Source organism: Rhamphochromis longiceps, linkage group LG13, assembly GCF_057381845.1.
Source record: "Rhamphochromis longiceps isolate RC_006_pf linkage group LG13, R_longiceps_female_GT1.1, whole genome shotgun sequence".
Classification (NCBI taxonomy): Eukaryota; Metazoa; Chordata; class Actinopteri; order Cichliformes; family Cichlidae; genus Rhamphochromis; species Rhamphochromis longiceps.
In genome coordinates, this window is record NC_140569.1 from 12,137,159 (window position 1) to 12,250,765 (window position 113,607).

Genomic DNA, 113,607 nt, shown 5'->3' on the forward strand with positions numbered 1-113,607 from the left:
GCAGTAACACAGGCACCAAAGTCCAAGGAATGTCAGTTAGAGTCAGCAACTTGTAGATATGACCGTAAACCGTACCTTGAGTTTTTAGTTGTCCAAATATCAGCATAAAACAGCAGCTCTCAGATTTATTTTCAAAACTGTGTTAAAAAAAATTAGCACTGCAGCTGTGCACCAGTATACTTAACTCCATGTTTATTTTGGGACTGTGGGAGGAACCCACATGGGGAGAACCTGCAAACTCTACACAAAAACAGCCCCAGACGGGATTCAAACTGAAATCCTTCTTGCCGTGAGGCAAACCATGCACTTTTGTGCCACATGTATTGCCACACTAGTGTTATCTAATGTTATATAACGAGAATAGAGCCCAACTGTTCACAAAAATATAAGTAAACATTTCAGAAATGTGGTGATTTTGGCTCAAAATTAAATGGTGAGCCTGGAATATTGCTCATCATCCTACCCATGAGTGCCATAACGCTAATGTCTGTGGTTAAGCTATAACTGCTTTGCACCTAGCCACAGAACATCATACAGACAAATTTGGCAATTTAACAGAAAACAGGCAACACAAACAGAGACAAACACATTTTGAGTTAATTGGGTCAAACAGCTAATGGCAAGGCCCCTGTTATCCTTTGCTCCGACAATTCACAAGAATCACTCCTCCCATTCGACTATTCGAGAGACAGATGCCCTCTCTACTTATAAGGTTAGGCTTAAAACTTTCCTTTGTGATAAAGCTGTTTTCTTTGTATTGTGGGAGGGTCTTTACCTTACAATAAAAGGCACCTTGAGGCAACTATTGTGATTTGGCATGACATAAATAAACTGAATTGGACTATTGGTCAGATTTTAGTAAAACAGTGATCACCTGATGGTTCTTCACTGAAATTGTTCTCGTTGTCAATGTCAAGGTTACAGTTGTTGTTTCATGGACATTTTTCCATTTTCACAAGAATTACTGCTTCTCCTGGAGGTCCAGTTTTAGTGAAATGACATTAATTTGTCCTGGATCCACATGTTTATAAGCCTGCTTGACTTCTCAGTGGATTTCAATTCTTATGAGTTTCTGCAATAAAGCCAGCCAGTGACAACAAAACTTTCTTTCTGCACCTCACACAATACAATAACCTCTGTATTATGATGGATCATGAGGTGGATGAGCTACTACATCGCTGACATTCTAGCAAAGGTGTCCGTGCCCGAGAGCCCAGTCTATATGATTAAATAGAATAGAATAGCTTTATTAACCAAATCAATGGAAAATTGTCTTTGTTTCACCAAGTCATAAATCAACCAATCAAGTTGCTTCAAATGAACCCACATTCATACATATACATATACAATACTTCAATACAACGATAAAAACACATCACAGCATCTCATTATTCAGAGTATCGATTGCTCTTGGTGCAAATCATCCCTTATATGTCGTTTTAAAAGGCATTAATTTGAAATCAGAATAGAGAGGGGGGTCACGGTCAGCAATAATAGACCGGGCTTTAAACAGACTGATGACACAGTTTATCCAGTTTAATTTGTTGTCGATCAATAATTTGTTTCTGAAAATTACTTTACACATCCAGTCATCCACATACTGGTGATGGCAAGCTACATTGTAGCCACAGCCACCCTGGGGCGCACTGACAGAGGCGAGGCTGCCGGACACTGGCGCCACCAGGCCCTCTGAACACCACCAGTAGGAAACGGGTGAAGTGTCTTGCCCAAGGACACAACGACCGAGACTGTTCAAGCTGGGGCTCGAACCGGCAACCTTCCGATTACAAGGCGAACTCCCAGCTCTTGAGCCACGATCGCCCTATTATATGACTGATTATTATTATTATTATGTAATATTAATTGTGTGTGTGCGTTACATTGCAAATGTGCACATTATTTACTATTCCCTACATACTAAATGTTAGGCTTAAACCTATGATAAGCAGATGTTTTCATTTGTTTGTAGCTGCAAAGCATGTGATCCTGGGCCAGTGCCCCGCTGTTTATTTTTTGTAAAATAAACATTGCCTCATATACTGTATAAAATTTCAGAAATCCCAATAGAAGCACACAGGTCACGTTTTGATGTTTTGTTTCTTTATGTAAGTATGTATGTATTTATTGTTATTCTCTGTAAATTATATAATTACCTGAGGGTTAAGAGAACAACAGTTTTTTTCTGTTTTTCTGTTAAGTGAATGGATTGCACCTTCGTGTGTATATATATATATATATATATATATATATATATATATATATATATATATATATATATATATATATATGTGTATGTATATATGTATATGTATATATATATATATATATATATATATATATATATATATATATGTGTATGTATATATGTATATATATATATATATATATACATATACATATATACATACACATATATATATATATATATATATATATATATATATATATATATATATATATATATATATATATATATAAAATTTGGTTTAAGATGTACACGAGAAACGCAGAGTTTACAGTCTGTGTTCCTTTCCGGTTCATTTTACTGGGCGAACCAACCGGAAGTGATCGCTCCGTGGTGCTGTGTTGAGTTGGAGACGGTCGTGTAATTTATTTACATCTCCTACCTTCGTGTTTGAATTCCTGACATTTTATGTAAGTATCCTTTCTATTTTCAACTTAAAAAATGTCTTCCTTGTTATTATATTAACTTTAAAAGGAACATTTAGAGAGCAGTTGACAGATACGGTGAATAGGCTAACACTGGCTAATTAGCCTCACATTAGCATTAGCAGGAATTTCTCTGTTTACATAGAAATCTTTTTACTTCAAATTTAAATAAAGTTTGAATTGCTTCAGAGTAGTATAATCACTCATCGGGTTAACATTTGTTGTGGCATTGCTTGACTCGTAAATACAAAATACAAGAAAAATATTCAGGTTACATGACTGAACTTCTCCGTCTGAACGTCTCCTTTTTAGCTGCACGTTTCTTCTGATGTCCACATGTGCTGTTGCTGTTAGATAGCGTTTCATTCATGGGTCCCTATACTTTCAAGCCCTTAAACGGGTTAAAATTGTGTTTATTTTGGCTCCGAATCAATCGGCTTTTGGTATGTGACTTTACTCAGAAGCACAACGGATGGTAAAGAAAACGAGTCTTTGTTTCTACCATGGCTGGCAATAAATATAAAACATCAGGACACGACCACACTGTTACTAAAACAAAATTCACAATGACAGCAACGAGGTCGGCGACTTACGTAGGTTGTGTCGTAGACGTTAAAAAGAATGCCCACAGAAGTCTAAATCCGACCTTTATCTGCACTTCATCGATGGTGACAACCTCTTCCTATTTCTTAACAACCACTGGATGAAAACCAGACCTTAGAAAACTGTCTGTGTTATATTTGGAAAACCAGAGCCAGTGAAAATGTGGGACACAGTCTCAATATGTGGGATAAGGGATAAAAATACTGTAACACAATAATCATGGTTATTTTAGCTCAGTATTAAGCTTGCAATTCTTTAACTTGGTAAGACTTTTGAGCTTTTTAAACAATGATGAAAATGTGTTGCTTGTTCTTTGTCACTTTTTAAAATCAAAGTTATTCCAAACAGCTGAATTGGTTTTCGTTTTGATGACCAAAAAGTCTCTCTTTATATCATTTTGGTTGAGCTGACCTGCCAAAACCTGAAGGGAACACTGGGTGTTTAGTGCGAGGCAAAATTGTGTCAGTGCAAAGGAAGGGGATTCACTGGATTTATAGAATAGGGCAAAATATGAACCCTCACCCTTTGTTAAAAGACAAAAAGCACAGTTGCAGTCATTTCTGTTAATTTCTTTAAAAGCTATAGTTCTAATTGAATACAGACTTTGATTAATAGCCCATCTTAAAGTCTTTAGCCTGTTATCTCATTGTGTGATCCATCTTTGCATATATATATTTTTAATTTATTTATTTTGTATTTATATTCTAACTTCTTTCTCATCTCTTCCCCTGTCTAGAGCCTCCAGGACTCATCTCAGCAAGAATGACAGACCGCTACAACATCCACAGTCAGCTGGAGCATCTTCAGTCAAAGTATATCGGCACAGGACACGCCGACACCAGCAAGTGGGAATGGCTGGTCAATCAGCATCGTGATTCCTACTGTTCCTACATGGGACATTTTGACCTGCTGAATTACTTTGCTGTGGCTGAGAACGAGAGTAAAGCGCGTGTTCGTTTCAACCTGATGGAGAAGATGCTTCAGCCATGTGGACCACCAGCAGATAAACCTGATGATGCCTAGATCACACTGGAGTGAGCAGTGGATGCTTTTTGTTAGAAACAAAAAATATTCCAGCTAAAACTGCTACTGCATCCTTGTTTGACTCCACCATTACTGGATTCGTTGTGTACTTATAGAAGAGAAGACTTTTTCTTTTTTTTTGGTTTTATATGGACCAGAACAAAATATTTTCTTGCCCAGCACAGTTTTCTAAACAGTTGTTTAAAGGTGAAAGTGCTTTAACAGCTGAACATGTACCAGAGGACATAATAGAAAGCAGGTATAAGGTGTAGTACTTTCATCTGCATGTGTTTGCATTAAAGGATGGAGATGTATTCTTGATTTCATTAAAATTTGTCTTTTTCTATTTTAGCACTTGTTGATTGCATTTACATGAATTTAGATTTAATGGCCAATGGTTCGGATTCATTGACCTGTTGTGATTTACAATGTAGTAATTTATACAGTAAGTTTAAAAAAAAAAATCAGGAAAAAAAGTTTGTACCCAATAAAAGAATATCTGCTCATCAGGTGGAAAGTGCTTTCTGTTACACTCCCACACTACCTGTAGCTGTTCTGTTGGATAGAAAGTAGTTGCTGTGAAAGCCAGCTCATGTCCAAGTCATTCAGAGTCTTGGTGGAAGGATTTATGTTTCCACTGAATCAGGTTTTTTTTTTTTTTTTTTTGTACTTTGGCACTCACATTAAAAAGAAAAATGTGTGCACAGGAGATATTTGACTAAACCTAGTCATGGAAAAAACTTTTAGATAAGAAAAGGTAAGCCGGTTTACAAAGAGAACTAAGGGATAGAGAACAAGCTAGCAGATCTTGTGGGGGAGCATTTGCACTGTGAAGAAGGAAAAGTCAGCTTTGATTATAATGGAATAAAATTGTAAAAACAGTGAAGCGAAAAACAAACAGCTCATTGTGCAAAGCACCCTCCTTATCTGTAAACCGCGTTATGGGACGAGCATACATGGTTGCCAGTAGAATTGGAACAATAGTATTGTAATCACCAGGTTGAATGGAGAAGTGTACAAGAGCATTGTGTGTGCTCAGATTCAGCCAAGTTTCTCCAAACATCCTTTCCTGATGTTTAATCACTCAATGTAGCTGTTTTCCAAAGTATTACACAACCAAAGCCTAATCAGAGAGCTCAAAATGACTTTATTGAATATTCTTGGTGATAAATAGCCTACAAAAACAGAACTGACCAGTTTTCTAATTCGTGTTCAACGCACACACACTTGAGCCGACAAAGATCAGCTGTCCGTGACTGAGACTTGGCATGCTATATTTTTTTATATATATAAACATTTTGTCAATGAACATATGTGATATTCATAGTTAATTGAGCTTTAAAATTCTGTCTGCTACCTTTTATTTACAATTCTGAAAAGCATGTAACAGTGATCAGATTTCAAATGAACTTTTCAAGCAGGTGCAGCAAAAACCTCTGTAGCACAGCTCAACAGCGGTGGTCAGGGTAGACATTAAGAAAAATTTTTCCAGAGAATGAATTTGGATCTTTGATAAGGAGTGTGGGTTTATTATGCCACCAACCATGGGATCAGGTTTTTTATAAAACTAATTGCCTCAGGCTTGTTAAAGTCGAGTCTATGTGTGATGCTGCGGTCGATACAAGGACTTTGCTTGGGGAGCAATCAGAAAGGCACAGCAGGGGCTGAGGTTTCACTTGCTGACTTAAGGTGGTTCATGAAAGTATGCTGTCATCCAAATTTGCGCACACAGTCAGTTGTCTTGTAGCACCTTGGTTCCTGGAGGAACGTTGTTTCGCCTCACTGTGTATTTTTAAACTGTATATGGTTGAAGTGACAATAAAGTTGAACTTGGTGGGAGAGGACGCTAAACATGACTCATTGTTGGACTGTGATAGTAGTCAGGAGGTGCCAGGGAAGTTTTTGTGTCGTGTATTATGGCTGAGATTGTGTGTTGGAGGCTTTCTTGGTGGGGTAAGTCCTTGCCATCTGTCCTCACTGTCAGACTCGGGGAGACAGCGCTGCCAAGTCAGGCGAGAAAGCTGCGTGAGGTTTTGTTGGTGTGCGGTCTCGCACACACACGCATGCGAAACACATAAAATGCTTGACTATGCAAGACGTGAGCCCATAAATAATTGTCTGCTTCTCAATTTTCTGTTTAGTTGTATCATATGATTGTGTGATCTCAAGAACAGCCGATATCGAATATGTATGTGAGGCACCCTGAAAGAAGGCCCTGTTTTCAATTATAAAAATGACACATTCATTTTTTATTTTTATTTTTTAAATCACCAGCAGCTATGAGAAATTATCAGAGCATCTTCTAAAGCACTGAGCACCATCACAAGGTTTTTTGTCAGTGCTGAGAAAAACATGTTATTTAACAGAAAGCCTTTCTTGTACCATTACGTCACTACAGTTTTGTGTAAGAAATTGCTTTGAAGCACAGATGAAAACTGTTCACACAGTAAGAAAATGTGAAAGCAGCATACAGCTGTTGTGTACTGTTTTTCTTTTCCAAGTCTGTCACAGTGACCATAAATACTCAAGCCTGCCTGCCAACAGTCTTAAATCCTCACCATGACAGCTACAAGGTCATAATGAACACTCATCTTCTACTCATTATGAACAAGGAGCAAAAACTGTCTCTCATGATCTCATATAAATCCTCTAGTTAATGAATGGAGCATAATATTAAAAAATAAAATACTTGGATGATTTATTGGACAAATAAAATATTCAGACTTCCATCCAGCACTTCTTAGCCAACTAGCGTCACAGGGAGTGAGAGAGGCAGGGTACATCCTAGACACTGAGCCCATCACAGAGCTAAAGCATAGAGACAGATGAACATTTATTCTCAAATTCAGACCTATGGCCAATTTGGAATCACCAGTTAAGCTAACATGCTTGTTTTTGGACTTTGTGAGGAAGCTGGAGTGCCCAGACACCATGGCCACAGGCACAGACAGGACATGCAGACTCCACACAAAAATGCCCCAGCTGACCTAAATCAGAAATATTTCATATACTGCTCGAAAAAAAATAAAAGGAACACTTTTTAATCAGAGTGTAGCATCAATTCAATCAAACCTCTCGCATATTGATCTGGTCAGTTGAGTAGCAGAGAGTGTTGTTAATCAGTTTCAGCTGTCTTTGTGTTCATTAAATTAACAACAGGTGCACTAGGGCTAGTGTCTCTACTGGTAGTCCAACTCCTCCAGCATCCAACACGTCAATATGTGCAATTTCCAGAAGGTTTGCTGTGTCCCTGAGCACAATCTCAAAAGTACATGGGAGATTCCAGGAGATGGGTAGTTACTTTGGGAGAGCTGAAAAGAGTGGTAGAAAGTTCTTTCAGAATGATTAAAGAAGAGGATGGCCGATTTGGATTCATTAATTTGTTGTCTTTAAAACCATTCAGCATGATTGTTTGGTGGTGTGTCAGTAATGGTCTGTGGAGGAATATCTATGGAAGGTTGCACTAACCTTAGTCTAGGTAACAGCACTATGACTTTGGTTAGGTATTCTTGAAATCCTTGGACCCATCGTCAGACCATGTGCTAGTGCAGTGGGTTGTGGGTTCCTCCTGGTGCATGACAACAGTCTGCCTCACGCCGCGAGAGTAGGCGGTTCCTGGAGCATGAAAAAATTGATACCATTGACTGGCCCCCTTCCTCGTCTGACCTGCATCCAATAATACATTTTGTTTCAGTCCATCCGACGCCACCAGGTTGCACCCACAGAAGATCAGCCATGCCCTGGTCCACAACTCGGAAGAGATCCCCCAGGATGCCGTCTGTTGTCTCATTAGGAGTATGACCTGACATTGTCAACCCTTTGTAGGCTGACAATTTTCATTTCCAACAAAGAAAGTGGCATCCCTTTTATTCCTAACACATTACCCAGTCCAGATATTTTTTTAATTTATTTATTTTTAGCAGTATATTTTACACCTGTCAGAAAATTACTCTGTTGATCCCAAAAGTCCAAATGTGAAAGAGAAAAAGAAACTGGCAGAACACACCATAAACTGAGACACTAATGCTTTTAGTGTAATCACCCAAACACATAACTGGGTGTGATAGCTAAACCCATTCTGCCTAAATAGTTAAGGGTTCTTTTATTTCATGCTATTATACTGTATGTCTTACCAGACTAGAAGCACTGATTTTTCTCCAGACTAATCTGCATGTATATTGGGCAGATGGGGCAGTCATACTGTTGGAAACAGTTCTTAAGGAAGAACCAGAACCCCTGTGTTGCTTTATATTCACTTTATTCAAGCTTCAGTTAAAAGATTCAAATCCTTTGAAAGTATTTCTCAAATAATATTTCAACTGGACTGATTTATTTTATTTAAGCTCATCATGCTGGAAATGCAAAACTATTTCTGTTTATCAAGTAACTGGTGAAAATACACAAAGAAAGCTATTTATTGTCCTTTTCTCTCTTCCCACATCTAACTCGTCACATTCGATTTTGTCAACGAGCAAGTCACTGCACTGCTGTCAAATCTTAAAACGGCTTCTTTCTGTCGAGCTGTCAGCTGTCACTTCAGTGTCAATGGATGCAGTCCTCCTCCACCTCATTCACCCCCAGTTTTCCTCAGAGCCAGCTCATCAGAAGTCCTGTTCCACATCATATGCATGCAGACTTCCATCATACAGCGTCACCACCACCGGTGTCTAAACCCATTGTTATGTTGATTTTACTACAATGGGCTACTGATTGGTGTAGATTATCAAATAATTGCTTCATTTAATGCAGTTGCACTGCAATAACTCTCTTCTTTATGGTGAGCTTCCATGCCACTGATCAATAAATGCAGGCCCACTTGAACATTTCGCAGCTAAACAGCTAATCAATTGATCGAATCTCGTGCGGCCGCTCGTTTTCGCCTCAGCTAGGTAACCTTTCAAGATCCTGCAGGGTCTAGTTGAGGCAATTAATTCTACTCCCTATGACTCTTTGCAAATCACAGTCAGAGTGGAAACTGGAAACTGGCAGCACCGTGTGTTTGCATTTACAAATGGAGCTTGACACATTGAATAGCATTTGTTAATAAACCACTTGGCCTTTCTGTGTTCATGCTGATGCGAGCTCTTCGTTTGGCCACTCGTCCATATCTGCTCTCTCCTCTGATTACACACTGGTGCAAAGGTTCAGGAAGCACAATTACCCTCGTCAAATATAAATTCTCCACAAATTCAATTATCTTTGTCCACATGGCCACCCACCACCTAACCCTTGTGCTATCCTGTTCTCCTTCACTAAACTCTTCACCGATTCTTCTTTACTGCTCGAACCACTTCCTGCAAACTACATTGCATCCTCCCCTTCTCTACTACACTCCATTTTTTTCTTTCTTGATCTTTGCCCTCTCAGATAGGCTTACCAGTGGAGTGGAAACACAGCAACTAATGACTCTCCAGCAGTGGAAAAACACATGAATATTTTGTGTGAAGAAGGCACAAATGTGGTGCAAAATCATATTCAAAAAATAAATGCAGAACAGAATTGGCACTACTAAGAAAAAAGGGGTTTCTGTATGAAGAAAATAATTAAAGATCTCTGGTCTGCACAGTTCTGGAGGCACTTTTGTGCCGTGAAAGTTCTCCTTAAAGCATCCTTTAGTTAAATGCAATTTGAAGCAAATTACAATTCACCTGTCACCCACACTTCTTACCAATCAATTACCCTTTCAAAAAGGATTGCTCATATTACTTTCAAGTCTGTAGTGATGTTTCTTTTATAACATTTCCCTCATTTTTGAAAGGAATGGAAATACTTTGAGAAATAGAATGACTGTAATATGAACAGTATAACAGAGCAAAAACAAAAACAAAATCATATGTTTTGAAACGTGTGTTAGACCGATGACTAATCCACCAACTTCCAATTGAGCAGACTGCATTACAGTCAGGACCTCCAGGCGGTATGCCAGGGATAAAAGTGCCTTCCTGTCCTGGCTGGGAAACTTCATTAAAGTGGGCTGTTTGTTGTGTGTGTGTGTATTTTACAGCTAGTAAAACGTGGAAACTCTTTACTCTCAGAAAGCAGGGCTGAGTTTAGATTTATGGTTTAGGTTTAAAGTTCAGGTTGAAAAAATGCAGCTGTGGCCAATAAAGAAGTCTAAGATAAAAGCAGGGATTTTAGAGACAAGCATCAGTTCTCATGAGTAAGACAAGTGTGTGTGTGTGTGTGTGTGTGTGTGTGTGTGTGTGTCTAAGATAAAACGAGAGGAGGTTTATGATCACTGTGTACCAGGAGTATCTTTCAAACACAGGCACCAGGTAATACAGTTTTCCTGCTGCCCTCCTGTGCTCTATAAAAATGATTATCACTTCTGTCATCCAGGTCTCTTTGACCCCAGTTTCCTTCCATCACCAGTTCGCATTTTCTTGTCCTCTTCTGCACATCCAACTTCATTACACCCACTTCATATTTAAACTCTTGAAAGCACATACTGTCGTTGAGCTGGATGGGACCTTTTTGTAACCCAGTAGCTTAAGTCAGTGTAATTATGCTGTCATCTTTGGCAGTTTATCCAAACAAAGCCATATAAAAGATGATGAAATGAGGTGAGCTGAGCTTTCTATATTTTTTTTCTTATATCCAAAAAAAGCTTAATTGGCACTAATTGCCACACTTTTAGGTGCATCATAGATGGTAAATTTCTCTCAGTGCTGCTCTTTGTAGCCTTAATGGAAACGGGGGGGGGGGGGGGGGGGGGGGGGGGGGCAGTCAGCGTTTCAATAACTTTATGAAATCTGCCACAAATTATGTAACATATTCAAAAATAAAACCCCACTGAGTGTTGTGCTCTTTGCGTTTTGCGTCTCTGAATAGTTAATTAGGAGACGCAACCTTCGTGGGCTCTGAAAATATGCTGCCTGCAGGGACTACAGCTGGCAAGAGGACAGCAATGCAAAATTATGGGGCTTCAATGAAATTACATATTATCCTAATATATTTGTGAGGTATGTGCAAATGCATTGCTTTAGGATGCCTATTGCTGATGCATCTCCGAGCTCCTCTGTTCCACTTTGTATGCACAGTTTGCATAACGCTTCTTTATTCATACTGTAATATACAACATCTAAAAGCCTTCCCTGCAGGGCAGGCTGTCTGGGTCCAGACATCACTTAATGCTGGCGAGAAAGCTCATGGTCAGAGAGCAGGAGGCGGTTACTGACCAACAGGGTGTAATTCTCTCAGCTGGCACCACTTTGCTGTCTCTCATTTAGACTTATATCCGGTGGATGAATTATACCTTCATTAAAAACTCTGAAACGTTTGCATGTATGAACACATACATGCTTAAATTCCAAACCTGTGACATTTATTTTCTTTCCGGCAAAGAAATTTCATATTTCTCTCAGATTAGCTTTTTTCCCACACAAGTATTTCTAGGATGTAGCGAATGGTCGAAAAAAGAGAAAATATCCAGTGAGCGTCAGTTCTCTGGGTTGAAATTACTTACTGATGCCAGAGGTCAGAGGAGAACGGCCAGACTGCTTCAAGTAGTTACTGAAATAACCACTGGTTACAACCAAGATGTGCAGAAGAGTATCTCTGAAGGGAGAAGCCAGCACCTTGTTACATCTATGCCACAAAGAATTAAGGCAGTGCCAAATAAATAATAGGTATACCAACTAAAGTATTGGGTGTCCCTGTTCTCAGACAAAAAACAGTTGTGATCTTACTTCAGTGATAAAATTATTCACGACAAAAAAAGACAATGACAAAAAAAAAACCTTTTTGTTTAAGTCTTTATATACAAAAACACTATACACAGTTTGGACACAACAGTAGCTGTTTTGGGATATATAACATTGTAGTACAACTTCAAAGATGAATTATTAATGTCAAACAGAGTAAAGGTGGTTGGAGCTCATGTGAAATATCCTCTCCTCAGCCTTTGCTGCTCTGAGCACAAAGTAAATTCATTACTCTGACAGTTTATACATTACTGTATATCAGATTTATAGCATGATATTTGCTAAACTGCAGCAAATTACAATTTATTTTCACATGGTCAAGAAAAGATTACATGTTCAAGAAAAAAGGGGTGGTTTTGACTGCAGTCTGATTGTGGCTCCAGTCTGAAGTATAGATTTACATTCGGGAAGCAATAAAGGAAGCTTCAAGCACCACCAGCAGGAGACATTCTCAATGTAAACATTTTTATGAACTGGGGGAAGTAGACAGCATTACAAATAAACAGTAGCAGCCCAGGAAAAACAAGTGCCACTATGGCTGTCAAGAGAAATAGAGAAATACCTTCTGAAATGCAGTCTAACTATTATTACGTTTTCCACGATCACTATTAACACTGGGAAATGTGGGGTAGGCTTGCAGCTTCTTTGGGTAACGTGACTGTTTATTTTACAGCTGCCGTACAGATGAGATGAAACAGATGGCACCCATCAACGTTTTTAGATGATTCGTCCTGAATCCTGATGAATTAAGTGGTTATAGCTTAACACCCACATTCCTAATTTCGGATAGAAATATGGATTTTTGCACGATATAAATGCTGTTGATATTCCACGCAAGTATTTCGGTGGAAGCGGTTTCAATATTAAAAAGCCGTTCTAAAAGCGATAACACTAAGCTTTTGCCTGGAGAAGGTTTCTAAATATTCTCATTTGGTAATGCTTCATTTTAACCTCTATATTTAGCACTGATATGTACACCTATCAGCCACAACATTAAAAGCTGCTAACAGGTGAAGCGAATAATACTGATCATCTTGTTATAATTCAATGTACTGCTGGGAAATATTGGACTCTGGCCTTCACAACCCACTATTGCCAGGAACCTCTCCCAGCTGAACAATGCACCCTGCAACTCAACAAAAACTAATTACAGGAACACAACGAAGAGCTCAAGACCCCGACAGGACCTTTGTGGGGTGTGTTGTAACGAGGCACCTCCAACCTGCAACCGACAGGATCTAAAGGATTTGCAGCCAATGTTCTGATGCCAGACAACACAAGACATCCCAAAAGGTCCCGTGTCAATACCCTGATGAGTCAGACCTGTTTTGGCAGCAGAAGGAGGTCCTACACATGATTAGACAGGAGGCTGTAATGTGATTGATGAGTGTATAAATTGCTAAAATTACATACAACACACTATAATGTAGCTTTGAGTAAATGCTAAGAAATTCCAAGTTTTTAATTTATTTTGATAACAGTTAAAGCTTTTCCTAATTGGTACATAATGAGTGATAACCCTGAATAACCAGTTTAATTGTAATTTTATTTGACTGTATACAGGCTGTAAATGATTAATAACGTGGGTTAGGCTACTCAGTGTGCCCCTACCGAGGTCATCACCTTGGAGATAGTTGTGAGAGTTGTTGACCCACCCTCCCATTACGCAATTTATTAAGTTCACCTGGGCCACTCACACCTTGACACACTTGTGACCCCAATGAACCACATCTTGATTCACATCTTGGCTCATGTTACCCTACCAACACCTCCGTTGGCAGGGTAGGTTAGATAGTATGTTCAAGCTAAAGTTGGAAAATGGAATTTCTCCTAAAGTCGGATTTCCAACTCAGAATGAATGCGTTGATCACAAATCCTATTTTTCCGACTTTACTACTGGAACACGCTCAACTCGGGAGTGATGCAAATCCAACTTCTGAGATAAACGGAAAGCAGTAAAGACTCTCAGGACCACCTCCAAAGACGCCTCTCATGCGAGAGATAATATATGTTTATGAACCTAGAAAAAACCAAAACATCAATTTGCCTCTAACTCAACTGGATGTATGACTTTTAATTTGTAATAAAAGCTCAAACTTCCTGGGTATTTGACTGCAGCTTTGGCTGACGGTGTATACCGTGTTCACCTGTGCTGGAGCCACACCCAGGCAGACTGTAAGGGATCAAACTCATATTTACTTCCTTTCTTCAGCTGCTAGTTTTTATTTCCAAACTAATTAGCATATGTAAACTTTACATATATAATACACTCTCTCTCTCTTTATATATAAATATCTAAAACCAAGTATGATTATTATTCCTATGTAAAGGATTTCTAGTTTGTGCAGATTAGAACTGTGGATATTTGTAGAAATAAATCCAAAACCGGATATTCCCAGAGATCATTATCTTTGTCTACGTATGAAATAGGTAGGTTATTATTAAAGACTGTGCTTGATAAATTGATTAAAAAGCACCACTTTCAGGTCAGCTGTAATCACTTCTTTATCAGTGTCTGGAGATGGTATCAAAAAATATAAAAAAAAAAAAAAAACCCAACACAATTTGATTTTAAAACATTCACATAAAAGTTGTATCATATTATATTGGTAGTAAAAGTCATACCAATGTATGCACATGCTTGATATACATTCTGTACAGTACACACACATATATGTATATTCATATATATATATATATATATATATATGAACAACAACTTAGACATCAACATGAATACTGTTGCTTCTTTTTCATTGCTATACATCTTTTCACTTTACAACCCCCGCACATTCAGAAGTGGAAACAATCAATCTGCCCTTTTCAGTTACTATTTGGAAGAATGACGAGTGTTTGTGGAGGTTGGGGCTCTATTATAAGAACACCGTCTTTTGGAGGTCAGCAAGCTCTATCTGTCAATCACTCGACAGCCAACATCTCCGCTCTTCTCGAGTAGGCATGGGACAAAAATATTACTAAAGCTCAGACAAAGATTCTGGCATTCTCGGAGAAAGAAAACACTTTTAATGGATCCTCTACATTTTTCCGAAACATGCATCTCAAGTATCTGGCAGTGCACGTAAAGTCAGCAAATCCACAAATCCCCCAAAATCCAATAGTTACCAAACCACCCGAGCCAGATTGCTAAAAAAAAAAAAATCACAAATCCACACACTAGATGCTTCATAGCTCCACATTTAAACAAAGGAAATCCTCTTGACTCTGTTAAATATGGCATCTATTCAACCACATGAAAGTTGAAACATTTTCCCAATGATTGACCAAAACTGTAAAATGATCTAAAATGATTCTTATTGAAATAATTACCATGGCTGGAAATTAACTTTCCAAAAAGTGGAACAAATCCATCAAATAAACCTGATTCATGGTTAAAAAAAACATGTAATGACACTAGGTAATTTTGCTGGATTCAAGATGCATGTTAAAGCTAGATGTAAAGATATAATCACAAAAGTCACAAAGCACTCATGTCAACATTTCTTCTTTTTAAATGTGTTCTAAAAATAAAGTCACTTGACTAAATTGCAAAAGCATGTTCAAGGAAATGAAAATTAAAGCACTCTTTCACTCTCTGAAAGAAGAGGGCCGTTCGTTACTAGTGCTGAACCTCTCAGTGCCTGTTCTCTACGTAGTCCACCCAACAAAATGAAACCTGTAAGCCAGGGGTGTCAAACTCAAATACACAGTGGGCCAAAATTCAAAACTGTAACAAAGTCGCGGGCTAACGTTAATATTTATTGAAATATATTTATTCCTCCAGATATAAGAATGAATCTTTTCTTATGGACTCAAACACGTTTTGCTGAAAAACTGAATATGGAACAAGCAAAGCTTAATACTAAACAATATATATATTAGCTGTATAATACCAGTAGGCCAGCTCTGATAGTAATTTGGTATGGCTTCACGGGCCAAATGCAAGTAGGCTGCGGGCCAAATTTGGCCCACGGGCCAGAGTTTGACACCTATGCTGTAAGCGTTCCAACACCTACATACGATCAGGTTCCTGCTTTATCTTTGGCACCAAATAAAGAGCCAAGTAAAGCACCCCAGCCAAAAGCCTGTAATAAAACTAGTAAGAAAACAATGAGTACATCTCCTAAACAGCTAGCCCAGCACTTTGTGATTAGAGGTTCATAACCCAGCAGAGAATACATGATGATATGTTATCATCATGTATCATCAGGAAAGTGTGCTGAGGGATTAGAAGTGGCCAGAATGGGATTTGCACTTCAATATTAAAGCCTCAGGTGGCTCCCTCAGCTTTAGCAGTTTTAAATATAACACTTGTGGTTATTCTTCAGCTATGTGCACCGTCGTCTTCTGTAACTCTTAGGATACAGCGACCTCTAGTGGCAGAACTTAAAGCATGTTTTTAAAAAAATGAACTGCAGTATTTCTGATTCATCTCTGAGGGGAACATCTGAGCAGAGGAAACTGCCTCTCCTCTCCTGTGATCTGTGACATAGGCACTGACATCAGCATGCAGCTATCCAATCAACCCCACTTCCTGTACTAGGAAGTTGCCCATATTTGGCCATTTGTCAGTTACTGACAAGGCATACCCTGGTAAGGACACAAACTCTACAGTACACTCACATTCACTACTACAGGGCTGACCAAAAACATACAAAAAAAACAAAAAACAAATACACAAAATATTTTGTGTACCAGCTGGTTCTGATACTCTACAATAAATAAATCTACTCTGAGCACAATACACGCCACTATCCTGACATTGGATATGTGCAAATGTTTTATGGGTGCCAAGAAACACACACAGATGTTATGATAGACTTAAAAGTTTCATCGGGGGCAACAGAGCTTTTTTACATAAGATATTCCGATGTGCTTCAGTAGGAAAAATGCAGGTGAAGCGAGTGTCACCTTCCTATCAATCGCTCTTCTAAAGTATGAGCGCACATCCAAGGTTTTGGAACTGGTTAACCTGAACGACACACAGCCACGTTTAAATGTTGTAAAGTACACCTGTGCTTCTCCTGCTGTGACAAGACAAAAAGTCCGCTGTGAAAAAGGTCGACTGAGTTCCAGAGTGAAGTGGACTGAGCTGAGCCTGCTGGGAGATGTGGACCAGAGAGCTTGTGGCGCTGACGTCGACGGGGCATTGAGGAGACTTAGGGCCGATGAAATCTGAAAACACAGACACAAAGGTTTATTTACAACAGAAGAAACACACAGACAGTATAATAGAAATACATGAATGTATTGTCATTTATTAGCAATTCCTACTAACACTCCGAGTAGTAACCTGCACAGTACCTGGGAATAAACTTGCATCTGAAATCACTTTTCAGATCTTGAAAAATCCTCAAACACTAAACCAACTGCTGTCGATATAAACCAAAGCTCAGTGAACACTAGGGCTGCCAATTTTCATTTGAATTTCAAACTTGTATTTTTCTTTTTTTAACAGAAACATAAATTACTCATCTGAATTCAAAGCAACCAACACACATAACAGACCGCATCTTTAACTCCAGGAGGTGGGTGTTTACAAAATGCTTTGTCAGGCTACATTGTGAGTAGTTTGTGTGATCAAAGACAGTCGGTAACAGCAGTTTGTGGTGAGTTATTTGCTGACTGTAGACACTTAATAGTAATATCTTTTTACATAGTCGAGGCATCAAATAACAGAATGAGAATGAAATGAAGACATGGCTAAGCATTAAGCTGTCAGGGCCGCATTGATCTGCGTAATCCTTGTGGTATCGTCGGATCAAAAATGGTCCCTAGGTGAATGACAGACAAGCATATGGGAATCCCGAGGACCACAAAGCAAAAAATAGTCATGTGAGAAAAAGGATTATGTGCAGTCCTATAGAAAAACTAACCATTAAATAAGCATTTCACCATCTTAAATCATCTTTAAAAGTCATTGAACTTATCTTGATGCTTACCTAGAAGCAATAACTTGAACACTTGTTTTTCTGTATGACTTTATCAATCTGTCACATCATTGTGGAGGAATGTTATGGGATCATTGTCTTGCTGCATTGACCCAATTACACTGCCAGACAGATGGTTTCACATTTGACCCTATAATGCTAACTCAAGACCAAATTCTCACTCCTCCATCGCTGAGACGGACAGCTGGTTCAGATTCCTTTTACAAACATGTGCTGCGTATGTATCCAAACATCTATGCCACTCTGCTCCCTTGCAAAAGACAGTGTGTCCTTTGGTTTGTTCAGATGCAACTTTGGAAACCTAAGCCATGTTCTTTTAGAGGCTTCCTCTTGGAAACTATTCCAAACAAGCCATACTTTTTCAGCTTTTATCTAAAGGTACTGTCATGAACTTCAACATTTAACATGCTGAGACCTGTAGAGTCTGAGGTGTAGCTCTTGGGTCTTTTCATGTGAATCTTCAGGTGAATTTCTATGAAAGATTGTGTTATTAACACACATCTGAATGCTCCACACCAGCAAACTTCTGCTTTGTTGATGATCAATTCATCAAGTGCATTTGATTTTCAGCCTGGCTGCTCCTTACCCTCTAAATTCCTAAGGAAGCAGTAATCGTGTAGATAGTTTTTCACCGGACTCTAGAAAGAAACTTATTCACATCACTGTGAGTGAGACAGATTATAATATGAACATTGTTTTATCGTGTACCGTTGCTACGTTTCAGCGTGTTATCAGGCAAAAACAGTCAAACACGAGTTTCCTCTATCTTTGAGCTGCGGCTGCTGGCTTTAGAATGAAAATGGTGGTGGTGCATTTTAATCGTGCTGTTAATTGAAGTGTTTTAACAATAGATTTAAATCTTGCAGAAAAGCACAAGTCTACAGGGTTTTTTTTCCCTCTTCAAAAATATGGCACAAAGGAAAAACATTTCTGGGCATCGTAGAACAAATGACGCATTTCATTGATTTCTCAAAGGAAAATGAAAATCGTGGACCTTCCTTCAAATGTTTCCATTGTCAGACTCAAAAGAAAGGAAGCGTTCTGCTCATCTTTTTTTTTTTTTAATTTCTTTACAAAACATACTTTTGGAAAGATTTCAGTTTTAACTTTGTCTTCTTAAAGCACGTGTTCTCATTCTCATCTCATTATATTGACTTTTGTAATGAATTTGCAGGTAAGGCATCCCCTCTGAGGACTTTTGCATGTGGACTATGTTTGTGCACAAGTTGCTTTTCCTCCATTTCCAGCCCGTGTACATTTTATATCAAAGTTTTCTTGTTCCTAAATGTTATCTTGACTTCTGTGGCTCACCTTTAATAGCATTTTTAAAGTCAGACAGGGAAAATTGCACCCTGGAAGCACTTTTCTTTCTCTTTTATACTCTTCTCCGTTGCATGACCTGCCCCTCAGCCCTTAACAATTTAATAAAGTCTTGAGGCAAAAACATTGCCAGACATAATGCTGCCACTGCTGGGTTTTTTTCTTATTTTCTCTAAATTCATAAAACAAAGTATAATAAGATATGAGGAAATAACGGTGACTCAATGTCTCTGTTCTGCATGAGTTGCAGTAACATCTCTTCTCTTTCAAAAACATCAACAACTATGTAATTTCACAAGTTCAGAAAGAGGATGTAAACAAATATTGAAACATTTTGCGCTAGTTGTGTTTTTATTGAAAGGTTTATAAGTTCTTTTTGGTGGGCTCGGCACACCGATAAAATAACAAATGAGAGAGGGAACCTAACCTTTATTGTCAATTATTGCCTGAGGTAAATAAACTGGAGTCGACCCAGGAGTATATCGTGACTTTAATGTGGGACTAGAACAATATAAATATTGATCAATGTGACTAATAAACAGCAGCATTTACTGTGATAAAGCGATAATAAAGCTTCAGAGTCGGCTTAAATGGTCAATGCCATTGACCGCTTAAGTACCTGGTGAACTGTTTGCTGTCTTCATGAACCTCCATCTCTCGGCTTTTAAACTCATTCAGCTCCTTACGGATAGCAGCCTGGGGGGCAGAACACACACATACAAAGACACACACAGAAAATAACATCATTAGAAGACCAAGGCCAACTGTGCCCCCCCACCCCAATCACCTTTTCCAAGTAAGCTCATGATGCCTTTGAGCTGTTTCAATGTGAAATGTTCAGATGCTTAAGCGCTCTCATTTGGAGCTTTTAAGATGTTTACAGATAATTTCCATAAATCTGCAGAGCTACAGTCTTTGCTTCGGGGAAGTAGTCGGAACTAATAGTATATGAGTTAAAAAAAATCGAGCAAAGTACACAGCAGCACAAATGATTATTCTCATTCATTTTAACTTATAAAATAATGATTTTAAAGGGATTTATTGTAATGTTTGTAACCGACTCTTCCCTCAAGCCTTACATGAAAAGTTTGTTTTGTCTGTCGTCAGTAACATCAAGTACATCCATTTTTTGACCTGGTTGTGCAGGTGATGCTGTGAAGTCGGAGGTTTATTTTTAAAGCTGTTAAGGATTTAGTTAGACGTCGCTTGCTTTATTTGCCTGTCCATTCTTTTATTTGACAGTAATGAGTTTAGATTTGTGCGATCAGAAATAATTTATATGTCTCCAAGGCTGTCTGCGGTGTGACTGGTGACGGAGATTTCACTGTACAAATGTGCAAGCAGACAGTTTACTTTGGTTTGTCCATGCATCGTTTTCCCTGTTGCCCTCTGAATGTGAGAAGATATCCTAAAATTGAATATACTGGATGTGGGCTGGAAGTCTCAAGGTCTGTATTTATGTGCTGTGCAGTTCTGAACATCAACAGCAGAGGGAAACCTTGACAAACTGCACACTTTGAGGGTCTTTATTGTCTGTGAGGATATTTTGTTAAGCCATGCTAAATATTCATACAGTGCAGATGGCACATATATGCAGTTACATACTGACTTAGTGTGAGCTAGGTGAATTTCATGTATATCATCAAGCATAAACACACAGAGACGTTTAAGACCATAATATGAAACACAACTGTGTACGCAGAAGGCCGTCCTGTTGAAACTAGAAAAAAAACCTGCAACAAACTAAGACCCATACATAAATGGGTTTTTGATTTTGGCCTGCACAAGCTCTGACCCCAATCCACCACCTTTGGGATGAACTGGAACAGCGACTGCAAGCCAGGAAACATTTAGTGCCTGATTTTAATAATGCTCTTACAGCCCAGTGGGTTCAAATTCCTGCAGCCAAGATCTGAAATCTTTTCTAAAGTCTTCCCAAGAAGTCGAGGCCGCTACAAAAGCAGATGGTTGTTCGCCATATATGTGTGATTGCATGTCCACATATATTTTAAGTCTCTAATCACCAAAGTAATCAACATCACAAATTCACAAAATTTTCACCCTGAATAGAAACTGTAAAGGTTTCATAAAGCCCTAATAAATTAAATTATATCAGGAATTAAAAAGCAGTCTACAAGAGCAGTACCTTGTCAGCAGGAGTAAGCCGTGTCCAGGGTTTGTCAGCTCGTCTGTCATAATCCTTGGCGTCCGTTACCTCCACATATTCATTAAAACGAAGAATCCTCCTAGCAACGAGCTCTGCCACCGTCGGCCTCACGCTCAGCTACACACAGATGAGAAAGGAGGAGAAAGTAGACAGTCAGTCGAATCAAATATTAAACTTCAAAATGATCTTCCCAGTATTTTGGTTAATGTCTCAGTTCCAGCTGAGTCCACTAGATGGCCTGATCTCTCTATATAAAACAGTTTCTTTCTACTACCATGACTCATAAGGTGGGGCAAAACATATTAGTAGCTAAATATAGACGTGCTGTGTACTTTCTGTTCTCTTATGTGTGTGTGTGTGTGTGTGTGTGTGTGTGTGTGTGTGTGTGTGTGTGTGTGTGTGTGTGAAATTTACAGTACCTTTCTCGTGAGCCTCCTTTTAATCTCTTGCTTAGCTTCTTGTTCCTCTGCTTCATTCTTTTCTGCATGTAGAGAACCAGCAGATTGATTTCACACCTACTATGTCTGCAACAAGTTACTGCATCTAATTATATACACAAGCTATAATTTGCAATATTAAGCCAAGTGCATGGCTATGCAGCAGTGTGGCTGCCATTATGTAAACAAAAGCAAAAAGGCGAAAAAAGGGAAATTAGATTAAATCTGAACGGCAAATATTCTTGTGAAATATTCATTGAATTGCACCATATATACACACACACACACATACACACACACGCATATATATATATATAAACAGCTTGGTGAGGGGGCACTGGAGAAGTCAGTGACATCTAGTGGTCTCATCCAGATTGAAACAGAAGTCATGCAGGATTTACGACACCTAATCCTTTCCTAGCACAACACATACACAGTGTTACTTCTCTTCCTGTGTTTAAAGGAACACATGAGAGCCTTGCATTATTTCTCATGTGCTATGATGACACTGAGGCTGTGTGCTGCAGACCGAAACGTTTTAAAGTCTGCAAATCAACCTTTCAAAAAATAAATAAAATAATTAAATCAGAGGATAAAGTTACACAGATACCCAGTAAAGCTGTTGCTCTTGCTCTTGACACTTTTACATTACATTACATTATACACACAGTATTATATAATTTTACCAAATCTATTTGTAGATAAATTCTTGCCCACAAAGGGATGAACACCAGAAACAATATATCGGAACTTCCTTACCGCTGTTATGTATGTGGATATAACCACTACACGTATGGACTATGTGTATATCTGTTCTATTGACTGGGAATACAGGCATTCTTTTCACCTACAATAAAGCAGTATTATCATTGTATATTAGGGAAAGAGGTATCATGCATTTGTGCAGTTAGACCAAGAACAAATATACTGATTGAAGTAATGGGCAATTCTTAAAACCATAAAAGCCTGCACGAATGACAAATTTGAACTAAACAGGTGAGATCATAGCCGCTAGCAGAGTTATTTTATTCATGTTCAGTAGCATGACAAGCATGCTCGTTAGTGTGCGTTGGAAAACGAATGACTCAGACCAGCTTCTATCACTTCGGTATATGATCACCAAAGAAAATCCCCTCACAGTGTGATTGAACACATCACTCCACCGTGGGAGACACAAAGCTGCTAAAAGGCAGTAATTCATAATTTAGACAGACATATCTGTCTCATCCATCTGATTAATAAGACACGCAAGGTCGTATCTGAAGATCTGAAAGTGGCAGTAACAGATTGTGGCTCGGCAGCTGAAACAGCACAATACCGGCTTTAATGTGACCATCCTCATGATAGCTCTTGTGATATGGTTGCAGGTAGATAAATGACATTCGGGCTTTAAAGCATTATGACGATCATAAAAAAAAAAGGTGTATCACGTCACACCTCTGTTGAAGAGTGTACTTACGCTTCAGAATGTTTCTCTGCTCCAGCTCCTCTGTGGTTGGTCTTTGGCTCAGGCGTCTAAAAAGAGAAAACTGTTTACACTCTTTTTACGAGCAGGTATGGATTTAATAATTCTGCAGGCTCGTGCAGAGAAAAATCCAAAATTATCAACACTTAAGATGTTGTTTTTTGTTTACACCTTTTGTTGCTGAGAATCTGAAGGCTGTTTTAACACCAGCCAATTTGGCTCATCTGTTAGAAAAGGCCAAACTTCAGGACACACTTTTAATGTGCATCATTTGTAACAGTATACCACCCACAGCTACACCAAAAAAATAAACAACAATCTCTGTTGTTATCCTAAAGCAATGCCAAGCTTGAGAAAAAAGTAACACCTAGCCACATTTTCACAGTCCACTTTGTATGCGTGTGTTTGAGTGTACCTGACTAATTTGCTGCCAATCTGCTGGCGTAGCTCGTGCCTCTCCGTCTCTGAACTCTGTGGCAGAATGTTTTTCTCTTCCAGCTCTTTCTTGCTGGGTCGGTTCCCCAGTTTAATGTTCAAGGTGTCTCGTCGGCGGATCTTGCTGGCAAGAGAGGCTAGAACAGAGAGAACAGGCAGGGCTAGTAACAGTCTTCCGGGGGGTCAGCTGTGGATCATAATGAACAAACAATGAAGAAAATGAGACGTTTAAAAACCTGAAACATCAACAGAAAGTCCATTGTAATGATAAACAGATTAAATGCTGTTCACCAGTGCTGGTTAGTTTTGCAAGCAAAAGTTGCATCTTTGACAATTTTAACAGCATGACTGCACGAAGCAAACATTGCACCGTCACAGCAAGTTGGGCGGCTTCACAGTCTGACTGCAAACGGTTCTTTCACTTCATCTTGGGAGCAATGAGCCCTTGAGCTGAGCAGGATGTTAAAGCTATGGATGTGTTTCTGCAACCATTCAAGGGTTTATACACATCTGGTGACATGACATATTCTTTTACTGGAAGTGTCTATTCAGTAGCCATGAGCTGCTGGCCTACTGGTCAGTTCCACAACTCTGAATCAGGATACGCTGTCTTATATTAAAACCAAAGGTCATGTGTCATTAGGTAAAATATATATAAAACATATTTATTTGCAAAATAAATATGTTTTAACCATAGTAGCAGGACTAGCAGGGCTCTTTAGTTGTGAGGCAACAGTTCTAACCATTGACCCACTGCACTACATCCTCTTAAACACATCACACCCCGCCTGCTAACTGACATGTCGAAGTTGAGTTGTTTAGGTGAGCTTCTCTTTAAGTTCTGCAGCTGACGTGACTGTTGTCAAACATACTGTTTGAGTCCTCGTCTTCCTCCTCCTCTTCTTCCTCCTCATCCCGGTACAGGATTGGTCCGTCAGAATCAGAGTCACTAGTTTGGCTGTCTCTCGGCCTATCGGGTATCACGGTCACCTCGGCCTGCTCTGTTTTTACCCTGGGTCGCTGCGGCTTTTCTGCTTCATCCTCTGCTGACCTGCAGGAATCAATAACACAACAGTGTGACTAAACAAATTTTAATAGATTTATTGTCAGTTATCTAATTTCATATAACAGCAAATCATATAAAGATTAATTTGTGACTTTGTTAAGGTTACTGTAATGCATGCTATCAAACTTAGATAAAGTCAAAGTGAACATAAGGAATTCAAGCAATCAGCAACTTGCATGTACCAACTAGATTTTTACAGTACCTCCGGCTATTTTCAACAACATTCTCTGTTTCTCCTTTCTTCGTTCCACCTCCTCCTCCCTCCTCTTTTGTCCTCTCCTGTTTATCGCTCTGTGAGCTGCCGCGCGCCTCTCCATCTGCGAATGATGTGTTTTCTGTAGCAGTGTTGACATGAGAAGACTGACTTGTGGTTCCAGGAACTGCACCTTTATGGGTATCTTCACCTGCACGCGATGCGTCAGGTGAAGATTTGGGATCTTGGACAGAGTCCCCCTGAGCTCCCCCTGTGTCATTGCTTGAGACTTTAGATGAAATAGGTTTGGTGTCTGAGGAAAGGCGAGAAGCTTTTAAGTCTCCAGGTGGGTTAAGAGTCTCTGCAGAGGCTTTTTGAAGTACAGACGATGAAGTCGGAGTGTCTGATTTCCGGTTGGCCTTTGCATCTGTCCTTTCATTCTGTGCTGCAGAGCCAGTGTCCTTTGACGCACGAGAACGAGGTGTGGAGGTGGAGGTGGTGGTGCTTTTTGTTGTGCATCCCGTCTTCTTTGGATGAGAGGACTTGGCTGAGGAGGACAGAAAATCAGACGTTTTTGTTTTTCTAGATGCTCTATTTTCTGAAAAACCTCCTAATATGCTTATACAAATTCTATGTTGTAAAAGACAAATATTTATGTGTTTTAAAGTAAAAATGTCATCAGTAATATATGTAGTTAATAACACGCGTATGATAATGTGAGAATCATCCCAAAATATAAGCAATGTTTATATTCTGTTTAATGGCTGTTGGCTACTTAACCCAGGGAACTATTGCTAGTAGTCTTACACCTTCTGTTCAAGTGAAACATTTTGATTGGCTGCATGGATAAAACTGAAGCGTATAAAACGCGATGTCTCACTTTTGCTCTCTATTTCAATCAAAGTAGTTTCACCTAAAGTATGATCGGCCTTGAATTTTATTTTTCAAATGCATCACGTTTTTTGTCTAGGCTGTGCAATGCCAGAAAACGTAACCATTTTTGATTAATACATAATCCAAGTGTATGCAGCACATATGGATTCCAATATTTACCAACTCTTAAACTTAAACATAATAGAGTAACTATCTAAACATATCTTCTCCATTAAAACTGTGACAAACACAGAATACCTAAGGATATACTGACTACTAAAGTATGTTTTCAAGTCTATGTGAAGTGTCTTTGTGTGCTGGTAAAAACACCCTTAGGAGAGGGGGTGAACTTAGGATTTCGAAGTTATTCAAACATTAATGAAGCAACGTTTGTGCCACTTTCCTGAACACACCACAAAAGACACAAATATCCTCTGAAAGGACTGCATGAACATCACATGCAGTGTTCTAAGTTTCGTTTAACCATGCTATATATTGCAGCACAGACACACACACATATACACAGGAAGCAGGGGGATGATCATGCCCTGGTGTCATGCTAGTGAAACCACACAAGCTCGTCAGATTGCTCTCTCTCTCTTTCTTGTTAAAGTGGCGATGCTACACTGACCTCACTCACTTTTCTTGCTCAGCCCCTCTGACACACACACAAACACTGCAGACATTTCTAGAGGTTCACAGATAAATCTTTACTTCTGCTTTCTTGGAAAACAGGCAGATATTGTAAATGACATGCTTTTTATAAGGAAAGCACATCGTGAAGAGGGAGAAAAGGGGAAATACTAACCACTTGACAGAAACTTCAATAACATTTGCACGAGTGTGCACATAAAGCCATGCTTAGAAGGAACAAACTGCTTAATAGTGACTCCTATTTTCCTTCCAACAGTGAGAGAAGGGCATTCTCCATGCGGGAATGAGGGAAGGGATGAACACTGACAGGCCAGCTGGTTTCGGTTCTAACTATCTGAACTTACCAGTCCCGCGACCAGTTGTGTTAGTGTTCCGTGGGGGGTTAGCTTTAGCCTGTGTGGACGACCCAGTCTTGACAGTGGTTTTAGTTGTCTTTTTAGCCCCAGAGGCACCATCCTTGTGCTTTGCCGTGGCTGCGGTGCCACCGGCAGGTTTGGATGATGCGGGCGGAGTGGCGCTTGGCTGTTTTTTAGCTTGAGTCTCTCGAGGTCGCGCCTGATTTGCCCGGGTGTTAGGTTTAGTATCAGACCTTTCTAAATAGATGAGAGGGAGTAGGAAGGAAAAGTGCAGCAGTTACAGGTTAATATAAAGGCTGGAAGGAAGATAAAAGTTGCTGATCTGTGCAAACTGATGCACAAATAGAGAGGTGGACAAGCAGAGACAGAGGAGAAAATGAATGATACAGAAAGTGTATGACAGAGCTGATGATGAAGGGCTCTTGTACAGCTTTTCCAGAGAACTGATAGATAATATGTACCCATTAACCTTCCCAGGCTCCAGGGTAGGCGATAGTATGTGTGTTCAGTTGCTGTACTTACAGAGTTTGTTGCCTTTGCCTTTCTGATTATTGACAAATGAACAAACAAATGGCTACAAGTTCAATGCTAACAGGGTTGAGTTGAAAACAGCACAACACTTAAGCAGCATCAGACACAAGAACAGTGGCCTGTCTCCTCAGGGAGAGAGAGGCATTAGGAGGAGAAGATACAGCTCTGTTCAAACTGTGAATGCCTATTGCAGGCTGATATAATGGGAATATCTATCTGAACACATTAGACCCGCTCATTGATCCCACAGCGAGTTCAATGTCAACCAGAAAGCTGCTGCAGATACTAATGCATTCCACAGCCCAGAGGAAAAGACATCAAAGCACCTAAAAAAAGCTACAATATTTAGATCCAGTATATAAAAATGGAACAGTTCAAGGGCCGAAAAAGCCCCACATTCCACAAAATGTGAGTTCTCTGTAGAAGAGTAAAGTTTTCTCAGCATTTAGCACGTCTCTAGCGACAACCGTTTCTTGCTTTAATTTTCAAACAAATAACGACAATGCATCTATATATAATTCTTCAATATATGCAGGTGGAAGACTGTTACCCTGGGCTTGTAACTTCAACTAGTACAGGAATCTGATGGTTAGAGACTCCAACCAGCCCTGGATTACAGGCCAAAGTATGACAAAGGTTATATTGTGACTGGTCCAAAGGTTACCTGGTTTCTCCTCAGTTCTGACCGGGCCAGTTGCCTGTTCCTCCCGCAGTGTTTCTTGAGACTCAATGTCGACTTTGACTTCCTCTGGCGTCAAACTGGATGTGGCATGGCCGTTCAGATTTTCACTGATGACTGGTTCATCTAGGGGAGAAGAAATAAAAGCTGCTTTTTAGTCATTTTCTCCATCTCCTGATATGACACAAACAACATGTGACAAAGTAAAAAGGCTTTGAAGTGTAAAGAACAATAAAAAACATGTTAAGATGTGTCTTACAAGGTGAATTGCTTTGCTTTGTAATAAGTAAATGTCATAATTTGGGGAAGAAGAGGTGTGGCATTCAATGTGTTCTTGAGCATGGATTTGACTGAGACATAGGACAAACCTTGGTCTGGGATGAGAACTCCTTTCTTGATGAGCTCCTCCCTCGTTTGTCTAGTGGAGATTTTTCTCTCTAGAACTGAAAGACCAACAAGCTCAAGTTCAATATATTTATTCGAACACATCAACAACACAATGCCAAACCACATTTTACACAGTTTGCAACTGCATGACGTTGAAATAAGAGACGGGGTGACGAACGGGCCTGCCTACAATCCAGACCTGTCACCCCATGTAAACATTTTGCACATTAAGAAAAGAAAAATGTGACAAAGGAGACCACATAATGTTAAGTAAACGAAATCCTATATATAAACAACTGTGTGAATATATTTTATACTGTTTTCTAATAAATGTGGTGTTTAAATTACTTGTAAATCACCACAATCTGCTTTTACTGAGATGGAAATGTGGTTGTGTACTGATCTCAGACCCCTCCCCCCCGAAAACTTTGACACCAATAAATAATCTAATTATAAAGAAAGACGTTCTACTTCCCAGTTAGCACCTTATATATCCTATATATCTAAACTGCCTGAGCGCTAGCATTAAAGGGACATAGAGGAACACAACTTTCATATAAACACAGGAAAAGCAAAAGCTAAAACCTAGCAGCTTTCAGGAAAAAGAGTCTCTGGTTTTTGTATTTACCTCTGTCTCTCTTTATTTCCCAGCCAAACCCCTGAGGAATCAATCAGCAAGAACTACAAACAAACCATTCACTCTTTTCCTTTTAAAGCTCTTCTGGGAGCAACAGTGCTCCATTTCACGCGTAATGTTCCACACAAATCCAAAAATGCAATCTGAGATATTGACCAGACACTTGATTGAGGAGAACAAATCAGAAGCGACTCATCAGCTTGTTGATACAGTGTCATTAACATACACATCCACACACGGACACACAAGACGTCCTACCTTTTGAAAGATCCTGGAACTTGTCGCTGGTCTTCTTCTTCCTCCACTTCCAGGGTTTGAAAAGTTTGCCCAGGGTTGACAGCTTGCCTCGCTGCTGCCGTGATGCATGGGCATTCTGGGCATTGGCAGAGCTGTCCACCGCCACGTCGCAGCTGGCCAGAGATGTTGATTTCTCCAGTCCCTCAACTAGAAGACACGAAAGCAGAAATGCATATAAATAAGAGAAAAGCAATATCAGCGTGCAACCCAGGCAGGGCCCTTATATTTGCATATTATCCATAAGCCTTTGCAGCCTTTCTCTAGGAGAGCTGGTCTCTCCTACAACGGATATGCAAAGATAATCCTGCCATCTGAGCACAGGAGATTCTTATTCTCAAGACCAACACTTCCAATTTAAATAAAAATAATAATACTGGACCTTAATTTCAGTCAAACTAGTTTATTTTAACTCCTTCATACTGCACAATACTACAAGTATAGGCCATCTACGATGTACACATGTGTTATATGTTATAAAACAGATTTTTCTGCCTAATACTTCTTCTTCTTCTGTGATATACTGAACAGCCTGAATCCCACCCTTCAAATTACTCAACTGAAATGATCCGAGAAGGTGAAGGACCCTCTTTACTTAAAGTGCTCTCAAACATATGCAATCATCTGACCCCCTTTCTTCAGGTCACAGCAACATGATGCTCAAAATAGAGTCATAGCACTTAAGATTCATTTTTATTCCTGTAGCCATTTAAAGGACGACAGGAAAAATGGCTCTCTTATCATAATGGAAGCTTCCACAAACCACAGTGCACTTTATCTGGCTCTATAGTTTGCATTTTTTATGTGCAGGATTATAGCGGTGTTTATATTTTCAGTCTGTATTTACTGGAATTGTGTTTATATTTTAATAGTGTAGTGTTATTTAGTATTATACACATCTCTTTAACAAGTGATTACTGGTGTTTACTGCCGAAGGCTTGTTCCTGTTAGTTTCCCGATAACGCCCGCCTATATTATCAACTAAAAGCTTTAAATGAAGACAGATCCACACACGTTTTTAAGATGGAGTCAGCAAGTGTTAAAAAAAAGCTGAGAAATAGTCATATTTGTCGCGCTCTACAGGTCAGTCAGGGGCGAATATTTGTTTTTAACAGTATTTGCAGTGCGTGCGCTTGTGTGTGTGTCTTGGCGAGATCCTTGTCCTCCCACAGCTCCTCCTCTTCCTGCTGAAAGATTAGAAGAGCTGTGAAACTTCTGGGATAATGTCGACAGTGTGTGCAAGTGCGTGTGTGTGTGTGTGTGCAGGAAGCTTACAGAGGAAAGAGAGGTGGTGTGTGTGATTCCTCAGATTTAAGCAGAGGAAGGCTTTTGTTTTTGCAGCTACGTAACACTGCTGAATCACCGCTGACTCTGTGGAGCCCAGCTAGCGGCAAATGTGTATCATTTTTTCCGCAAAAAACTTTTGAGTAATTTATGTCTTTTTTCATATTTGCACTCCCGAAGAAAAGGTCAAGTTATTGCTGCTTGTAGGAAATGAAGTTCAGCGATGTGGAAATATTGAAGGAGCTGTGTGCTTTTAGCACAGAAGTGCTCTTAAATGACAGAACAGCCCCAAAACCATGCCTTTATGAACGCATGGCGCAACATAGAAGAGCCGGCTCCACGGGACTAACTCGGCCGTCCTTCTGCATCTAAAGGGAAATGGTCACTTTTTTGAAGATACCAATGTTCACATTTTGGACAGTTTAAATGAGTGAAAGAAGCCATCTATGTCCACTGTGAACGACCATCTTTGAATAGAGGTGGTGGTTTATGACACCAACTGACTGCCATCTCAATCCAGTTCTGAGATCCCTTCCCAGACGCCTTGACGACCATTCACATCCTGTGCCATTTGACCTCAGGAAATCACGTGATAGGGTGGGGTTAAGTTTCACGATGAGCTCACCCGAAACCTCGGCTGATTGTGACCTACACTCGTTTTCACACCTTGGCTCGTGTGATTAGGTCGAGGATCAATAGGGGGTCCATGACCCTCTCAGGGACACTCCCACAGAGCTTAAATCTGGGACTCTCCATCATTTGACTCTTAGAACTGAAGAAGCTTCTCGGATGAGAGGTGAAACTTCTTCAAGCAATTTAAAGAGGTCCAGACGCTTTTCTTTCCAAGCTCCTCAGACTAAGATGACCTGGATGACTGAGAGCCTTCACAGACACTGTGCTGAACACTTTATTTTTATTATATTAATATATTTAAATTAGTGCTGTCAATAGATTAAAAAAAATTAACTAACTAATCTCACAATTTTCTGTTATTAATTGCGATTAATCTCAATTACTTTATTAATAGCCTGGCTCCAATTACATTTTTTTATTCTTTATATTTTAAGTAATTATCGTTGTTCACCGAAGTCCAGTGGTCTCCGGTGAGAGCGACATTCCTTACTTGCACAAGCTTGCTGGACTGCTGAGCCCTCTGGTCCCCATACAAAGTGTGCAGTCTCGACACAATGGTTCCTCTCGAGGGCAGATTGTAACACTCATCTCCTGATGCAGCACGAATGACTTCTCTCAGTCCATCATCTTCTACTATGCTAACTGGTCGGCAGTTTTTAGCTATCCAAACAACCAAGGAATTGGTTACCTTTTCTCTCACATTTTTTGTTATTCGTCCACAAGTACCATACTCCTGAAGCGTAGACTGGCGAGGTCCCGTAGAGGTGGATTCAGTTGGGTGTTTTGCTCTCAGGTGATACGCCAGTGATGAACTGCTTCTGTGGTACTTGAATTCAGCGTTGCAAATTGTGCATCTTACTCTCGTTTTGTCCAACAAGCCATCAGGCAACTTCTTAAAGAGAAACTTTCCACCCAAAAGTCCGCCCTCGTCCATGCTTGCGTGTGTTAGCTAGTGTTAGCTAGATAGTAGCATGGTGTCACTTCTTCTTCTTCTTCTAATCATAACCAAACGCCAGCATAGCACACTGTTGCCCCCTCCTCCAGAGGTGCTCATGAATTTAAAGGTCTTAGATTACAGGAAATTAATAAAAAAAACAAAATCAGCGTTAAATTTTTTTAATGCATTAAACATTTCGCGTTGATCTTAACAATTAACGCGATAATTTTGACAGCACTAATTTAAATGCAGTCAGACTAAGTAATAATAGATGTTTGGAACATTAATCAGCCATGTGCAGAAATTAAAAGTAATTACAAAACATCACACCTACAATTTGCATTACATAAAAAGCCTGGCTCAAGTTCAACTTCAGCTGATATGTCTTCAACACAATACTTGGATGTTTTTCACATGAAGTCATGGTGATTGTTTTCTCCAATTATGTGGACAGCTTCAATTAATTCTGAAAACAAAACTTTAAAAGATGCAAGATCAAGTGCACGATCCAGGATCCTGGTTACACTAATCCATAACAATTTGTATTCTGATTGGCAAGAGGAAATATACTCATGAGCGCAACCTACATTTGTTGACATGGTAGCAGCCTGGTTTAAAAAACTAAAAAAAAAATACAGAATCATCGCAAAACCTCAATAGCCGAAGGCCAGGGACTCTCATGTCATCTGCAAACTGAGATAAACGCAATTATTCAAGGGAGACGATTTAAGGGAATTCATTAATTCATTCTTTCAAGTGCATTCTTAGAGAACTCCTAAATTTGCAAATGCTAGCTACACATGGAGGGAATCACTATGCCTGCTCAATAAAAATAATAATGCATTCCCACTCAGCTCATGTCACTCTAAATACTTGCTGACAAGAAAACAATAAAAGTTGGTTGAAAACAGAACAGTGCAGTGTCAGTACTGTTTAAGATGCTTATGCAGCCCCATTGTCAGCAAAAAAAAAAAAAAAAGAAATCTGCCAGATTTCCACCAGACCAAAGCTTAAAAAACACTCAGCTTAGCTGACCAGATGATCCAGATGTTCATTTTGGCAGTAAAGAAGTTAAGTAACCATTTGCCTAACAGCAACTAAAGTCACTCAGTCAAGCATTTCCTGGCTAAGCAGATCTAGTGGGTCAAATCCATTTCATAACCTTCAGCTCAATTGAAAACTATCAATAGCCTGATGATTGGTTGGCTCTCACCAGCATTGGCAGATAGCTGATTCGCACTCTGCACAGATGGACATGGGCTAAAACTGATGAGTGTAAACTATCTCTGACTGCTGCTTACTGCTGATGAAGGATCAATGCATTGTTTATTCACACGCTGTGAGTAATTAAAGTCTACATAAGTGTACATTTTTTTTCTACTAGTGTTGTTTATTTTCCACGGTGATGAGAAAGTCTCTCTTTTTCCCCTGCATTACTGAAGCTAAAGTAAATGTGCATTGATCAAAATATTTGTTGGAACACTGTCAATTAAATATGATTAAACCAAATTCACACAGGTTTACAACTAACAAACTCTTAATATCTAACAAATAATACCGAATCTTCTTATTCTGTCTATAAATTTAAAGACAGTTTTGCAGGTTTTAAAACATTTGGTGGTCTTTAGCAGATCTAAACTAAATAAAGTAGGATTATTATAACAAAAAACTGATGTGTCATTAGCCTAAAGTGTAAAATGAGGGTCAGATAGTAAGAAGTAATATAACTAGAGCAATATAACCATAACAAAGCACTCTGCTTTGTTAAAGAATGCTCGTAAAATCATAGTTTCATTATTGCTCCCAACAGTATTGTGATCACCTTTATCACATCGAGTGCTCAAGGACAAACATGTACATAAAAACAATGGCAGTAAAGAGTGAAGACATGGAGAAGTGCAGCACAGAGCCCCCTACAACTCCCCTCAGACCAATGTAGCACCCTCTTTTTGCACACACACACACATACTTTGCATACACACACTCATTTCCTGTTCCTGTGTTGATATCAAATCACAACAATAGGTGCATTTCAGCAGCTACTCTGTACCGCTAACGATGGGAAAATCGGTAACAGCGATTATCATCACCATTAGGCCAACTATCAAACTTCCAGTGGGAACCAAACAGGGACAATGGATTGACTGACTACTTGCTGAGAAAAGAAAATGAAACGAAGAGGCAAAAGAAAACTCACTGCTTAGTTTAGAGAAGAAACAAAGCAAATCATCAAAAGAGATTCATCTGCTTCCCATTTTTCGGAACCGATTGTAATACAGTCTTTTCAAATTCCTGGTTTCACAGTTATGTAATTATCATAAGGAAAGGGGAAGATTTGAGATTCATGCTGTGTCGTGTAGCAATGCAGGAAATCTAAAGCCTGCATTGCTGTGACACATGCATGAGGTGCTTACACTTACACCGAATGTGTTCAACGGCAGAGATCTCACAAGTACAACAATAAGTCATCTTTTCCGAGAAAATTACACCTACAGTTAATTTATTGTTCTCACCTCACTCTGCAGAAATTCCAATCATTCCGTCCCCCAAACAACTGACCAGAGGCTGATGCTTGGAGGCGGGCAACTGTTAAATAACTCTTGATTTCCATCTTTATGTATACGACTATTATCGACATTTAAAGAAAAAAAAAACTTGGCGATTTACTGTAGCTACATTGTAGTGGAACAGAAAATAGTGAATATACGGTCGATATTAGCTACTTTAACAATTTCTCCACAGTAATTGAACCTGCAGCTGCAGGGTTGTTGTTTGTTCTTTAGTGAGAGATTGCATGATGGTTGATTAGTTTATGTTTTCACTGGGATTCAAAATGTATAGGAACCAGTCCTAAGGGTGCACTGTTCCGGTTAGATGTCACTAACAAAAAGACAGAGGTGGCGCTAGAGGTGGAGCTGGACTTGGCGGTGTTGAAAATGCTAAGATTTTTACTGGGAGTGGCTAAGAGGGAAATGATTAGAAAGTAGTATATCAGAGGGACAATCCAGCTTGAGCTGTTTGTGGACAAGATGGACCTGACATGTGCAGGGAAGGGACACTGGACAAAGCCTGTTGAATATGGAGCTGCCATGCAGACAGAAAAGAGGAAAACCTCAGAAGAGTCATGGGTGTAGTGAAGGAGGACATACAGTGTTAGTGTGACAGAAGAAGTTGCTCGCTTGTGTGCGAGATGGATCTGATAATCTGTCAGTGAGCTGTTTTGGCAACTTCTAAATAAAACAACTAAAAAAAAAAAAAGAGGACGATCTCATTTATCTGTACTTGTCTCATTTCAGCACAGTTTGAAAATTTCTAGGTTTGTGAACACTGTGACGGCACCTTATGGGACTAGCGATGTATACTATACCAGCGGTCTCCAACCTTTTTTGCGCCACAGACCAGTTTATGCCCGACAATATTTTCACGGACCGGCCTTTAAGGTGTCGCGGATAAATATAACAAAATAAAACTAGTACCGGTACCAAAAAAAAGAAGATTTATTCATAACACACGTGAAAAGACCCAGGAAACAGAGTTAACGATAAAAACAATAACAAAATAACACTGAAAACCGATAAAAACCCTGAAAACCATACATTTCACGCCTGAGCCTCAACTCTCGCGGCCCGGTACCAAACGACTCACGGACCGGTACCGGTCCGAGGCCCGGGGGTTGGGGACCGCTGTACTATACTGTATACTGTAAACTGGGGAGGCAGGATTAAAAATAGTTGGAATAACCAGTCTTTGGGACTCTATCGCTTGTGTTAGTGCTGCTTTTTTTAGCTTAGCCTATGCCCCAGAAGACACAATATATATATATATATATAAAAACTTCTTTATTGTGAAGTGACACTGGGTAAAATGAAAACAATATATGAAACAATATGAAAACTCTCCACTGCACCCACTGTATGTGCTTCTTTTGCTACTTTTTAAATGTTTGATTGTTTATTTCGCGCTTGTTCCTCTTTGTGGTGAACACCACAGTTGTCCCATTCCTGTTCAAGCCCACTGACACGTCTACATAGTCAAATATAACGGTGACAAATATAATACCTTGAGGCAGACAATGTTAGTTTACTGTGCAGAAATAATGCTCAACGACTGCTACATCAAACACAGCAAACGTTTCAGCTGTTCATTACATTACACAAACAGATAAACACCACTGCCAATCTTATTTGCCAATAGATCGAACACTGTCAACAAGGTAAGTACTAACAGATAACAGCTTTAAACATGTTGACTTCTTTTCAACTAAAAAAATTTTTTTGTTTGTTTTTTTTAAAGTCGATCTTGCCAGGCCTTAATCTATTGTATCTATTAAGAAAAATATACACCATCATAAATCAACAAAATCAGGTTTTAGGAAACCAAATCAGAGGAATTAAGATCTTCAGTTCATCAATCTGCTGTTTAACAGCAACATATGTTATGCTGTCAGTATTTGTTGTAACTGACAGTTGCTTTAAAATAGTGCTGTATTTGATCTCTTGAAATTAAACTGTGTACCTCTAAATCTCAGTTTAATTCTGGGACGTTGTTACACATTACAGATGCTGACTCGACTCCATTGTTCCACAATGAATTTTACACTGAAACAGCTGAAATGCAATGTCATGCAAAATGGGTGAGTCAGGACTTGGATATTTTGCAGCTGGGTGGGATAATTAGAAACAACTTCAGAGACAGCAGACGACCAAATAAAAGAGACTTCAGTTGCCAGTTGCCTTGACAAACTGCAAAGTCTTATATGTATCGCCTGATATAATATTTAAGGGTAAAAGAGATGTATTGTGACAGAGCCAGCAAACTCTTTTCAGACATTATTGCCTGAACATGTGTTAAGGAGGAGGGAAAAGGGAGAGGCTTCCTTCCTTCACTCCAAGTCACCGGGGAGGGAAGAAGCAAGCGTCACAAACAGAGGAAGAGGGATGGAGGGGGAGAAAGAGGCAAAAAGAAACAAAGGGAAGAAGAAAAGATGAAAGAGGGGAAACACAGGGGAAAAGGGACACTGAGGTGGGGCATGAGAAAATGTGGGATTAAAGAAAGAAGGAACAGGGAAAGGAAGAGAAGAAGACAAGGCTACAAGAGGTGCTGGACAAGAGTGGAGGGAGGGGCGGCGCTGGGCTCTGCAGTTTTAACACTTGGGTCATTTCTTCCAAATCTTTCTCCAGCAAAGGCTGGACAAGCATTATAGAGCTCAACTCATGATACTTGCACGACTTCAAAGCTCTGGCTAAGTCTGGAGTAACAGAGCAAAAAGCAGTCAAACAGGAAACCGACCATGTTTTAACTTCGGTAGAGAAGCTCAGAGATCTCAGTTTTATGTTAATGATCTTTCAATAAGACCCTGAGAGAAAGAATTCCACTTCTGCTCTTAGTGCTGTAGATTCAGCATTTAAAGCCCACCGCATCATTATGAAGTCATAATGTAACCATGCAGGACGTATAGATCATTATTATAGCCACCAGGTTCCTTTGCATGTTGACTAAAGTGCATTACAGTTGAGTCTGAGTTTTAGTTTAAATGCTGACAGAGCCATAAAACAGATTTAGTTTTGTTTTCATCCAGAGTCATGTGTCTCATCCTCTACCTCACTGCCTTTAAGCCTTCCCATAAAAAGTGTGATTGAACGTGAAGTGCCTACCTTTATGGCTCAACGAACCGACCAAGGACTACAGATGGGAAAAAAAGGCTTTGATTGTAAAAACAAAGCATTCGGGTTCAGTATTTGCCAGTGTTGCATATGAAAAAAGCTGATTAAAATGACTCTGGGAATTAGATACACAAAGAACTCCAACAGATTAACCAATGAACAATCAGTGCTGCAGTTTAGTATGCAGATGAAAGAACACAAACTACTCTTTTTGTTCAATCTGTAGCTCATAATAAGCTTCAATGTCATTATAAAGCTGATAAACACTTGATGGTTAGACTGTTTCATTTAAGAGTATTTTTTCCTTTTCTTTCTATTAGCTTCAGCTTCATAATCTTCAAAATCTGCATGATTCCTAGTTTGAAATGATAACACTTTGGTGTTGCCCCTCAGACTGCTTTGAGCTGACAGGAAGGCAAGAATAACCCAAATGACCACTTGTTTTAACTTCAAGTATCTAAAAGAGCATCTCTAAAAGTACAACATATGCAACCTTGCAGCAGATGGGCTACAGCAGCACAAAACCACACGGGGTGCCACTCTTACCAGCTAAGAACAGAAAAATTAGGCTCCAGTTTGCACAAGCTCACCAAGAGAAGATCGGACACACATTAACTGGTCTGAAGACGTTTTGATTCTGATTGCAGGGTTAGAACTTAAAAACTTTGAAAGCGTGGATACAGCCTGTCTTGTATTAATAGTTCAGGCTAGTGACAGAGGTCTAATAGTGTGTGGTATAATGTCAGTCCATACTTTGGGTCTCTGAGCGCCATTTAAATGGTAAATGGTAAATGGCCTGTATTTATATAGCGCTATCTAGATGCCACAGCCTACCTGAATATAGTTGCTGACCATGTACATCCCTTTATAACCAAAGTGTAAGCATGCCCCGCTGCAAAGTTCAGATCATCTCAAGATGATTTCTTGAACATGACAATGACACTGTCAAATGGCCTCCACAGTCACCATATCTCAACCCAACTGAGGTCTTGGGACACAGTGAAGCAGGAGATCCACATCACTGGCAAATCTTCATGATGACTGCATGATGCTGTCATGTCATTATGCACCAAAGATATGTTTCCAGCACCTCGCTGAATTTATGCTACGAAGACTTAAGGTAGCTATAAATGCAAAAGGCGGTCAAATCCAGTACTAGCATGGTGCACCTAAAAAACTAGAAAGAAATCTGAAGAAGTCTTCATTAAGGAGATAATTAACTCACTAAGGAGTTACATTAATCCATAATTTAAATAATAACAGGTTTAAACGTAGCTCAGAACTCCAGCACTTCTCATTTATCCAAAATTAATATCTTCTGTAATATTGCATTTCCTGCTGCTCTTCATAAAAATGACCAGGCCTACTTGTTGACTCACTGAGTGCTGCTCAACAGCTTCGTGACTGTATTTACTGTGCTCAGATAGACAGCTCGATCTGGGGTCTACTGTAGGGGCAAATGGTTACAAGTTTAATCTGCGCTCCTTCCGATCATCTCGACCAATGTCAAGTTGGCTGCTAAATACATAAAGTCTTCATTACCTAGTTACAACAAGCCAGCCTTTTAAACAGCTCTTGGGTTATACAACACTGCATCCTGTTTTAAGACAGGCTGTTTCACTAGTTTTTCTTTCTGCTATACAACAGTTGGTTGGCAGAGCCAGCGATAAATTTAGAAACCCCCTACACACACACACACACACACACACGGCGTAAAATGATGCAAGAATAAAATGAACACACATCTATTTAGCAAACTTCCACTGACGTTAACGGTATCTAGCGCTGCGCTTTGTTTGAACTGTGTAGAAGTTATGCGACAGAAATGTGAAAGAACGAAAACAAAAAACGAGAAGACTTCCTGAATAAAGATAGCGGATTGTGTGTGAGAGAGACAAGAGGAAGGGAGACTGCACACTGCACGTATACACACACACACACACACACACACACACACACACACACACACACACACACACACACACTCACCGCTTGCAGTCTGAGACACGGCAGACACGGCGGTCTGACCCATATTCGGCTTGAGCACCGGGCCGGACCGGGCCCCCTAACCCGCTATCACGGCTCTCTATCTCCGCATAAACCCCGTCCTCCACCGCCAAGCGAGTTCATTTCAAAAAAAGAAGTTTTTACGCCGTGATGGCTCAGTCACTGGAAACTTGGTTCACTCTCTCACTCACTCTCTACTACGTCGTAACTTCCCCTCCCCTCCTCCACCACCTCCTCCTCCTCCCCGCCTCCTCCTCCTCCTGTGAGCGGCTGAAAATGCCTCTCATTCCTCTATGCAGATTAGGGACGCTGCTGGGGTCAAAGGGCGAAGGGGTCCGACACTCTCAGCCGCTGGTTTACATCGGCCCAGATCACGAAATGATGGCACTAACCTAGAACTGCGCTCCAGTGAAACTTGAGGTGAATGTGACTCAATTACATAACTATTTTCACAAACCAATATTGTAGCCTTAGTGCATTACACAGCTTTTGTTAAAATTCATATTGTAACTATTGTATCTATCTAACTTTTGTGTATTGTCTTCTCTTTTTTTAAAAAACACATTATGCAGTCATTTGCAGTATTATCACACATTTCACTACATATCGTACTGTGTATGACTGTGTACGTGACAAATAAAATTTGAATTTGAACATGTATCCTTGTCACACTTATGTTTCATATCATCAAACAAATTTTAATATTAGAGAAAAAAAAATAACGCCAGTAAATACAAAATTAAGTTTTTTAATTGCAATTTTATAGAGTATTATAATTATCATTGGGCAGCAGGGTGTCATGGTGGTTAGCACTGTTGCATAACAAGTTCCTGGATGCAATTTCACAATTTCTGTATGTTCAGCCCTTGGTCTGTTTTTCAGACATTTGTGGAAGAAGACATAGTTTTAAAGAGCTCCCTGACTTTGAGTTATCATTCTACTGTCACAACAAGTCCGTTTGTGAGATTTCTTCCATCCTAGCTATTCCGCAATCACTTGTAAGTGTTACTTTATCAAAGTGAAAGTCTTTCGGAACCATAGCAATTCAGCCACAGATTGGCATACCACGTAAAGTTACAGAGTGGGATTACCGAGAGCTATGCGTAAAAGTTGCAAACACTGCTTCCTCAATAACTGTAGTGTTACAAACCTCCCTTGGCATTAACATGAGCACAATAACTGTGCACCAGGAGCTTCATGGCATAGGTTTCCGTGGACAAACAATCACGGAAACCCATTACACTTTCTTAGTCCAATAAGCTGAGCTGAATAGGTGTAAGGTGTAATGTGTAGGAGGCCCAGTACGTTTGTGTATGTTGTGTATTTGAATATAAATATTTTAACTTGTTTCTCCATCTGTGAATTCTTCACAGAGCAGGCTGGAAAACGTCTCCAGCTAATGCTAAGCTAATGACAGCAACAGAAAGCAATTAGAGTCAGGGGTGGGAAAAGCTGGTATCATGCAAAATTATGTCTGGGCGTGCACAATAAGTTGTGTGTTGCAGCAGGACATTTACCTTAAATATTAAATCCAATTTATTTCAACCTAGAGTACTTCCCATAAATGGGTGATGTGGTGGCATGACCTCATTAGAGCCTTTCACATCCTGAAATTTGACTCCGCTGAAGGAGTCCTGTAAGTACAAAATGGTCCAAAATTCCCCCTGTGATCATCAGCCATCTCTGACCTGCAGGTTCCTCTAAAGCCTGAGGTTTGAGGTTACAAAGGAGGCTGAAGCAGGTATTAAATCCAAGGGTTAAATTATCTTTTGACCTCAAATGAGTGTGCTCTATAAATATGTATAAATTGTGTGTGTTAGTAACTCAAGGATCACATTTCATGAACCAATGAATCTAGAAAACCAGGTAATTCCAAAGAGTTATGACAGATTTTCTTTCTACTGGATGTGCCTGTGAATTTTAAGCAAGTACAGTGTTTCTGGAACTTGTGATGGGTCTTTTACAATATTACCCAATATTAAAAATATATAACAAGAAACAAAAAGATGATAATAATGGCATTAATAAGTTGCTGCATTGCTAATATGATATGTAGTGTACTTACTGCACAATACGTCATACAGTGTCATTTAAAACCTGTGTGGCAGTGCATATCAGTTGTTTTTAGACCAAATTTAAGGTCCTCCTTAGCAACAAATCCACTCAGTGAATTTATAGTCACACTAAATATTATTTTATTGACATTCCAGCAGCCCAATAGTACCATCTAGCCCAATAATTAAACATCTGAGAGCCTATCTCAGAAACCAGGCTTGGGAAATGACAATATATTTAGCTTACAGCCTATAATTAATACATAAATGAGTTTACAGTCCAGCTCCAGAGGAAAAGCAGTAGGCTTTACCCTGCAGGCAATTTATTATTAAAAAGGAAGATGACAGTAGTGAATCTTGAACCAACCCAGCAGTGAGTCATTCAAAAGAGCGCAAAGTCAGTCTAGTGTTGTCATTAGGTGCTCTACTTGCAGCACGCACAAGTAATATCTGTTTAATATTAGACACAAGAGCACACATCACTGCTCAGTGACAACTGTGGCAAACTGTGGCAAACTGAGTCAAACGCTGCCACTGACTCTCAACACGAGAGTCAACTAACGTGTGTGTGTGTGTGTGTGTGTGCATGCATGTGTGACTGTGTGTGTCTGTCTTTGTGTGTGTGTGTGTTTGTGTTTATAGAAGAGAAAGCGCAAGAGAAAGAGAGCTTTGGCTATCATTACTGTCAACACAGTGTCAGTTGAGACCTTGCAGAACAGGGCTTGACAGAAATAAGCCATTAGTACACACGCTCCCTCCCACTCTCTACACACACAAACACACACAGACACACACAGCAGCAAGCATGAGCAAATTAAACTTGCCTGATCTGCACACGAAACGACTTACCATTTGGGCCAAGACTGCCATCTAGTGTTAAGCAAAGTAAGCATAAGCAAACTGACTTCAGGTTAACTGGGAGATGATTTGTCACAAAGTTGTTCTTGTTCCATTCATAATTCTGTTTCTATGTGGCAGTGCTGCCCTCGCTCCCTGATCCCATTTCCCCATAAGTCATTAAACATCAGGAAGCCACATGCAGTCCTGGCATTTAAGCAGCCACAGCACAGAGAACATTGTTCTTAAGGATTGTGGCAGAATGAGAAATAAAGCCAACATTGACCTTTAAACAAAACTAATTTTGGAAGTTTTGTTACAAAAATGAAGCAGTGTATGGATTTTGTGTGTGTGTGCAGACTCACTCACCACTTCTTGTCTGCTCTGATTTGATAAAACCCAATTACCTGCCCCTTGATTGTGGCTTATTTCAACCTAACTCTAACTCAATTCTTAAGGTGACACGGATGCCATCAAGTCCAAAGAATATGTGACATTTTCTTGATCCACCATATTAACAAATGACCCCTTTCAATTGCTTTTGTGCTGGTAACATGCAGTGTTACCATTCAATATACATTTAGCTTTGGAGCTGCCAAGTCAACCACACAGTTATGGGGCTGTCATTAGCGAATCAGATGGAAATGGATAATTGAACAGGAAGGAAGCCGGTAAAGAGGTGGGAGGATAAAAACTGAGAATGAGAATGGAAGTACTTAGAGAGGTTAACAGCAGAATATGACTATGTTAGCACTTACTGGGAGGTAATGTCATTTACACAATGTACCCACAACACATACTGAATTTGGAGCACATTTACACGTGTTAAAGGACAGAGATAATACCACTGAGAACACACACACTGATTTCCAGACAAGACAGCACAACATTCAGTCTCAGAGGGTATTTTCACCGGTTCCTTTGGTTACCATAATCCAAAGATTCTTATGTTTTTGCCTACACCACATTTTTTAAATTAATTATTAACAGTGAAAAAGATCCGTGTTGCATTTCAGTTAAATGTCAGCACAATAGCATGAGGTAACTTTTTTCCATAGATAAATGATATTCATTGAACTTAGTATTTTCCCTTTGGTCATCCACCCACAGAGGCTCTATGCTCCACCAGTGGAGCCATCCACATAGATTCAGAATAACTGAAATAATGCACAGAGATGCACATATATGGACTCTGTCCAAAATGGATCAGAGTCAGACATGCATTAGCTAATTAGCTAAAAAAAGAAAGAATGAAAACTGAGCCAAAAAAGATTTGAAGATAATGAATCCTTACCCGAAACAAGCTTGATTTCAGCTCATCCCAACAAAAAGACATGAGAGGTCTAAAAGGATAAAGATGATGTCATTTTAAACATTGACTACTGAGTTTATTGTATGTGCGTGGTTTTATGGTTACACACAAGGTTACATAGATTAATGTTAGCATGTATGGTGGGATATTATATTTTAATGTACACCTTTATGCATTTTTATGTATAGTTATTTTTAATGCTATATTTTCAAATGGGTGTCTCTGTTCTCAGTGCAGGACAATTTTCATTTTTGAATTTCATGAGCTTTATCATTCACTGCCCATCTGCCTTAAAACACACACACGCACATACGTGCGCTCACACACTACTTGGGTATCATTTATATTGATGCACAGAGCCTTGACCCTGCCTGAAACCATCAAGTACAATTAAGACACCATGATGACAAAGAGTAGAGCTTGTGTTGCCTCTAGAACCAGACAGACAAATATCAGCTGACAATAGCAGACATTATGTATGTTTCCAATAGAGATGCCCTCATCCTGATGTCACACCAGCTGGTTTATTGACTACCATGTGCACTTGAATTCTGGAGTCAGAAGTGACCGTATTTGGATAAGGTGGAGCTGGTGACCCTGGAAACCTGATTCGAAGTATATACCTTTCTTTGCAGTTTAATACACACTTACTGATGGGATTCATTTCAAAAGGATCACAAGTTCACTGAAGGAGTGAGTTCAGACAATGACATTATATAGATTTTTTTTTTTTTACATTATATTGATTTAGTGTTTCATGAAAACTGATTTTTTTAGTGACTCTATTTCAAGGGATTGCGAGGCACCTCTGCAGGGGCTTCACTTCTCTGGCCTGGTGGCTATATTTGTACTTTTTCTGTTAATGCTAGGCCTTCAGTGCTGCCACTTTCAGTTCTTCAGCTTTAAGTGTGGGGTTTCTTTGCTTTAATGTTTGGTTTTATGCAAGTATCACTATCAAGTCAAAGTGTCAGTAACCAGATCTCAATCAGACTGCGTTCCTGTAACTTGTTTCCAAACTGCTGGCTTAATCTGAGCATCCCATAAACGCCCGCATGCATACTGTTCCTTTTTTCACCCGTAGTTATTCTGCCATCAGCCTCGTCTCCTGGGGGCTTCCCATGACACAGCGCTTCTTCCTCATCGAACTCTTTCCACTCTCTATTCATACACCACTTTGCATTTAATCATTAGTTATTATCAATCTCTTGCTCTCCTCCACAGCATGTCTTTTGTCCTGTTTCCCTCTCCTCACCCCAACTGCTTACGTCAGATGTCTGTCCCTCTGGTTCTCCTGGTGGTTTCTTCCTCTTAGAAGGGAGTTTTTCCTTCCCACTGTTGCCAATCGCTTAGTCATTGGGGATTTGTCTAATTGTTGGTGTTTTCTCTCTGTTATTGTAAGGCCTTTATTTTACAATATAAAGGGCCTTGCTGTGAACATAAAATGAACTGAACTGAGCAGTGAAACGACCAAAACATGCCATGAAAGCAGCATCACCACATTTCACATGTAAACTACCTGAAAAACCGATTACTGATCAGACGCAAGATTTTGATTAGATGAAATTAATACTTGTGCTGTAAATCTGTGCAAGATTTTTAGGGATTTATTTGAAATCAAGAGTACTCAGCTTTGAGTATGAGAATGAATCTCTCAAGGTAACGCCTCAGGAAATGGACTCTGCTTGTCCTGACACTAAATAACTGAGACTAACAGAGGGAGATTGACCAATTCTCTAACCGGAACAGCAAAAGGAGAGACAAGAGAGGTGAAGGGGGCAAGGGGCCAGAGGAAAGGAAGAGAGTCATCAAATATTAAGTAGTAGCCTCAGCAGAACAAGAGATAATAATTGTTTAAGTGCTTCTTTTCAGAGCCTTTCTCCCCTCCCCTTGATTTATTTATTAAACAAAGTTTTTTTTTCCCCCAGAGCACAGTCTAAGAAAATTGTCCTAACCTAATATTATTTTGCGCTTTCATAACTCTGTATGTGTGGCTGTCCTTTACATGCACAGCACAACCAGTTTAAGGAGGTCTATGTGAAGTTCACCTAATGGATTTTCTGTGTTATGAACTAACTAACCTTTTTAAGAGTCAGTGACGGGACTTGTCTGAACCAGGATCATGATTCAGACTGCAAACTGTCATAACAGTCAGGTGTGACTCAGCAAGGAACAGGCCCTGTTATACAAGCAAACTAAGCTGAGAAGAGAGGAACTTATTTTAAATGGTCTCAGTGTAAAACTAGTCATTCTCTGTAGTTCTGTGATGTTTCATTCATTTAAAATAGTGTCTGTAAAATATATGATCAGCAACACTTACAGTATCTTATTCATCTTTGCCAGGTTTGATAATGTTCAGTAGAATTCAGTAAATCAGCATTTTTTTTTTGCATAGACTAGGAGATATTGCAGTATTAAACCACCTTAAATCATTTTCTCATTCAGCATATTACTATAGCCAGATTTTCATGCATAATTAGAATTTTTTTAAATAAAATTTCCAGAAAAAACATGAAAGATAGTCTCAATTATTGAACAAATACTGTGCAGCTCTGCTGTATAATAATATTAAGGGTTGGGCACACTTATTTTCCAAATGGATCGTTAAAACATTACAGAAACTGACAGTGTGATAAGATCTCATTGTTGATTGAATAAGTGCCAGTCAAACCTCAAATGATGGAAAACAGTTCTCTCTAATACATCAATGTTGAAAACAAAGTAGAAGTGGTTAAGAAGAAACTTGGTAATTGCGTTTGTTTCATGTAATAACTTGAGAAAGCCTTTGCCTCATCAGTTTGGTGCAGCGGAAGCTGGACTTTTGAGTCACGTGTTTCGTGTATGTCAGCATTTACCCATTAAGACTATTTCCATTGCACTGTAACACATTTTGATTCCATCAATATGCCAACTTTTTGGTCAGCACCAAGTGTGGATACAGTTTTAGTGTCGGTAGAGGGAGGCCTTTAGTGAACTTTCACTTCAAACTTACTTCTTCTTTCATTAGGTTTTTACAGTACATAGCCACTAAGTACTGAGAAAGAATTTCCAGTTTTATAGTTTTTTTCCTGCTGATAATAAAAAAATCATAGTTTAATATTGGACAAATGTAGTTCTGCTCATGATCATCTCATCTCTACACAATGGATGTAAGTCTCAATACAGTATCTGAATCTAACTAATATCCAGTGTTATAAACACAAGTTTGCCTATTCTCTCCACTCTCAACCCTCTTATGTACCTAATAAAAGCATTTTTAACTGGTAATATTAACTGTATAATATTATAATGCAACAATACAGTAAAGGCTACTGTCATCCCTCTTTCCATCTGCCAGCAGGCTTGTCTGAAATCTGATCTCTTGTTTGTTGTATTCTGTTTGGCACAACCCATAAGCCGCCATCACTGTTAAAATGTTGCCTGTATAAATCAATAGTTGACATCCTGCCAGACAGGCAGCCGGAGAGCTTAAAAGAACGTGAGCTTGAGAGAGGTGAAAGAGAGCGAGAAAGGCTGAGAAAGAGGCACAGATGAGGACCAAAAGAGCTGAAGGAAAGACCATTAATGTCCTGTGGGGTCTTTAATAATAGCCATAAAATAATGGCCACCGTGGCAGGAAAATGTAAGAGCAACTGCACATAAGAGAAAATGGCAATGGCACGACTGTTTTAAAAGTGTGTGATGTGAAGGCTTAAGAGGACACAATAGTCTAACTATATAAGGCTAGATTTACCCAAGAGCTGCTGTTAATTACAAAAACAGCTGTCCTAAGCACGTCAGTCATGTTTGCTCAGTTGTGTTGTGTGGCTGTTAGTCAGGACATTGCTTCTCTTTTGAAGGCTAAACATGATTTGTTTTAGAGTAGACTCGCCGCTTGATGATGATCCTTTGGCCATTGTCATGCTAGCTCTTACTGACAGTAAGAGCTGTTTTGAAAAGGGTTACTTAAAAAGGTTAGATACCATAAAACAGTTTAGGTTTAAAATACAGAATAAATAATAAAACATCTTCTCCCCTATGATGATATCTTAGTGGCTCAAAGAGTGACATGAGGATCATTCTCTTTAAAAACTTAAGAGAGTTGTACTGATTTATCTGGTGTACCTGTCAAACAAGTACGTCAATCTGTCAGTCTGAAACTATGCTGTTTTACCAGGTCAAGTCTCCTCTGTCATTTAAATATTCATGTTTGAGAGAGAAACACAAACAAGCACAGTGGCATTTGTGGCATAACTGAAGTTAGGTGTGTGTGGTTTCCCCCCTCAGAAAGGTCATCACAACTTTAGCAGCTGAGTGCAGAGGTTGTTGTGTTATCAACAGTCTGTAGGAGTCTAACCTGCATCGATATAGTGCAGACTGCAGACGCAGTAGTAAATGACTCATGTTATACAAGCGTGTGCAAATCTGCAGACTGACCTTGTGTTTTCTCTAAAACACATGCATTCAAGAGTGGGCAGAGGAAATATATCCACACAGTAGCACTATGACCAACTATGGTCTGTGCAAACATATGCATATGAATGCACGCACACACGCAGATGCTGCTTTGCATTGCAAAACACTGTTTTACAAATTCACCGCAGCAATAATATTTTGTGTACTCATTTGGGTCTCAGCACAAGTCTTCCAGTGAAGGCAAAATCACACAATTAAAGGATGGTTAAAGCAGTTTATTGTAAAGCTTACCTAGGACAGCAACAATCATCTTTGTTCAAAATTTCTGTCTTGATTTATTGACGCATGACAGCAGGGGCTTTGGCTATTAAACACTGTGATATGTTATGACAACCTCAGCAAACAGTAATTAAACTACATTAGATAACATGGGACTGATATAGCCTGCCTGCCCCCTCGTGTTGTGTGTGACACCAACCAATGTACAGACTTACCATTGTCATGTTGGCTAGCACACCCAAGATGGCTTCCAGCCAAGCACATTAGGAATTATTATCCTTAATAAGTTTTCTATTCTCTATAGAAATATTTATAACAAAGTTACAGCCATTAGATGCAGTCTTCACTCAGTCATATGAGAAACCCTAATGCTATAATGCAACTGTGAACAGACTTCAAAAGCAATCATTTCTTTTTACATTAAGTACACAACGATCGGTGCTTCATGAACACTGCCAAAAACTCTTTCTGTCATCAACAAATCTGAACCTACCAGGACACTAGAGGTATAGTTAAGTGAAGATATGGAAACCCTTAATGTCATTTAGTCCTCTACAACACTCAATAACAATAGGATCTTATTAATATTCCAAACAGATGCTTGAGTCTCAAGTTTTCAAGCATATACTGCATGACTGGGTGTTGTCACTGGTATGCGCTGCATATTTATTTTAAATAATGAAACAATGCAAAGCGTTACCAGAAAAACTGCTCGAGCCTGAAGAAAGTCAGACTCTCATACAAAAGTTGCAAAATAATTAAAGGCTTTAATAATGGGGACATTAAAGCACACATTTATTTCCCCCACTGTGTGCTCATTTCTTTCTTCCGGCTAAACACGAGCATTTTAACCAGAGTGTTTCATAACTCAGGTGATACAGACCCAGGATTTACAGCCTATGCCTACACTTAACATGTAAAGCAATCCTAGGCTAACAGGTGACAACCAAAGCAAAGGACAGCATGTTAGGTGAAGACCCAGTAGCTTCTGCTACTGCTGCACAGACACACAAAGTCAGAGAGACACTGGATCATTTAAAAAATAGAAAGATATACAAGGAAGTACAGCTTATTATATAAGGAGGAAACTTACCGTCATGTTCCATGACTTGACCCAGGGAATATTATCAGCAGTTTGAGTTGATCCTTGCCTCTTCCAGACACACAGCCTCTCTGCCTCCAGCCCTCCCCCTTGCCAGTTCCCCCTCCCTCTTTCTCACCGTCTGCCTGCTTTTCCTATTCTTTCTCTCTCTCTCTCTCTCTCTCTGTTCCTGTGTTACCCTCTCTGCCTCTCTCTCTCAGTCTCTCTACACTGTCTGCTACTCACTTGCTCCTCCTCCCTTCCTCCCTCCCATCTGCATCCCTTCGCTCCAGAAAAGACCATTAAAAGTTAATGTTTGTTTCCATCTCAGGTCCTCGTTCTCTCTCCCAGTCCCATCCTGCGTTTATCTCCATCAAACTGTCAGTCAAGTTTTTCCTTCTTCTTACGGCTACCCAGTCTGGCTCCATGCTCATCTATTTTTTTTTAACTCTACCCCATCCCCATGGGTTAAAATCCCACAGTGACGTAAAGAGGAAGGAAGAAAAAGAAGAAGCAGAAGAAAAATATGGCACAGCAGATGCAATCATTCAAACACACACTCGCATAGTAGAAAAACTACATAGAATTCATACACGCCAGTCCTAATAATCTAATGCATTTTTACTGTTGTATGCTGTTTGTTGAAATTGCTAATGCTTTGGCAGTTGCATACCTAAACTTCCATGCTAGTAAATCAAACCAATATGATTAGATTAGATTAGATTAGATAGAACTTTATTAATCCCTCGGGTGGGTTCCTCTGGGAAATTCGATTTCCAAAAAAGCACAGCACCGACAGAAGTTACAGAGTTACAGAATATTATATATATACACACACACACACACACACACACACACACACACACACACACACACACACACACACACACACACACACACACACACACACATATATATAAATACAGAGACAATATAAATAAAATATACGAAGGGGATAAATAGAATGAATAGGAATAAAAAATAAATAAAAAATAAAAAATAAAATATGAACTGAATACCTGCATGGGTTTTCTCTAGGTTCCTCCTGCAGGTCAAAGACATGAACTGCAAGAGCTGAACTCAGGGGTGGGCAATTAATTTTCTCAAGGGGTCACATAAGAAACTGGGGTTGTTTTGGAGGGCGCCTATATGTTTATAAGAGATAAAATTAGTATTAAGCAGAATAAGGTAACTCAGTTCTGCTTAATTGATATTACGCAAAATTGGATTGACCAAATGGGTGCACTCCTCCCAGTTTTTTTTTTTACGTGGCCCCTTGGGAAAATGAATTTCCTGGTGATTGTAAGTTGTAAGTGTGTGGTTGTCAGTCTCTCCGTTTTAGCTTCATGATGATGAACCAGTGTGTGCCCCAATATCAGCTTGGAGAGGCTCCAATGCTTGTGACTCTGAGTTGAACGAGTAGTTAATATAATAAATGGTTGAATTGAAAGGAAAATAAGAGAAAAATAAACAAAAGGTAATGTATTGTGTATATAAATATGTCTCAAATGCAGTGATATAAAGCATCATAAAAGCCACAAATTGCATAGCTCAAGCACACGTCATGTGCTACCCATAAAAACAAAAAACAATAAGAAAAAAACACTTCCTCATACCAGCTTAACCACCATGGCCATAACTCAAGAAATCATACAGTAAAGCCTAAAGCAAAACATTAATACACGAAAGTCACAACTGAACTCACATATGAAACCTGAAAGGGGAAAGAGGAGTCCAAACACACAAGTCTTAGGGCATAGGTGAAACTAATGAGAAATCAAAAAGGAAGCAAAAATATCAGAGATGCACAAAAAACTCTTTACCAAAATAAAACAGGAACTGAGAATGATTAAAAACAAGAAAACAAACAGACACATAAACAGAGTTAGACAAAAATCAGGAAACACACCAGGACACATTAGGAAAATATGAAAACCAGAAACCCAAGAATGGATTTCAGTTAAATGAACAGGGACCGTGACCATGACACACTGTTATAATCCCCTTAAAAATGGAAAAAAAAATTCCACACTATAACGGAGGAATGGAAAGACAGATGTGGTCATATTTCACAAGGTTTTCAGATACTGAATTTTTACTGTCCACCTCTTAATTTAATTAATTACTAAGTATTAAGTACACACACTGAGTCTGAAAAGACACGGACGTAAACTGCAGCTGTCTAGTGGCCTTTTCCCCCTCCTCGTTTTAACCCCATTTATGGCTTATTGAATATTACAGTTAAGAAGACAGCTGAAGACTGTGGCCCAACGACAAGAATATAAACATAACATTTGTGAGAATCATATCTCTATAAAAATCAACAAACATACTCACACACAATGAGAGAGAGTCAGGTGAGGGCAGGTAGAATAAAAAATGCAAGAAAGATGAAGTGCCATGGCCTCTGGTCTGGTTACAAGGTTTTTGGGTGGTTTTGTTGTTTTCACTCTTGTTCTAGCGCTTTACATTTTTCATTGTGTGCTCTTGATTCTTGCTTTGATTTTTATCTAAATTCAACATTTCTTTATCTTTGTTTTGTGTATTTGCTGTATTCCACTGAGGAGTCTAAGTTTTATTTCATCTAGATTATTATCGTTATTATTAGTAGTAGTAGTCTCCCTAGTGTCTATGTTTATGCCTCCCTCTGTGTGCCTTTGTTCCTGACTTCTTATTAAATTCCATCCATCCATTCGCTTCTGCTTATCCTTTTCAGGGTCGCGGGGGGCGCTGGAGCCTATCCCAGCTGTCATAGGGCGAAAGGCGGGGTACACCCTGGACAGGTTGCCAGTCTGTCGCAGGGCTAACACACAGGGACAGACAACCATTCACACTCACATTCATTCGCACATTCACACCTAGTGGCAATTTGGATTATCCAATTAACCTATCCCCACAAGCTGCATGTCTTTGGACGGTGGGAGGAAGCTGGAGTACCCGGAGAGAACCCACGCAAACACGGGGAGAACATGCAAACTCCACACAGAAAGACCCCGGCCTGATGTTGGAATTGACCTTCTTGCTGTGAGGCAACAGTGCTAACCACTGTGCCACCGTGCTGCCCTTCTTATTAAATGTTTCTATTAAATTTTGTGTTTGGCTATTTCCTGTTTTACTTTGAAGGTTAGTTCTCTCTTTCCCTGACTGTTTGTACCTGCTGTTAATGGTTTCCTCTAGTGTTCTGCCTGCTCCCCCAATTAGTGCTCTGTGTTTATATATAGCCCTGTGTTCCTCCTTTGTCTGCTAGTTCATCTGTTATGCTCCTTGGTGTGCTCTGTCTCTGTGCTCATCTTTGGTTCTATTTGTGCCTTTTGGGACTTTGTTAATGTTCAAGTTTCTTATCAGCCTTTTGTTGCCAAGCCTGCTTGGGTCCTTTCCTCATCGCTTTCTGTGGTACTAAGAGCCAGATAGATGGTTATTTCCTCTCTCTTCGTTTCTCCCATTTACACACACACACAGGCGCGCGCACTAAATAATTAAATAAGTTTTATATCAACAAAAGTTAGGATTATTGCGTGTCTCCTTTAGATATCTGCTGCATATTTATGTTGGCTGTGCACGTCTACTAAGCACAGGTGATTTTTAATTTTCTGTTTATTATAAAGCATATCTATTTCACATTAAAGTCCAATCTGTGGAAAGAAAAAATGGGTCAGAGCACGATAAAATGTGCTGATGGACTGAGAATAACAGATATGCGTGTGTGCATGTGTGCATGTGTGTGTGTGTGCATGTGTGTGTGTGTGCATGTGTGTGTGTAAGCCAGTGTAAACAATGTAAGTTAAGTGGACTGAGAACAAATATGGTGTCCACACACAAACATTAGTGCTACGTGTCAAGTGTCAGTATTTTCCTGTATTATTGTATTTGACTCTCTTATTATTATTTAATTCTGTTCTCAAATGATATTTTTTTTATACATACATATAATTTATCTATCTTATATCTGTATTTTTTAATCACTAGTGTCTCTCTTCTGCTGGATTTTTTAATTAACATACAGAGTGATTATGTAATTCCCACTTCACGCTTAAACATACACTTGCTGTATGTAAACATCATTATTAGAGGCTGTGCAGAGTAATCATCCTGCTCATTTTCAGCCGAGGCGTTTCAACATATATTAATAAAGTTAAAGGCTTATTAAGTAACTGCACAAAGTTACTGTTAGACAGATGGAGGGGGAGTAAGAAACAGAGAAAGTGAGACTTTGACTTTTGATTCAGTCCAATGAAAGGGCTCCCAATAAGCGAGAAGAACAGAAACTGGCTCATCAACTCCAGTAACACCCACCCACACAGGCACACGCATGATCACACGGAAAAGAAGCGAATAGATTAAAAAAGCATTAAAGTGCCAGTATCTAACAAGATAATCAAAAAGAGATGCAGTCTTATTCTCTTTTTCACAGTTTAATGTGAGAGCAACACATAAAGTCCATCCAAAACCTTACCAAGGCTGAGTGTGATTATTAAAAAGGAAAGAAAATCAGTTTCTTAGAATTAGCATTCAAAGAGTGTTCATGAAGATTTCAGGGAGTGTATTAAAAAACCAAGACAACAGAGCTGATCCAGAATAATTATTGGCTTTGGAGTTGCCTTTTGTTTGTCTGCTGGCATAATCATGAGGTCATTTAAAATGCAGCAACAGCAGGCCGACAGGTTCTGATGAATTGCGTTCGGAATGTCCCTGTAGAGCAACACATAGGAGAGTTTACTGAACGTATGGCTTACTCACACTTCACTACTGAAAATGAAATAGGTTGTGCATCTGACATCGCTGCAGTCAAGTTTTGGTTAGATTTAAACACAAACTCAAGTTGATCAGGGATTAGGCAAGCTTGGTGATTTGGTAATAAATTATTAGTAAAAGGGTGAGCCAAATGTCAGTGATTGATACTGTTAAAAGCAAACACTGACTGTTAGTTAAAATAGTATGTTCTGTAGATCCATTCTCTGTATTGGCTTCTATGGAGAGCTTGTATATAGGCATTACAACTAGCTTCTCTTCTGCTAGCATGTTAGCTAATGTAACCTTTTATTTTTATTTTTAATATTCCAAGATTAACATTCATTGCAATCCTTGGTATGGGAGTATCGCCTATGTGACTTTTCTGAACAAATTTAAACTGTTTCACCGCTTGAACTGGATGTCACACCTGGGGGGCTTGTTGAAAATGGGTCAAAAGGCATCTTAAGTTATAAAAGATATAAATTTGTTCTTAAAAATCTGCCACTGATATCATATGTTAAAATAAAGCCTGGTTCCAGAGCTGTAGGCTAGGTTTTCAATATTTTTAAACTTTGACGCCAGAAACCAGAGTTAACCATTACCTAATGTCTTGCTTTGCTCAAAACAGGTATAATCACAATGACCCTTTGAGAGCTCGCTGACGTGTTATTTTTAGGGGTGGAATTACTGCCTCACAGCAGGGTCATTGATAAATTCAAATGTGATGGTATTATGTAAAAAACATATATCATCATAAATGTAGCTGAAACAAGGTGGTTGTATTTTGCTACATACTAGCCATAGTCAAATAAGTTAATAGATCCTAAACTGTGGTCTACATTTGGTTACAGACGGATTCCTCTGCTGCCCCATCACTTGGCACACATTTCATGACATCGCTACATCTATCCGTTGTAATTGGAATAAAAAAAAAATACATTTCACATTAAATATTTTCTTTTTAGAAGCTTTCAATTGACACAGCAAATATTAAACCAAAAATCCTTTCTCTGAATCGTCTATCTCCAGGATTTAGAAATTGAGCTCTCAACAAAATCTATTAAAAATTAATGATTTAGTGATTTCCAATTCCATATGAGACTTTTGAAAAGAAAAAGTCGAATGTGGTTATAATAAGTGAACACTGCAACATAGATGGTGTTTTTATTCGCTCCAAAAACAAAAACCATAACTTTTTTGGGGTATGTCAGTGGCTGCTGCAGAAGCCACATCGGTAGCTAAAGATGTGTGGGCAGTGAAGGGGGAAGGGCAGCTCACTGCATTTCAGTACATTTTAACAAGCAGTTATCGCAGGCTAAAAGGGTCTGTAATCAATGTAATTTCGAGGCAAGTACCCGCAAGAAGCCAAGCTACCAGAAAGCTGACACTCCTCTGTTGTCTTCTTTGCTTTGGTCCTCTCCTCCTCCTTAATCATCCAGTCCTCGCATCCCTTTCTGCCTCCTCTCTGCTCTTCGCTGATTTCATAATGTTCCCTTGTCTGCATTCAAATGCCTCACTTGCTTTCCACTCTTTGGTCTGTTTGTTCACTGTTGCTCTTCTTTGTCTTAATTCGTACTTTTTGTTCTTGGCCTTTCCTTCTATCTTTCTCCTCTATTTTCTGGCCTCTTGTACCATTTTATCTCCTCCTCTACTTTATCCCTCTCTAATTAGGACAGCGAAACAGTACCCATCTGGAGGACAACATATTATTTACAAAGTACATCAAAGGCCATCTTAGCATGCGCATTATCCACATATAACCTAAGAGCCGTGAAGTGCATTGGTGTACATGCTTTGTTATTCTTATGCACATTCAGGAAGTGATAGAAAATTACACCAAAAATTAAACTGAATCTTTTGTCAGTCTTTATTCAGACCCACTTTACTCAAAAACTTTCTGCCTTGATTTTGCTCCGGTTACAATTTAGCCACATAATATCTCACAAGACTGTGGTTTCTTATTCATTTTTAAAGGGAATGCTTAGATAATTCACTTTTACTTAAAAGAGCCTATTTTGTTTTATCATTTAATTATGCTTCCTGTTGCCTTGCATGTTCTCAAGTATGTGGGCGGCATTTCCTTTTTATTCTCATATATTTTATAAACAAACCATACTTAGCATGAAAAGAACATCCCTCCCTTCTGCCATTAATCATGCTAATATTCCCCACCGGAGCAATTTTATATTGGGAAGGGACATTTCTCAGAAGCTCGATCAACTTCATCCCTTCTAGTCAAAAAAAAAAGAAAAGAAAAAAATATGATTCTGTAAAATGACAGATATGGTCTGTGTCATTTGCGATGTGTACTACACTATTTCTAATCTCACATCATCTCAGTCAAAATAAACCCAGCCTCCCACCATCAGTCCACACCTGGGTGACGTAATACGTTTGAGTTGATGTGTGCTGTTTTTAAGGATCATTGTTAGGAAAGGTGAAATAGCGCCCCCTGTTGCTACAAATCGTTCAGTTTACAATATAGTGTGTTTTGTACACATTACAGTCATTGTATAGTCTAAACCGGTTGTTTGGAACCTTACATATGTTTAACAGATTTGAGTGAAGATTACATATGTACGGGCACTTATAAGAAATATTTAATAATCTTGCAACTGGTGAAGTTCAAAATGCAAACTGGCAGGAGACATAAATAACTTTGGGCATCTATTTTCCTAACGGCTCCACTCCACAATCATGTCCTGTAATTACAGCCTAACGGTAAACACAGGACACTTACTGTGGCAACTGTAGACAAGCAATATAACTATTAACTATTAACGCAAATGTTATTTGTATGCTATAATGAATTGATCCCATTTAAGAAGAAAAAAAGTCCTCACCAAAAGACAGTGAATTAATAAATGTTATGTCTGCAAACTGTGTCAGAGCAGAGGGAGGCGTGTGAATTGGTCAAACAGCACGGCCCGAGTTAAAACAGTGTAGATGACTGATAGGAAGTGGTTCAAACCACTAAAGCAGTATATAGGCCTGCAAGCCACGGGCTTCAGGCAGCAAAACCCTGACAGTGACATTTAAGAAAGTCACCGCGGACACATGGTTAACACAGTGAAAGAGGTCTCACACTGCATCATTTTAACACCCTGTCCCCGAGTATTGGTTTTACATTTTACCTCTGAGACCTTTCGATATCTAATATCCAAAGAAATAACCGATATTGTTATTATACTGAAACTGCACACTTGCTAACTTCAGTTACTGGTGAATTTAATTATGTGTCACACCCTGACGTGACAAAGATGATCTCCATGCAATTTATTGTGTAACTTTGAGAAAAAAAAATAGGTGTATCCACTATATGGTTATGAATTACAAGTGTGTCACAACAAAGCAATGAATTACTACGGTAATTATTGTGTTCTATGTATGAACTGTATGAATTGTATGAACAAGAAAGCAGAATTAAGTATAAAACAAAACAAACAAACAAAAACTGGCTTCTTTATTTGCTTTTTTTTTTTTTTTTAATTCAGCCCAAAATGTGAGAGGAAGAGATACGACGACTATTTTGGGTTGGAGAACAGGAAATCAGAGGAAGCAATTTGGAGATGTTGTCTAGCAAGACGTAACTGCTATAACTTGCATAACCTTAACTGTTGATTAAAGAAAGCTAGCTGAAGCCTGTTTTGTGCTTATTAAGCACCTTTGTCTCAAACTTCCTTATTCTTTTTTTTTTTCTTGGCCCACTCGTGAGAGGTCTCTCCTACCTGAGCGGGCTCCCCGGAGCTTGAACAAAACTCTAGCTCGAAATCCGGAGGTATCACTCTGAGAGCGGCACCTGTGGCGGGGCCACAGCTGTGGAAAAAGCTTCATCTCCCGGTAGGTATCCCCCTCCTCTTCGTCGGCCATTGTCGCCTCGTCTGTCAACCCGCCAGGCGAGGGGAGTAACAAGTTCACAGTGAAGAGAAAGCGAGAAACCTCACAGGAACCTGCTGAACATCAGCACACCGCCTGCTCCTCCTCTTCAAAGTTTTCGTAGCCCGCAGACAGTACGTGTTCCTGTGTTTGTTCACGCCCATCATCTGTCGCTGCAAACAGGTTGGCTTGCTGTTATGACTAAGAGCAATTGTGAAAGGCAGTGGCAGCTGCCTACCCATTATCCCACTCACTGCTGAAGCTGTTTCCATTTTGCATGACTTAAAAGAAGAAGACGGAGTTTAAGCAATGCACATTATTGCATGCATTTGCGTCACACAGCTCTTAGCTGTAACTTAAGGCGGCATGCATGGAAAATAAATATCTTTAGTGCACAGAAACTCCATTACAATCATACATAAGACATTTACCGAAACTGCATCTGGATGCAGGACCTGCGAGTTGCATGCATTTTCTCCTGCATGAGTGAACCGTATGGACAGATAGCAGCAGACAGTTATATTTATTAAAGATAAACTAAAAACAGAAAATATGAGGCGCTTTTGCATAAAAAAAGGTTTCTTTGTTACACATAGTATATATGCTTCCTCTACACATTTGTTACACATCTTACGCAATAACAAATTTCTATTTATCACCACGGGATAATCGCAGGACTCGGTCGATGCAGGCTTTAAACGTAAGATGTCGCTAAATCACTACTCTGCTGATTTCCGTCCAGGTTTACACCCAGTGCTTCATTTTCACATTATTATGTAGAGATCTCTTACTCTGCACTCATTTTTCAAGCACCAAATATTTTGATAATCTTTAAATATGACTGGTTTGACAGTGTTTGTGTGGCAGAAAGTGGTACACAATGCTAGCACAATGCTATAGTCAGATATATTATATTTGAATCTAACTCTCCCAGCTCCTCCAACAATAATTGAAAAGAAAGATGTTTTTTTTTATTGTGGTTACATGTGATAATCTTTTTATGTTCCCATTTACACTGTTATTTCAGCTGCTGTACTGCCAGCTTACAGTCTCTGGGTTTCAGTACTGCCTCTTCATATTATTTATCATATTTTTCATCATTTTTACTAAAATCTGTCAAACTTGACTTTTTTGGTACCTTGTCACTTTCCCTGTTGTGCATAGCATTAGACAGGCTGAGGCTGTAATAAAAAGCCTTCCCTGACTGGGGTAAGTGCCAACGCTAGTCCCGCAAAGCGGTCAAAATATGGGACATTGTGCCAAGATTTCTGACGGGTGGACAAGGCTTAAAAATACTGTCCAGTCCCACATAAAGAGGGACATCTGGTCACCCTGACATTTATACTGAGCAGATTGCAATTAAATCAAACCTATAAACATACACATATATTTACACATATATTTACATGTTATTGAAAAAATACTTGCTCAAACGTCTGATGCAAACTAAGTATTTAGTGTTAGTTTTTATTTATTATTTAATCGAAATAATAATATATGACGAATTGTACTGTATTATACTCCTATTACACATGGATTCATATAAAAATTATAGTAAAAAAAAAAACACAAATACAAATCTAAACGACATAGCTCTATCGATGTTTTTGTTAAGCGTCAGAGTGATCATCTTCATAATAGACGATCTGCGGTCGTCGCTCAGCAGTAGCAGTGTTGGATCCCTGTCCTGAATCGGAGGAGATGGGCTGAGGTATAGAGCACAGACCCAACAGCAACCGAGATCCACGGCGGTTCAGCGCACCACTTACAGGAGGGACGACTTGGGTAAGCTGACATGGGTCGTTAAACTAAATGAATTAAGCTAATAACTTTGTTGTTTCATACACTTGAAGTTGTCCGTTTAATATTTAACGAAGCGGGCTAGCAGGAGCCGCCAGTGTTAGCTCGGGGTTAGGTTAACGTTTGTGACAAAACTTCTTTCTCCCAGCTAGTTATAAACGGTCGAGCAGTAAAGAAAAAGCAGTATTAGGGGAGATATATTGTAATTATCCGTGTCTTGCGAATCGTTTTACAAGTTTGCGGCACGCTAAGTACAAGCTAACATGAACCATATCGTTCTCAGTTAAGTTGAGGCCAGGGAGCCACAGCTGCTGATGCTGCTAACACAGCCGTTTTCAGCGTGTTGTGGTAAGCTGGAATACCCAACGTTAGCTAACAGTTTTTGGTTGTGATGTTATATTTACGCTGGGATTATGGACTCTTGTTTCCTAAATCTTTTGGTTTAGACGCGCAGGACTCAGCTAGTAGACTAAACCCACTGAGCATCTTCGTTTTGCCTTACTTTGGAAATAGAAAAATCTAGACTAGGCATTGCTGTGGTGCGAGAAACCTGGGTGACCAAGTAACTGTTAAGGCTGAAACCGGGCTCTATTTAAAGGTTTCTGGTGAGAAATTATTTGTTTTATTTGAACTAGAATGGCCTGACCCACAAAGAGCAAGTGAAGTCCCCTGCCCCTTTAGTTAATTACCTTTAATCCCTTACCATTGTTTTCTCTCCCTTTTATTTATTTCATTTGTTGCGTTTTTTCAATCCACATCCTGACACAAGCAGCATAAACCTTTACTCTGCAGTTACTATTTCCAGTTGCTGTGGTACTTTAGATGTTACAGCAGCAGTTTAGGACCATGAAAACAAAATACTGACTGTCCAGTCCTAAATGTTGACTTATGACTTGGGTATCTTGTGACAGTGTTTGTGTTAGTGAGGCCTTCCAGCAAATGTAAAGAGTCAGTCTACCTGGGAAATGTTTGACCTAGAAAGAAGTGGGCTGTTATCACCATCTTATCTTAAGAGGTTGACCTTTAAACTTGTAAATCTTCACTGTAGTCTGGTTAGCACTTTCAACAATTTATTGTAATGTTTCCTTGTATCTTTCCTAAATTTAATTTACAGTGAAAACCGTGCTGTGTGATCCCATACAGAATTTTTGCGTTTCTAAGTATCCTGGTAGTGATCTGTTTTGAATCCTTACTAGAGAAACCCAGATATGCTACTCAAATAGAGGCTGGGTTACTGATCACTGCTTGCCATGTGTGGATTGCTTTCCTTGGCACAATTATGCGTGTTCTGTAAGGAAAATTTTCAAAGATTTACTTGCGAGGGAGCTGAATTATCGTAAGGATATTATGACAATTGACCCTGGACACAAAAATACCTACTGTGCAAAAACTGCACTCTGTCCATTCTGTATTTGCTCTTACCTAAGCACAAGAGGTAGCTTGCACTGTAACATATAGTAGCTTACAGCCACCTCCGGTGAGTTAATATGAACTTATATTTGTTATTTTGACAGTTGAATTACTGATGTGTTGTTATGTTCTATATATGTCCTGTATAATCCCCAGCGGGGGATTATATATCCCCCCATATGCAGACATACTCACTGTGATGAGCCCCTTTGACAAGGGAGCAGCTGAAAGTAGAAAGGAGTGCAATATATTTGACCATATTAAATCCAGCTCTTCATCACAGATTCATCAAGATCTTTGTAACGGTCAGTCATCACTGCTTCTGGGGAATGCCTTCTTTGGGAAACACTTGGCTCGGGAGCTGCCACCAGTCCTCACCGAGGCCTTCCCCAAACCGCAGTCTCAGACCTAGATCTAGCTCTCTGCATTCTCCTTTAAGAAACATTGTCAATCAAATTCAAGATGTGATAACTATTAATGAAAAGAAGTCAAACACAAACTTTAAATGAAACTGAAGTAAAAAAAAGAAAAATTATTGTCTACATTAACAAATTTCTTCTGGGGGCCCACATAGTTCAGATTCAGTCCCATAAATGTGTTGGTGTAAATAATTTCATCTGTATTTAAGGAGAAGGCTCATTTTAATAAATAATCATGCACATTTTTCCTCTGCAGGAGATGTTAGGGATGTAGCTATCTTCAGTCCGAGCCCTGTCTGATAGTGCTACCTTTGCTACACCACCTCTATTACTTGTCTACAGACCCCATGAGAACTTGGGTTAACAGCATTGGAATTTAGTCTGTGTTGTTATTGTGTGTGCGTTTGTTTTTTTTTTGTTGTTTGTTTGTTTTGTTTTTAAATGTTGACCCACTAGATTGACAGGTGACCTGTGACATATACATGTTTTTAATCAGCCATTTTACAAAACAGTCTTTTTTGGGGGGGTCATGCTTACTGCTATACACCAAAATACAGTTTTTATTTCATATACGATGTGATTAGTTGAACTGATAAAATGTCCACTGTTGCTTCAATGTTTGATGTTAAGAGTATGTATGTTGACTTTAAAAACAGTGGTAGTGAAAAACTTTTTTTTTTTTTATAAAAAAGAACTATAAACACTTAAACAGTTGACCTTGAGGCGCCGCTTCTCTGTCCTGAGCAAAGTTGTACAAATCTTTTTATCGATGAAAGTGCAATTTTGTAAACTACCATAAAGTTCAAAGTTGTTAATTGATCATGAGAACTGGATATTTGCTGTGTTTACTGAGGATATGATCTCATTGGTTTCAAGGTTGTCTCACCTGATCCAACAAGAGATAAACCAATAGATAACAGGAAGAGTGGGTGCATTCAGGTCCCTCCTGCTTTCAGTGAGTAAGTTTTAATAGGCCTTGGTATTACTCACCTTCTTGATGTGAACTCAAGTGACACCTAGATATATGCTTCCTCTACACTGTTTATTTAATCAACAATATTGCTGTTTATTTACACTTCTTAGTGAAATGCGAACTGTAAATGAAATGTAGATTTCTCAATACTGAGTGTAAGGCATGATTTAAACCAATATGAAATGTTTTTGCATTATATTTAAAGGCTTGACTACAAGCTCTGCAGTCTTGCTCAGGCCTTTTTTATGGGATGGCAATGGCTCAGGACATAGATCAGGTCACCTGCTAATTGGAAGATAGGTGGTTGGCCAACGTATCCTTGGGCAAGATATAAAACCCTAAGTTCCTCCTCATGTGTTCACCGGAGTGTGAATGTCAGAAAGCACTTGGACATGTGTGTCTGGAAAGTATTCTCTGCACTTCACTTGTTCCACATTTTGTCATAGTGCAATGTTATTGCAAAATGGACTAAATTCATTTTTCACTTTAAAATTCTACACACATTACCTATAATTACAAAGTGAAAAGGGTTTGCTTGAGATTCTTGCAGATGTATTAAAAAATTAAAAAAAACTATGCTGTGAATACACGTACACTGTCGAAAAAAAGTACTGTTATAAATGTGTGTGAATGAGACATGTTGTATAAAGCACTTCGAGTGCTCAAGTAGAGTAAATGAGCACCATAGAAGAACCAGTCCATTTACCATTTACATCATCACACACAGATGGAACATCATTGATGCCCAAGCTGAATAACAGTGCCCTAATATTGATCCTTGCACGACCCCCGTGTTACAAGTTCTTGTGTGTGTTGGAATTAAAATAATATTATCTGTGTCATAGATTTTATGTAGATCCAGAAGCAATCATCTCACTACCCCACCTTTTTCTAAATTTGCCCTAACAACTATGGTTGTTAGAATTCAAATAGGGCAGAGTAGGCTGTGCTTTTCAGGTGTTCTACCAACTGGTCATTTGCAAACTTTTCAGCAACTTTGCAAACAGAAGCAAGCGCACAGGTCGAATTGTTTTCTTCCTGTCTGTCACCTGCCTTGTATAAAGGAGTTCCTACAGCAATTTTTAGAACGGAAGGAAATGCTGTATTTCACAGAGTTATTTATAATATAAAACATAAACAATTATTTATCTAGTCCCTTGTGAGTTTTTACATTTCATTAGGGGTTAAATAAATGTATTAACCTTGGACTCACCTGATTGATTGAAAGTTAATCCTGTGATGATATTTGAGAAAGCATGGAAATTAGATTCTCTCAAATATCTACCTGATTCTTCCAAAAACTAAACAAAACAATGCTGTGAGCTTAAGCTGCATACCCAGTCTGTATTTTCTTTGTATGTTTCATGTTCCCACATCTATACCAGCATCAGCCATACTGATGCAGATTCACTTCGGCTGTTTGGGTTCCCTAAGTAATTGTGAGGAAATGAAGTGCTAGCAAAGCTTTTGTTAGACGAGTCAAAATTGGTTTGCTTTTTGTTGGTCATATGTGGCTGATAAATTATTTTGGACTTTACTGCACTTTTTGTTTTTATATCTATAATCTTTTGGCTGCTGATTACATGTTTTTAATGGTACTTGCCATGGGTTCATCAGTCAGTGTTTTCTTACATCTTTTTGCAGAGGATATCTATGTTCAAGTAGGAGCTAAAGGAAGATGCCAAAAATGGGTTTAAAAAAAAAAGTATTACTAGTAGGGCTGCACGATTAATCGTTAGAAAATCGCGATCTCGATTCATACTTATGTGCAATCTCATTTCCAAATGACAACGATTTAAAAAAAAAAGAAAAAAAAAAAAGACGACGATTGTACCGCATTTTGGTCCGGGACGTAATCTGCATGAAAACAAGCGCTCACTCTTCCTGCTCAACAAATGACAAGGGCGGAGCCTTATACCACTGATACAGAAGCTGTGCCGTGTGATGCTAAAATTAGCAGGAAAAAACAACGGAGAGCACGTCAGGGATGACGAGAAGTGACAGGAGAAAATCGGTCCCGGTCAACCACCCAAACATCAATAACGGGAACCTTATACAGCGCTTCCCTATACACGTCGAACTCCCGCAGGCACAAAGAAATTACGGAGGCTATTACTTATCACCTGACCAAAGATATGGCTCCCATCAACACTGTGCAAAACGAGGGACTTAGGAAAATGATCAACACCCTAGACAAATGCTACACTGTGCTGTCCCGCAACTATTTTTTCTATTGTGGCACTACCTGCTCTATACACGCAGTGTCGAGCAACGGTGGAGACGGAATTTCAAGCAGTACAACATTTTGTTGTTTTTATGTTTATTTATTGTTTTTATGTTCAGTCTCAACTGTTACGAAGTTGATGTGCAGTTAATAAGTGCAATAAATATTTATACTGGAAAAGAAAATCGTGAGAGAATCGTGATCTCAATTCTAAGCCAAAAAATCGTGATTCTCATTTTATGCAAAATCGTGCAGCCCTAATTACTAGTGTAAAAAAACAACCCTGTTCAGCAGAAGCTAGGAACTAAGAATAATGAAAAGCATTTTTCTACCTGATGCTGTGATGACAAAATAAATCCACATGATGTATTTAAATATGTTAAAACCCCCCATTGAAAGGCACTTTGGGTCAAACAAAGTCTAGGGGAGTGATCATTTTTTTAATGTTATATTGTTATAGTATGGAGGAAAAAAAACATACATTTTTAAAAATTTCCCTTATTCCCTACTTAGTACATATCTTGGCTAACAAAGCTGTTATCCATATTTAATTTTTATTATTATTATTATTATTATTATTATTATTATTATTATTATTATTATTATTATTATATCTAGTTTGCATTAAGACTTTTGATATAATCCTCCTTTTCTCTTCCCTATCTTTAAGTGTATTTAATTTCATCTTTTGTCAAATTCTTCTCTGCATCACGAAAATGGATGAGCATGCTTTCAGCTGAACTTTTGCAAAGTACTTTATTTACAGTGTCGCCAGTCTCCACAGAAACGTCTCTCACTTGACCTTCGGTGTGTACGTAGCGTTAAGATGGTCGTCTCTGACACTGCTGCTCCTTTCTGTAGCCTGTGTGTGAAATAGGATGACTCAGAAGCTGACTTTTATGGGTAGATGCATATTTTACGGGTAGATCCAGAAACTAACTGAGATGCTAACAGCCTAGACTCCCTGCACAACAAGCGGGCCTTTTGTCCCCTCCTTGCCCTCATCCACCCACACAGTGCTCATAATGTTCTGGAAAAAGAGCGCTTTATCTCGGCCTTCCACAGACTCATCTCACATATTGTAGGATTGGTTCAGAAAGACAGCAGCTTAAACAGGCTAATGTGACTATATCCCCACAGTAACACTGCACCCACCCACGCGAGTGCTGACATTGAGATGCGCACATTCAGACGTGTTGGTCTAAACATTTACTTTTCAGTTCATTAAAGGAGAGCAGCAGGGATGTGGCAGCACTCAGCAGGTTAAATATTGCACACTCTCTCCTGTGTGGGTCCTTTAGGTGTTTGTTTGTTTTTTTTTTTCTCCCCTCTCGTCTCTCCTTTGTGTCGAACATGACTGAGCTCACTGGTATTTTTTGGCAATACTCAAGCGGTGCTTAGCTGTGGAGGCAGGGAGGCGGGTTGAAGGGAGGGGATAGAAGGGGTTGGCCAGAGGCTTGCCAAATCGGATGAGAGAGAATTTGGGAGGAGATGACTGAGAAAGTGAGAAAAGAGAGACACCAAGGGAAGAGGGATAAGGGGTGGGGGGCAAGCTAGGCTGGGTGGAAGAGAGAGTGACAGTGTCGAGTATGTTTTACAGGGGGAAAAAAGAGGAAGAGAGAGCGGGTGAGGCTGATATAAAAGGATAAAGGCGGGGTTGTGGTTTGTGTCACATGATCCCCTCACTGGTTGTAGCCTAGTGAGATCCAGGTGGCAGAGACACCATAGATGCAGTAGATGAAGACAGCAAAAGAAAGGGAGAGCAAGACTCTGCACAAAGAAAACTTAAAATTCCCCATTCACCACGCACCCTCTTCACTCATTTTTCTTTCCTCTCTTTTCAATGTGTCCTTAAGGAATTCCTCCGTCCCGCTTTTCCCTTCTCTTCTCCCGCTCCTCTCTCTCCCTTCCCGGCCTAAGCGGGCTAGGGAATGTCCCGGTGGCGCGATGCCTTACGTGGACCGACAGAACCGCATCTGTGGCTTTCTGGACATCGAAGAGAATGAGAACAGCGGCAAGTTCCTGCGCCGTTACTTCATACTGGACACACAACAGGGAAGCTTGGTGTGGTACATGGACAACCCACAGGTAAAGACACAGAGATGTGTTAGCTTAGCTCTTAGCTTTACTGGAGGGTGGCCTCAGGGCAACCGTACAGGCAAACTGGGAAACTACATGCTGCCAATTTTAGTTATCATATAGATGATTGGCTTTCATGCAGGTGTATCTTGACTGTGAGCCACTGATAGCAGAGCCTCCTCTATAAATTATGTTTTTTAAAAATTATATTCTAACATGCTTGGAAAGCACATTTTACAGACAAAGGAGGATCTCAGATCTAATGCGGTGTCTGTGTTGTAACTATTGGCAGACACTCCTGTAAATCATGTCAGAAAGGGCTGTCTGTGGACTGCAACACAGGGGAGTAACTTGTAGCTGGAGGTGTGTTTGGTGCTTTTCTTACCTGCAGCAGAAGCTGTGTGGCTCACACATGCCCAGCGTAAGCCTAACTGATGTTAACCAGCACGCATGTGCAGCATCAGTATCAGCATGTTTTGAGGTTGGTGTGTTTTGCAGCAGTCGTGCAGGCTGCAGGTATTCATCCATTTAAATAGGGAATAGAATGTACTCATGTTGTTGAGAGGGGCCCAAAGAGACTACAGTAATATTTGCACTGACCGTAGTGGTTGGCCATCAGTGTCTACTCTGTGCCCCATAGTATCACTTTTTATATAGTGTAATATGTCCTCTGTTGGCACATAATCTGATTTAGATTTGCTGTATTTGTTAAGTGCCCTGTTACATCAAGTATTCATAAATGATGTAGAGCAGGAAAAAAATTGTAAATAATTGAATAAGTCTCTTTCTTTTTATAGATTGAAAAAAGTTAAATTTTAATGACGTTAAATCTGGATCTCCCAGTTTCAGAAACACAGGAAGGCACTGACATTAACTGGATGGAGTGCAGCCAACACATGCTGTACTTACTCTATAATATCGACTGGCTTTGCAGAACCTCACCCCCAGACCAGATCACATTTGATCTTCTACGGCTAAAGGCCTGCCTTACTGGCACTTGTATTGTGTATTGTATTGCGTAATTGCATCATTAGCTTGAGCTTCCTTTTTATTGCAAGTATTTTTCTTTTCCACCTTTTCTCACAGAACTTGCCTGTTGGTACGGTCTGTGTTGGTTCCCTCAAGCTCACATACATCTCTAAGGTAAGCTAGATCATCAAAGGAGCTACAAGGTTATATACAACTGGAAGACTTCACATTTTTTTAGTTGAGCTTGAACACTAACGTCTGTGGGATTTGTTCTTATTTAGGTCAGCGATGCCACCAAGCTGAGGCCTAAAGCAGAATTCTGCTTCGGTAAGAAAATGCACGTCATCAAATCTGTTCTTCCAGTCAGGATATTAGCATAATAAAAGCACAGAAGACTTCACTCTTGTTTTTAACATCTTGCATTTCAAATATTATTTTGAACACATTTTCCAATGATGTCACTAATGAGCCTTGGATAATATGATTCATAGTATTATTCATACTAAACAGGAAAACATCTTGCGTCTTTATAAAAATACAACTTGACAAATGTCTGAACTGCTTTGAAAACATGAGCAATGATGGTGAGTTTAACCACATGTTGACTAAGCTGGATACCCTTAATATAACCTAAGGGAGGACTATTTTTTTGTCCTTGTCTGCTCTCTCAACATGGTCAAGCACAGCTTTTCTCAGGTTTTTTCCACCACTGATCAAGCAGCATTGTTCAGCGTTGCGTGGTTTGTTAATGTAGAAAAATGCACGATGCTCCAGCAGTTAATGGCCTGGGGTTTTTTTTGACCACGTTGAACTATTCTATAAGTAGAATTTATTATCTGTCCTATTTTAAAACAGTCTTTTGTGTATTGCTAAGGTTTTGTCTCATTCTTCTCACCTACTAGTTAATAAGGATATCCCGGGGCATTACCTATTGCTGACTACAATAAGTAAAACATTTTATAAAGGCACAAGTTGCTGGTGTCTTCTTCTGGTGCGTTGTTAGCTAATCTTGATGCACATTGATTCTGCAGTCTTTAGAAATGAGTCGCATTACTCTGTGCTTGTGGGTCCCTGTGATTAGAAAACTGACTCTTATGCAAGAACTTTCTTACTTACTATCTTTAAAATGGACCTACTGTGCTCTTTTCCAACTCCATAGTTTTATTTTTTGACTTGACAAGAGTAGCTTTAGCAGCTAGTGTAGTGGGTAACACGTTTGTCTAGAAATCCCTGGGAGGGTTGTGTTAGGAAGGGCATCCAGCGTAAACATCTGTGCCAAATCAAAAATGTGGATCCATCCGCTGTGACGACCCCTTTCCGCAGCAGCGGAAAGAAGAAGACTAGAGTTGTTTTGCATGATTTATAGTACAAAATATTCTTTATTTGTCTAATTCTGGGCCTCCGTACAACTCCAGAGTTATTCCATTTCTATCCTTTTGCTTTAAAGCCATCCTTCCTTTAAGCAAGCTGATTGGCTGCCTCTTGCAGGCAGAAGGTTTTAACAGTGAATGTGTGGGGCTTCAGTGCTCAGTTTAGTGACTGAGATGACCCTGTTTGGAATAACTTCACAAAAGAAACTGAAAATGAGCGTATAGAGCAGTCTGTAGCCTGAGCTTTTACTTCTCCATACGTTGATCTTATTAATTGAAACTTTGTGTAATATGAACACTTCTGGTAATGGTATACGGTAATTAATTTTATATGTTAAAATAAAAGGGTAATAAAGACACTCATTTTGTATGAGTGAATTATATAATCTTTGTATTTTACCTGGACTGGGTATAATTTATGGGGTGTTGATAGCTTTTTAATATTGTTTGATGTCCTCTTTGCAATGTCCTTCAACAAAGAAATACATAAAGCCCTATTTGTACTTGTCTTCTTACCTCATGTGGCCAAGATGGGAAAAAATATTTAATAAAAACTATTAACTACTGTCAGATGTATTTATTTTTTAAGAGTAAATCTTCATCGCAGTGTTTGTTTACTAGCCTAAGTCTTCATCTGTCCAGTTCAATAGCAGGAAATACTAGTGTGTGACAATATGTTCACACTGCATGTGTATATCTGGCTGTGTACACAGCAGTTGCCTTGTTGAAGTTATGACAGGATGCCAACATCCTAATCAGAACCTGATTCGCAGACGTGAGAAGCTATTTTTAAATTTTGTCTGATATCCATGAATCGTGCTCCTCCCCTTTTCCTGTGTCCAGCAAGCCAAGGCATGATATAGGGTGAAGCAATGTTGACATTTAATTTATAGTTTAAAAAAACTCAAACAGACTTTTGTTTGCAGCTCATATGCGATGGAGAAAGATTAAGAGCAACTGTGTGAACTTTGGCTTTTGTCTGCATTTCCCAGCAGCATGCATTGTTTTGTTATGTGTAACTATGAGTCAGATCTGATACCCCTTCTCCCAGATTTCATTCCAGCGCCAAAGATACCACTGCAATTCCACTACTGCCGAATAGTTTATCACTCCCACAAACAGTGGACAGATTTTAGCTCAAGACTGTTGGACAATTTCCTCCTGGTCATCTGCTTGAGGCCAGATAGACAGAATTATTTTGCAGGAAAGTAGTGGAATAGTGTATTGAGGTGTCCAAGATCTGGAATAAATACACAGAACGGGGAAGAATGATCTTCATTGTGACACAGTTTGCCTTTTGCCTCTTCACAGCTCTCCCCCGCCTGATTTACCAGGCCAGCTTTAATGTAATTTATTGCTATGGTGTCAGAAGGAAATAGAGGAGACACAGGGACGGTTTGAGCTGCAGAACTGAAGGATTTATGGCAAAGCCAGAGAGAAAAGAGACTTTATTTCTTTCAGCATCTAAATCCTGATCCATAGCTAATCAGCATTTGACCCAAAAATTTCTTCATGATTGAAATGCAGTTTTCTCATGTTCATGGCTGTAAAACCGTGTGAGAATATTTGGTTGTTGGTACACCCCCCCCCCCCCCCCCCCCCCCCCCCCCCCCCCCCGTCATGGTTAGACGTGGGTAGGTGGTGGCAGACGGAGACAGCTGAGTCTAGCTGGGTCATCATCGCCATGCAGAGAAAATGCTGCTGGGTGTGTGTGGGAGAGTCCCTTGGCTCAGTTGTTTTTCACTTCCAGAGAAATCTGTGGCGGTGGATGTGTCCTGACACTGATACAAGAAAGGGCTGAATACACTCTTCAATATGTCTTTGTATGTGTATTTGTTTGTAATTCAGAGGGTGTATTGTAGCCTGATTGTGACAGAAGAATGTACTTTCACTTTTTCTTTTGTTCCCAATGCTCTTTTTTTTTTTTTTTTTTTTTTTTGTCACCTGTAAGTCATCAATGCTGGGATGAGGAAGTTCTTCCTGCAGGCCAATGATCAGCAGGACCTTGTCGACTGGGTCAACGCTCTCAATAAAGCCACCAAGATCACTGTGAGATGATAAACAAAAGACACACACACACACACACATCTCAGATTCAGCTTTTCTAATCTGCTCTTTCTGGTTTATGTTTTATCACTTGGAAAAACTTTTATTTCTTCCTCTTTCAAGGAACTAGATGGAAGTTAGTCAGAGCATGACTAACAGGATGCTGCTTTGTACAGAGTTCTGGGATAAAGGACAATGAAGTTTTGGGCATGTGGAGGGGAAATGGGGATAAAAGGCTTGTCAGAGTTTGCATGCATAAAGTTTCATGAAGCTTGGCTTGAAGTTTGTAAAAAAGAGGCTATTTATACCTAAAGCTTTTGTGTGTGTGTGTGTGTGTGTGTTTGTGTGTTTGTTTGTTTGTGTGTTTGTTTGTTTGTTTGTTTTTAAGGTTCCAAAGTTGTCTGATGGCCAGCAGAACTCAGAGAACCAAAAGGCTTTGCCAGATGTTGCGGGGCCCAAAAAACAAGTCTCCTATAAGACTGAGATAATTGGAGGAGTGCCCATAGTCACCCAAACACAGGTAAACTTTACCCGTGAATGCAGTGAACCACATATTGTATTTGATTACATTTGCATGTATACATATGATAACATGTACTTTATTTATCCCACCTTTGGGAAATCCTTCAAAAGAAAATGTGTAAATTTGTTTTTAAACTAGACTATTCCCAAAATGCTGCTTTTATATTGTATCTGTTAGAATGATTTAGTCAAGCTATTTCCAACTGTTAGATCATTAGTTTTCACCTAGCAAAAGTGCCCAAAGAGAGCTGCGTTCAGGCTCTCAAACGTGTGAAATTTTCTGCTTCAAACACAGAACAGTTTTTCTACAGTTTTAACCTGTCAGATAAATCGACCAATTTAAAGACCTCACTTTGATCTTGGAGAAACTGATATCTCTATGTTCTAAAGTGCAAAACTATTGTTGAACCAATAAATGATTAATAACATTTGATAACTACTTTAATCCATAATTTATTGATAAAGGAAATGATCCTTAATTTCTGATGTTGAAACTACTGCATTATCTTAATATCTGTGCAACAGTCGTCGTAATGTTAATCACAGGTTGTTGTTTTTTTAACAGTGATTATGCATTCACCAGTCAGGTCACCAAATACACCATGCTAGTACAACTTTAGATGCCCTTTTACCTTCAAAACTGCTTTAATTCTTTGTGTTAGAGATTTAACATGGTGCTGGAAACATTCCTCAGAGGTTTTCATTGACGTGATAGGATCAAAGATGCAGATTTGTCTGCTACACATCCGTGATATGAATCTCCCATTTCACCACATCCCAAGGGTGCTCTGTTGGATTGTGATTTGGGGACTTTGGAGTTGATTTGAGTACAGTGAACTCGTTGGCATATTCAAAAGATGTTATCTTAGGAGTAACCATTAAAAGATAAAGGGATGGACATGGTCAGCCAAAATACTCAGGTAGGCTGTGATATGAAAATGCTGGAACCCAAAATGGGGCAATAAAATATCACCCACACCATTACACCGCCAGAAGCATCCTGGATCATTGATGTAAAATGGGATGAATCCATGACTACTTTTGCTGCTTTAGCACACCTGCTTTATGGTTAGTTGAGCTAAGTATTCACAGCAGGCCTTGGTTGTAACAAGTGGTTATTTAATTTACTGTTGCCTTCCTATCAGCTCCAGGTACTCTGGCCATTGTCCTCTGAGAAATGTCACTCACTGGATATTTTCTCTTTTCTGATCATTCTATGTAAACCCTATAGAAGTGGTTGTGTGGGAAAATCTCAGTAGATAAGCACTTTCTAAAACACTCAGACCAGCCTGTCAAAGCCACGTTCAAAGTTACTTAAATGTGATGCTCGATTTGACCGTGTCTTCAGGACTAAATGCATGCTGCCATGTTACTGGCTGATTAGATATGAGTGTTAACAGTTGAACAGGTGTACCTAACAAAGTGACTGGTGAATATTTTTATTTCTTGACCAATGTCTTTTTCTCAAAATTCAGTTAACTAGGATCATTGTCTGATCGCTTGTCATCACAGAATCCAAAGTGGCAATTTGTGGTGTTTGCTTTTCACAATGAACTTCAAATTGACATTATTTTATGTCCTTCACCCTCCAGCATGAAGGAGGTGATGGCGCAGATAGAGCTGAGCGTGAGGCCATGCAGCGTTCCCACAGCCAGCTGCCTTACTTCCTGGGGAGGCCAGCTCAGGACCACAATGTCATCAAGTCAGGCTACTGCGTCAAGCAAGGAGCTGTGGTGAGCACTGACACAACCACTGACACTGTTTTTGGTTATTTATTTATTTTTTGCTTAAATTTAGTTAATTTAATTTGTCCTTGTGTTGGTGTTCAGATGGGTTCCCCTGTGCAGTAGTTCTGCTCAGGGACCCAATTAAAAAATAAAGTAGGTAAGCTCCATTACAATTAATATAACGATAATCTAAGAAAATTCAGCTCCTCCTATGTGTACAATTCTATACTTTTAGAAAGACCCAAAAGTAAAGTAAAATGTGTAAGAAGTATAAAAAGATGTGCTTCTGTAATCTGAATCTTTTTTTTTTTCTTTTTTTTTCTCCCCAGATGAGGAACTGGAAACGGCGATATTTTCTTCTCGAAGAGAATTCAATGAGTTACTTTAAGTCAGATTTGGTAATTAACTGTGATTAAGTTACATGAAGCTTTTATGGAATGTTTAGATTTGTAGTACACACACATTTGATTTTCCTCCAGAATCCGAGGGGGAAGTATCTGCAAACACAACCCCGAGTTCCAACATGCTTTATTCATAGCCTGTGGAATTCAATGCCTTCACTGTACATGTCCGATCATGCCTTCTTCCCTCCGGGTTTTCTTACTTGCACACACACACTCACACGCACACACACACACACAGACTGTCCTCTGGATAATACTGTACGTCCCTTACCCTGTCCTTGTCTAGGTCTGCCCTTATTTGACAACTTTATCTGTCTATTTGGCTATCAACAGGCCTCAAGGACACAGACTCTCTGTCTGCTGTATCAAAGTGCTGTGTCAAGAAAGTTGCAACCATTAGTGTTTGCAGTTTGCTACTTCTTGGAAAGTTAACCTCCTTCTTCCCCTGTGAACCAGAAACTCTGCACCTTTTCTAGCTATCCCATTAGATACAGCATTTTAAATGTGAATGCATTATAAATAATATTTGTCCTGTGTTATGAAAAGTTAATTCTTTGTTTTTAGGAGAAAGAGCCTCTCAGAATGATCCCACTAAAAGAAGTTCACAAAGTCCAGGAGTGCAAGCAGAGGTATCTAACAAGTCCCAACATTTTTCCATTGTACAGAAAAATGTCTTTGTCTCGGTGGTTTGTGCTTACCTTTTCTGATAAAGATAGAGATGAGATCAATTTGATCCTGTTTTTTTTCTGCTTCATTGTAGTGACATTATGATGAGAGATAATCTATTTGAAGTTGTCACCACATCAAGGACGTTTTACATACAGGTATGCGACTCTCTGTGATGAAAAGAATGGCTCAGACGTGAGTGCTTACTAATGTTGATGAATCTGGTATTCAGTCTTGTCTGTCTGCATCTTTACCAACTACATGTTACCCTTCCCGCCACTTCTGATCCTGATTTCCACTCCTTATGTTCTCATTCTTTCCTTCATTTCGTTCTGCCTCTTTTCATGTCTGTCTCCACTAGGCGGACAGTCCAGAGGAGATGCACAGCTGGATCAAGGCTGTGTCAGGGGCCATTGTGGCCCAGCGGGGCCCTGGGAGGTCAGCTGCCACGGTAAGTATCTTCTACTACGGTACAACACAAATCCACCATGGGAGGGAACATAAGTCACTGCAATTAGGTTAAAGTTTAACATCGAAAGTAACGTCAGCCCTGAATTTTACTTGCATGAGTAGAGTGGGAGACTTACTGAGTGACGTGGTTTGTAGTAGTCAAGATGATATGGTTGATTTGTGTGTTGTTTCACTTGTGCCGCTTGTTTTTTCTTATTCTTACACGTCCTCACGCAATTTCAGTGGCAATCTTTTTCTTTTTTTTCTTTTACTTCTTTGTAAACAAATGCATAATAGGAGAATTGGCTGTGCCGTTTTTTCCGCATGACATTGGTTCATCCTATAATAGTATTTTAACAATATTGTGTTGTAGTTGCATAGTACAGAATGGCATAGACTTGTAATTTCTAACTCCTGAGCTATGGACCTGTAAAGGGGATTGTGATGTTTATAATCGGGGGGCAAATTATAGCTTGAACTTTGCTCAAAACGGTTCTGAATGTTCCTCAAGCCTCTTCATTACCACCTACAAACGGGATTGATTTTTATTTTTAATACTACTTTTTTGAAATTATTTTCTTTAAATGTATTTGCATCAAAGTGAGAGCGATAGAGAGACTGATGGCATGCAAAAAGTCTTCAGTTGGAAACAAACTGTGGACACTGAAGTTCATGGCTACCACTTAATTCCAGTCCCATTGGGTTGCCCCTGAACTGATTTAGCTAAAGTGGGTAATGGATAACCAGCTGTCACCACTTGTTGAGCATTAGTTACTTTTCAGAAGTCTACGTGCAGGGAGCCGAGCAGCTTGACCCGGTAGGTGAGCAGTGAAATAAACCACTTCCATTGTCCTCACTGCAGATGAAAACCAGCCTCTGCCACATTTGGGCCCTTTTGGTTAGACTGAAGTCATTATCCGCAAGCGTCTGTTTCTCTGTGGTTTCCTTTCTTGCCTTCTGTGTCTTTCTCTCTAGCTTGTCTTTCCTTCCCTGTGCCTCTTTTCTCGATCCGTTTCTCCCTTTCTTCCTTTCACATTCTTTCCACCTCTTCTTCTCCTTTCCCAGTGGGCAGATGGCCCATCTGCTCTAATCCTGCTTTGCACTGTGTTGTTGCAGATGCGGCAGGCCAGACGGCTGTCGAACCCTTGTATACAGAGGTATACGTCCCGAATCGGGGAGTGCAGCAGCACGTATGTCAGCTCGTCTAAATCCCACTCCCTCCCCCTTTTTTAAGCTCTGGGTTCAGCTTTTTAATACTTTTTTTTTTTTTCACTTATTGGCTGGTCCTTTTGTTTGTGGACGAAGGGGAACAGATCAGATCCGACTGCACATCTGATGCGCTTTTCTTTTTTCTTTTTTGTTGCTTTGAACCAACCACACCCTACGTATGGCTGTGATTACCCAACAACTGCTCCTCCTCCCTTCACATCCTCATTCTCGCTGCTTATCTTCACCCCTCAATCTCCTTTGCTTTTTTTTTTATTGTTTGTTTTGTTTTGCAGCTCTCTGATATCAAGCTTAGCATAAAGTTTAGGGGTTTTGCATTTAGAATATTTGCAGCTAAAGGGATGCAATTTGTGCGTCAGGTGTTTTAAGAGTCGAGGTGTGCTTGCTTCTCTTGCATGTGATGGCTGTTGTCACAGGCATGGCAGTGCAAATCAAGCATACTTCAAGTCTTTCAAATGCTAAAAATGAAGGGTTTTTTTCTGCCACAGTACAAAATGACTCTAAACTGACCATCACAAGGCCCTGCAGCCTTCATCTTCATCCACAGCTTTCTTATGTTTTCTTTGTTGCTGATGACATTTCAGTGCAAAGTTGGAAGTATTCATGCACAAATATGCTCTGACTGCATGAACTGTCTGACCAGCTTAGCTATGAATAGTTTAAGCCTAACTGTATCTGTGTCTTTATTACTGCATCTTTCACACCTTCTGTTTCTCTTCCCTCCGTGCTCTGTTATCTCTGCAGTCTGCTGCAGCTGTGTACCTGTCTTAGATGTGTGACATCCTGCTTGTCTCTTCTCCTCCCTCCTGTTCGCTGCCTGTATGTTTATTTTATCTTTCTCATATGTTCCCATACAACAAAATCCTTGTTTTCATCTTGACTTCCGAAAGCACATCTCTGAATGTTGTGAATGTGTAACAACAACTCACCAAAGCTGAATCCACAGGTCCAGAGTCACAAACTCAGTTTTCATAGTGACATGTTGGGGCTTTTTTCTTAAACAGCTATCGGTTGGGCTGATATATTGGCCTATATTAGCTATTTGTTGATATATCAGTATTGGCATTTGTGACTGTTGATGAAAACAAGGGAAGTAATAAAGGGACAGAAGGAAACACCCTTCAACTGTGGCATGTTGTTACATAGTTTGTCCACCAGAAGGCACTCTGCAACTTCCCAGTAGGCAAAGCGGATTCACACAAACACAGGTCAATCAACACTTGTTGCAATGATGCTGTTTAAAAATAATCTTGTTTTATTATGTTGGTATGTAATCATAAATAATGACACATAAAAGAATAAATAGTGTTTGTTTTGTGTGTCTGAATGAAAAGAAAATATCGGCGGCTATATTGAATTTTTAAATCACAAAACATCAGGCTTTAATATCCTGTTTCGGTTGGGCTTGACTCTTAACAAAAAAAAAAGTCAAATTTAGAGTAGGTTAGCTTTAAATGCCTACAATGGATGACAACTGGCACTGCAGTAAAGGTTTGGGTTTTCCCAACCCTTCATACTGTGAGATTGTCTAATCTTTCCCCTCCCACTGTCCGCTAAATTTCGACATGAGCTTGATTTTGGACATTTGGATTCAACGACGAGAACAAAACAAGAACTTTTAATACACTTGTGATGCTTACTGTGGTTTTCTGTCATGTTTGTGCTACAATTTTACTCTTAAATTTTATGACGCGTAAGTGATAGTTAGGAAGTTGCACAGGCCTGCAATGTCATATGGTGTTACCGTGAATAAGCATCTTGGTGAAGAGGCTATGTTTAAAAATATACAGCCATAAAGGTGGTGCTTTCATGTGCACATTTTGGTGCATTACAGAGCATTGCAGAGTGTTTGTCTAACCTACATTTCACCTCCTGCTGACCCTTTTTTTTCCTACCTGTACTGAGTTTTTTTCTTTCTTCTGATACATCTTTTTTTTCTCAGAGATTGAAATCTGAAAAGCTGTGAAATAATGAGCAACAACCAACCACTGCACTCTGTTTGAACTTCTACTGCAACCTATTGAGACTACCAAAACTAAAACCTCCTGACACTACTTTTCCTGCTACCTCTACTTCTACTGCTACCACTCCTACTGCCGTCATCTCCATATTCTAGCAATGCTTCATTCTTGAGCACCTACAACTTCAAGCTGCATCAGGCCTCAAATGCGGGCGCTAATTCCAAGTCTGTAACTAACTTTGGCTCTTCTCACATGAAGTACACACGTCAGGATTTGACTCATCTCACTAACAACAACTCCTCTTGTCTCCTTCATTCTTGCTCTTTCTTTCCTCGTGCTTTTTCTGCTGCAGGAACACAGCAGCCGTTCCACTTTCTACCGCACCCCCACGGGTCCCCCCGTCCCTCGCTCGCCCATATCTGCAGTGCCACCATGCTACCCAGAGTGGGGGAGTGCTGTCACGTGCGGCACACGCTCACAGTCTGGCATGGGACAGCGAGCACTTCATGAGCCTGCTGCCACGCCCCAGTCACAGCCACACGCCAGCACGCCTGTCCCTGCAGGAAACACGCCTGGCAAAGTGACCTGCGACGCTCCCGTGACCAACGTCGCCAGCTCTGAGGAGTCACCGTGGCGCCGGCGGAGCAGCTTTGAGCCCCACATGCCTGAAACACCCCTGAACCTAGAGGATGCTGTTCTGCCAGTGAGTGAGGTCTAACCCGTTTAACTGGACATTAAAAGTCAAGCGGAAGTTGACTGAGATCCTCAGATAAAGAAGAAATCCTGTGAGCAACATTAATTTTTTTTCCCAGTCAAAGCTCTGTCACAAACTCTTTGGAACTACTCCATCGGTGTACAGGAGAAACAAGTTGGCTCACCTCTGAACTGCACTCTTGTGCCCAAAGTCAACCCAGGCTCTACCCACCCAGCTCCCCCCCCCCCCCCCCCCCCCTTCCCGCCTGCTGTCATAGTTCAAATGATGTTATTATTTACCAAGAGTTAATTTACACCTTCTACTTAACTTGTGTCAATTAGCACTCAATAACAGCTTTATTTTAATCTGTACAGGCATAAAGAGGTGTTAAAAGCATTTAAGTGTTGAGGAATTTTGCAAACCACTTTGTGCCAAGAAAATAAGGGTGCTAGCTAATTCCTCACATCTGAAAAGAGTGTTCAAAGTGAGCACTGGCATTTTGTCACCTCTCAGATCTACTTGTACTAAACTGTGTGATCCATTCATACTCATTATTGTAACACTGGATTTGTGTACTATCGCCAGTGTTTATTTTTTGGAGCAGGCCAAGTCAGAGATCAAATCCTCACTTTAATGCAAATTAAAAGTTGACAATTCTGGACTGGGCTAGACTTAAAAAATATATATATATAAAAAATGGAAATAGTTATGTACAATCCGATGTGTGTAATCATGCAAGGTGAAATGTATTGAGTCTTTTTTTTTTTTTTTTTTTTTTTTTTTTTACAGTGGCCAAGCCACTGACTTGAATCTGTTTTTAAATATATGGGGAGGGTTAAGGTCTGTTCTTTTTGCAACTGTTTCCTCAACAACGTTTTGGTTGATTGAGTTGATGTTACTGACAAAATAAAGTAGTCTTCTGTGTACTACTACTACTACTACGACAGTAAATAGTTTTAACCAATAATCCACTTGTGGTAGTAAAGGCAAAGTGCCGTGCAGATGAAAAAAGAAAAACTGAAAGCTTTCACAGCGTGTGCACCATGTCACAACCCAAGTCACTCTTTCTGGTGAATCATATTTCTCTGTATTATTGGAGTCTTGATGACGGCTTAAAGTAGCAAGTGAACAAGAAGACGATGAGGACTATGCTTCTATGCATTTTGTAATTAATATTGATTTAAAAAGAAAAGCAACAACAATATGGCAGAGTGAGCTTTAGCTCGGTCCTGAAAGACATATTTGCTTAAACCTGTGTTTACTAGTTTGAAGATAATACTGAATTGATCAAGTGCATACGTTTTAATTCATAGTTTAACAGAAAAAGTATTCAAGCTCAGCCACTTATGTTGCATGCTAAGGTTTTAATAATACCTAAAATTGTATTATTTTTTTCTAATCTACAGATGTTTTGGTTGTTGCGTGTTTGCAGACTAGAAACAGATTTATTTTTTATATGCTTTTAGGCATGTCCTGTTCCTGTTCACTTTTGTGTTGACAGCCTAGTAGCAGGAAGCTGCCTCATGGTGTTATTTAAAAAAAAAAAAAGTCCCACTGTAATCCTTCTAAATAATACACACTAATCTTTTTTAAGTGCCTGCCGCATTAGAGCCTAGCAAAGCCAAGCTATTTCACCCTCTTTTCAGTCTAGTGTAATTGGTTTGAATTGTCTCTATTTATTATGTGGATGACTTGAAAGAAATAAACACTGAAAATGTGCTCATGTTTCAGTATTGTGCTTATCTTTATCCAGGAGAGCATGAGTCTGGTGGAATATAAGAGGTTTACAAAGTCTGCAAAGAGAGAAACTTTTGGCAGCATCCACAGTTTGATTTGAGTGTTTGATGTGATTGTAGAGAGTTTCCTCTGCCCTCTTGTGGCAAGAGAAAAATCTTCACTTTGTCATTGAAAACATTCCTGTGCTCTATAAACCACCAGTTATGTTTTCATCACGGATGACTGCAAAGGTTTCAGTTGATGGAGTGCAAAGCACCACACACGAGAAGCATGAAACAGATGTTTCAGCACAGACCCAGCCAAGAATCATAACAAGAATCATGTAAGAAGCATGCAAAAAGCCACATTAACAAAAGAGGGTGTGTCTGTGAGCTTCCCCTAATTCCATGTTTACAGAAATATTAGCCTCAACCAGAACAAGCCATCAAAATAATTACAATAAATAAGAAACTGACCATTTTTGGATCCTTGAATAAAAGCCATCAACTCCACACTCCATATAAAAGCCCTGCATTAACAATTTATATAATAAAATATAAATACACAAAGTATCAGAACTTTTGCAAACATAATTCAACTTTATTTTGTTATAATCCTATAAAATGTGTTTGCCGTTATATCTGACTAAGGTGGGCCTTTCCTATTTGCTTGTTAAAATTGAATTTGAAATTGTGCGTGATATTTAAATTCTTCCTCACAGCTTGATGATAAAACCTAATCTACACTACAGCTGAGTAAAAAGAGACAATCATCTTCATCGAGGACCAAAAGTATGAATGGAAACTGTACAAGTAAGCCAACTTGGCAATGTAGAACAGTTGGTGTACATGGAGCAAGTATTTCCACTCCAACATCGATGATAAAGCGTATGTATGAGCATCGTTTGTCATCTCTTAATGAGGTGCTCCTTACATATTCAGCCTTGAGCTTGATATGGTACGTGTGGACTGAATATTTAAAGCCTCTTTAATCAGCTGGATAATGAGTTATGGCATATTCAGGGGCTTCGTCTCTATGTGTGCAGTTAATTGTGAATGCTGCATGTGTGGACATTTTAAGGTACATGTGGATGGTGTCATTGGAAGAAGCAAAATCATTTATAATTAGCTGGTGTGTTTAAGTATGAGCTTGGATGTACAGCTCTTTGATATTCCATATATACCATAGCTCCTATGCTCATTGGAGGATGCCAGACTTTGGTGTGGCTTCAGATGTGGAAGTACAGCTCCATTTTGGTCCTTCAATGGCCTCACTCACAGCCTGGACAAACTTGGGAGGCGAGATCACACAGACCTCAGTGTCGTCCATCATTGGCTACGTTCACTGTCCTCGGCTGGAGGATGGGTGTTCCTTATAAATGAGGTTGCTTTCATCTGCAAGTTTTCCCACCGTTTCTCGCCTACGTAGTGCCACATAACGGAGCTGATGATGTTGCGTGGGTTTCGGCCGTTTTTGCATCAGCCAACAATGTGTGTTGTCTTGGACTGAAATTAAAGAGCGTTCAGCTTCAGCTCTGTTTTTTTTGTTTTTGTTTTTTCTGCGAAAAAAATGAATGAACCCTGTCATTTAACTCTTAACATCAGCTCTGGGTTACAGTCTACATTGTAGACTCTGTTTCCTGTGCTATACAAGAGTCCAGTCTGTTTCCGTTATGCCCCCCTTCTAATTGCCCCAAAGATACAAGAGATTTGGGTTTCCTGAGCCCCAGCACACCACAGGGTCCCAAGCAGGGGCATGGACAAATATTCTGCTGTATTTGTCGACCACATTTAAACCAAGAGGCACATAAAAAAGAGAAAAAACAAGCCTGTCTTAACACAGTCTATCAAACTGTGTTGGGTATTTTATGAGGCTGATTTATAGAGTTTACTGGACTCTTACAGCTCACCACAGACATCTTAATCTAACAACGGTTTGCTGTTTGCCAAAATTAAAATGTGCTACTCTGTTGCTGGAAATGTGTCAAGAGTTGATGTTTACAAATATTTTGAGTGATTAGTTGTACAAAACGATGTTGATTGCTCTTGAATTGAGTGCATTCTTTATTTGGATACCTGTACTAGACTTGTTATGCCCCTACTTGCTGGGTGCTTAACCCTGCATCATGATAAACAGGCCTAGATAAGTTATGTCTTCATGCAGTCTTCCAACTGGAGCAAAGTTGGCTGTTTATTAAGTGTACATGAACGCATAAAACCCACAATCCACGCAATTATTGTTCCACCACTGATTTTTTTAATTAGCCATGAGGCTTGTGCGGGTGCCAGGAGTGACTCACAAGGAAGCATTAGAACAGGAAAATAAATAACTACAGCATAAGGAAATAGTGACGCTGGATGTGTGGAAGGCTGTATAGCGTAAAACATCTGGGCTACATGCATCCTTATTCTGCTATTATTCATTTCATCAGTCATCGACAGGAAACACTGGTGGACTAAAATAGTCTCGATATTCTCAATATTCTTGCTTGTTTTCAAGTTGACCTTGATATTTAAAGTTTTGTAATAGGCTGAAATAAAACTAATATATTTAAAATCACTTCCTCCCACCAGTCATGGCAATTTTCTGCTCTTTCCTCTGATTATTTATCTTCACGCTTTTGGAGACATGTCAGTAATTTAACTCTTCCGATTCAGTACGTCACGTAAAGCCACCAATCACCCTGCTTGTTGTTATTATCTAGAAAGTGAGTTGCATGTTTGATGCCGTGCCAGCAAAAACGTAAAATCGCGTAATTGGTTACGCAGTGGAGTTTCTGTTAAATGCCTCTCCAGCTGGGATGACTCCCCCCTCAGCACTGAGCTCTGTCATCCCATAACACTGCTAGCACAGAGCGACCTTTTGGAACTCTTTAAAAGTTTCTGGTGAATTTTTAGGGGAGCTTCTTTTTCAGTCTGAAACATGTTTTGGTTGCTGTTATGCGCAATCGTAGCCTTTGCAGCCGTGCCGGCGGATGCGCAAATCTCCAGCCGTTATGTTGTCGGATGTCCTTCCCGGTGTGATAAGTCGATGTGTCCTCGGCTACCAGCGGACTGTCCGACAGGACAAACCCTCGACGCCTGCCACTGCTGCCCGGTGTGCGCCTCCGGTGAAGGCGAAGCCTGCGGCGGCAGTGGGAAGCTCGGCGACCCAGTGTGCGGAGAGGAGCTGGAGTGCTCGGTCTCCGGCGGGATTGCATACACTGTGACGGTGAGGAGGAGAAGCAAGAGTGGGATTTGCGTGTGCAAAACCACCGAAGCGGTTTGTGGAAGCGATGGGGTGTCCTACCGGAATATCTGCGAGCTGAAGAGGGTCAGTCGACGGGCGCAGAAATTGCAACAGCCACCTGTTCTTTTCATTCAGCGGGGAGCCTGCGGGAAAGGTAGAACTCACACTGTTTTGATCAAGACACCCTTAACCCAAAACACACTGAGATATTGATAATAAATAGGAGGGAGTAGATTCGACGTTTAAAGTTAATTGATTACAGTATAGTGTCAAGAATCATGAATAGGCTACTCTCTTTTGAGCGTTGTGAGCCAAAAACATTAGTTTTGCAGCTGAAATCAATCGTTGCACATTTTCTGTAACATGGTGTCATTTTTTGGCCGTTTTACCTTAATTATTTACAACTTGTTGTTGAACGTGATCCCATCATTCCTCACTGGGCATTTATTGTCTCAAGGTCGCACAGATGTTGTAGCTCAGCGCTGCATTCAGTGGCACACAATCCCCATGTGTCTGGAACCACAAGAGCAGCCATTCAAGTGCAGCCCTTGATCCTGCATTACAATTAGACTTGATCAGAGAGGGCTTTTCTTTTGTTTTGTTTTCTTTTTTCCCCCCATGGCTGAATGAAGCCACGAGTTATGCCCTGTTGTAAAGCTTGATGTGAACCTTAGGATTACTCTGGCATGCATGACCAGCAATCACATGACTATAATCTGGTTGATTCCTTTATGCCGTGTGGTCTTTGCCTGAAATATGTGCATTAGCTGAATAGAATGGAATGTCAAAACCTGATATGTATGATATAAACTGTTATTAAATATAACTGGAGATATATTTATAATGATAAATGGAAGTGTTTCAGTATGGACCTGCATTTTGTCATAGTGTCATGTGACAGGTATTTTGTGCTAATCAGTGAAGCTCACTTATAATGAGACTTCACTCTTTGCATCTGCTGCTCTGTGAAACAGCACAGTCCAAATGAGAATGCACATTCTGTACAAAATGAATCAATGAGTCATATATCATCATTAGTAGTGTAATTGTTTACAATTTATGCATGACATAAAACATCCAGGAATGAAAAAACGATCACTAGTGATGCTGCAGGTGGTAAAAACATTGTGTCCTTTACGGTTTTTACTGTTACTGTGTACGTACTTTTTTCCCCCTCAGATTTGGCAACATATGTGCACTTAAAAACACACAAAGGACAACATTCAACACCTGTTGCATCAAAGATCTATAACTTACCTCAAGGCTTGGAAACTTACTGAATCCACCCTGCCACAGCCCCCCTCCACCACCCCAGCTTCTTCCTCTCTTCTCTTTTTGACTGTGGAAGTGTCTTTCACTCCTGGTCTGTGTTGTCACTCATAAATCACACTTAACAGTCACATGAAGGAATTCCTGGCACTAATTCCACCTCTGTTGAAGACTGTTTAAAACAGGCAGGAGACATTGAGGAAAACACAAAATTAGCAACCCATATTTTCGGGAAAGTTGTACATGTACATCAAAAACCATGTGGGCACAGTGGAAGGGCAGACTGCATCGCCACATTTGTTTGTCAGTCATGTAAGCAGCTTAAATGGTTAAGTCATTCCCGAGCAGCTAACCATGTCTGAAACTGAGCAAGACTGTGGTGAGTGCTATTGATTTTCCAAGACACCCTGTGAGAATTTCCATAGCTGGAAGTTGCATTTTATTTCGTGCATTAGATTTGTCCCTGTCCAGGCTGGTGCTGACTAAGACTGTAGCAGAAGCACATATTTTAAAAAGAAATGTCAACTTTAACATAAATTGTGAACAGGTCTGTTGACTCAGAATGTCAAGAGCTGACACTGAAAAGAAACTTAAACCCCTCTGAGTGCCTTGAAATACACCGCAACCTGGCCTCATGTTAAGAAAAAACATGTGAGCGCAGTTGCATGATGTCATTTCGTGTCTGGACAGTAAAGGCGTAGCTCATTTTGGGGAAAAAAGAAAGAAAAAACTAGGCCAAAATTTGACTGTGACCTTGGTGTCATAGTTGTTAAAAATTATCTTTTTTTTTTTTTTTTAAAGTGCAGAAAAAAACCTTTTTGGCAGTTTAAAAGCACTAATGTGACACAGACTGACAGGAAAAGCGCTGAAGAGTATTGGAGATCAGAACTGAATCACTTGGTGCCTCTCAAACTGTGAACCAGAACTATGGAGGGGTTGCATGAAGGTGTGAACGTGAAGGTGAGGCTGACTTTCTTATAATCTGTTTAGACTTTAATCCAGTTGAAAACCCGACACAGTTTGTGCTGCTCATAATTCAGAGCTGATGTTGCAGACAGAATGTACTCTGTGACTCCAGCGAGTGACATCTGCTGAATACGCACATTCTTCAGCAACTTGTTTCAGCCACTCATGATGTTAAAACATCATTTTTGGGCACATGCACGTGACTTGTTTTTGTTGTTCTACTTGTCAGTGTCTGCTTTTGGTTCTGAATGTCTGCCTGTCTGCTTTTCTCATCTGTTCTTTTTCCTGTTTGATGTCTGTAATTCTCCTGCTTCCTTCATTCCTCTCTCTGCTAAACTATATTTGCTGCAGCCTCTTCCGTGCTCAGCCTCTTTTTAATGTCATCTAATACTGACCGCAACATAAGCACATTTGTGTATGTCCGAATTTCCTAAATTGCACTAATTAGAGAAATGTAATGCTTTTGCACCACACCAAATTGCTGTACCTCCATTCTTGTCTATGGGCCACGATAAGTGTTATTAAACACTGTACTGAATATTGCATTGGTTTAATATCTTTTAAAGGGTTAAAACCTGCTCTTGCAGCTGCTGTACTGATCGACATACATCATTTTCTAACAATAAAATGGGACATGGTTTTGAATGGGTTCTCCATGCTGCTCTAACTGCCCTGTTACTAACTCAGTGTGAGTGTTTCTGGTTGTATTATGTGCTTTCAACCTTAGATGGAGTTCACAATGGAAAAAATTAAGTTCACTGGATTAAAATAGGGTAAATTGAATCAATATTGGGAATGGAAAAATTGGGTTAATTATAATCACTCAGTGAGTCATTTGAAACAGCTGCCAGTGTGTCATTGTAGTATTATAAACAGCGGCAAAGCTCAACTGTATGCTTTCATAACTGGGGAAAAAAGCCCCATCGAAACAAAATGATTCATGGTCTTAACACTGTAGCAAGCTCATATGTTCTGAATCATTGAAGAAGTACAGCGAGCCAAAATCAATGACCTACTGGAAGTAATTTTATAATAACATATGCACTAAGGCGCATACTTGCCATACTTTTTAAGGCCAAAGAGGGGCCATACTATTTACATTTTATTGGCTTTTTTTAAACAATCAGTACTGTCCTTTGACAACAACCCATTTGACGTAGCTTTACTTGCTGACCTTACTTTCTTTTCACTGACTGGTTCCTTTAATCCTCTATTCCACCTGGCACACCTTGTATGCGGGCTATACACCCTTCCCCTCACTATTCTCATGCTAATGTGGAGTGAAAAGAGTTAATTTATTAAACATTTCTATCTTTAAGTTAATGATTTACTCTAAACTTATTTTGGCTCTTTCAGAGCTTATATGAGTTTCCCCTTTGGTTAGTTAAATTACCTTTGATCTAAAGGAAAACAAACCTAAAATTCCGGAGAATAACTGATGGCTGTGTTCTTTGCATTCCGACCGGATGTCCATGCTGATAACGATCCTTTCCTTTGCCCCTCCTTCTTAACATATCTGAAAGATTTGCTAGTGCATTAGCTTAATTCCAGCTGGACTGAATCCACTTTGTTCACATCTATGTTTTTTCATTTCTTAAGGTTTTTTCTTGGGAGAACACAAATCGTCTTTTAGTCTGCAGGAACCAATAAAACGAAGGGTCCTATGCATGGGAAAGCTGAAGAAGAAAAGACACCCTGACCTGTAGCTCGTGTGTTGAGTGGGGAGGGGTAATGGATGTATGGGATTGTGAGGTTAGGGGGGGCTTTGAGTGTGTATGTTGGGAGGGGAGAGTACTTTTAAATTAGGTTCCTTTTAATAAATGTTGTTTTTGAATGGTTTTCCCCACATAATGCTTGAACTGACTCCAAAAAACTCTTTCCGACATCTGATTATTGTTAATAGATACTTAAATATTATGAGGCTTTCATTAGCAGTTACCACACTTCTCAATATGTCTTGCATATGGGTGAAATCTTAACTTCATCAGGTCACAGAAACTGTTTTTATGTCAGTATATCATTTAAATTGTGTGGTGAGAGTGTGTATACGCTTCTCTGTCAGGATAAGTTACTGCTTAGTAGGAATGCCACCCTCCCACATAAGAACAATTTTGTTTTTGGACTGCTTAAAAATCTAAACACCACATCCACTCTATATTACATGCAACTCACTTGACCCATCCCCACTTTTACCTTAAGTGCCATCTCCAAAATATCTGCTGAATAGCAGCGTAATGTCTGTGATATTGACAAGACTGTTCATAAGTCTCAGTCTGCCATTGCCCTGAAACTCAAGTGATATTTTGTGGTGTGCTGCTAATCATTAACATTTACAGTATTACTGTTTATCATATTATCATACTACTTTTATAGTCAGTAGTTATTTCTGCTAATGCTTTCCTATAAACCGAAGCAATTAGACTAAGTGTCTGACAGGGTGAGTCGGAGTAACAAGAGTGTGTACTTGCTGTTACACCAAATATATCGCTTCTTAATTTACCAAGTGTGAAATACTCCACTTCCAGTTTACTTTCTATAAAGTTGTTTATGCGTCTTTGGTGCACACAGATATAGTCACCAGCCACTTTATTACACTTGTTAGTACAAGTTTGGGCCTCATTTTTCTTTCAGAACTGCCTAAACTCTTTGTGGCACAGACTCAACAAGGTGCTGTAAACATTCCTCGGTTTATGGCATCACATAGTTGCTGCATATTTGTAGGCTGCACATCAATAATGTTGCATCACATTGCGAAGGTGCTCTATTGGACTGAGATCTAGTGACTGTGGAGGCCATTTGAGTACAGTGAACTCATTGTCATGTTCAAGAAGTCACTTTGAAGTGATTTGAGCTTTGTGACATGGCATATTATCCCGCCGGAAGCGCCCGGAACAAAAATGGGTACACTGTGGGCATAAAGGGCTGGACATAGTCAGCAGTAATGCTCAAATAGTGTGTGGCAATTAAACAATGCCCCCTTGGTATGAAGGGGGCCAAAGTGTGTCTAGAAAATATCCCCCACACCATTACATCATCAGCCTGAACTACTGATAGAAAGCAGGGTAGATCCATGATTTCATGGTATTTACACCAAATTCTGACCCTACCATCCACATGTTGAAATCACATGTCATCGGATAAGGAAACATTTTTCCAATTTTCAGTGTCCAATTTTGAAGACCCGATTTGAACCGTAGACTCAAGTTTCCTGTTCTTAGCTGACAGGAGTGGCACCCGGTGTGGTCTTCTGTTGCTCTAGTCCAGGGGTGCCCAATCCCGGTCCTCGAGAGCTACTATCCTGCAGCTTTTAGATGCATCCCTACTCCAACACAGCTGAATCAAATGGTTTGATCTCTTCAGCATGCCATCATGTTTGGCAAAGGCCTGATAACAAGCCATTCATTTGATTCAGGTGTGTGGGAACAAGGATGCATCTAAAAGCTGCAGGACGGTAGCTCTCGAGGACCGGGATTGGGCACCCCTAGTCCATCTGCTACATCAAGGTTCAATGTGCTGTGCATTCAGAGATGCTCTTCTGCATACTCTGTTTGTAGTAAGTGGCTATTTGAGTTATTGTTGACTTACCTATCAGCTCAAAGTAGTCCGGCCATTCTCTGTGCTTTGCCATCAACAAGATGTTTTCATCCAGAGAACTGGATTTTTTCTTTTTCTTTTTTCCCAGCAGATTCTGCAGTTTCTGAAATAAACAGACCACTCCATTTGATGACAATGACTATGCCACATACAAAGTCTCTTAAATCCCCCCCCATTTTTATATTCAAGTTGAATTACTTTCAGCTGGTGTCACCATGTGCACGTGATATGTGACCGACTGGTTAGATATTTGCATTAACAAGTACTTAAACAGGTATACCTAATAAAGTGGCAAGTGAGTATATATCTCTATATGATCAATCTGCATGAAAAATGCTTTTCAGTCTATCATTGGTCATTCTGTTATTATATGCCTATTATATGTGTTTATGTTGGTTTTGTCGCCTATGAGGAAAAACGCTATGTTACTTGGATTTCTAGTTCAATCTGCTTTTTGAACTAAAAAGCCATTTGCCTTGTTTATTAGTGACCTACAGCTTACTTTTACATTAGCTTCTAAATGATTGCCTTTAGGTAATCTCCAAATAGCTCCTGCGGGCAAATTATGCCCATTAAATTTGCATGCAGTTATTTTGAAACTGCATGCAGTTTCTGAGTCTATTATAATGTACTCTGTGACACCCTAAACAAGCCCATTTTCAAAAGAAGTTGAACGCACCACTTTTCACACCATCAAAAGCATGTCCTCTTTTCTTTCCTTATAATGACTCTAATTAAATGTATAAATGTCACACACACATAAGCTGTTTAGAAAATTACCTTGCAATCACAGATCCCATCTTACTATAGCAGCAGTTCAGCAGATGGAGAGGTTTTTCGTGAGCAATACTTAGATGAGACAGTGATCAGAAGCCTTTAAATCCCACTTTCTCTCCACATATCAAGATGAATCAGTCACGTTTTGGCATCTAGACGCTTCTTTTCAGTTTCGCTCATAAGTCAACTTAATTTTCCAACAGTAAAGTCTTTCTAAGCTTCAGCTGTAAGCTCAGTTGAGCAATGAAATGATCTATCTCACTATATAACTCAGGAGAAAATGGCTGATTCATGACATCCTGTCTCTACCAAATCACCACCACTAGGCCTATAAGTTTGCTATCATCACACTGGCATTGTAGTGGCAGCAGAGTGTTCCTGGTTTCCGCATGTGTGCAAGGAGGCCTCACTCATTATAACATGGTGAAGTGGAAGAGACTGGGAGCCTGTTTGTGCACTCCAGAAACAACACAGATTCTGGACCCCGGGCTCTGCTTTCTCTCACAGTAATCCTATCAGAGCTGACCACGAAACCCCCCGGGTTTGAAGCTAGCAGGGAGGAAATTACTCCAACATTTCCATCTTTTCTTCATACTATTGCAAGAAGGTTGTTTGGCCTTTATAATGTTTAATACTTGATTTAAAGTTCAGGAAAATATATGTCGGGGTTGGGGGAAAAAAAGGGGTTACATTTATTTATGAGCAACTTGGTTTTCTTTTTTCTTTCAGTGGCTTTTAGCTCTAAGAATAGCATTTGGTACACCGTATACCCAGAAATAATCATCAAGCATTTGATGGATTATAGTAAAATTCTGCACAGGCAATCTTAATCGCCAGATGCCCAGAAACCTGCTAACTTTGGTGAGCCCCTCGTTTGTCCTTTCATTACAATATGAGGTGGGCATCTGAATTTTTTTAGAGAAATAGCTTGACAATTATTAGCAGGACTGAAATGGATTTCAGTACATACATCCGTGAGGTGAAAAACTCCACAACTCAAAAAATTTCTAGTAAAATTATTGATTTGGATTATTGATTCATGATGCTCAAAGGGTTTATCTTGAAGGAATTTTCACCTCAAAATGTACTTTATATGTTTTCCTCCGGACTGTAGCACTGTTCATTCATCTAGACTGTTTTGGTGTCCAGTTTCGGACATATTGGCGCTTCACTTTAATTTATTAGAAATAAATGATATTCCTTGTGCTTAACTCAACAACAGTGTCTCTTTCCAAAGAGCATGACCTTACTGCCGTTGTTAATATTTAATAACATGAGCAAAAAATCCATAAACCTTACTGCAAGTAAATTCATGTAGAACTGTTTTCTGTCCACATCCAGTGTAAAGGAATTTGAATTACATTACAGCTCAGCTGAGGGAAAGTGGGAGGACAATATTACCAGAATCACTACTACTGTGAGCTTCTTGTCGCAGGTGTGCATGCATGCATCTTTCTGTGTTTATGATTCAGTTAAAAACATAACAGTTTATAACCAAGGCCCACTTTTTCCTGAGCTACCATTGTGAAGTGTCTGAGCATTTTAGCTTTTAGAACTGGAAGTGCTGGAAGGGGTGGGTCCAACATGGAAACCACATACTCATCAGGAAAGTGTTAATCCAAGTAATTTTCCTTATGACTTCTTCCAGCAGGGGTTGGTAATTAGTTTTTCCAAGGGGCCTCATGAGAAACTGTTGTGAGCTGTAGTGAAGGGCCTCTCCGATAAGTTAAACTCAGTTCTGCTCATTGTTAATTTTATGTCTTCATTAACTTTTCAGTGTGGCCCACTGCAACAGTCCACTAGAAAGAGATCTGGTTTAAGTCACTTCTGAATTGGCGTTGCTTTTCAGATACAGAACTGATCTGTATCCATCTTTTATCTTCAGTTTATAAATACGGTTGCTAGCTAACAGAACACTTTCACAGCTAACAAACTCCCGCTAAACAAATTTTGGTGCTTCACTGCGACCACCAAGACTTCAACCACATGCAGAAGAATTTACTTCCTGCAGTTTGTCAAATGTTTGTGGACTGTACTTTTTAATGGTGTTCCATACAGCAGCATGATGCTCATTAAATGCTGGTGTTAGCTTAACTGCACCTCAAGTGTCTCTTTGTTGTTTCTTTACCCTTCAGTGCAATCACTGATATCCAGGGGATTATACTTTTGCAATTTCTGTCATCTAGGAGAAAGTAATGACTGAAAATTGTTCTTGTGAGACAAAATAGTTCAAAGTACGTGGCAAAATAACAGCTTATGGATGGAAGGATGAAAAGCAAAGAGGGAAAGGTTGGGGACGTCTTGATTCATAGCCTTGCTTAAACTGTCATTTGAGTAGGATTTAATGAGCAGGTAAGTCAGTCAGCATTTCCTGACTTACCAAAGCTGGATGGGTGATTCAGTGAATTTGGCAGTCCCTTAACATACAGTGTCACACTGTCTGTGTGTTATACTTGACAAATGAGCTGCGGATGGTTTTAGAACTGCTCTGTTTTCACCCTTAACCATGGGGTAAGATAAGGGTAAATGTCAGTGTGAAGTGTTTATTTGTAAGGTTTATTACCAGACTCTGTAAATGAGTGAGTACATGTGTGTCAGACCTAGACCTAGACAGTCTCAACCGCAGATGAACTGTCATCTGTTCTTTTCCCAGATGTGTTATGATGAAGGGTAGTTTAATGTGTTGGTTCTCTATCCTCACACAGCTCTTACATCATGCAGTATTTCCATGCATCTTTTGTTTGTTTTTACCAGGCTGACATCCTATTTGTGTATTTGTGTGTGCATGATGTATTTCCAGCTCAAGACAATCCAGACAGCCCGAGGCACAAATACAACTTCATTGCCGACGTGGTGGAGAAAATTGCTCCGTCTGTGGTTCACATTGAACTTTACCGCAAGTATGAGCTGCGTACCTGTGTGTCTGTGCTCGGTGCTGGGGAGGGGCAGACTGAAAAACCCTAGAATTTACAACCTACCTGTGTACTTAAACACACTGCACCAGTTGGTAGAGCACCTTATTCTCAAGTTTAGTCTTTCATCTTCTTTTTAAAAATCATCCGACCAGATTTTTGTGCTTTTTAATCTCTGCTTCTTGTTCTTTGACACTTTGATTCTTCATCTGTCTCATCTCTCTTCTGTCTGTCACCATCACTTGTGAAGTGGTTTTTTTGAAGGTCAAAACCCTCTGATTTTCAGATTTCTGTCTCTCCTTCATCCGTCGTTGTTTCACTTAGATCTGTCTCTTGTTTTATTCATCTCTCCAGCTTAGCTTTATATACTCACCTTCTTACTGTTTATATATATATATATAGTATACATACTTTTGGTTTGCATTTAACACTTCTATTACACCATGTACTGCTTTATTTTACTATTCTGGAAAAACTGTTAAAGGGGAGAGGAAAGAATACCAGTAGTCTAACCTTTTCCTACTCTTTCCTAATGTCTCCCTTTCTTCCCTCCACAGGATGACTTATTCCAAGCGTGAAGTGGCAGTGGCCAGTGGTTCTGGTTTTGTTGTGTCTGAAGATGGCCAAATTGTGACCAATGCCCACGTGGTGGCCAATAAACACAGAGTGAAAGTGGAGCTAAAGAGCGGCGCCTCCTATGATGCCAAAATCAAAGACGTGGATGAGAAATCAGACATCGCCCTCATTGAGATCGATGCACCGGTTAGTTAAAGTGTCAGACTTCTAGAAACCTTGCAAAATATAGAAGATGTGGTAGTTAGAGGTGTTCTCAGTGAACACCATTAATTTTTTGTTCGCTTTTGTTTTTCTTGCTTCGTATCTAAGCAAGCACACCATAAAAGGAATAGTTTTAAATACTGGAAATAGTCCTCATTCACTTTCCTGCCAAGAGTGAGATAAGAAGATCAATAAGACCATACATCTGTCTACATTAAACATTAAGCAAGAGCCAGATGTGCTGATTAGCTTTGTTTTCAGTGTAAAGACTTGGCAGTAGAGACTCAAAGCAGTCATGGACTTGGCTTCTGTTCGCCAAGAAATAATATGAGCATTTAACTACTTGTTTATAGTTATTTGACATTTCTATTTATGTACTGATTAAACAAACGAGACAAATGTATGCTTTCAGTATTTCTCTGACAGTCTTTATGCGCATCTAAGCTAATTGCCTTTTGGCTTTTATTCTTAGCTAGCATGCAGACATGAGGGTGTTATTGAACTTCTAACAATATCGAATTTTCAGGTATAGAAGTATTTTCTAAAATTTCATGGTAAGTTTTTAATGATTTCTTTGAACTATCTGTTTTGCAGGGTGCAATGACTGTACATGTACATGTTTAATGACTTTAAATTTGGTGCACAAGTTTGAATTTATTTGGGATTTTATGTCATCCACACAGGGTCAGAATTATACAGGCTCAACTATATACAAACACCCTTATTAATATGTGGTTAATTTCCCTTAGCAAGTTTCACCTTTTGTTCTCTTGCTGCTGTGGCCAAATATCAGTCTTTGTCTCGTCTGACTGTAAAACGTTTCTCTAGAAGACATGTGGTTAGTGCATGTTGGCAGCTGCAAATTTTAGTCATGCTTACTGTTGTTGCAGGGCCTTCTTTCCTGGTCAGCCCCCTATTGGTCCATGGTGGTGTAAAACTTTCTTTTCTATGTACAGTAAAGCTGGTGTTGCAGTAGTTTCCAGTTCATGGCAGGCTTGTTTTCTTGGTATTTCCTGGGTTGTTTTTAAGCATTTTAACCAATTTTCTCTCATCTGAGGGTGACACTTTGGCTCTTCTTGCAGACTTTGGCAAAGTTGTCACAATTCTGATTAACTTATACATTTGTTTGAATTGATGATCTTTGAATATCCAGTATTTTAGAAATGGCTCCAAGACACCTTCATAACTTGTGTAAAGCTGCAATTCGTCTTCTTACATCTTTGCTGAATTCGTTGGACTCTCCCATTGTTCTTTTTTCTTTTTTTTTTGTTCTGAGTATTGGTCAGCATTGATCATTGAGTCAAACAAATCCTTTTTATCCTGACAAAGACAAACTACCAGCTGCAATGAATCATGATCACTGAGAAGTTAGTAGACCTTGGCCTTTTCTTTAACTTTTCAAGTTAATAGATCCTTCAGAACCTTCAGTCACTTATTAAATGATTTAAGTAAATGTATGTATGTATATATTTGACTTTTGACTGTAGTGATAAAATCTGAACCAATTCTTGTTTTTTAAAATGCTGTACAATTATTCCACCATTATATTAGCATGTTTTCCATGCCCTTGATGACTGTACATAAATGTCCCACCATATCTGTTTATCTAGTCCCATACTGCAGTGACTGTAAAGGGAAACAGCTTTTACAAAATTACAGACATACCTTTGTGTGTCTATTGCCATATATGTACAAGTCTCTGAATTGGTTTCACTGAGTACTGTACTGAGTTCATTTGGCCAAATTAAGGCTTGACAAATAAGCATTTATCCAATGAGTCCTGAGTTAGTTGAAGTGAAAAAGTCTGCAAAGGTATTTTTGACCAAGCTTTCTGAAGTCACAGCCAGCACAACAGAATAAAAATATTAACTCACGGTTTTGTAATTCTCCCATTAAACTGCTGTTAAAAAACTATTTTGTTGGTTTGGCGATTCAAGTCTGGAATGACAGTGTTCCAAATTTAGCCTAGTACTCAGAGTGCAAGTGAAGCAAAGTGAGCATGCAGGTGCAACCAGATGGGTCTTTAAAACACAGCTGGCTTGCAGTCAGTCCAGATCTTGTTAGTGTTCATACACAACAAGCTGCAAAAACAACTGACAGATACTACAATGCTTGTTTCACAACCAATTTGCAGAGACACTCACTTATTCCTGGCAGGTAAAAATCTATGGACGGTGTTGATATTTAAAAGAAAACGCATTGCTTTGTAGCACATATGTTTGTTGCATTTTCTCTCCAGTTCTCTCAATGTCCCTATCTGTCTGCGTTTTTGTCTGTCTACTGGACCAGAGGGATCCACGTTGCATGTTAATCACAGCCATTCATGTGAAGGAGTGTGTGGCAGAGAGCCACGGCCTATTGACTGCGAATCATAGCAGAGCTGCATTAGGGAGCTCACTCTCATGGCTCTGTGACACAGCTGAAAAGTTGGTCACGATTGCAGAGCGAGGTATGTTACAAAGACCCCCCCCAACCACCCTTAAGTCTGAAGAGGTTGAAGCATTCAGGTTTTGTTCGGTGCACAAATTGAGCAAGGAGTGCAGAAAAGAGCAATGACATGTGCTTTGTATTTGTTCATTCTATGATAAAACCTGTTCAGTCTGTTGATGACAGTCAGTCTGGTCTTTATTGAGGGGGATTTCCCCTGTTTGTTTGCAGCACATGGTCAGTGGCTGTGCAGATTCAGGAATGACTGGTACTTATAACATGTAGTAACATAAAGATATAGGCCGTTTAAGAATCTTCATCATCATAGAAACCTTTCACTGCACATGCATTTGAAACATTTCGATGCATCAGACTTTTTCTTGATAAACAACAAACCTGCTTTACTAAAAATTGCCTGCAAAATAAGAAGCAGGTAATTTGAGTAGGTTTGCTGTAATTCAAGACATTCAACACTATGAGTATGAAGTGTTTGTTTTATATGAAGCCAGAATGAGTTATCCAGACCATGTGTCAGCGATGAAGCCCCAGAAGACCTGTGGTCACTTTGCAAAGGCACCATTATTTAGATTTTCATTTGGAACTCGGATTTCTGTTAATGTGCAGAACTTAGCTTGTGGAACTAGTGAGAGTTATTAGATGGAAAATTAGACGATGAGTCTGTTATAATGTGAGGGCGGGAGGGCAAGCAAAGTTGGTTTGCATTAAAAGGGACATTGAAACCATGCAGAATAATTACCTCGGGTTGTTTAATTATAGCACCTAAAGTGTAATAACCACATATTTCAACTTCATAATAGTCTTCTTTTATTACCACAGTTTTAGACGACAGAGTAATGTCAACATAAAATCTGAGGTATGAATAGGAAGACTTCAAATAAGCCATCGTGATAGTAGCCAAAGGTTAGTGAAGCCTCCAGCACAGCAACTTAACCATCAGCATCTTAGTGTTTTCAAACTGGATGTTATGAGTAAAGGGGCAGTTCTGACCGTGAAACCAAAGACTTCCCACTCATACTGTTGAACATCCTACTTTGTACTACATTTTACTGTAAAGGTGAGTCTGTGGTCACAGACTAAGTAGCCAAAGGATCGTTTTCCCCTAGACTCCTCTGAAAGCACACATTTTTGTAACTAGAGGATCATCCACTGCTGGCTATTAAAAATAAGATTTAAAGGGACGTTAGGAATGGTTTGACTTTCAGATCCAAAAGCGACATCCATCTTTTATATATAGTCTGTAATCCATATCATTAAAATGACACGATCTTTTAGTTTTGAAGATGTTAATAGCTGAATTTGGCAGAGAATAATTCATTCAATGCCTATTCACTGTCTATGAATAAATCAATAAAAAGTGATGTTGGCTATATCATATTCATTTTCAGAGTAAGTAAGAAAAAGCAAATATTCTCTTGTTTAAGCTTTCTATTTTTTGTGTTCAGAAAGATTTGAGGGATTTTAATTTTTTAAAGCTACAGAGGTCAGTTTTCAGCTATTTTGTTGCTGAAAGTCTTCCATCGTCCCCCCCATCAGTCATCATTTGCCTTTGCTTACCAGCCCCAATAGTGTTCTTCCAGTTAAATAAAAGCTAATTGTTTACAATGTCAGCAGTATAGAAGCAGCCAAAAATAATCAATAAAACTCCACAATGGTACAATTGTTTATGAGTGAGAAAGTTTAAAGTTAAGTTTTCCCTGACTGTATAATGAATCTCTTCTCTTTTCTTTCTCTCTCTTTTTCTATGTGAAACTAGAGTTTATGGTAGCAGGGCCCAGTCTGTTCCTGGGGCTGTGGTCTGCCCCTCAGCTCTGGGGAACACATTAGTCTGTCTACAGCAGCTGGAACTTCAGAGGGGGACGGAAAGAGGGGGAAAAAGTGCTGTGCTCACTTGTTCCTGTGTAGAGAGTATGGGGGGAAAGAGAAAGCAAGAGGGACAGAGAATGAGAGGGTGATGTGGCCAAGGCCTGGAAAATGGATCCACATGTCTGAAGGACTTTGTGAGCTAATAGGTTAATGATTGCACTGTGTGATGCGCGTGATGGAGCCCATCAAGCTTTAGGTTTTTAAGTCTTTCAGACCCCTGTTCACTTATACCTGTAAGTGATTCCAAAGCCTGTTGGACATTTGTTTACTTAGGCTGATAGAGAGCAACACAGACTGCCTCGTTAGAACTTCAAAATGTTCCAAATGTCCCGTGCAGTATGTCATATTTTTTAATGTTTCAGTTTATGGCTTAATCTGTGCAGTTATTAGAAAGTGATTTGGTTGCTTTAATGAAATGCAAATGTACTGCCATGCATTATCTTTGACTCTGCAGCTAAAAAGCCTCTTACCTCTTTACTTCAAAGTCCCTTAAGACTACAGCTCTGTATAGTAATCCAGTGCGAGAGCTCTACTTGACCACAGGAAGGCTGTGGTGTGTGATGTGTGTGTTAGGAACATCCATACATCCATCCATCCATTGGGGCAGGAACTCGTCCCTGACCCAGAGTGGGCAACCTTTTCCAGCTGAGGCCATGGCCTCAGATTTGTAGGTGCTGATTCTCATTCCCAGAGGTACCGCCCCTGATCTCCACTCAACATTGGAGAGGCGTGTCAACCAGGACAGCCCAGCAACATCCAGAGCCTTCAGGAACTCAGGGCAGACCTCATCCCCCCCCAGGGGCTCTGCCACCAAGGCATTGTTTAACTGCCTCAGTGACCTCGCCCCCGGAGATTGGCCGATCATCCCCCTCGTCCCCAGACTCTGCTTCCTCCACAGAAGATGTGCCAGTGGGTTTAAGGAGGTCCTTGAAGTATTCCTTCCACCGCCCAACAATTTTCTCAGTCAAAGTGGGGCCCTTTTTTGGGCTGTGCCCGACCGGGCCCCATGGACTAAGGCCTGGCCAACAGACGCTCCCTAGCCCTGGCTCCACGCCGGGGCCCTGGTAACCCTATCCCGAGCAGAGTGAACTGTTCCCTTGGTGTTCTACTCATGGGGGTGTTCTGAATTGCTCTTTGTCTGGTCCCTCACCCAGGATCAATTTGCCATGGGAGACTCTACCAGGGGGCAGAAGCCCCTGGACAACATAATTCCTGGGATCCCTGGGGCACACGAACCCCTCCACCACGATAAGGTAGTGCTTTGCATAGGGGGTGGAATAGTGAGGACAAAATGTTAAAATTACCGAACTCTACCTTACTTTCAATGATAGTCATCTTCTAAAGATGTTGTGAAAGTGATTGAGCTTTTTATTCGGGTATATTAAAATTTAAACTGCAATTGTTAACAATGGCGAGGGCATGAAATAGAAAGTCTTGGCGGGATATTCATTATCCCCTATCTGGATATCCTAGGCCTTGAAAAATAGGCCACTGCCTCCAGAGAAGTGAACAAAGTAGCTGAATCTGGCCATCACATTTTGTATTATTTGTAGGCAACAGAGCAAGCAGTCATGATTTTAGATAGTGCAAACTGACCCCTGCATACTAAATTAAAATCTGCTTTTGCCCACTTACATCTGAAATCACCGAGAGGCTAAATGATGAGCTATAAATGTGCCATCAATATCACTGTAAGTGTAAATCCTAGAATGGGTGAAAAAAAGCTTTTTGAAGATAAGGTGACTCAAAAAGATTCAAAGTTAATGAGTCATTAACTTTTTCTCAGCTTTACAAGTGCTGTATTGTGGTAAAACAAGTCTTTTATTCTCCATGTGTTCTCATGCAACAATAGAACTGTTTTTACTGGCGATCAACATTTTTAACCAGCCTCTCTGGGAAATTTGCCTGGTGTTGGTTTGGACAGGGCTGGATTTTGTGTGCGTCTGTGTCTGTGTTATGTGAATGTCTATAAAGCAGCCTGCACTGATCTGTTTATTTTGTCTGTTTATATTAGTAACACTGGGTAAATATTTCTGCAGAAGATGCCCACATTTCATTTGAAATCCCTCAATTAACAGAGGTGATAGACAAAAGCAGTTATTCAAACCATTATGAAAGTGTATGAGTCCGCATTTGTCCACATGGGTGTAAGACAGCTCACTGCGGGGACGTGGAGGTCACGCTCCTCTGCCAGTGGAAAGACACTGTGTGTCGCCTTTGGAGACAGGCAAAAAGGAAATGAATCACTTCCTCCTCCCTTCCTGAGCCATCTATTCTCCTTCATCTCTCTCCTCTGTAACCAAAAAGGTTCCCAGGCCTAAAGATGCAGTAGTATGGGAAAAGAGCCAAGGAAAATGGACACATAGACACACATAGTTTTACCCGACTGGGTGTTGACACTCATTGTCTTGGCCTACTGTTTTGATGTGTAATTGTTTTCTTGGCAACAGCCTTGCCCACGGGATTACCGGCATATTTGACTCAGTGCTGATTATCAATAACCTTTATTGTTTCCCTAATGACACAAGGTATGATGCATCTTCAGCTATGTAATTATGAGACAACTGCAAGCTATTTTAAAGGCAGCTGAGTGAACCCGTGTTTTAAGGTTAGTCCACTCAGATTTTTTTTTTTAAAAAGTCACATTTGCTCCAGTGGCATATAAACAAGGACACAGGCTTTTGTCCCTGTTTAAAACCCTGCTCTGAAACCAAGCACACTCGCTACTTATGTTTAAGTGTAATTAGAGTTTTTACATTCATAAATCAGCAGTGACACATCTTCCGGGAAACAAATGAATCTACAGATTGCATTTTGAATCTTTTTCACAAGTTTTGTTAGTTTCATTTCCTCAGACATATCCGGCAATTAATAAGAAGCCCGAAATTGTAGGAAAATGCATAGCTTTCGGTTCTCTACACTAACACAGAGATGTAACATGTAATGTCAGACTGATTGTGCTGATTTGTGTTGTCACCTGACAAAGGCCCTCTCTGAACCAGAAAAAAAATGTTTTAAAAGTGCACTGTTATAGGCTCCAAAATGTAAACACCACTCATATTTATTGCATTATCGGGGACAGATATCTCAAATCCAGTACAAAATTACGCTAAGGCATCATATATCTAGGTATAACTGTTTGGTTCTTAATCTGGATAGATGACACATTACCTTTAGCTAGTTTTTCCTGGCTTTTATTATCTGTTAACTTATTGCAGCTGTCATACTCAACAATTTGGGTGCGTGCTTAAAGAAAGTATAACACACCAGAAACATCTGGTTCCTGAACAGGGAGAATTGTGCTACTCCACCATATAAAAACAAATAAACGATAATAACCTCCTGAGACATACAGCATAATTCCTATAGGCATATTAGTGTTACTGTCACAGGTTTTCGCTTTTTGTCAAAATTACCTCTACAATGGCAAAGAAGCTATTCATCTGAAATTAGATGGATACTAGGAGAATCAGTAGATTTAGCAAATGTCCCTAAATGACACATTTATGTTCTAGTGAAGTAGTTCTTTTAAAAGGTCTAATAATTGGCATGAAAGGCAAACAGGAAGTAAAGTGACCTCTTTTTCATTGGAACCATTTCCATGCACTGCTAGCACCTGCACGTTACCATCAAACGGGTGAGCCCAAAGTTGGAAACACTGATGTCAGTGGCTCTGGGAGGTGCCATCGTAGTTAATTTGCCAATGACCTGCAGATTCTTTTTGCCATGATTTTTTTCCTGTCTTTTTTACCCCAGCTTTTGATACATAATGCTATATAATGTTGCTTGTCAATCTAATCAAAATGTAGATTGCTTCTCCAAAGACAAAAGGCAAAACTGGCACCCGAGCCGTAACAGTAACAACACGGACACGGTGTCGGAAAATGTGGAAAGGGTCAGGGAGAATGTTAGGGGCAGATAGATGGTTAAAAAAATGAAGCTTGAGGACTTGATCCATTTTTTATATCTCCTGTTATACTCAGGGTCAGCACAAGTATGGCATATTCCAGCACATACTGGCCAAGAGGTTGGCTCAACCCCAAAGTAGCTACCAGCCTTAAAAGAACAGAAACATCTTGAGCGCCATGTAAATACTTCAAGTAAAAGCGAAATGAACCATATTATGCTGTCAGATCTCTCCCCTGGAGCAAACGAACCCACTAGACCTCCTCTGCTCTCATCACTGTGATTTGCACAGTTCGAAGTTTTGCGGTGTCTAGCCAGAACTGAGATGTCCTTTAGTGCTCGTAAGCGTTCATGCTACAGAGTGAAATGTGTCCAAATCTCGCAGACATATGTTTGCTCTTATTCTCAAGAACATATGGAACCTATAGTGGAGTGGTTTCCGCACTGGTGTCAGCAAGGATATGGTTTCACCCAGTGTGACGTGGACACCTACGAAGTGGGAAATGCCTATTTTATGTGCTGATTGTGACTTTACATACTTCTACAAAATTTTCTCAAACTATAAATAGTGAAGTAATTACCTATTTACTTATTTTGTACTTGTGCTATCATTCATGTAAACGAGTCCATTGTACACCGTGCAACCACTCAGGCTCACAAGCACACAAACACAGTCAGCATAGCCTCTTTCAGTCTCCTGAGCGTGATCTTCTTATTCCCTTATTTGATGTTATGTACTGCATGAGCATGCTGAATCCTGCCACATTTTTAACTGCATCAGCACAACCTCGAGGGCAAGTTCAGCAAGTAAAACCCTATACCTTAGTGTACTTATGAATTTTGTAAAGTAGAGCTTTGTAAAATATGCCCACCTTGCTTTGAAGACACCTGCATGAAGGAAACATTAGAGGCCATGTGACTGCATATGAGCTTTAATACAGTTCAGGTCATGCACTGACCCAACCCGAGCTTCTGTTTCTGAATATGTGTATTTTGACGTGGTCTAGCTGTATATCTAAGCAGTGCCAGGTGTGTGGGATTTAATTTACAGACTTCAGTTTGTGAGGGTTCACGCTTAGGCGACCTCCTCCCTTTCTCTGAGTGATTATATGTGTGTCCACATGTGCCTTAGACACTATTAAGCCTCAGTCCATCTTAGTTTGCCTGGAGTTAAAGTTTGCACCTGGTCTAGTCATAAAAAGGTAGTTAGTGTAATGGCTTTTAAATGAGGCTCCAAACGACCCAAGCTTTAACATCAAACATTGATAAATCCCTTTATAGCAACTCTACAGCTATTTTCAAGTCTTTCTGTGGGGTTGTCAACCAGCATATTCTTCTCACTGTCCTTTCGCCAAACCTCTCTGTGTGCAGGCGGTTGAACAAATACTCTGCTAGGCGACAGCAGATTTTACGAAAGCTTTGAATTTTTCTCAGTAATGTGTCGCTTACAGCTGCCTCTTTGGGTAACATAAACAAAGCTGTTTAAATCTCCTTTCCTCAATCTGATGGCCCACTTCTCTCTATTATCTAAACACTCAAGAATGTGGAAAACACAGATTCTTTTGGGCAAGAAAAGAGAGGATAATCTATGGCATCATTGCCATAATATGAGGTAATGAAACGGTCTCAAACCTAACAAAACAAGAGCCCTTTATTTAAGAAGAAAAAAAAATCTATCCTCATAGACCTCATCAGATCAGACTTTTTTTTTTTGTTGTTCTATAAATGTTACCGTGGCTGTCGTTTTTATTTTTTCTACATCTTAAGCCAAAAATATTTTTAGGGGTAATAAGCTGGCTCCTGACGTAACTTTGATTCACTCTTTCGTCTCACATTCTCAGACTCTCTTCCTGTGGTTTGTGGTGTTTGTTGTTCCCTTCTTTCACCTTGCCTCTTTCCTTTAAGTGCGGCTATAGTGTCTTTGGGTAAAGTACCAGTGCATCTGAAATAGCACGGTGAGTCACTTGGGTGGTCAGACGAGGCGGACTCACATGGCGAGATGATTTTCCACAAGTGATTCCAGATTGCTGACTAGTAACAATTAGTAAGTGATATGTAAGCTAGGGGTCTCTCGAAACTTTGGGGAGTCCACTCGCTCTGTGTTTGCTCTGCCCTCTCACCTAGGTGCTGTTTGCATGTCAGCCAACTTCTGCATTTTGCCCTGCATGTGCATGCTTTTTGTGAATGCAGTGTGATTTTTGCATGAGTGTGTGTGAGACCCAGGGTTAGGTAGAAACTTTTAAGCCGCAAACTGCTTGCATTTAATAAAGTCAGATCAGGTGGTAAGGTAGCAACAGTCACCATGACACAACCAGTATCACTAACTGTTATCAGAATCATGGTGACAGGCAGTGGGTAAATGCCTTAGCAGGGACTTGAATCCACCTGATGTCCTCTCTCTCTCTCCGCAGCGTGTGTGTTTCTTTTTCTTCCTGTTTCCATCTGGTTATACTCTTATCTCACATGGAGTGTGACGGGAGGGGGGAGCTGGAGTGATTAAACAGACTGCTACTCCTGTGTCAGGTGTCTTTCTGTATGTGCATGTGCATGCCAAATGCTTGTTTGTTGGATTGTGCGTACAGTTATGTAGCTTGTGCGTGTTGCCATATTTTTTTGTAACAAACCCTACAATGTTGAAACAAACTCACACTAATTGGGAACTAATCCTGCGGCATTTATAGTAGTTGTGTTTGTATTTCTATATCTGTGTCTCTGTCAGCATGTGAGGTAAGATTGAAAGGTTCTCATCCTCACTATCTTTGTCATGTTCTAATAATAACTTCACCATGAGCACTGAGATCATTTACAGAAAGCTTTAACACGGTATCACTGAAAAGATTTGTCTCTGACATTTTCCTGCAGCTCAGTTTTCTAAATGCATTTCAATTCGCTTATGAGTCGCATGTCTTTATTTAATCTACATCTGCAAACATGCATCGATGCAGAGAAAGTGTTTGCATGCGTTGGCAGTTAGGTATCCCCGATATAGTGCTGGGAATGATATAATTTTGCAAATTGCTTCCTATATGATCCCTTTGTCTGTGTACACTAACATGTGCTACTGTCCCTGTGAACATTCACCCTCCTACGCCACCTATTTATAACCCTGAGTAAACAAAATGGATTCACAAGAGGAACTCTTGGGATAGGTACTTTTTTCCCCTCTAAGAAAGTTGCCTCCCTGCAGGTTATTGGGTACAACTGTATACAGACCCATGTGGATGTGGCATTACACATGCTTTGACTATGGACTATCCAGCAGAGATGATTTCATATAAAGAAGGAAATTGTCACTGTGGATGGATAAATATATTCTTTCGGTGTCTGAGGCAAGCACTCAGCAGCCTGGTTTCTACCACCCAGTGTAACAGGCCCAACCATAGCTTAAGGTACTCATTATTGACTGTAATATCTATCCATTTTCTAGCATCTGTGGTCTGTTGGCACACATTTGCCATTAGGAATCATTTCTCAGCCGAGCTGCACTTTCAAATAAGCCTTTCATCGTGATTATCAGTATTTTAGGTTGTTTGGCATAAATTTCCCTTCCCCTGTGGTTTTAAAGTGGTAATTGTTTTTGTGTGGGAGCAGGACCATGCTGCATTGAGTGGGTTATGTTTAGAAGACTTGCAGTTTAGCTGTAATTCTTTTTCTGCTGTCCACTTATAAAACACCTGATCACGAGAAATGCTCAGCAGAGCGACTGCAAATGAAGCAACACTGAACTTGTGATTTTCTTTCAGAGTTACTTTTTTACATATTACTCAACTTTACATGGAGGATGTCGAGGGAGCAAAGAAATATAGTTTAGTTTTAAAGTGAATGCATTAAGTTAGTATAAGAATAGCTGAATAAGTTTAACTGCATCACTTGTTTTGTTTTCTGTTATTCTGTGCATAACTTGTAACTGAAAAGATGCAAAGATAAAAGTTAAAAATAGCAGATGACAGAGTAGCGTAGGCTAAATGTAGATGCTAGTTTCACAAATGATTCCCTATTCCTTTTATGGAGTCTGTCAAATGGCTAGAAAAATATCTGTGTGTGTGTGTGTCTGTGTGTGTGTGTTGGGGGGAGGGGGGTTCAAGACTATAACTCTACAGTAAGCTTATTGCGCAGAGAGACTGGACAGAAACGTTAGCATGTTTACGTTTGCTGCTAAAATGCTAATACGCATATTAGCACAAAACACAAAAGGTGCTGGAAGTGTTATTAGATTTTGCAGCATATTTGGCCATAAAGTCAGGTAATCACTAAAAGGAATGCAAATTATTCTGAGACATGAGTGGACTAGTTTGCAGACCATACTGTTGAGCTGACGTTGCGCCTCTAAACCCTATCCTATCAATGCTAAAGAAATGCTTTCTTTACCTGCAAGCCTTGGATTCCAAATATAAACATACTGACCCTCTGTGTCCCACTTGCAGACCAAGCTTCCTGTACTTCTGCTGGGCCGTTCGTCAGATTTGAGGCCAGGAGAGTTTGTGGTTGCTATTGGCAGCCCATTTTCCCTCCAGAATACGGTTACTACAGGAATTGTTAGCACTACTCAGCGAGGGGGCAGAGAGCTAGGCCTTCGCAACTCTGACATGGACTACATTCAAACTGACGCCATCATCAACGTAAATAAATAAAGCTGAATTGTCATTTCTCACTGAATTTCTTTTCTCGGATTACTACAGATAAGTTATTTACTTTTTTGGTTCACAGTACGGCAACTCTGGAGGGCCTCTGGTCAATCTGGTAAGCCAGAATTATATATATGTTTTTATGCTTCTACAATTCACCATTTACAGTCACTGAGTTGAGGTTTACTGGCATAGGATGGTGAAGTGATTGGGATTAACACGCTGAAGGTGACAGCGGGCATCTCCTTTGCCATACCCTCGGACAAGATTCGACAGTTCCTGGCCGAGTCATACGACAGGCAGTCCAGAGGTATGAGCTCTCACTGACACATTATTAATGTTCTCATTTTACTGGCTCTCTTCAATCACTTTTAGTATAGAAGCCAAGAGAGCTGGACCGTGATCTCAGTTAAATGAGCTATAATTCAGCTCACTAGTTCAGGAGTTTTTTTCGTTTTCATCTTTGTGTGATCTCTTGCGATATGTTCACTGTATTTAGAGCTATGGGAATCCATGCCCAGCATTACCTAATAGAATTTTGACATTACAATAAACTAAAAAGAAAAATCTGTGCCAGTGCATATTGGTTTGTTTGTTTTTATTTTATGCTTTTTGCCCTTTTCATTGAGTAGTGTTTCATAAGAAATGAAATTCAGAAACTTACCTATATAAAGCAGACTTCACCTGATCCATGCAAATCAAAAAGGAAAATGCAAGTTGGTGTTTTCAAAAGCTTTTATAGACCAGCACTATAATACATATATAGTAAGTACATTTGATAATACAGCTATTCCTCTGACAGCAGTTGCCTGTCTGCAAAAGTGTCCTGATAAGCTGTTGAGAAATTGTTCACCTTTCCCAGATGTGTGCAGCCTGCAGCTGTGCAGTGGACATGAAGACCCAGCCTGTCTCAGACATGTTTAGTAGGAAACATATCAGGACTAAATGCTTGCCAAGAAAGTGCATGAATATCCTCCTGATCCAGAAAGTCCTGCACTACTGTGTCAGTGTCAGACATTGTTCTACTATTGTTCTACTAGCAGGGTGGACAGCTTATCTCAGCATCTCTGTCCAGATTTCCAGAAAGACCAATCAGATCAGAGGTGATGCTCATATGGAGATGCAAGGCTGCAGCAATAACTCAGACATGCATGCCAGCATCCACCATGCCAGCATCCCTGCCTTGGTCACAGGTGCAGCATGGTGGCACTGATGACAGTATTGAGCATATGCTGTTCTGAGGCCACTGCCTTGAGAATGCAATACCCTGAACCAATTCTGAGGTGGACAAGTGAGTTCATGTAATTGTTTGTTACACAAATGACTAATGCCTCCGCTAAGTAAAACCAGTGAACCAGAACAGAAAGCTACTCACGGGTTTTCTAAATGATGTACTGAGAAAAGGATCTCAAACAAAGATTCGAAACATATTTCACAGCGCAAAACCTGCATTTCTTATTTTCTTTATACCCTTTGAGATTGTTCACAGATTCGGCTACGTTTGAATCGCTCTCTAGAAGTCCTGTTGTGACACTCACTTGTAATGTATGCTGGCTGTCCCTCACTTTGTCAAAAACAGTGAACCTTCTAGTTGGATGAAAGGGACAAAGACACTGGGAGCTAAATATGGCTCAAGTAGGGCTGGTGAAAGGTGAAGATTGTCTCAGTCCTTCTGAAAACGTGCTGTCTTTTCAATAAAGTGCATATGCTACAGTTTTGGGAAAGTCCCTGCCACTTTGTTTCCCCTCTGAGGCCCCAGGATGTTGCAGTATAACTCCAACTTGACAGTCTTAGCCTCGAGGTCGAGCTGAATTCACAGTGCACATCCCATTGAATGCATGAAAAAATGATGATGATTCCCCTGGTCATATTCCTTTACTAAAGCACTGCCTTTGGGCAATGAAACTGCAGACTCCAACACAGAAAAGTGCTGTTTGGTCTCTGGTTTGTAGCTAGAGACCCAGGTTAGAAGATAACTGAATATTCTATGTCCAGCCTTAGGGAGAACAGAAGCAAAGAAGAAGTATATTGGTGTGAGGATGATGACTCTCACTCCAGGGTAAGTTGCACACTTTTATGTACATAGCCATTGTGTTCAATCCCCAGAATGCAATAAATGAAACATTGTATTATACCCAGGTCACAGGGAATTGCAGAATTTTGTGTTTAACTCTCTCCTTTTTTCCCCCTACCATTAGGCTAGCCAAAGAGCTGAAGACTCGACTCCGCGACTTCCCTGACATCACCTCGGGAGCTTATGTTATGGAGGTCATTGCAAAGACACCAGCTGCAATGTAAGCAATATATTATAAGTTTCCAAAGACAGTGGCTCTGTAGAAGCTAACTTGATTGTAACTTTATGGATCTCAGTGAAGTGCAAATGGAGGTTCTATCTGACTCTAGCTATGGGATATTGTCTTTGGCTCGTAATACAATACATCTACACTAAATTCACACAAGACTCTCATCACTCTCCACGCAGCCCCTGCTCGCCTCTCGAAATGCAAATAGATAGTATATTTCATTTCCTTTCTTAATTTTCTTTTCCTAGTTTAACCATCAAGAGGTTGCACACATGCCCAGAGCTTCCTACATAGCTGTCCTACTAGCATGTGAATTAATGGCTCACTCTAGCATGTCTAGAGTGCTTGGCCCTCTAAAATATCCCCCTCCTCCCACAATTGCGGCCCACTCCAATCAGCCACCACCACAACTCCAGCAGAGTAGGGCGCGGGAGACGCTGAGGTCAGCTATTTCCTTCAAACCTCATGCAGGGAGGTTAGTAGCTGAACTGTGGTTTTCCTGCGCCTGCTCACCCATCCCACTATATAGTGGTCTGTCCTACAAGGTTTCATCAGTGTTTACTCATTGCTTAAATAACCCACCCTTTTGCATTATAACATTTCTGTGGTTCCTTTTATATTCTCTGTTTTGTTTTTTCTAGGCTCTGCTTTTTTCACTTTTGATCTCACTCTGTGTTATGTTGGTTTATGGACTTTGGAATCTTGATTCTTCTGTAGGGAAGGGATTGTTTCTGTGGCGACCGAGTGCACTGAAATCCCAGTTTCAGCTCCGTTAATTGATGCTGTTGCAAGTGAAGGTGTGGTGGTCTATGTTTACATGTGGCTATGATTAAGCAGTTGTTTTAAGAGTCTGCTTTTGATATCACTGCTGGTTACTGCCTCAGTCTGTGCGTGATCCCCATTTTACTACTTTGTTTTTTACATTGGAAGTGTGCTTTTAGTCAATGTGTTTTTATTTTTTGTTGATTTAGAGGCTCACAGACCTGGAAACAATCCTACCAATAGCTGATTATGGCTATGTAAAATGAAGAGTATTTCACCTCTATATTTTCTTTCCACTGAAATCTAAAGAGGGAACTATAGTTAAATTACATAAGAAGATGTATAAATTGTCATAAAACTAAACCACTAATGTGTTAAGGCATCTACACCCATGAACATTTATTTCATTTGATCATTCAGATTACTTTAATAGCTTAATTCATTTAAAAACATCACAGATTTTCTTAAAATGTAACACAATGGAGGATGACCAAATATAAGCTTCAGTTCATATACGTGGAAATAAAGAATAACAATCAGTTCAGTGATTGGTATGGGATTTATTAACAATAGGATAAAACCAGTGGACTGACATTTTTATTTCCTACGTTCCTATGATTTTACAGTATTTTGTGCTCTGTTAGTCAACATACAAAAAAATAGTGTATACAGTGATAGAAGGTGACATGGAACAGCTGGACTTGATAAACATCTGTACACCTCCTCAGAGGCTAAAACTGTGCCTTGATGTCATAAAACTCAACTAGAATAGCCGGGCTCCGAAAACAAAGATCATCCTATTCGCACATGTTTTTCCATTTATGAACCCCTCAATCATTCTTTCTTCTTCTGTCCTCCAGCGCTGGACTCAAAGAGCATGATGTCATCATCTCGATCAACGGCCATAGGATTTCAACAGCAACCGATGTCAGCGCCGCCATCAAGAGAGATGACACCTTAAAAGTGGTTGTGCGCCGTGGCAATGAAGATGCCATCCTCACTGTTGTTCCCATTGAAATTGACCCTTGACCCTCCAGAAATCACACCACAGTTGCTGGAGCTAGCTTTTACTTATCACCAGTGGACCTTATATCGGAGGGGTTTTTTACTGACGCACCCTCTCCCTGTGGCCAAAGGCCGGTGGTGCCTCACATCCAGGAAAATTCTGGCATTGCCTTGAAAGGAATGACTGTACGGATGCTTTAAAAGCAGCGCTGTACTATGTTTTCCCTGTGTGTTCTCATGTTTAGACTTTAATGCTTTGATCAAAGCTACTACTGTGTGTTCTTAAACCTTAAAAAAATAGTCATTGGCATAGTGTTTTCACCTGCTTACTTGTTTTGTTGTTGTTGTTGTTTTTTTAATGTACTGTTGCTCAGTCAGGCTGACTGAAATTTGAAGCAATTTTAAGCGACTTGCTGAGCAAATCATATTTGTAAAATTGTTGTTTTCTAAACTCCCCCCCTTTTTTTTTAAAGTACTGTAGAAATACTTTGTTGTTTATGTGATGTATACTGGAGAAGAAAATAAAGGTTTTTTACCTCCATTTGCTTTGACACTCTGCTTACTGCCTTTTAAAAAATGCTCTTTCCAGCTCTCTTTCATTCAGTTTAATACACACATAAACAGTGTTGGCCAAGTTACTTGAAAAAAGTAATCAGTAACTAATTTCTCTCGTGCATATGCACACAGAAAGAGGGACATGGAGCGTGTTGGGATCTGGTTTAAATTTGCTTTTATTGCCTTCATATGGGCTTGATAGTGGTCTGGTGTGATTGTTGGGACAGGGTCTCCACAGACTGACCTCAGAGACAGGAGTGCGAGCCAAACTGAGATCCGACCCATGATGCAGTGGTCACAGATGTGGGGCTCGCATAAATACATTTAATGTTTTGGTGGAGATTTTTTGTTTACCACATATAGTGAAGTAAACCTCATGAGACCTGCAACTGCAGCTTCAAGCTATACAATACAAAGTCAAACGCACCGTCTATTATGCTGCATGTATTAGAAGATAAAATTGCACTTCAACAGCTTTACGAGTAAGTCTAAATGACAGTAGAACATATTTTGTCATGCAGTGGTCGGCTTCCTAGTTTTTACTTTTAAATTGCAGACCATGTGTCCAATAGCTTGTGGAGCTTTATCTCGCCAACTGCCCAATTTTCCATTTACACAAAGCACATGGAAGCTATATTACAAAGTCATCCTTTCAAATGTCAAGTAGCCCAAAGGTGTATAACGTAATTAAACATTATTTAAATGACATAATGGACATTTTAATACATTTGATAATGACATATACTACATTTATAAGCACTAAGCAGTGTTGCTGCCATCTCATGGATTTGTCTCAGTGTTGCAGTCTGTCGTTCTAGTTTAAAAATCCAACTTTGCTGTGAACATTTTGGACAGATGTTACACTCAGCATTGAAATTCAATGTCTGCATTTCACTTGGCCATGCCACAGGTTTGTGACTCACTTGCTCCAAGACTGCAAAACATCCAGAGGTTACAGAATACATACGGTGCATTTGAATGAGCTGTAAAGTTTGCTCGTTAATGAAGTCATGACTGCCAGATTGCCAAGACCTGAGCTCAGAACCATCAGTCAAACATGGTCGTATTACCTCACCACCTCTGGGCTTTTGATGTGGACTGACTGTCTCTTTTCTGGCCCAAATACATACAAATGTTTGTATGTTTAACTGTAATTAGGTTTCATCTATCAGCCTCTTAATGATCAACCATGTTATGTTTATCCAAATGTTACAAAAATAATCACGGGAAACAAAGTGACTAAACATTTGGCTAATTGTGGTCTATGAATCCTCCGATAAACTAAAAAATATGTCAGTGTATTATGTTGACAGTTTGTAGTTTATATCAGGAGATTAATTAGTGTGACAGCTGTTTCCCAATCACAATATTATATTAACACTATTTGTGTTATTTACTTTTTTCATTAAGTGAAATGGGTGGGATCCATCTGA

The 113,607-nt window shown here is 39.7% G+C and overlaps 4 protein-coding genes across 10 annotated transcripts; 3 read left to right on the forward strand and 1 right to left on the reverse strand.

Moving 5' to 3' along the window:
• Positions 1-2,539: 2,539 nt before the first annotated feature.
• sf3b5 (splicing factor 3b, subunit 5) lies at positions 2,540-4,647 on the forward strand. Its single transcript, XM_085428468.1, has 2 exons — positions 2,540-2,655; positions 4,010-4,647. The coding sequence occupies exon 2, from the start codon at positions 4,036-4,038 to the stop codon at positions 4,294-4,296; it is 261 nt and encodes an 86-aa protein (XP_085284594.1). The 5' UTR covers positions 2,540-2,655; positions 4,010-4,035; the 3' UTR covers positions 4,297-4,647.
• Positions 4,648-12,041: 7,394 nt separating this feature from the next.
• On the reverse strand, positions 12,042-50,035 carry phactr2 (phosphatase and actin regulator 2). Of its 3 annotated transcripts, none has more exons than XM_085427680.1 (13): positions 49,933-50,035; positions 29,406-29,591; positions 28,492-28,566; positions 28,109-28,249; positions 26,902-27,150; positions 25,040-25,577; positions 24,644-24,822; positions 23,752-23,908; positions 23,331-23,386; positions 21,854-21,915; positions 21,414-21,551; positions 19,887-19,963; positions 12,042-17,171 (listed from the first exon to the last, which is right to left on the reverse strand). In XM_085427680.1, the coding sequence occupies exons 1-13, from the start codon at positions 49,943-49,945 to the stop codon at positions 17,156-17,158; spliced, it is 1,887 nt and encodes a 628-aa protein (XP_085283806.1). In that variant the 5' UTR covers positions 49,946-50,035; the 3' UTR covers positions 12,042-17,155. The 3 variants fall into 3 exon arrangements, with proteins under 3 accessions (XP_085283806.1, XP_085283805.1, XP_085283807.1); XM_085427679.1 differs by lacking the exon at positions 49,933-50,035 and adding an exon at positions 39,948-40,179; XM_085427681.1 differs by lacking the exons at positions 26,902-27,150; positions 49,933-50,035 and adding an exon at positions 39,948-40,179.
• A 10,140-nt stretch (positions 50,036-60,175) lies between these two features.
• Positions 60,176-81,187, forward strand: LOC146655440 (pleckstrin homology domain-containing family A member 1-like). 5 transcript variants are annotated; one of them, XM_085427691.1, is made up of 15 exons: positions 60,200-60,312; positions 63,033-63,115; positions 67,210-67,441; positions 68,519-68,575; positions 68,683-68,728; positions 71,723-71,820; positions 72,206-72,337; positions 73,932-74,072; positions 74,396-74,464; positions 75,035-75,099; positions 75,231-75,294; positions 75,498-75,587; positions 76,703-76,776; positions 77,558-77,632; positions 79,127-81,187. In XM_085427691.1, exons 3-15 carry the CDS (start codon positions 67,301-67,303, stop codon positions 79,356-79,358), a joined length of 1,284 nt encoding a protein of 427 aa, XP_085283817.1. In that variant the 5' UTR covers positions 60,200-60,312; positions 63,033-63,115; positions 67,210-67,300; the 3' UTR covers positions 79,359-81,187. The 5 variants fall into 5 exon arrangements, with proteins under 5 accessions (XP_085283816.1, XP_085283819.1, XP_085283818.1 ...); XM_085427690.1 differs by lacking the exon at positions 63,033-63,115 and having other exon boundaries at positions 60,176-60,312; XM_085427693.1 differs by lacking the exons at positions 63,033-63,115; positions 77,558-77,632 and having other exon boundaries at positions 60,176-60,312.
• Positions 81,188-83,894: 2,707 nt separating this feature from the next.
• LOC146655441 (serine protease HTRA1A-like) lies at positions 83,895-112,160 on the forward strand. The gene is made up of 9 exons (XM_085427938.1): positions 83,895-84,566; positions 93,819-93,918; positions 94,488-94,692; positions 107,349-107,543; positions 107,632-107,664; positions 107,745-107,859; positions 109,545-109,608; positions 109,748-109,843; positions 111,475-112,160. The coding sequence occupies exons 1-9, from the start codon at positions 84,107-84,109 to the stop codon at positions 111,641-111,643; spliced, it is 1,437 nt and encodes a 478-aa protein (XP_085284064.1). The 5' UTR covers positions 83,895-84,106; the 3' UTR covers positions 111,644-112,160.
• Positions 112,161-113,607: the final 1,447 nt, after the last annotated feature.

Coding starts and splice junctions, on each gene's coding strand:
- phactr2 (XM_085427679.1), bottom strand. CDS start 39,990: ATGGGTCAGACCGCCGTGTCTGCCGTGTCTCAGACTGCAAGCG. Junction 28,250..28,491: donor AGTTCTCATCCCAGACCAAG/GTTTGTCCTATG, acceptor CTTCTCCCCTAG/ATGAACCAGTCATCAGTGAA. Junction 23,909..24,643: donor GGAAGACGAGGACTCAAACA/GTATGTTTGACA, acceptor TCTCTGTTCTAG/CCTCTCTTGCCAGCAAGATC.
- LOC146655441 (XM_085427938.1), top strand. CDS start 84,107: ATGTTTTGGTTGCTGTTATGCGCAATCGTAGCCTTTGCAGCCGTGCCG. Junction 109,609..109,747: donor ATGATGACTCTCACTCCAGG/GTAAGTTGCACA, acceptor CCCTACCATTAG/GCTAGCCAAAGAGCTGAAGA. Junction 109,844..111,474: donor GCAAAGACACCAGCTGCAAT/GTAAGCAATATA, acceptor TCTGTCCTCCAG/CGCTGGACTCAAAGAGCATG.
- LOC146655440 (XM_085427690.1), top strand. CDS start 67,301: ATGCCTTACGTGGACCGACAGAACCGCATCTGTGGCTTTCTGGACATC. Junction 68,576..68,682: donor AGCTCACATACATCTCTAAG/GTAAGCTAGATC, acceptor GTTCTTATTTAG/GTCAGCGATGCCACCAAGCT. Junction 75,588..76,702: donor CTGGGAGGTCAGCTGCCACG/GTAAGTATCTTC, acceptor GTGTTGTTGCAG/ATGCGGCAGGCCAGACGGCT.
- sf3b5 (XM_085428468.1), top strand. CDS start 4,036: ATGACAGACCGCTACAACATCCACAGTCAGCTGGAGCATCTTCAGTCA.